This window comes from Lonchura striata, chromosome Z, assembly GCF_046129695.1.
Source record: "Lonchura striata isolate bLonStr1 chromosome Z, bLonStr1.mat, whole genome shotgun sequence".
Classification (NCBI taxonomy): Eukaryota; Metazoa; Chordata; class Aves; order Passeriformes; family Estrildidae; genus Lonchura; species Lonchura striata.
The window spans coordinates 25,504,956-25,649,134 of record NC_134642.1 but is presented as its reverse complement, the minus strand read 5'-3'; the positions used below and the strand labels follow the sequence as shown (position 1 = coordinate 25,649,134).

General features: G+C 37.9%; 1 protein-coding gene across 7 annotated transcripts; it reads left to right on the top strand.

Annotated features, from left to right (window-relative positions):
• Window positions 1-36,059: 36,059 nt before the first annotated feature.
• LOC110478036 (TLE family member 1, transcriptional corepressor) lies at window positions 36,060-115,121 on the top strand. Of its 7 annotated transcripts, none has more exons than XM_021544353.3 (20): window positions 36,060-36,416; window positions 36,988-37,088; window positions 38,617-38,680; window positions 38,775-38,819; window positions 57,108-57,170; window positions 58,059-58,133; window positions 75,268-75,469; window positions 76,210-76,226; window positions 84,042-84,158; window positions 87,198-87,251; window positions 88,854-89,006; window positions 89,840-89,984; window positions 90,680-90,870; window positions 92,182-92,258; window positions 99,337-99,586; window positions 101,272-101,519; window positions 103,231-103,378; window positions 103,764-103,914; window positions 104,335-104,411; window positions 104,586-115,121. In XM_021544353.3, exons 1-20 carry the CDS (start codon window positions 36,393-36,395, stop codon window positions 104,691-104,693), a joined length of 2,310 nt encoding a protein of 769 aa, XP_021400028.1. In that variant the 5' UTR covers window positions 36,060-36,392; the 3' UTR covers window positions 104,694-115,121. The 7 variants fall into 7 exon arrangements, with proteins under 7 accessions (XP_021400028.1, XP_021400026.1, XP_021400021.1 ...); XM_021544347.3 differs by having other exon boundaries at window positions 36,061-36,416; window positions 58,059-58,163; window positions 75,265-75,469; XM_021544352.3 differs by having other exon boundaries at window positions 36,063-36,416; window positions 75,265-75,469.
• Window positions 115,122-144,179: the final 29,058 nt, after the last annotated feature.

Genomic DNA, 144,179 nt, shown 5'->3' with positions numbered 1-144,179 from the left:
GTTTGTTTTGTACCCCCTCCCTCTGAGGCATTGGTTTAATCCCAGCTGTCAGTCCTCCCTCATACCCACCCCTTTTGCCAGACATTTTCCTGTCATTTGTGTATCCTTTGATGCTTCATTGGTTTAGTTATACTGTTCCCCTCCCCTGTAACTCCCTATTGGATTAAACATTGTAATCCTTGCCTTCTGTTCCTACCCAGTCCCTTTGTTATTAGTTTCCAACCCTAAACTCCACCCCCATCCTGTCCCTTAAACCCACTGCCCTGCCTTTGTTCATGGCCCTTGCCTCTGGTCTGTATTTGAGTTACGGACACTTCTATTTTCACCCTTATGGTTTAATAAACAATCCTTGGCTTTACAAGCAAGGTCCATCTTGCTTTTTCTACGTTGATCCACTCATGACGGCACAGGAGGTTCAGGGCCCCGGGGAGGTGTCACGCCCCTGTCAAGTTCACTGAGCACTCAAGATACTTCTTGAAAACTGGGACATTACCAGTGTAGCAGCCAGAGGCCCTGCAAGGCCACTCGCCTAAGATAAGAAATGCCAAGTCATAACGACTGGACCAAAGTAGCCCCTCTTCCGCCTTCGGACCCTCGTTCTCTCTCTGTAAGACCATAGGTCATATTCGCCTTGACCCTGGCTATTGGACAATTTCCAACACCCCTGTACCCTATATAAACCCCATCTCTGCCCAGTTCGGCAGTAGAGCTGTCACTGAGACCCTTCAGGAGCTGCCAATAAAGGCAGCGCTGTGGAACCACATACAGCCTTCTCCTCTCTCTCCCTACACATCTGCCTGTGGCACTTAACAAGCAGTGAACTGAAATCACTGGAGAGCTGAACTCACCAAAGAGCTGCTCTCACTTAAGAGCTGAGCTGCTTGCTAGGATTGCCCGCGGCTGGGAGCTGGCCTGAGGGACCTGGACAGGTTGTGCCCATCAGCCCAGTGTTATCCGGGACAGCAGAGGCAGCCAGCAGCCGGAGTTGGATGGACCCCAGGCCCCAGGCCAAAAGAACCCAGCTTCCAGTCAGCTGGGACCTCTTTAGATTCCCAGCACTGTTCAAAAGTTATTGAGAGGTTTTGTGATGACAGCAGGATGCTTGCACGAATTCCATCATATCCCACAGATGCGTAGGGATTCAGCTGAAGCAGTGAAAAAGCTCACTAGTCTGAGATCAGAACCAGGCCTTTTAGACCCATGAAGAAGGCCTTCAAAAATCTGTCAATTTTGCTGTACAGCCAACTCATGTGGCCACTGCATTTGGGATTCCATTGAGCAAGCTTAGCATTTATCCAGCATTTCAAAACTGAGTTCATTAAGTCCTTTTACACAGCTGTGAAGAGTCCTCCACAATAAATAAAAAGTATTAACAATGAAAACATACATAGCAAATTAGATTCACCTGAAACATATATAAACTGATTTCAAGAGTTTTATTAGAGCTATAAGGAGACACAGAAGGCATTTGATAATTGGTTTTTCTGCCGACATATTTATTGAATTCTATCAAAACCTGGCTGAGTAATACAGGTTCTAAATAGTACCAATTGTAAATGTAGCCATGAATTTCATGGTTTCTTTGGAAAGTAGTAATTTACTGTCAGAAAGTCCCTTGCTGGATTTCTTAAAGGTTCAGGTATGGCTATAAATGAGGTTGGATGTCTAACCAGGGTATCTCATATTGATCAGTTCTTACACCAATTAGAAATTCTAAAATTATTGAAGATGCAGTTAATTTTCAGCTAGCATGTTTGAAATTCAATTTTAAAATTCAAATAGAGTTATGATCTTAAAATATAATTCAATTATTCTCTTACTTGATAAAGTACCTTACTTATAAAGAACACTCAAAGAATCTCCATAAAGGATTTAAGGTCAATTGCAAATTTTTTTATCTATAGTTCAATCAAGAAGCATTAAGGAAGGCTTGAAGGCTATGCATGTCTAGCTGAATTCATCTGAATCTTTAAAATTATGGCAATAAATGGAAAAATCTTTGATAAATAGAATTTTCTTTGATACAGTTTTCTCTGATATAGTTTCTCTGATATACAGTATTCCCAGATACAGTTTTCTCAAGAGAAAACTCTTGATAGAGTTTTCTTTCCTCCTATGAAAAATGCTTCTTGTCTGGTTAATGCCATGGGACTACCATGTAAGGGGCCTTTAATTTCTCTTTCTTGCACAGTAGTAATCACCAGCCACCAGAGACTTCTTTTTACTCCATATTGACTCAGCTTTCATTTTAAGCTGTGATGATGGCCAAGTCATGGACAATTTTGGTGAGAGTTATTATGTGTTGATAATTTCAAAATCAACCACAGTTATTCAAACACATTGTGGACTATTTGTGGATGATTTCTGGAAACCAGCCCAAGGAAGAAACAAAACCCAGTGAACCTTCTTAAATTAATTTAGATAGAAATATTTTCCTGGCAATTAAGCAATATTTTTAGAATCTATATACGATGCAGGTGCTCCAATAGGGAGGCTAATTTTTTTGCTGTTGTGCTTGGAGTTCACTGGGATTTAATGTTGACTTATACCATTTATTCCTAAAAAATTTCCATAAATGTTATTTCATTTGATAACTGGATTTTTCAAAATTCAGCAATTAACAGGTCTCACTTGTGTACGTGACCAAATGAAAAACTCTTTTCACTGTCCCTCTTCATCCAAATAACCACAAAAAGACCACTTAACTTGGAAGATAATTCTGGAAAATATTGTTATATGACTGTCATATAACTGTCAAGTTTGAAGCTTTCATGACACTGGCTAAATATTTTCCAACAAAAGTTTTTTCAGAACACTTATTTGATTGAGGTATTATTGTGTCACGGGAAGCACAAAAGTTAATTTTAATGAACTTTTGATGTAATAGTCAGCATGCCTTTGCAGAGCTATTTCTTCACTTGCCATCACAGCTATTGTGGTTCTTTAAAGCCTAAAGCCCAACAAGATTGGGTAGCACACCTGTTGTACCATTTTCTCCTAAGGTGCTAGATTGTGGTTCTGTAGACAGCTTGGTTTGTGAACCTTGTAGTATTGTGAAACTGGAGCCTGGAAGCCTGAAAAAGGCCAGCATCTCAACAGAAATTGGACACCTCAAGAATGAAATCTTGAACTGTGGTTCACATGACTTCCATGCTTCTTTTATGAAATGAACCACAAACCTCTTCTGCATTCACATTTTCTACACAAAATATTTTGACTAAATCAGAAATAGCATAACTTTATTTTTCCAACATATTTTGGTTTCTGTTTTTTTGTTTTGTTTTGGTTTGTTTGTTTGTTTGTTTGTTTGTGTTTGTTTTTGTTTTTAATTAACCCATCTATTTTACATTCTAGAAATTGAACTCTGTGTAGTCACTTTGGGGATTAGCTTTTATTTTTCAGATATCCCAGGGAGATGGAAATGCTGATTTTCAACACTATGTAGCTGTTTGATGCAGTGTGACTCCATGGTTATGTCACTTTCGTGTCTTTCAGAATCATAGTAATCAGGTCTTTTTTGGTATTCCCATGAAGGACAGTAATGGGAATGAATGCTTGCCTGTAGCTGGTTTCCCTCTTGGCTTACTACAAATGAGATGAAGGAAGATCCAGAATTTTGCTTTAGTGTGAGAGCCAAATGTTAGTTGGAGCATTACACTCCAAAATTATACCAAGGTTAAAGACATCAGTCTATGGGTAAATCTGCATCTTTAATTGCACAGGCAGACAAAAAGATAAAAAACACACTCTACTCATAAAGCTGCTTTGTCAGAGAATGTGGAGAAAGGATAAATGTTTAGACCTTTATCATGTTCATTGCACAGTCTCTCTGTATTTAAGAGAAATATGCCAGGATAAAGACCATGACTGACAGCTAGTACTCTGAAACAAAGTAACTTTAAAGCCTGTAACGCATTATAGAAATCCTCTTTGTACAAAGTACAAAAAAAGAAAACTAAAGGTCTTCACAATTTTTACTGTTATTTATTCCTCCTTCCAAGACCAAGTGCTTTGATTGCACTAACAAAACAAATTTTATATGGATATATTAAAAAAAAAAACCAGAACCCTAACAAAACCAAAGACTATTTTTTTTATAAAAGATTAAGGCTGTGAGAAAACCACAGATAGCAGATATCAGTCATGGCCGTTTAATGATCATCTGAAGGCAATTAAGATATCTAAGGATGGAAAATGTAGCAGAAATAAGTTCAGAAGTGTTAGGTATTTATCCAGTAGTACTGACTTTATCCAGTAGACTTCTGACCTTCACCTATGGCTGCACACCAGTGTATTGGGATGGACAGGGCTAATCATGAACTGCAAAGTGCAAAGCAGTGACATACAGCGATACTATAGCTGGAACTGGATTGATACAGTGATGCCACTTCCTTGCAGCACAGCTTGCCAACAAGCAGGTTCTCTTGCAAACCACATTGTGTTGTGTTAGCACAATGCTCTTTGATGGCACATGTTCTCCTTGCATAGCTTACCATCTCTCCATATGAAAGTAATAGGAATATTTAATGTTCTGTATCAATAAAAAAAAATACATTTTTTATAATGTAAAGTATCATGAAATCAGACTTTTCTCAAAACAGAACACCAGGCTTCTTTGTCAATTTCTTTAGTTTTAAAAATACAGCACCAGCATTGAAAGATATTTCCTCTTTCCAAGGTCACCAAATAGGCACTTGCAAAGAGCAGACATTGTAATTATGCAATGAGTTCCTAAAACCTAAATTCAAAGAAGCAAGTCTGTTCATACCAGAAATGGTAGTGAACTTGGCTTAGGACTTAGCGCTGAGTATTTGAGAAAATGGTGAAGTGTGCCACTACTTTCAAATCTTTTTCTCTAGGCCAGGCTTGAACACCCAGAGTACTATATTACATTTGTTTATATTTTCATTTTTATTAACTTTATTCCACTGCTGACAGCAATGAGCTCCAATGTTATCAACTAAGGCATTTACCTGGTCAGTAAGTCCAAACTTCTTTAGTCTTTACAAGAACAGAAATCATGGTATTTGGTTGTTAGTCTAATGCCTGTTTAGTTATCTAAGCAAATTCTTTGGGAGTTGTAGTCCAGATGTTTTTAAAGGTGTCTAGATATCTTAAAATATGGTAGAAATAGCCATATTCTACAGGGATCTTTTAGTGATGGAATTACTCTGTCCAACATGTCTACAGATATGGTAGCTTCCTACGCTTTCCACGGAAACAGTACAGAAAGGCAATTCAAGGTTGTCATTCCCTTGACTATAAGGCTTTTTTTTTTTTTTTTTGTCAAAAATTTAGATTACTTATCTTCTAAAATTTCTACCTTCACTCCATTGTCCCTGGGAGGTTCCTATCTAAGACTACAACACTTGCACCAAAAGCCATCTAGGGTGAACTGTGTCTTGCTGTTATCACTTGCTTGCATGGCTTGATATAAAAGAAAATGTACAAATCACTGTTTATGTATCCCACTGTGATTACACACAGAAAGCACAAATTCTCAAATCTGAGTCTTCTCGCATCGGGTAAAATTTTGCTACTCTACAGTGTCCCAGGTTGAACTCTCAAAGTTCAAAAATTATTACAACACCATATAAACATATTCTTAACATCAAATACTGCAAAAAAAGCCTTCATTCCTAGCAGGCTGCTGCTATTCATATGTAAAAGGTCATACTGTGTTATTTAAAAAAATGCTTCCCAAATGAAAGCCACAAATTGGAAAAGAAGACTTTAAAATAAAAGTGGATACATTTTGTCTGTTTTTGAAATATCGCCAGACTAAATCATTAACTGCGGATCTGGTTGCACAAAGCCTGCAAAATTCAACCACAAAGCCACCACACCAAGGCTGTTGTGCCAAGCAAAACACAGCAAACTAGTTATGGGCAATAAAATCTCTAAACCAAATAAATGTTCTTCATGCTTAGAACACTTCCTCATGTCAGGGAAAACACATAAGAGTTTTCAGAGATATGGGGAGGTGTTGTGGTGTCAATTTATCAGTTAAAAAAAAAAAGTCAAAATTCAAGATCAAAACCAGAAGGGCCAGGTAATTCTTTATCCAGCTTTCTAGATTATAGTGGGTAAAAATCAAGGTATTTTGCAACAGTCTAGGTACGCACAGGATTAAGGGTTACTGTTGTAGGCCCAGAATTTCCTTCTTTTGTGATGAAACTTGGAGGCAGGGATATAGTAATTATAAGCTGCTTGACTAAATAGTTTGTTTGAAGAGACATACATATATTTGTGTGTGTGAGATTTAGGGAGAAGGCACACAGGCTCACACTTGAGAAAGGGAGCAGGTAATCTTCATGTGCCATGACTTATAACAGAAGTAGATTGCATGGTTTCAAAAGACAATAATTTGTTATTTCTCCAATAAAAATGCATGTCACTGAGAAAACTATTGTGCAGGTATAACTGTGTTGGGCTGGCCCTGGCAAGTAGCCAAACATTCACACTTGCTCATTGCTCCCTGTCCAGCAGGCCAAGGGAGGCAGCACAAAGACCAAAATCAAGAAAACTCATGGGCTGAGGAAAAAAACAGTTTAATAAATGAAAGAAAGACAAAAAACAAGTGATGCAAATGTAATCAATCACCACCTCCCCCAAGCAGACTGATGCACAGCCACTGTCTGAGTACCAAGTATTCCAGAAAACATAAGACCCCCGAACAACATTCCTGCTACAGCAGCTTTATTGCTGAGCATGACAATACATGGTATGGAATACCCCTTTGGCCAGTTTGGGTCAGCTGGTCTGACTGTGACTATTTTAATTTCTTGCTTGACCTCAGCCTTCTTCCTGTGGAGTTATAGAAAGAAAAAAAAAAAGAGAAAGCCTTTATATTGTGCAAGGACTACTTTGTAATAACCAGAAGAGTGTGTTCAATGGTGTTTTAATCCTAAATCCAAAATATAGCACCATAATGCTTGCCAGCACAATAGTTGACTCCATCCCAGCCAGATCCGTACAAATTGAAGCAGTTACATAGCATACTGTGCAATGCATTCCAATAATTTCTCTTTATAATCCAGTTGCATTACTTTTATCAGCAATTGTTACTATGTGTCATACAATATGTCATACTCAAAAGGACTCTGGTTTTCTTCTGTGCAGTGATACTAGAAAAAAACTTCTTTGAAATACAGCTTTGCAATAGATAAGTCTTTTAGCAGTTTGGTTCAAGAATTACTGCCAGTACCCAAACTGTAATGATTAAAGGAATGTATTACATTAAACACTGTATCTGTCTTTCCTTGGTCAGCTTCAGGAGCACAATCAGACAGTAACATATTCCTCATTTGGAAAGGAAACTGATCTCACTATTCACCTCCTTGTAAAATTCCAGTTCCTGGCAGCCAGAAGGTTGACCTTCCTTCCTAAGGAAGACTTTAAAATGGTTAACAGATCTGTTGAAAGTGACTGGTAACAGGAAGTCTACAATTAAGATGATCTTCTTCAGAAAGCTGTTTGCTATTCTAGCCTCAGTAATCAAGGTTGTCATGTCAAATCAAGCTCTTCATTATCCTTGTATAATTTTATGCATCATCACAGGTCCAAAAACAAACTGATGATAAAATGGCTTTGTTAAGCAAAATAAATTTTATTGGATAATTCATGCCTCTAGCCCCACCCTTCTCCACAACCCTAACACACAGAATCTGCCTTTTTCTATTAGAAAGCACAGACTTTGTGGGTAATTATATTTTCATCTTGGGAAAGAAATAATTAAAGACTGACTGTACTTTAAAAATTATTGTGCTTGCTTCTATAACCAGGCCTTTTAAATTTCTTCTCAAAGCAGAATTCTTACAGATCTAAATAAGCTCTCATAGGCAGGAATTTGGAGGACTGGGCTTTTCTCGGTGAATAGTTTTCACATGCACAGTAAAAAGATCTATTAGCATTTCTTAAAAATCTTCAAAGAGTCAGTGACCAAAACAGATTTTACAAGCTATCTATTAAATAAAGACTACTACTCTATTTTAAGGATGAAACTGCTGACAAGCAGGGAGATCAAGCTGTTTTACTCAAGCTACATTTAATCATAGAGCAGTGATCCTTTTACCATCTTCAGGTAGATTATGAAAAAGGCTGGTATAGCATTCTTGAGTATGAAAATCTGAAAATTTGTAATAGCCAATCTTAGACAATCTATGTTATTTTTCAAGAAAAGCGAAAATGCTTGTGAAGAATACTGTACTGGGAAGATAATTCCCACAAGAATTTTAAAGTTTTGAATTATTTTTGCCTTCATCTTGGAATAAAAACCAGAAATTATAAAAATATTTATGAACTGAAAATCTGAAGGAAAAAAAAATGAGGATCTGATCTGCCAAAATATTGAAATTGTGCTCTATTCCTCTGGTTATCCATCCATATTTTTTGTGAGTTGTCTTTACAATGGTTTCTATTGAATTGTCATTTTGACCTGAAACAAGGACATTTCTGATAAAATCTGTGGTCAAGTTTCTATGAAAAATCTTCAGATTGAAAATGAAAATGATGCAGTGAGGAGGAAGAAGCCTCTGTTTTAATGCCAATTCAATTTTATCCATCAGAGATTTGCAATAGACATTACATTAATGGCACAATAAAGGCCACTATATTTAACTTGCACCTGCTTGCAAGAAATTATTTTGAGTGCGCACATATTATTTAAATTGTTCAGAGGTTCATAAAATTCTTATAATTTTATGCATATCTTGTACCTGCAACCCCCAAAAACAAAACCTGTTCTTTTGCAAGCAGAGTTTCTATATTCATGAACTTAGTAATTTGCACAAGATACACCGAGCCTTTACACAAGGTAATTCAGTCTATTTTAAAAATAATTCTGAAAAAAGTTTGTTTTAAAATAGTTTATGTAAGCATATGATGTACAATTAAGTGATGAAGTAAATGAGAGAACCTTTCAAGGAAGATTCATTAGAAAAACTGAGGAGCACAACTTTCTTAAACACCCGGTTCCAAAACATTACAAACTATAATCTTCTGTAACTAGTTACTAATTCCATAAACAAGAGTCTATTTTAGATCATCCAAGTATGATGATTTACTATAATCTCCAGAACACAGAGCTAAGGATTATCTTGCAGTTACCATTTTGAGAAAAATAATCAGAAAATAATGAGTACTAATGTTTTTCCTATAAACCTAAAGACATATTCTGTCATCTTAAGCTTGTCCTTACATCTACTGAAGTTGCACTGGAGAAAATGTGTTTGGAAAAGTTATTTCATTTGCTGCTTTGAGAAAATCAGAAGAAGTAAATAAATATTAGTAATTAACTTTTTCTGCAGTATATTAATGTATTTAGTGTCTCATAAATTTCTAGAAAGGTGTAACTGCAGCAGAAACTCCTGGATCTGTTGTAATCTCCCTTTTGTATGTGGAGGGAAAATAATTCAAATTCTTTTCAGTAGAAGAATGGCTTGCACATTTTTCTACACACTTCCATCACTCTATATGAGATTGTATTGTGATCAAACTCATAATCTGGTTATAACTTCACCATCTCTTGGCGTGGTATTCTAAACTTTAAATGACTGCAATGTTTTTTTTTGATTCCTGAATAAACGGAATTGTGTAAATCACCCCTCTAAGGAATTCATAGCTCTTGCAGAAGTTCTTTTATCCCACTATTCCAGTCCAATAACTTCCCTGCTGTTACTTTAAACATTGTAAATTATTTTAGTTTTTTATAGTAATTGGAAACTTATGCAATTTTGTGGCTTAATACTGCATATGTAAATATAGGCTAATTGAAATTTCCAACTAATAAATATTCCCAGTATAATATTCATAAACCCAAGATATTTCATACAAATATTTGGCCGCATATGAGACATCTGAATTAAATTTTGCTTTGAATTAAAAAAAAAGCCTTAGTTTTATTGAATTAGGCTCAAAATGTCATATGTTGGAAAAGTATGACATTTTGTGAATTCATACAGAAAGATTAAGGCAACTATAAAATCAGAAGATGCATAATCATTTAGCTATTCTTCAGTCTTATTAACAATTTATACCAAAAAATTTGCCTCTGTATAAGAAACTGCAGTGATTGGTGGTGGCAAAGCAGAATCATGTTTTTCATGTCAATGTTTCTAATTTTTGTCTGTTTTATGGTTATCTCTTGCATTCAAAGTTATATTCTCAGTTTGGTTATGGTATATTGCTGCTCACAGCTTCTAAAAGGCAGCTGGCATGGCATAGGACCAGTAAATTCACTAGTCAAGAATAATTTAAAAATAGGAACATAACCTCATGAAACTGTTAGTCCACTGCACTCTTTTATATACTGTGTGCTTAGGAAGAAACATTGTTTTGTGGGAACCATCAGGCAGCTTTATCAATAAGCAGAAAAAGCCATTAACACTCTAAGCACAAACGTGTCCAGTCGCTTAAGAGAGCTTTTCCACCACTGTCCACAGGCAGTTTTAACTGCAGGTGTCTTCTCCACACTGACAGCCCCAGGTGACAGAGCTCAGCCAGAGTTTCTGCAAAAGTACTAGCTGAAATACCTGGGTGAATACGACATTAACCAGACAGCTGAAATGGTGAATGGGGTTGATGAACTAAAACGAGTAGAAAGTGGAGTCATATTTTTGTTAATAATGTTAATTCTAAAGCAAAATGACAACTGTAGCTTATGCATGTTTTCCTGTTGTTTCTCACGTCAAAGTAGCCTGCTAATGTGTTAACAGGTGATACAGATTCTACAGTATTTATGTAATTATGAAAACTATCTAAAGAGACCTGCTAGTAATTGTGAAAGCTTACCTGTGAACTAAGAGCATATGTTTTTATAAAAGCTCTTTGTCTCTCTGAATGCATTACAGTATTTGGTAAGTAGGTACTTTAGTGAACCAGCCTTTGATATCTCACGGGGAGGTGCAACATGGCTGGCTGTGAGTTTGTAATGGCAGAATACTTCTGTTAAGAGAAATTATTTCTCCTTTCTCTGAAACACTTTCTATGACTGAATTCTCTCAATTGGATCTGTTGCTGGCTCTCAGGCCACAGAAAAAATTAGATTTACATTTTTACAGACATAAGGGTTCTGTCTGTGTACACAAACCTTTTTCACATCCTTCTTCCCAAATAACCTGACTTTTTTTCTCCTTAATACACATGGCTTTGACATGCCAGCTATCTGCCAAATGCTGAAGACTTGCCCAGGCTGACTTTGGCTGGCAAATTAGTCAGCATGTGTTTCTACTATGTATGCTATTGGCTTAATTAGGTTTAATTAACAAGTGCTTATGTCGGTTGTAGGGGACAATGACTATCTAGTGAAGGCTTATTTATTGGCAACATATGGTATTTTGGTGTATGATTGCCAGAACTATAATGAAGCATTTGAAAGAACTTGTTCAGTTCAGACTTGGAGCACTAAAAGTGTTCTTCAGATGTCCACATCATTCTTATTTCTTTGAAAACGGGCCTGGTTCTTCTTTCAGTGTGTTGTGACCTAAAGACATGGGAGGTGGGATGAAACTGTCATAATATAAGATTATTTCAGCAAAATCTTGCATGCGAAACAATAGAGGTACCAAAAGCATAATAGAATTATTGAAAAATAACATCATTTAAAAAACTTATTAAAATTCCTTCTTTGTATCCTAGCAAAGTTATGTATGACCTAGACTTTACAGTTATAACCAAAGAAACAGGATCTCTGTTTCAAAAGACACAGAAATTTAGCATTAAATTTAAGTAACTTGTAAAGCAGGATCCAATTAGAAATGTATACTTATGGACTCTATACAAGCACAGACATTAACAATAGTTAAAAAGATTTGCCACAAAAATTTATCTAAGAGAAAAAAAGAGGCAAATCCCACATAATAAAAGATGCTGGTCTAAGCAAACATGGACTTTGTAATATAATGCTTTTTAACAGGATTGGCCAGTAAAAGCACAAATTCAGAACAATAGTTTGCCATTAAAGTTAATCTTCTGATCCAGGGTTGATGCTGACAGTATTTCTGTCCAGATTTTAGCTAGGAGCTCATTGGCAGTTTAACCGCCTCTGAATAAAACTCAGTATTCTTTAATGGAATTATCTTGAATTTTGCTGGAAACAAAGCTCTTTCCTTTTATTCTTGTTTTCAGGACTGCACTTGCAAAGCAACAATAGAAAAGAAAAGCCACACCAGTCTTGGCATAAAGCGGCAAACCGAATTTACAGGCTTCTGAGAGGTTGCCTTGCAAATAGAAATTTCCAGGAAAAAAATTTCATTCTGAATTAGTGTTCTCAGCATCAGTTTTATCTCTAATATTACTGCGGGGATTCTACACCATTCCCTTCCTCACCCCTCAGATAAACAATGATAGATCTCTTGCTGGTAGGCAGCTTTCATAGCTCCTTTTTCCTTGGAGGAGTCAGGACCTGAGGATACCACCTCATGTTATTGCCAAGGATGGGGATAAGGAAATCTCTTCCAGGGAGAAGGGTCCCTCTGCTTAAGTAAACATGGCAAAGGGAGCACAGGGGGACCCCATTTCCAAGCCTGTCTTGTAGATTTCATTATTGATTTTGTTGCTATTACTGCTCCCTTTCTTATCTCATTGCTGTTTCCAGTAAATTGGTCATATCTCAAGCCATGATCTTTACCTTTTGTGTCACCAGTTCTCCTCTTCGGCATGCCACAGGGAGAAGGGGAAAAGGGGAAAAGGAGAGGAGGAGAGAGTGAAGGGGAGAAAGATTATGGAGGAGAGAGATGTAAGAACAACATTCGTAAATCACTACATAGGCAAATAAGATGTATCAGTTGCATAGTTCAGGGCTGTTGTAATAGAACAAATACTTAGCCAATCTAAAGTTGAAGTGTGGAAAAAGACAGTGATGGGATCAGAAGTCCTGCATGATCACTTCTGTTGGAAGTATTTTATCAGTATATAATTTATAAAGAAATGTCACAAAATCTCTAAATCATTGATATTTAACCAAGACTGGCAGACTCAGATGGCATTTCAGCTTCTTGTTCTAAGAAAACATTATAAAATACTTAGAGTGGGTAAAAGCTCGCAAAATTAAGTTTTATAATGCTGGCAACATGCTTTCAAGGGGAAAAAGGAGGAACTATTTTTGACTGATTGAAAAGCTATTACTTAAATGCAGCTCACAAGACAAAGTTGATTTAAAACCATCCACAGTCCTTCAGTACCTGAATGATTTACATGAAGTTTGCATACTCAGGGCAAATGGAGCCCTAGTACAACCACATAGAAATTTGATTTCAAATTTGATTTCAGTATGTACTTCCTTGTTTTAACATCTGCTTGGTTCATACTGCAGTCATGAAAAATATAAACAAGCGCATTAAAAAACTGAACAATGGGTTTTTGGAGGAGACTGTTTCTATCATTACCTTTGTTATTGAGTCTCCACATTTACTGCTAGTGAAATCCTGGAAGATCTGACTCACTAGTTGCGACCCAGAAAATGTGGATAGACAGGATTCTCCATCAAAGTTTTATGAGCAGGCTTATAACAAAATGCATTCTCAAAATAAAAGTTTGCTAATAATATGGTAGACAGGAACAGCTCACCAGCTCTGATACAACAGTTCATTTGCTGGCCAGAGTCTATGTGAGTAAGAAAAGTCTTGTGAAATATATCCTTATTTGTGGAAGGGTAAAATGTATCTTCAGAGAAATGCTGTTGTGGTTATGAAATAGTATTTCATCAGAAGATGCAGAAATACTTACAGGACCTCTTTTAATCCACCCCAAGAATGGCAAGTTAGAATGAAATATGTTTAAGAATTATACTTGAAATCAACATTATGGCAACATTAGAGTGGAAATTCTGTTTTCCAAAAAAGTAAAGAAGCTCCAAGTCAAGATTCTCACTGAAAGCATGATGGTACCCCTCATTACTCCTGAAGTACATGACTGTTTTAATTTATAATTGCCTAATATACACACTAAATGAAGTCTCATAACTTAATGACTGACAAGGAAAAAAACATGTTCCTATCTGCCCTATAACCTGTGAATATTGTGTCATACAGACCTTTTGCATATGCTGAAGCGAAGCAGGAAAAAATAAAGTATCCTCACATGCTAATAGATTTGAAATTCTGATGACTGGCGCTCAACTGAAACAGTGCTATGCTGGAAAAACAGGGAATGAAATTCTACTCTTTCTCTCTCTCCTCTGCTCCTCTAATGCACTTAAGAGACTCTGGCTTTCCCAGCTGTCTAAGGAAAAAGCTAATGTCCTTAGCTGTGGATGTATGTGCAGAAATATAGCCTCTCAATCCAAAATCTAAGCAGTAGACTTAGACACAAATTAAGACAACATACTGTCCTGAAATTTCACTATATCCAGGCTCAGGCAGCTCTGTTTTCTCTCTAGGGCTGTCCATAGGTATCACCCTTCACTTGTGTTGTTGGAATGCATAACACAAAACTACATATTCACCAAGTTTATGGTATAAGCCCAAGGGTTGTCGAAAGTCCCAAATCCCCATATGAACTGTGGCCTCAGCTACAGTTAGGGATATGTGGCCATATCTCTAAACAATTCAACAAAGCATCACACTGCAGTATGAGTAAGGTTTCAATTTCACTTGAAATGGTGGAAAATGCAACTGAAAAATATTGGAACAATTTTTAAAGTCAGAAGGCCCTTTAAATCTTCCTCCTTCCTACATTCTTCAAAATCTCTGTAACTGGCCTTCATCTTAGCACCAAGTATTACATTGCACAGAGCCAAGATTAGCCTTGTCACAGTGAAAAATAACCATTTGGCAGTCCTGGTACAGTGTAATAGTGTGCTACTCAGAAAGGAAAGAGTATATTTTAACTATGGACAACTAGTGTCATATCTAATACTGTTACTGTGTTTAAAAGTAACTTTCATTGTTGTAATTTTCCCTAGGAGGATCAATGACATTTTTCCATGAGAAAGTGGGTGAGGACAAAATTGAAGGGGTGTGTGCAATGACATTTAAATTTTGTCCCTCTATTCAAAAGACTCCTTGCCTACATAAAATTATTTTTTAAACCTGTATTTTTTTCTAGTATCTGCTAGAAATTCATTCCCAGGTGTCAGATTTCTGATTCAGAGCAGTGTTTCCATTTGCCACTCCTCTTCTGACATGTCATACAGTAAGAAAAGCACTGTTGCTGACATGACCCTGATAGGCTGACATACAAATAGAAATGAAAATTATGATGTTCAGTCTCCCGCTCATTGCCAGAATGCCCTTATAATGACACTACTCAGACTGGATGTTTACTATAGGAAGGAAACAAAGAGGTTTGCTGTATATGTGAGAGTACCCTCATGTTTTCCCTAACATAAAGTGACTTTCAAAAGTTGTTTTAAACAGGACAAAAACTAGGAAACTTCTTCCCTTCTGTGCAGTGTGACAAATCAAAATTACACAAGAGGAAAATCTCCTTAACATTCCTAAACTAGTTCTTGTATGCCAAACAATGCAAAAGCATATGTGTGCAGATAAAAAGTAATTATAGAAAGATTAATTTATTAGATTTTTCATCAGATAGTATACAATTCATAAGATGTTGGACTGCATAGACCTTTAATTTCCAACACAGCATCTGCTTCAGTAAAAGTTGGTGTTAAAAGCAATGATCTTTAGATCAGCAGAGCTTTAGACTTCATGCAGTACACGACCAACTAATGTAAAACCATCTAAAGACAAAGTCAGAATAGACATACAACTAACTCAGAATTTCTTTTCCTTTCCTCCTTTTTTCCCATTTTATATTAATTGCACTCCTCCATAAAGTCTAATAAAGATGAAATTATAATTACATTATAACTACACAGTTTATGTTTTGCCACTGGATTTCACAATAATGGTTGATCTGGATGTCAAGGGTGTTGTCAATTCTAGTAGAGCTTACCCAGCATTTCTTCATTATGTGCATTGCTGAATTGTCTATGACAGCAGGATGTGGAATTTTGGCATGCATTTGGTTTGTGCAGTTCATGAAAAGGCATTAGGGTGAGACCATTGCTCCCTTTTCTTCCTCTACATTGCATATTTTACACTGAACAGATTTTATTAATTTGTTAAAAGAGAAAAAAATATTCCAGGAAGGATGAATGTAAAGTCTAATTTCAGACTGTGAACCTCTGTGAGCCTTGGGTTTTTTGGGGTGTTGTGTTTATCACAAAGGGATCACAAACCTCACCTCAGTTCAGTACAAAAAGGAGACATTAATGACTTTCTGAGAAAGGCACACAGAAGAACAATCATGTGAGCATAGATTTTGCAGTATGAAATGGCAATCATCCATGTAAGAATGTATTATTTTGACAGCATTAAACAATTTCTATTTTTAGAAAATAACAAGAGAAGCCATTGGTGAAGAATGTTGTAATGCCTGCAAAATTTTCACAACCTTATTAATTAAAATATGAAAATATAAATAAATATAGGCAATCTCAAACTCATGAAAAATGGGTTCCATGCTATTGAAATAGGCAATCAAGATGCTTTAGTAATTATTTCCAAATGGAATAAGAAACTGAGTTTTAATATTTAAAAGTATTTTTACAAATCTAATTAGGTAAATACATGGTTCATAAGGAAACTTCTATCCATTGAGTTGTTTATTACAAATCGAATGATCTCACAGTCTAAAAAGACTTTCTTTTTTTTAAGTAAATTGAACTTACTTTAAGTATCAATCAAAACTCTACTGTAATATAACATAATGAAGCCCCATGCTGTAAAAGTGATACTCAGAACTTAAAGTTGCACATGGGCAACTTTAACTATGGGCAAAGTTTAACATGGGCAACTTAAACTATTTAATGTTTAACTATTAAATACGTAATTCTCAAAACAGACTATTTAATCTTATTATTCATGTAATGTTTTTCACTGTGTGGCACAACTGGAAGCGGGAACTCTGTGATCCAGACAGTCCTTTTCTGCCATACTCACATGTAATCTTTTCTCATTTCCCTGAGCACTACCAAAGTATCTTATTCCTGCTCCTCCCCTCCTTTCCCCTCCCCTCCCTTCCCCTCCCCTCTCTTCCCCTCCCCTCCTGTACTCTCCTCTTGTCCTCTGGGATTGATTTTACAACAAATAGAAACAGAGAGATATTATTACTAATAAAAAGCTTTGAGCACTAAGGAAGTTAATTCTTTTTGTATGAAGGCAGAGTTTTTTAAAAACAGTGTTTACTTAGAGAAGCGGATTACTGGAAATGAGAGACAGGTAATTGTTTCTCTCAGTGGTAAACATGATTTACTATTTTGTTTCCAAAGGAGTTTCACACACCCTCTAAAATCTGAATGGCATGTAAGGTGAAATGCAAGATTGAAAAGATAGCAAAGCTCTTTGTTGATTTTAAGCTTAGTTGAGAAGACAAAAAGACAACAGGGCTGTGGGTTGACATCAGGTATGCATGATGCAGGAACATTAGTCATGTAAACAAGGCGACCTGAAAGGATTAATAAGATAAATTATACCTTAGTTATCACCATCTGAAAATCTGAAAGAAAATACTCTATTTAAACATCACACATTCCACAAACAAAGGATAAAAGTTGACAATCTAGATAATAAACCATATTCTTATCGGTATGCTACTGGTTAAAAAGGAATGCAGTTCATGCTTCAGGTTTTGTAGTAGCTTGTTTGCCTACTTGTGGACATTTCTCTTTTAATTGAGATATAATTATTTTCTTTGCACTAACAAACAGTTTGGACCAGAATTTTCAGATACATAACTTCCAAATAAGCAACTGTGCCTAGGCATAACACTTGTTCTCCAGACCCTTCACCAGCTCCATTGCTCTTTTGTCGCTATGCTTCATCTCCTCAATGTCTCTTGTCATGAGGGGCCCAGCACTAAGCACAGGATTCAAGGTGTGCCTCACCAGTGCCACATACAAGGAGATGAACCCTTACCTAGTCCTGATGGCCACACAATGCTGGATGCAAGCTAGGAACCTCATATCATTGACCTCAGCCCATCGAGCTATTCCAGCCTAGAGCTTTCCTTCCTCCAGCAGATCAACACTCCTGGCTGACTTGGAGTCATCTGCAAACTGAATGAGAGGCTGCTTCATCACCTTGGTCAATAGTTGCAATCTGACAGATCTAGCATGAGTAATCAAGACTGTTTTTCTGCCAGCTATGTGCCTGAGTTCATACTGGTCCTAAATATTCCCCAGCACTATGAGAAATGTATGCATTATTTTTTATTTAGATGATAGACCTGACATTTACCTATTATATTTCTACTTTTTGAGGCCTGTCTACATAGCCTCCAGTTTCTCTTACCTGCCCTCTCTGCATAAATCCTTCTACGTTTTCTTATTTCCACCTAACAGGCAAGGCCTACAGGCACGTGCCTCACCTTGCCTATTCAGCCACCAACTATCTGTGGATTTTGGGAATGGTTTTTATTTTTATAAGGCCATATATTTATGGCCTTCTTTCTTGACAGGTTCTTCTTTGAAATTTTCACAGAGATCCCTCCAGGGGACTGGGATCAGGAGGCATGCTTGTGATGAAAGTGAAGAACTGGACACTTTGCTTTATTGAATGGCATTGGCCCATTGATCCAGCCTGTGCAGATCCTCTGCAGAGCCTTCTGACCCTCTGGCAGATCAACACTCTCCTCCCATTTGGTGCCACCTGCAAACTGACTGAAGGTGCCCTTGATCCTCTTGTTCAGGTTATCAATAAAGATATTAAACAGAACTGGCTTCAACACTGAGCCCTGGTGAGCCCTACTAGAGACTGGCTGTCAGCTGGGTGTAAGTCCATTCACCAACATTCTGGGCCCAGAGTGTGCCATCCAGTCAATTTTTATACAGCAAAGAGTGCACTTATCCAAAATATGTGCTGTTCTCCAAGAGAATAGTGTGGGTCACAGAATCAAAGTTTTACTGAAGTCCAGGTAGACTACATGCACAGACTTTCCCTCATTTACTAGGGAGGAATATAGCACGCTAAAAAAGAAGCATGGTTGGTGTGCTTTCTCAGAAATACCTTTCTTTGCTCTTTTGTTGCTTTTAAATACTTCCTTCCTCTCTTAATAAGAAGAAAATAAAAAGAGAGAGATCTTTGTTTTTCAAGTTTACAGCAAGTGAATATTTTCAACTGGAAACCTTGAACTATAGTAAAAAAAAAACCTTAAAGAATCTATGGAAGACATAGAAGTTACTTGTGTTTCCAATCACAATATTTATTTCCAGAAGATTTAGCCCATGGAATGCTGTAGATCTTTCAAAAGTTAATGTCCTTCTTGGGCTATTGCATAGCAGACATTGCAACATTTCAGTGCTACTAAGTCATTCCCAGGTATTTCCTCACACCAGTGTGCATCAATGGTTCTCACATGCAATGATAACTCAACGGAATATAAAAATTTCAGAGAAGTTTACCAGACCATTTTAATATAAAAAACATTTCCTTTAAGAAAAGAGATGTTTTTTTAAAACAATTTTTCAATTGTAAGTGCTTTCAACTTCATAATGTGCATGTAGATATCATGTGGGCAGATTATAAAGAAGCAATGGCATTACAACGATGAAGAACTTCAATGTCTCTGCAATTTGGATGCACTTGCACTTCTTTAACAAGCCTCTGTGTTGGTTTTGGTGGGGTTTTATTGTTGTTTTTGGTTTGATTGGTTGGTTGGAGTTTTGTTTGGTTTTGTGTTTGTGTTTTGTAGCAGCCTGAACTGCTGCTATTAAAGTCCAGGGTAAAGAGGTAGAAAGGGCCTTTGCATAATATCCACAGATGTTTAATTCAGCTGCGCGATGAGATGTTCAGAGTTACCCCAGCACACACATGTCTCAGCTCTCCCTACCCCATCTGGAGGGGTTGAGGGTGGGGACCCTGGTCTCGGGGCAGTACAAAGATGAGAACCAATAAGGGAATAGGGAGGAAGTGGCTGAGGGATATAGGAACAGACACAGGAACAAGGAAAGGAGCAAATGTGGTCTAACAGCTTTTTGAGGGAAGCTTCTTGTGTCTCCCTAAAGCAGGGAAATAACCCCCAGTGTCTCCATAGTTGTTTTTTTCTCTTTTTTTTAATAAAGAGAGTGAAAGCAGTTGATTTCTGAAAGGCAATGAAGAAAATTTAAGGTAGCAGCAATAATACAGCAGGAAACACAGTCAAGACTGTTAATACTGAAAGCTGTGAGCATTTGTTGACCAACCTACTAATTCCAGTCAAGACTGCTATAAAAATTGTCAGTCCTAAGGAAATATCATATGTGATTGACAGAGGGGTTTTTTTTGCCCACCAAAAAGAATCAGACTTTTTTAGGAGCAAACTAGGTCTCTGATTTTCTTCAGTATACTACATTTCAGATGTCAGAAGCTAGATGAAGAAGGACACCTGGTAGAAGTTCAAGAGTGTCGTGGTAGAGTATTATCGAAGTGAAAGATAATTTAGTCTGACTTCTACCACATAATAACTGCTCACTGGGTTTTGTTCTTATTTAAGAAAGGCTTATTAATTCTCACTAAGATACATCACAGGTCTAAGAAAACTGAGTCAAGATTTATAAAATAGCTAATATGAAAAATCTTACAGAAGTTTCTTCTGTAAATAATTTAGGACCTGAACTACAGCATAAAGAAAAGCATATTAAGTGAGTTTTATTATTTCAAATATACACATAAACATGTAGAAATGCCTGACTTTTTGTTTATGAGAAAGCTCAACATACATTTGATTTAAAATGTAAGTTGATTGATTTTTTTCATACTTTCCATAGTTTTTATCACTTAAATATAGATAAAACAGAGCTTTTTAGTATTACCTAAGCCAAACCATGCACTCTGTACCGAAATGTCTGCTTATATTCCTCAAACTGCTCTGACTTCCAGCAAAATATTGTTTTAAAGTTGTTTTTGGCCAAAGGTTAGGAGAAACTCCACCAGAAGGAAGACATGGCTTATGACCACACATTATCATGTAGCATGTGATGGCTAGCATGCAATCCATTTGTTTGTGTGTGTGACTCCTTCCCTTTAGAGTTACTGCAGCTCTATTAGATCTAAATGAACACTAAGCTATGATTTAAGAACACTAAGCTGTGATTTATATTGCTTTCTTCTCATATTAGCTTATGTTGCTAAATCTTTGGGTACACCAGGTGACACTGACTGTGTTTTTTTTCAGTTGCACCTCTTTTCTGTCATGAATTTCTAGCTAAAATCTTAATATTTGACAAAAACAACCAAAAGGTATCTTTGTGGTTACATCTGACTACACATCTCAAATTTTTCATGAAGTAGATGAAATTGGGGCAGTACAGAGGAACCTGCACAGAACCGTTCCACATCAAAAGCACTGTTATCATTTAGCAGGTGAAAGTATCTGATAATACCATCCCCCTTGACACAAGGAGAAGGAAACCACTGGCAGTGGTCCTTTATGATGAATGTCAACACCACTCTCTTCTAAAAAAGCAAGCTTCTCCTCTTGGTGTACCTATTTGCTGTCCCTATATTTTGTGGAAAGCTAAGGCAGTGTACTCAATGGCTGGTGTTGGTTCTCTCTCATGTTGGCACTTTATCTCGTTGTGCTAGTGCCATTTCAGCAGCTTGCATTGATCAATAAAGTATGGTTGCTATTCCTGTATTTCAGCAGTTGTAAATGCCAAATGAAAAATTCAGCTACATGAAAAATTCAATGTTTTGACAGTTGCTTTTTTCCAGTGGAAGTCTGAGTGTGCTCTTTGAAAATTATATTAATATATAATTAGTACCCTCTTATATTTCTTCAGTTATTCAAGGCTGTTTTTGGTTGTTACAGCAAGTTCACCCTTACTCCAGAGGGAAGTCAGTGTACTGCAAAACTACAAGCAATCACAGAATATTTTTTCTTTGCAGAAGTGCTTTAAGGACCAGCTTCCACCAAAATACCCAGCACATGATTGATAACAAGTTCTAAATGACATAGCATAGACAATGGAAGTGACCTAGCTGTGACCCCTAATTGAAAGGTTTATGTATCTTTACTGTATTTTGGCATGCTTCCAGTTCCATCTTGAATCTTTTCCACAAACAATATGAGCATAGATCTGCATATTTTAAGAAGAATCTTAAATTGTGGAGAACAGTTTGGTCACATGAATCTTTGTTTCTGCCCCACAAAAACACAACTTTGGTGACATGAAAGAAAAATATAAATATGTTCCTACAAAGATCACACAACAATCAGATAATTGAAGCTAAAATCTAGGCACTTAGTAAAATACTCTAATGCAATTATTTAAAAAGTACTTTAAAAGAAGTATCCTGAGTTCTTAGCCAAAATTTTTATTTTATTCTATTTGAAAGATATATGGCCATAGAATAAAATTCTGTGAGGTTCCTTTTAGGGGAAAAAGAAAAAACAAAAGGAATAAATCCCAACCTTGTTATTGTGACTGCTTCCCTCTAATAACCTTCAACACCTATGTAAGCCTGAGAATTAATTTACAACTTACAGACTTATTTTTGAACTAAAAGGAGAGGTCTTTTAGCAGGAAGCTGTAGTTGGATATTTAAGTTCTCACTGAAATGGAAAGAATCACTAGACACATAACCAGCCCTATCCTCAGCGACCCTTCACCCCCCACCAATGTCTTTCAGATACCCATGGATAAAAGTTTGGGTTTACAAATAGCAGAGAAATGACTCAGCCCAACCTATTTGCAACAAAATAATTAACTCCACTTGACTAAACACTTTTTCTTGAAATACCTCTAACATATGAATATTCAGCAGATTAATGTAAAAGATTAGTTTTAAGTGGTAACAAAACAACAGACACTTTGATCTAGACTGACTAAAACAAGATTTTGAATTAGAATATTTTTAATATAACAAGAAATGTTATTTGACTAATTTATTCTTTGCTTTACAGAAACATTCTGAATTCCCTTTAAAGTAAATGGGATAGACATCAAGACAGATTTTTTTTCCAGTCTGGAATTACAAGACTGGATGAAACAGGGTTTCGTATGTTGTTTTTACCCTGAAACCTGAGAGTGTTACTTGGTACTTTAAAAAAAGAATCCAACCAGTGATTATTTTGTGGGACCAAACCAACACCACTATACACATGAAGTGGTATAGGAATATCTGAATTTATTGCCTCCAGTGTTCTTTCATAAAACCTGCATCACAGCAGATGTTTTTGGATTCTCCTAGTGAACCACTGACTCTTTAATTTTGCTGTAACTTCTGAGTATGTCCTGCCAGGATTTTCTGCATCCTTGAATGACACATGTTTTTCCCCCTCTCACCAGGAAGTAGGCAGCAGGGGTAATTCAAATGGGAAAAGAGAGAATGGTTTGTGGAAAAGAATATAATATATTCTAAAAACAGTGATGAAGAGCTTTAAATTAAAATAGAAAATAAAGACATACCACCATTTATATACGCTCCAACACTATACAAAATCTTAGTCTGGTATACACAAAATCTTCACTGTACAAAAATCTTAGTCTGGTACTGAGTACCGCTGTTTTCCTGGTGACCAGAACCAATCTGAATCACACATAAGATACATGGTCTCACAGTTCACCCTTTGTACCCAGACAAAGGTACAATCTATTCTCATGCTGTCCTTTAACCAGACTTCAGGATGAAGATAAGTTCACAGCTTGTTTGCTTCCTATCTATAAATATAAATCAGCCTCCCATCTAATAAGCTAAAGGACCAAGTATATATATAAACTAGAAAATCCTTTTCACCAAAACATAGCCAAAATATTTTTGTAATTTCTTCTATTCTGCATACATTTATTGCAAATCCCAGTGGCTTTGCATCTCCACACTCATTAAGCATCTTTTGATATGTGATATATGTGTTTGTGTGAATGCATGTGAGTGTGCAGACTTGTGTATACAGAGGGAGAGAAAAAGTGGAACAACAGAGTCTCATATTTAAAACATGGGTGTTATAACCCACCTGACTGAATCATATAGCCTCAGAAATGGACAGTGACTTGTAATAAAAAAACCCACAGAATGTCTAAAGCATTACTTTGAATCAGTTAATATGGTATCACTTTTACCACTGATTTTGAATTAAATAAAATCAATTTGTTTAATAAAATGAAGTAATATATGTTGCCTTATTTTTGTATAAAACTTTGGAAAAAAAATAAATAGGAACTCAATCTGCAAGAATATTCCACCATTTCCTTATCATATGATTAACAAGTTAAGGTTTTTTTGACTTCTAACTACAGAACTATATCCAGGAGCTTTTTTCGTCTCAAGATATCAACAGATATTTATTATTTAATTTAAATTCTTATCCATGCATTTATTTTGTGGTAAAAGATACATTAATATGTCTGTTTTCACAGATACACACATTTTCAAACAGATGATCTAAATGAAGATGATATGCCTTCCAGCAAGCTCTTTGCATTTATCAATGTCATGCCAATACTTTCAGTGCGTTTTAACACTATTTTTCAGGTGCCAGTTGCAGTTTGCCATTTATTCTAACGAACAGAAGATATAAAATGCTGAAACAGAAGACAGCAGCATTTCCTAGCATCTGATGCTCTTAAAAGGAATGTTTTTAACCAGACTGTTAACATGCATTTTGAATAATCATTTGGAATGGGAAAAGGAAGAAAAAAAAAAGAAAAGTGAGGTTACTTTGGTTTGACTTCAATGGATCATGGCATAAACTAAAAGTTTAACCCCTCTGGATAACATTCTCTTTCCAACCCCTCAGGTTCACTGAATACCCTGCCTGGGAATTAAACAGATCAGTATTTCTTATCTCATGTACATGTCTATGTTTACGTGGATGTAATTAAAAGTATATGCATAAACAGCATATTTACTGAAGAACAAGAAGTTGTTTTTTTCAAAACAATCAAGAAACAAAATTATACCCTGTATCATATAATATTTTATGTCTTAGCCATAATTTTGTATATACCACACTTAGTGCCCTAAACAGTACCTGTAAGTTGACCTTTTTGCTCAGCTAATGCAAGATAAAGCTGGAAACAGCATTTATACATTTTTCTATCATTCCATATGATAAGGATATTTATAAAATATACTTTTCCAGAAATTTAGGAAAGCATTAATATTCACTTTTTCATTCAAGTGATATATCTTATTCCCATGTGGGCAACTAATAGTCTATCATACTAGATAGAAGACAGAGTTCAATCAGCAGCTTAAGGCAGTACATTCTGCCTTCTATAGACAAAAATTCTCCCTAAATTGGGCCAGATCCTAGTAACCCAGTTTCCTGGAATAATCGCTCACTCAGTAAGAAAATATCTAACTAGGCCTAAGACATCATGAAACGGTCTCTCAAATGTTTCAATTGAAAAAAAAAAAATCCAACAAAGCAAATATCTAAAGCAGCAGTTAAATCAAATTATATTTTCCACTCTCTCATGCTTTTCAAATACTTACTATGCCAATAAATGTTTTCTTAATTTTTACTGGAGATTTACTGTAGATGTCTTGCAATGATATAAAAAAAGTTCAGGACACTAACAATATAATCAGCTGATTGATTTGAAGATTTCTATATTTAAAGTTCTATTACATTTCCATTAGAAAACTCTGTTAAATAAAATATCCAAACAAATGAATGAGAAACCAAACCAAACAAACCCAAACCTTCCCAAGAACAACCACCCAAAACCCAAAAAACCTCAAAAAACCCCCACCCAAACAAAAGCAAATGACAGTAGGATACCTTGAGAAATAATTGGTTTTTTTGTTAACTCAGCTGCTTATAAATATTTTTAGCACTGTATTCCAGATAAACCATATTCTAGTATTTCTTTGCACAAGTAAGTAAGTAAACCAGTCCCAGATGTTTTTCATAGGCAAAAGAAGAAGATATTAATGCAGAGCAGCAAAATTATGAAAGACCTTAAAATAAGAAAGAGTGGACAAAGATGAACAAACATTCCCTACAGTAAAATTCTACACTCAGCGATATTTCTGCAATTGCCCATGTTCCTTGAAAAGAAAGCATCAACATAGGTAATTCTGGACAGTTGCTTTTCTCTCTGAGAGAAAGGAGAATTGTCAGTATATCTTAGGGCATTCAGTGTATTTTACCAAACATGTCAGATACCTAGGATGAAATCCTACGTCCTCTGAAGTAAATGGGACCTGTTGAATGCATAGAGCCCTATACTTAGCCCTGTACCTCATTCATTGCAAATCTTCCATGTTTTATGACTCAGAGGATAGGGACACACATGAGCTTGACTTATGCTATTAAACAAGGTAGGATAATGTGTAAGGCAGAGGTTAGGTTTAAGGTAAGGATAAGGTTTATGGCCATGCTGCAGCTGGCAGCCCACACTGAAGGGAAACCATTAGAAGACAACCATCCCGGTGCAATACTCCATAAATGACCTGTTGCACTCCTAGGGCAGCACTTCTGTGAAGTGTCTGACACCTTGGGATAGAAGTAAATTGGGACAGAAGTAAACATGTTTCTCTCTCCTATTGTTTTCAAACTCAGGGGCAAAATACACCAGACTTTGTTGAGCAATTTGCTTGTGGGGAATTTCACTCAACTAAGAATCCAGAAGTTGTCTTGTGGTTTGGCTGGCTAGTTCAAAGAGAAAAAACCAATACTCAAAACTTATTTAAAGACATGTGGGACCTTGTCTGCAGCATCTGACCAGTTCAGCAGGAGCCCTATATGAGCCACTTAAAGAAAAATCCTTTAGAACATAGTGTCTTCATTTCCCATTATATTTCAGACTAAAACTGACCTAAAGTTCAGCAATCTGTGATTTTTTTTTTCTCCTTACATTTATTTGCTTTCTTTTTCCTCCCAGTGAAATTGATAGTTTAAGAAAAGAAAAAGAAACAAAAGGAGAGGAGGGGAAATTTCACTTGCAGATGTGAAAAGAATTGATAAAAGGTCTCCTGTATTGTCCCTCATTCAAAGGACTAATAATCTATCAAGTGAAACACTTTATTCAAAACCAAAATATGGGCAATATAAAAAGACTTACTTCAATGTATAATAATGCTAAATGCTGCACATGCAACTCTATTCCTGTATTCCTTGTGCTGCTTACTCTCGGCTTTTTGGGGTTTACATGGGTGAGATATGCAAACTACTTTATTGCAAAATTAATGAAGATATAATGGTTTCACTTATGAGATTCAGTCTGTTCCCAAGTACAATATACTGCCAGCTTTAGGGAATAGACATTCTTCTGAGTTCTGCTCTAGGGTCATGTTGCACTGAGATTTTCTTCTTCATGGATGCTACTTAACTTGGACAGCTGAGCACCTGAGCATGCATAAGCACATTAACTGACAGTAAAACTACAGCAGAAAATGTGAGAGGCTAGGTAGAAAATGTCTTACTACCAACTATTGAATTTATAATAGTAAATTATGAATATGTGCATACTTTTTATTGCTTTTGAACTCAGGCAGATAGATGGAAAATCCTTCTTTTTCAAAAGACACACAAAATAAACCAACAGAGACCCAAAACAATGAAACACAGCCTGTTCCTGCCCCCACCATTCCCTTCACACCCAAGCAATGTTCAATAGCTCGCCTATACTGTACTCATTAGCTCTCTTGTTTTCAAAAGGTATCCTTTCAGTGACTTTGGCTGCTCTTTCCTCAACAAAGACTATTAACTCTTCATCATGCTTTCTTACTGCTAAATATTCATATATTTGTACTGCTAACCATGATTATCTACTGTCTGTGTAATAATGATGTGGTTTTCTGCAACAGAAGGCATATCAGTATTTTAGAGGCAGCAATATGTAAGTGGAATTGAATGGATGGATCTATTTTTCCTTATTTTCATACCAACTTTTTATTGGGTGATGCCAATGATTATGAGCATACCAGTGTATCAGAAGAGATGGATAGTTGCAAGACATGCCTTTTTGATTGGATGCTTCATGTCGACATTCACTTGATGACTGAGTAGATGATACATATTAGTGACAATTCTGTGTGTATGTCACATGGTGGAATTTACTATTTTGCATGCTGGAAAATGGATATACTCTATTAATAATCATGTTTGTCATTACATTTTAGCCCCTCAGGATATAAACTGAGACTCCTGCATTGAATGTAGTGGAAGGGCAGTGTAAGTAGAATATCAGAGAGGTGGACAGTGCTGGATGACTCAGGCAATTAATTATTTCCTTATTATACTGTGAGCAACTGTTACTGTTTACAGTTTTGCCTGAATTTCCACATTTGTTAAGAACTCCATTACACTGATACTGGTATGTTCCCTCCTGATTTAATTCCTCTCCACAGTTCTCCTCCATATCAGTACCATCACAATCCTTGTGCAGCGACTTCTTTCACATAATGTCTCCACTTCTCATTGGGTCCTAAAAAATATTTTTGCTAATTCCATTCCCACAAGAATATGGGAGCCCAGAGCTTTTGGGGCATGGGGGAAGTTAGAAACAGACTTAGTGCCTTTATGCCACCAGTACTGGAAGAGCATCTCCACAGATGTTGCAGATGTAGCGTGCCAGCACATTACAGCATCTGCATTATGAAGAGGAAGCAGGACAGGACAATCTGCTTTCATCTAGACTCTACCAGACTGAAATCTGAGGTCTGGAGTAGAAGGTCGGTATAAGAGCAGCTCATACAGCATTTATAACCTCAGTAGGCAAGAACCTCTTCTCAAGGACTGAAAGGCAGAGGTATTACAGGAAACCAAATGTACTGCCAAACTCTAGCCAACTTTCAGCTGAATCTGCTTCCTTATTGGCTGACAGAGATCCATGGTTCCAGACAATATTTCTGTATCACATCTGTTCCTTAAAGATTCCTAAAGGCTGCTGCTTTCATACGTGGAGAACAGATACAAGGGTAGTATCTTCATGGACCTTAGTAGCAGCCAAGATAATTGCTGAAATGCCAGTGTACTTGGAGCCATCTCTCCCTCTCAGACAATCCCTTTCTTTGTACAATGAAACTTCCATCAGCCATTTCCACAAATGTTTTGAAAGCATAATTTCCACAAGACCATTTGCCTCAATGCTATTTCCCCTGTGGTTTTAAGTCTAAGAGTCTTTGGTGATCTGTAGACTCTTTCTAATGTTATTGACAGCTTAAGGAGAAAAACTTCCTATTAAACCTGTCAAAATACTATATATATGGAACCAAAACAGGATGGAAAAGTTCTAGTATTTTGCCAGGCAAGGAAAAATAGTATACCACAACTAGTCCACTGAAGTGCAATGATTAACTGTTCTTTTGTGGCAACCTTTCCTTTTAGCTCCTGAAAAGGCCGATAAAACTTCTAGACTTGCATGACGACATTGGTAAAAACACGTGTTTTGCATATGTATGTCACACACAACCTACTATTCTGTATGCATGGCCCTGATCTGGTGAAGTCTGACACAAAGACATCTTTTTTCAAGCAAGTATTGTCATGGACTTCAAAGGGACTACTTCCAGGAGTAAAACTTTGCCATGTGTGTGATGATAGGATCAGGGAGCTGGTATGATCGTACCATGATCATTTACTGTACAAAATAGACACAAACTGCTCCTTTAGTTGTCACCTCCTGCAATGGAGGCCTCATTCTGCACTGGCAAGTGGTCTTTATTAAAAAGGTCATTGACATTGTCAAGCAGCCTTTGAAAGGTGACTTTGCACCTAGAAGGTTATCAGGCCAGAGCCATGAAGTCTACAACAATTTCTCTGTCAATATTGTAAACAGGTAATACGTCTGACCTCTTTTCAGACTTAACAAAACACAGATGATTAAAGTTCTTCTGCTCCTCTTTCACTCTTCTGTCATCCATGTATACACTTTCCCTAAGCTTTGTCTGGAAGTACCCTGCAGAAGTAGTGAAGTTGAGAAAGAGCTACTTTAATTATAAGTACCACAGTAATGAATTCAAGTACACTCATTTATCATAAAGGGCTTCCCCATCTGTCTCTAAAGTATGCTCCAAAATGCTGTGTATTTGATAACATGAATGTTGAGAATTTAACACATTTCAGTTTTAAGCACTCCATTTTGGCTAGCTTTATGTAAGATTACACAACTGACTTTTGACTAAAGGAGCAGATTGGGGGAGGAGAGGGGAGTGTGTGTGGGGAGTGTGTGTGCGTGTGTGTGTGTGTGTGTGTGTGTGTGTGCATGTGTGTGCGCGCGTATGTGAATGTGTGTGGTCTCTTCCTAATTTATTTGCACTTCAACCCACTGGGATCAAGCTGCAATCCCTGTAGGCAAAAGAAGATTAGGGAAAGCGACTGACTGTTTTTTCCCAGACACAGAAGGGAAAATGACTTCTCAAGTACCGCAAGTTTTTCTGGCCACTGTACAAATTGTTCCTTAGTATGGAGAGTTTCCAAAAGACCTAATTAGCAACTCGCTACAAACATTTCTTTGCATTAGCTAATGATCCGGCTACACTTGTAAGCAAACAGTACCAACATATCTAATCAATGCAGAAAACCAACAGAATGCCTATTAAACATCTGGATGTAATTTTCTAGTTAGACTTAGAACAAAATGAAAACATATGCAGGTTTCTTTGATGTATGCCTCAACAAAGAAAGTATCGATAAAAAAAAACACACTGGCCAGTCAATGTGTCATTTTCATAAAGCCTGGTCATTTCTTTTCAGATGTTCCCAGTCTAATTTTTTTTTGTTTCCTGCAATCTCTAATTTTACCATACTGTGTGAAGCCAAAAGGGATTCTTTGGATCTGATTCTATTTGAGGTTTTACTGCTGCACGACCTGCTACTGACTTGTTTTTTTTTTTTAATTCAGCTCAGGGATTTTTTAAGGGTGAAGGAATGAGGGAAATGAATACAGTCATAATGGTAAAATGACCTAGTGCAACTTTTTGAACATTCTTGCCTACAAGGAAAGCTACTAATTAAAAAGAAATCAAATTACTAAGAGGGTATGGAATGGCTATTAGCCAAAAGACAGCAAATAATTAGAAATGTAATTGCTTTACCCTGCTCACATCATTTGCACTTCACAAATATATGAATATTTAAAAAGTGATATTGTTTTGCATGTCCTTATAATAATTACTATTCTTTCAACTGTATAGTCAGTCACTACTATACCACATGTATTGCATGATTCAGGGTTTTTTTTCTATTTTACCTACACCACATTGGCATTAAAACAAACAAACCAAATCCCAAAACAAACAAACCAAACCCTAAAACAAACAAACAAAACAGAATAACCCCCATGCCCCTTAACACATGCATATTTCTTTTTCAGTTGAAAATCCAGTGATCTATCTAAAACTTTGAAAGCATAAACTCTATTGAATTCTAGAACTGTCTCCTCTATTGACTTGCTCTTACTATATATAGAGTAGAAGAGTAGGACAAAACATACTATATTGTTTACTTCTCACCTGCAGCTAACACCTAGTGATTAACTTCATCAACATCTTTGTTTAATATGCCAGTTTGCACAAAGTTAAAAGAATATTGCTCATAAAAAGTACCATGAACAGTGAAGGAAAAGAATAAACAATGCAATAAACAGAACATCATAGTTTTGCTAAGGAATGGATGCTACATCTGAAACTCTTTCAGCGTATTTAACCTACATTTTGGACCCAAGCATGCTTTTTTTTCACTCAAAACTCCAACTGCTTCCAGTGTGAATTTTTGGTAGCCAGTTTAGGATTAGGCCTTTTGCTTTATGAGGTAGGAAGATGACACAAACATTTTTACAGTAAAAAACAATTTATTTCAAACAACAGAGTAAAACGGATGACTGGGCAGAACAGTTGGAAGGGTTAATACTGAAGGAAATATTTTTATTTTTGAAACCTGAGACAGAAATTTAAAAACAAGTATTTTTAATCCAGTTGGAGAATTGTGTAGAGTATATACAGCATTGTGGCAGAATGCTACCTACTTGAATACAACATGCTTAACCATATTTTGCTGCCTTTCTATGGAGTAAATAGTGAATATTGCCATGGAACGAGAATGTTCAGTTTCCTGGAATTAATCCAGATTTATACCCATCCAACAAAACGAATTTTTTTCATGCTTTAATGAGCCAGTGATGATGCATTATAAATTAGTTAAACATCAGATCATGTTGGTTATAATTCCTGCTATGTAATGTCAGTAGCTCTCATTAAAAACAAAACAAAACAAAAACAAAAACAAACAAAAAAAAAGAGCACATTTGATTCTACTTCTGCTTGTACAGCTCTTCTCTCTTAAATACAATGGATAAGATTCAAAATGCCCTTAAGTGTCTGATTCCAGAATCAAAGAAGGTTAAAAGCACTTGTTAATAAGAACCAGGAAAACAGAGCTTTTCTCCTTCTGTTAAAACATGCCTTGGATGTTTTAATGTTGACAAATATAGGTAACATGACATTTCAACTTTCATGTAGGTGAGCAATTAAGAAAAAAACCAAACCCCTTTTGTTTATGTTCCAAAACTTAGTGTTGTTTTAATGTCATATCTGTCAATGTCTCTTTAACAACTTGTGCCAGCAGGTTAAGCAAAGTACAACAAAACTTAGGTAATTGTTACATTATTATAGACTCCATAGCTACTAGATACACACACAAAGTATATAATCATAGTTTGCATTTTTATGGCACCTTTCATCTGAAGATCTAAGTACTTTAATAAGCATTAAGTAATTAAGCTTTCCATTGCCATGAACTGAGCAGTGAGCTGGCTTGTCCAACACAACAAGGGAAGAGCTGGGAACAGAATGCAAGACTTTAAGCTTTGCCTATGCAGGTGGAACACCAGACAAGTTTACACTCCCATCCTGGGAACCACAGTCTATCAAAGCTCACTATCAAGGATATTTTGTCACATCTCTTAGAAACCATTAAAAGTCCATGTTTATTTATGCATTCCCCAGGATGCATGCATATATGCATCATATGCATTAACAGAAACATACAAGCATATGTATAGGTACAGACCCCATTATATATAGACCCCATTATATATAGACCCTATTGTATACATATATACAGACATGCACGGAGACACAGATGTATCAGTGCTCATTGACAAAACTCTGCTGTCCTGGAACAAAGTCCAAACTTTTCACTGCAGAAGACTGAGACAATTTCACTCCCTTTTGTGTTGGATGTTTTTAAGTAAAACTGGGAATACAGAACATTTTGGGAATAATAATGGGAAATTATCACTCTGAAGGAGTAAAGCTTTACTTTGATATTGCAAAACATTAGATTTCCTATCAAATATTAAACACAGAATGCTCTTTCTTTAGGATACAAGATGAACCACAATGTAATTCTAAGGAAGCAATCTCTAAAGGCTAGTGGGGAATTATAAAAAATACCCTTACCATGTTTAAATGATGTGGTTCAACATTCTAAGACCTCTTTTTAGGCAGCACACAAGTATATACCAACAGCAAAAGTGTGTATTAAGGCAATGTCTTAAGTCCAGAGGTATTTCACACTTCATTGTGGAATTCTGCTATGAATAAGGTGCTTGCTAATAGAGGATATGTTTTGAAGTGTACTTCCCACTGCAAGCTATGTCACCATTTGTCATCTCCTCAGCAAGCACACAGAGCCTGTGGAATTTGTTTGACCCTCATCTATCTCAAGTGGGCCTATAAACCAAAGTTATTGACAGCTTTCCTCTATCAGACCCCTCTTAAAAAGAAGGCAGTTTTCCCCAAAGGACAGCTTCCGTGGGATCAGAGGGTCATTCCAACCAACACGGCAGTTGGCGTGCCCTGAGTCGCGCAAGCACGCGGGAGGGCTCATCCTTCCCTCGGCGTTTTCCACGGCGCGTTGTCAGCAGGTGCCGCGGCCCCGCCGCCGCCGTTTGGCGAACGAGGTGGGGCCGTGCGCCCGACCCACCCGCCGCACTGTCACGGGCGTCGCCGCCGCTCTGGGGCTGGGGCGCGGAGCGGGCAGTGCGGGCAGTGCGGTGCGGGCAGTGCGATGAGGGCAGTGCGATGAGGGCAGTACGATGCGGGCAGTGCGATGCGGGCAGTGCGATGAGGGCAGTGCGATGAGGGCAGTGTGATGAGGGCAGTGTGATGCGGGCAGTGCGATGCGGGCAGTGCGATGAGGGCAGTGTGATGCGGGCAGTGTGATGAGGGCAGTGCAGAGCGGGCAGTGCGGAGCGGGCAGTGCGATGCGGGCAGTGCGGAGCGGGCAGTGCGATGCGGGCAGTGCGATGAGGGCAGTGCGATGAGGGCAGTGTGATGAGGGCAGTGTGATGCGGGCAGTGCGATGCGGGCAGTGCGATGAGGGCAGTGTGATGCGGGCAGTGTGATGAGGGCAGTGTGATGAGGGCAGTGTGATGCGGGCAGTGCGGTGCGGGCAGTGTGATGCGGGCAGCGCAGGGGGAGCGGGCGGTGCGGAGCGGGCAGTGTGATGCGGGCAGTGTGATGAGGGCAGTGTGATGCGGGCAGTGTGATGCGGGCAGTGTGATGAGGGCAGTGCGGAGCGGGCAGTGCGATGAGGGCAGTGTGATGAGGGCAGTGTGATGAAGGCAGTGTGATGAGGGCAGTGTGATGCGGGCAGTGTGATGCGGGCAGTGTGATGAAGGCAGTGTGATGAGGGCAGTGTGATGCGGGCAGTGCGGAGCGGGCAGTGCGGTGCGGGCAGTGTGATGCGGGCAGTGCGGAGCGGGCAGTGTGATGCGGGCAGCGCAGGGGGAGCGGGCGGTGCGGAGCTGAGGCGCTGCCCGAGCCGGACGGAGCCGCCCCGCGGCTCCGGCGGAGCCGCCGCGCGCAGGCGCCGCGCGCCCGCTGCCGCAGCCCCGCCCGCGCGCGCGGGCCCCACGTTACTTTGACGGACAGCGCGGCCTCCCCGCTCTCCTTCCCGCCGACCTTCCCCGCCCCCCGCGGCGCCGCGCGCCCCGCGCCCTCCCATTGGCCGGCTCCGAGCGCGGCCGCCGCTCCGCCGCAGAGACGCGGCCCAGCGAGAGCCGGGAGGCGGCGCGACTCCGGCTCCTGCCATTGGGCCGCGGGGCCGCGCCGCGTCACGGGCCCACGTTGGCGGCGGGGCCGGCGATTGGCCGGCCGCCCCCCCGCGCGGCGGCGTGGGCGGGGCCGCGCGGCTGGTTAGCCGGCGGAGTGTGAAACCGCGTGCTAATGTAAGCGGCGCGGGCGAGCTCGGCGTGTCCAGCTCGGCCGCAGCCGCGCTCCGGTCCCGCCGAGCGCCGCCCGCCAGGCCGCCGCCTCGGCTTCTCCTTGCCCTTGGCCGGCGCGGAGGGGCCGGGGCAAAGGAAGCCGGTGGTGTTCCCGTTCGGATTTTTCAGCTGGGAGGAACTTTATCCCGGGCCACCGCGGAGGAGAGCGAGGATGAGGATGATGCTGCTGATGTTGCCGCGATGTATCGCGATAGGGGGGTTCTGGTGAGACGCGCAGCTCCCAGATACGCGCCCGCCAGTAAGAGGCTGTAGTGGTGGCTGTTGCACGAAGGAGCTTCCCGTCTGATTTGAACCTCAAACGAACGCTTTCATTTCTATTTTTTTTTTTCTTTTTTTTTTTTTTTTTAATCTTCCCCAACGGGGCTGGTTGCCTGGAGGCTAAAGCCAGCGAGCATCTTGAGGGGTTTGCTTTCCTTTTGTCCTGGGGACTTCTCTGCAACTAACGGCAGAGTCTGTGCTGCGTGTGTGGTACCCTTTCCTCTGCCCTCCAGCGTTTCGTGCATCTGCTATTGGAGCTGCTCCGATCCGCGACGTCTGTGCGAGAGCCCCCGCCCGCCTCCTTCCTCCTCCTCCTGCCTTCCTCCCTTGTTCATCGCCCTGTGTCTTGCGGGTGGTTTGGCCCCTGCGCCGACGCCTGGGAGCAACGCGTGCCTGCCTGGAGACTTTCTTCGCCCCCTCGGCTTGCGACGCTCCCGCCGCGGACACTGCGATCCCCTCCCTCCGGCTGGATTTTCCCCTTTTGACAAGGGGCAGAAGAGAAGAGTCGCCTCCGCCTGGGGTTTCCGGCCTTACAATCGCATCGACCACTGCGAGCCCGTGAAGGGGATTATTCGCTCCTGCCGAGGGGCGGCTGTTGCCTCCCCCCCGAGCCCCGTCGGGTCCCGTCCCGCCGCGCCCGGGCGTTGCGGGCGCCGCCCGCCGGTCGGAGCGCCGCCGAAAGAGCGCAGAGCGCTGGTGACCGTCCCAAGCGCGGCTCGTCCGCCTTTCCCGGCCATCTTCAGCCCTCCTTGGAACAACAGCAACAAAGGACGCCGCGGCTGGGGAATGTCCCCGCGGCGGGGGCACTGAGCCGCGCCTCGCCCCGCTGCTGCCCGCGGCGGCGGAGGGAAGGCCGTCGGCGGGTGTCGCCGCTCCGGTCCCCTTGGCGCACCGGGTGTGAAGCCGGGGCAGGGCAGGGCGTCTCGCCGCGAGAGCCGCGCTGCGAGGGAGACCCGCCGTGGCCGGAGCCATGTTCCCCCAGAGCCGGCACCCCGTAAGTATGGCTTGGGCCGCCGGTCCGGGGCGAGGGCCGGGCGGTCCGCAGCGCAGCTCCAGCTCGGTTGCTCGGCTGGAACTGGGGGGAGGGAGAGGAAGGTGCCCTCACAAGTTCATTCTCTCCGGGGTCGAGCGGCTAATCCTGCCTGCCGGAACGGCCCCCAGTATTTTTTGTTGCGTGGGCAACTTACTTGCCTTGGGAAGGACGGCGGGGGCTTGCCGCCGGGCCAGGCAGCATCCGCCAACACACAGCGCCCGGAACGGGGCTGGCTGTGCCTCTGCGGCGGGGGTCGGCGGGGAGGAGTCGGCACTTCCCGCTTTCGTGTAGACGGCGGCGGCAGGAGCGGGTGGGTCGGATCCGGAGGGCGGTTAACCTCGGTCCCACCGCAGATGAGGGACGGGAAGGTGGGTAACAAGTGCGCTGCGCCCCGGGGCGGAGGCGGACCGGGCCGGACGCTTTCTCTAGCCCTCCGCCTCGGCCGCGATGGACGGCGCCCCCTCCTCTTCCTCGCGGGGTGGCCGCGCAGTGTCTGAACGTGCATCTCTCTCCCGTGCCGCCACCGCGCCAGACCCCGCACCAGGCTGCGGGCCAGCCTTTTAAATTCACCATCCCGGAGTCGCTGGACCGCATCAAAGAAGAGTTCCAGTTCCTCCAGGCGCAGTACCACAGGTGAGCGGCGGCGGGCCGCCCCGGGACCAGGGACTACCGCGCGGTCCCCGCCGGCGCGGGGCTGCACCGAACGGGCGCGTCCAGGCGGTGGCGTGCGGCGTCGCGGCCGAGCCCCGCGGGGACCCCGCCGGGCCGGGAGGGGAGCGCGGGCGGCCCCGGCCCGGCGCGGGCTGCCGGGGGGACCGGGCGCGCACGGGGGACAGCCCTGCCCTGCGCGGGCCCGTGCTTGAACTGCCGAAACTGGAGCGTTCGGCAGCTCTGTGCGTTTGAAAAAACACGCTGTGTCTTGGGAACCCGTATGTGGAGGGGTCATTTCAGTGTATCACGGGAAGACCTGCGCCGGTTCTGTGGCACAGCGCGTTAAGGAGGCTACTTCTCCTGTTTGCTCATTTGTGTGTGGTGTTAATGCAAAAATTAATAAAATGCCAGCGTCCTGTGGTTGAGAGTCAGGAAGGACGGTTAAAACAAACAAGTACTCAGAGCAGTAACAAAGTTTACCAGAATCCTTGGAAGTTGCGGGATGCACGTCTCGTTGCTGCCCTTCTTTGTGGGTGTGTGCGTGCTGCTGAGGTCCTTCCAGAGATTTAGGGTACAGATTCTTTTTGACCCTGGACATGTGGTGTTAAGGAGCATTAATCTTCACTGATTTTGTACTTATGAGCACCTGGAATATTTGGACAGAAGTAAAAGCTTTACAGGTTTCCCAGTCAGAAATTGATTTGTTTTAGTTATGCTTCCTCTTCCTTTACCTATGATACTGTAGCGTTAACTTGCTTAAGCCATTCATTGCTTAGGAAATACAATTTAAACTCTAAACATCTGGCTTTGTAGCTGTGAGTGAAAAATACTGCTTGCACATGAACTGTTCAATAGGATGTTCACAAGTAACAGTTTTAAAAAAATCAGTTTGATAGAAAACAAAGGGAACATTGAGGCTCTCGGTGAAAGTAGTCAGAATTATATCATGGTTTGTGATGAGACATGTAAATGCAACTTACTTTTGTTTATGAAAACAAAAGTGGAAAAGAAACTTGCCAGTAAACGATACTCAGAATTACCAGTTTTCAAGCACTGGGCAAGGTAACATTTGCTAGAATGTATTTAAGGTAAGAATTATACTCGAGTTGTAATTGTAAATGTGAGTGGTGTTACTTGGCAGTCACTTACTAAATGCTGTGTAGAAAGAAATGCTTCTATTTTTATCTTTTTTACTCCTGAAAAGTACTTACAGTAAATTCAGATCCTATTCTAACTTGCAAGTTGCAGCACTTAATAGCAGCTCTTTGTCAAAATAGGAAGAGTGGATATGTTTAGTTTCTGTAGACAGTTCAGGCCTAATACAGCACTCAAGGCATGTTCTTTAAATTTCTTCTTTGGCCTTTTTATTTCAAGTATGATTAAGTCTTTCTATATTGCAAGTCAGTTTATTATTTTTTTTATTAATTAGCAGCTTATGTCAAAATACAAATAGGGAGGGTAGATGCCAAAAAAAATGACATGTTACATTAAAGCATGATCTATTTTGTAGCCTTAAATTGGAATGTGAGAAACTGGCAAGTGAAAAGACGGAAATGCAGAGGCATTATGTGATGGTAAGTATATTTGTTTTTATCTTTATTTCAATAAATATCTTTTAATATAATGTAAGTCAGCATAAGAAAATAACGTGTACTCATTTATTTGCAGTACTATGAAATGTCGTATGGATTAAACATTGAAATGCACAAACAGGTAAGACATTTTGTTTTCGAAGCCGCAAAATCTGCAGTCTGTCTGGTGCATTTAAATGTATCTGTGCTGTTTATGGTCAGATGACGGTATCGTGTCTGAATCAATAGCCTGATTTGTAGCCTGATTAGTAGTCTTTTGCCTACCTCCTGTCAGATAAGGTGTAGATTAGGTTAAGTGGCAGCACCTTTTTTGGTATTGGTTCTGAAAGACTTTGGCATAAATAGAAAAGATCTTGTAGCTGTGATTTTAAAAATGCAGTTCAGTTCTTTGCAAGTATGAGATATTTTGAGTTGGGTTTCTTTTTGTTTGTTTGTTTTGTTACTGGTATAGGCGCTGACATGTAGAACTGATCCTGTGTCTGTGTAACATATGTAGTCATAGTTACTCATATCCCAGCCTTATAGAGGTATGAACAGATTAGTGACTTGGAAAGATCTAGTTATGACTATGAGTTTGCAAGTTCCCATAAAATTCACACTTATGGCCACTATAATGGTGAATAAAAAGAGTATTGAACTGGAACAAGACACTAAGGACCTCATAAGAGAAGAAAAGCTAAATGATTGCACAGCCCAGAGGACCCTCAATTGAGTAGTCATTGTCTGCCAAATAAAGCATTAATGGCAGGGTGTAAGTATTCTGTAGATATGCTGACATTCACTTTTTCATCAAGATGCTAGTACAATAAGTCTTTCAGAAATCGATGGCCTCTTAAAAAAATTATCATTAGATGAAGTTGCGCAGTTGGACACATTTCAAAGTGCAACAATACAATTCTTTCTTGATGTGTATGTGCTATTTCATCTAAAACTCTTGTTTCATTAAATTAAAGAGCATGGCTGACCGGCTAGGGCACAGCGAAGAAATTGATTAGTTCAGGCTTCAGATCTTCAGTATATTCAAAGACATTCATTAAGCAAGTGAATTACGGAGTTGAATTTTGCTTTTGTAACTCTGAACTCTTTGAATTTTTTTTTTGTTTGTTTTGTTTTCCCCTAAAAATACCATATTTGGTAGGATGGCATTGTAATTCCATGATAGCTTTCTATCTGCAAATCTGGGTAGGTATTCTTTAAGGATTTAGAAGGTTTTTTGCTTGTTTCAATTCAAAACACCATTAAAAGAAGTAACACAGAGTTTACCAGACTCCATCAAACTTGTGTGATGCACTCCTTGTTGCTTCTCTGCCCTTCAGATTTATTTTTTTAAAATAATGCACCAAATAACCTGATGATACAGCAAGCTTAGTATTTGACTGGGTTCTGTACTGTAGCTTAACAAATGTTCTTGTGGCTTGTGTTTTAGAAGAATGTCAATTTTTCTGTGAGGTGATTTTTCTGATCTTTGTGCTTTCAAGATTTTTTTCTTGCATTTTTTTCTCTTCAACAACTTCTTGGCATAATGTAACCCCTGAAGACGCCAGTATCTGTATAGGAAGATCATTTGCTGCAGAATGGATGTTATTTTAAGGAGCTCTTTGAAGAGAATGTGTGATTTCAGTTAGTGTACTAGGAATTAACTTTAAGTAAAATCAATTAAACCTGCAGGATTAAAGTGGGTGAGAACTAAGGTTCCCACTTTGACCTTAACATATGTATAAAGGTTTAATGTTCTGTATGTATGGCAATTAGAATTATGTACCCAGTAGGCGGTGATACTTCGGAAGCTTTTAAGATTTATGACAGAGCATTATATCTGTGTTAGTTGTAGCTGGGGAGAATAGTGCACACTTGCTCTGTGCATGCTGTTAAGAAAATAATAGGCTTTTGAAGGTATAAATACATTTCTCTGGATGTGAGTGTCAGATACTATGCTTTTACATGTTAAGTAATTCTAATTTCTGCTTCATGCTAAAGGCTATTGATTTAGATGCCTCCAGTGAGGATGCCAAATGGTGTTGCAGTTTAGTATGTAGGTGGCCTTAGATTACAGGAAGAAAAAAAAAAAAAAAAAAAAAAGAAATCCTAACAATGACATTCTTCTGAATTTCCACTGCTAACGATAAGTTCTGAGGAGTCTTTTGACAGATAGTAATCATAATTCTTATTAACTGGTGACGTCTACCCCCAAGGGTGTAGCCAGGCTCAAATTGATGCTTTTTGCTGGCTGATCACCAGCATGGCCTAAGTGCTCATTATGTTGTAGAAAGGGCCTTTGGAGCTCTCATTACGTTTGACAGGAATTCTCTCTAGGGGGAAACTGGGCATTAGCTAGACTCCTGACAGGCTGAAATGATTCCTGCTTTATGGCTTATAACCAAATGCTAGCAAGGCATCATCAGGGGACAAGAAAAATTGTCATTTCTGACAACATCTTTGTTACTGGAAAATGCAGTGATGGGGATACTTTCCAGTGAACAAGCTTTAACATTTTTAAGGTCTCCCTCCTGTTTGGATTCTGTACTTGCTCTGTGTGAAGCTCTTCAGAGTGCTTGGGCTGGTGTTTGAAAAAAAATTACACTGCATCAGAGTTTATTTATGGAGTGTGGTGTGTACATCACTGTTAAGGCACAGTCACTTAGATAGAATTAAGTACTTGCAGTTAGCCTGCATGTAAATGAGTTTGAGTTCTTGCACCGATGGATTTGTGTCAGCACTTCTGTCTTTGTTTAATTTAGTAATCAGTTACAATTTAACTAAAATAAAGTTAGTCAAGACTTCAGTGTTGTTATAAACAGACTTAAGTGAGATGAACTTTGCATACACAAACAGCAGACCTTTTCACTTGAATATGTTGCATTTAAGTCCAGAAATGGCCACAGAAAGACTTCCCTCTCAAATTTAGCTTTGGCCCTTTGCAATGTTTAACTGAGTGATGTGTGCTTAAATCAACGTGCTGCTTTGTATCAACCTGCTGGCTGAATAGTGACCAGGAAATAATCTTTTTGACACATTTGTGTCTGGTTTAGACTTGTTTTTGTTTGTTTCCTTCTTTTTCTGCATCGGCTTTTAATTTAAGAATTCCAGAGTTTTTTTATTAAGAGCATGTTTTATGTAGACACACCATATTCGTAGAAATTATTGTAAGGTGAATAGTTAGTGACCAAGTTTTTCATCCCTAAAACAGAAGTAACCACCTGAGGATTGTTTAGATAGGATGTGTGTTGATTTAGATGTTGTTTTCATATGTGTCAAGAACATTTTGTGGTCTTCAATTTCTTTTCTGTGTTATACGGTCCAAGTGAGATTTTCCCCAGTGTGACATCTGTGGCTGGCAAAGCAGATGAATCAACTGCTAGTGCCAAGATGAAGAGTTGGTTGGGTATTAAAAATCCTGCTGTACTTAAGAGTTGCTGCCCTTGGCTCCTAGGGCGCTGCGTCTTTATTTTTGCCAGCTCTGCTTGTCATCTTCTGTCATAAGTCAGAAGATAAGGTTTCTTTCCTGTGCATTTAATGTCTGGATTGGTTAGGTGCAAGATTATCTTTTGTTCATTGGCAGGCAGCCACAGGAAAAAAAGTTCGGCAGTGCTAGACTTATAAACTACTGCAGCGTCTAGGTTTCTGCTATCCCAGCAGTTATAGCAAGGTTTCCTTCTCTTTGGGTGGGTCTTTTTGATCTCTGCGACCTGCCTGGAGGCAGACCTGTCATTCAGTAGCATACCTGTTGTAGAAAAGTATATAAACTCCAAAGCTGCATTGATTGTGTTAACCAGTTGTACAGGATTTACATGTCTGTTTTATCCTGGACTGTTCTGTGGAATAATTTCTAATGCTTCATGGCAAAGGACAAAGTCTTCTTATGATATCTCATTAGAACATCAGTCTTCAGGAGAGGGTTAAACAGGAGGGAATTAAGAAGCTTAGTTAGCTCTCTGCAGCTCTTGAGTAGGATGGCTTTGCTGTTGAAAGGGATTTGAAGATAAATTAATTTTCTTCTTTTTCTCTACATTTTAATTATTGGAATGAAAAACTCCTTAAGGTTTTGGTGGTGTGCAGTGAATGTTTCAAAAGCATTTTACAGTTGGCACAGCCACAAAAGACATGCAAAAACTGTTTTTATTTAAAAGAGAAAATGGTGGGATTGATTGTGACAGTATTTTCCTCTGAAAAAATTGTACTTATTCTACAAACATTTGGTTTCTAAATGAGTGCAGTTGTGTCAGCAGCCTAGCTATTTCAACCACAAATACAGTTGCCAGTTTTAAAGAGGAGAAAAGACTAGAGTAATTACCTCAGCTTTCGTGACTTTTGAACCATGTTTCAAGTTGAGGCCAACATTATTGTGAAGGAGTTATCTGACAGATTCAGGGCACTGTCAGATATAGAACTTAATTCAAAAGCGTGTCAGAGTGTAAACAGTGTACATATGTTAAATAGGGCCTGATCATCTCTTGTTTTAGACTTAAGTCTACCAGATTTCAGGTTCCTCACAGAGCCAGAGTGAGGAACACTGTTCCTACCAGCTACATTGTTATATTTCTGTGGCATTGCTGCAGCTTGCATTGCAACATCTGTTGATATACTTTTTGTATCTGTTCAGTTGGAGGGAATTTAAAACAGTCCTGGTAACTTTAGGAGTGGAGATGCTTTCTGAATGTGCAATATCCTTTTGTCACAACAGATTCTGTGGGGAAAGCTTATGGTTTTACTCCTTCTGCTGGTTGTTATACAAAATCAAGCTGAGCATCTGAATTGCCTTTTGTCCCTCTGTACTTAAGTGTTTGCAGCAAAGTGCTGAAATTGCAGTGTCTCCTATGCAAAATGGAAAATTAAGATCCTTTAGACTTGATAGATCACCACTGGCATACAGTAAAAGCCTTTAAAACCAATTTTGGATCAACTGGCACTTATCAGAAGACTGCACAGTATGTGCTTTAAAAATGATAACAGCTTTGAATGGAACCACTGAAATTACTTTTCAACTTGGGGTAAGGTTTAGGGACATCTAATGGCAATTCTGTCAAACACTACTATTGTCACTTTCTGCATTACACTTCTTAGTTGGATTCTTAAGTGTAGATATTTGAACAATAGTTGCGTACATAGTTCCTCTCACAAAGGGGAAAAACAAAGGCAGGGGAATTCATAGTTTTGTCCGCATTTAATTGGCAAAAAAGCTAGTTTAATGTATTAGTCCTTATGATTACTTGGAGGCCACAGCTTTTTAAAGTTCTTGCAAGTTGATCCCATAGTGAACCTGAATTTGCAACCTGTGTTCTTATAAGTAGCAAATTTCTACTTATAACAGTTTTCTGGAGGTAATATTGCGTGACATGTCAGGGCAACACTTTATAGTGTTTGACCTGCCCTTATTGTGAAGAATTTTATCCTTTACCAACTGGGAGTTTGCCTTTCTGCACTGGTAACCATTGTGTGACTTTTGTTCTTCTGTTGTGCACCTCTGAGAAGGAGCTGACATAGTCCTTTCCATAATCACTTATTTTTCAGCAATGACATCTTGTCTCCCCATTAATCCTCTTCTTGAAGCTGATATTATCTATTTTCTCCCTGGTATGATGTGTGCTCTGATTGCATGATCATCTTACTGGTGACACTTAGACCTGCTCCAGTTTAGCAGCATCTTTCTTCTTGCCAAACAAGGGGAACAGAAAGGGGAATTATTTTTATCAGCCAGTTAGTTACAGTCATTCTCCTCTGTCTTCAGGTGAGGTGTAGCCTTCATCAGCACGTGCTTGTGGGGCTGGTGCATATTCAACTTGGGCACCAGAGCCCTCCTCTGTAAAACTGCTTTCTAGTGTGTTTCCACCATTGCTGTGCTGTTATGAGGGGAAAGTTGGTCCTGATTTAGGATGACTCCCCACCTTTGTTTGCTTTGAACCTGGTTTCCATTGTCTTTATTAGATGGTCAATGCTTCTCAGGACAGAAGCTGTTGATGGCTAGCTGTGTTTTCAGTGGAGTCAAAATGTTAAACCTCTTTCAGCCCATCTGTGTTGACTCCTTTTCAGGTTGGGCAGTCCCAGGTTAAACAGTTGTGAAGCTTTCTTTGATCACTTTCTTTGCTTTTCATTCAACCTTTTTAAATTAGACTTTTAAAAGAGGGAACTAGAACTATATGCAGCTCTCAGGATGCTGGTGAATGAGAGATTTGTATTACCACCTTTTCCTGTTTTCTGGATGGTTTTTGTCTGGGTATTTTTTTTTTTAATTTTTATTTATTCTTCAGTAAAATTACCAAGTTTTTCCTTTTGACTGCCATGAAATACTGAACTGCTGGAGACTCCTTTCACATTTGAATTCTTGCTCATGAATGGTAATTGTAAGCTCAAGAGCCATCATTTTACATGGCTAGGGATGTCTACTCCTATTGTGTATAAATCTTGGTTATGTACAATTGTTTCATTGCCCATTTACTCTTGTAAGGTCTCTTTAGCCTTTGCTTTTATTTTCTTCTGGATAAAATAATGTATTTCCATTTCCTTGCAGCCTTAGTATTTACTTTTCTTTCTAACTCTTTTATAGAGCAAGTTTTCTTACTGCTTGATGTCTTTTTCGGGCTGTGTTGCTGATCATATTAGTAAAACAGATTGCAGGAAAGGCTCCTGTGAAACTCCACTGGTGAACTTTTTCTGGCATCGTGCTGGAGGTGATTGAAAAGTGGATTAGAGCTTGCTGAAATTGAGTTTAATCTTAACTGAACTCTAGTTAAATCTGGTTAGATTTAAAAATCAGTTATTTCCTGAGGTTGTTTCTTTTAAGAAAGAAGTCCTAGTGCTGCACAAACAAACAAAAACCTCCAGCAAAACAAACATTTAAAATATTTCAACCCTGTGAAATAATGCTGCAAGCCTTTTTTGGATTCTAATATCCCTTGGAAGTATTTTGATTATATTTTCAAGTTAACAGATTTTAATATTGTTTCCATAGGTTTATATGAATCTTGACAGCATCAAGGTGGGTGGGCTGTTTGGATTTCTTTTGTTTTGAGTGTTGAGTCTTATTTCAGTTTTTAGCAAGCCTACTTATAAAAAACACTTTCTAATATGGGGAAATCAGTTCAGGAAATCAATGTGTTTGGTGAGTGTCCCTGAACTTTTTTATAATTATAATAGTCTGTCTAATGAGAAATTGCAGTGTGTATTAGAATAGTCTAGTTACTAAGTGGGGATTGGCTAAGTTGCTCCCACCTTTTCTTTGTTTTTCAGAGCATTTGTTCTTTGTGAACAAATTAGCACTGATGATTAAATTACAGATTAAAGTTCTCTGAGGGGTGTTAGGTAAGCTTTGTGTCAGGGCTGCCTGTCTGAAATTATTTTGTACTTAATACATGATCTGAACAGCTAACTAGCCTTTTTGGCTATGGATAACAAAACAAGAAATCAGTGGTTAAATTGTGTTTTCATTTAAGACTTCTTAGTTTGTGTGGGTTTTTGAATTTTTGTCACCCTCCCTCAGCAACATCTATGTTCTCTTTTTTCTGTTTGGTCTTTTTTTTTTTTTTTTTCCTTTGTCTTTAAGCTTTTTGATGTTTAGACAGTTGCTCAAAGCAACTTACTTGTAAGGTGACCAGTCACTGTATTGACAAGAACAGACACAATAGAAAACTGCATTAGGAGGCAAGCCGTTGGGATTTGCAGTAAATATATTACAGAACACAAGTGCATTGCCAATACTGCTTGTTTAGCAGTTTGCAAGGGCAATGGTAGTATGGATTTTTGAATTAGAAGGGAAGGACTGATCTTTCTGTGTGCTGGAACATCTAGTTGATGGCTGAGGATAAAATTGATTTAGAGAACAAAATCCTGCCATCTCTATTTGTGCCATTTTAAAGGCTTCTATGGATTAGCAAGCAAAAACAAAAGATAACTTTCGTTTTGGAGAATGGGATCAAGAATGGGTACGCTTGCTGAGCTGCATCTTGATAAGACATTAAGTCTATGAGAACCTGCTTTTGTTAGCTTCAAGACATGATGTTCTCAACTTCAAGTATAGAAATTTGAATTAAACTGGGGAGAAGGGATGAAAACCCTACACTTTTTTGGGAAAAATGACTTACAGAAAGATTATTCTTTTGTACTTCTGCTTCAACAGTTCCTATTTACAACAGAGATTTTTGTTTCACTAAAAAAAAAGGTTAAACATTCATCTTTCTTAAAGGTTTAAGGGTGTAAGGTCATTCTGAATTTCTATTGGTGTAAAATATTATTGTAAAATTTCTATTGCTGTAAAAAGGCTGGTTATAAGATTTCCAGCCATTACTTTTCAGGCAGGAAACTAGGCTAGCTGTCTGTGGCCTCAAATGGTGATTATAAATTGTCAGTTAAACAAAGGCAAAATTTTCCACAAGACCTATAGAAAGCTTTTAGGTTGTTTATCCAAACTGAAACATAAACTTTGGAATCGCATCACTAGCGGAGACTTAGTGCCTCCCTTTGTCCTCCTAGCAGGATCAGCTATACCAGTGCCATTGCTGATAGGATGCTTGTTCTATCTGTTAGCAAAGACTTCAACAGTAGTGGCAACCCTCAAGCTCTTCAGGTAGCAGATTGCTTTTATGTCCTTGCTGTTGAAGTGCTTCTTCAGTTACAATTTCAGTCTTTTCTGTTGTAGCTTCAGCTCTTTAGTATGCATTTTCTTCACCCTGGATAAGGAGAGCAAATCATTCCCCTGCCTTCCAGAACCATGCTGCATACCTCTGAAGTTGAGTGTTCATTCTCTGAATGGTGTTGCCCAGCTGAAGTACAGTACTCCAGGGGAGGAAATGCCGTGCTGAGTAGCATAGAAGGTTTACTTACAATACGGCTTACTGCGGTGGCAGTCTTTTCTGCAACAGCCTGCTATTGACTTATGTTCAACTTCTGATCCTCTGTGACTGAGAGATTCATTCCGAAGGCCCATTATTTCCTTTTCTTTTATGTTCCTGTCTGGGCATGCTATGGGCCTTTATCCCTGTCCTTTTTACTTTTCAGTGCATTTTTCCATTCACTGTAAAGTGAGTTCTGAAGCTATTCTCTAGCATATTCTGTCTTTCTCAGCTTGAAACCCTTTGCAAATTGAGGATTAGGGTAAATGAAGAGATCTTTATGCTTGTTAGTGGGAAATACTAAAAAACACTGGACCTATCATGAATATAGAACTTCTTAGTTTCGGAAAAAAGCTCCAAATGATTTTATCTGTACATGGTTTAATAATCAAGCAGTTTTGTCCTTGTTCCCATGAAGTTTTCACTGTGCGACTACTGTTGTTTCTAATAATGTTATTTCTAATGACTGTCAGATTCTCAGCAAAGTTCTTAGTTAACAACATCTGTCTCTATCTCTCTTATCTGTAATTACTTTACCTTTTTGGACTTTGCATAATTCCGATGTTTTCTGCTGAAAAATGTTTCTGAGCTATGGTCTCTTTTATGGTACTCTTGTCTATTAGAATGCAATTTAGATTGTATTTTTACTATTATTTCTATTCAGTAAGCAAAAGAATATATATAAAAAAATAATAAAATGGGTAAGGAATTTACTGTCATGTTCCCAAAGTTTTGCTGAAAGATTTTTGAACCTTTTTCCCTACACAGTGAAAATACACATTATGTTCACCTTCCTTGCAAATCCTATGTGGTGGGTAGTTCCACTAGTTATTATCAAAGGAGTTGTCAATCCTCTTAACTTGTTATCCATTAGTGAGTCATCTGATGGCACCCTAAGTATTTATATGAATAAGTGTTTAAAATGCTTTTCTGACTTGATAGATTTTTTGAAACTGAACTGTGACTATACTAAGTATTTTAAAATTGTGAAAATACTTTTAGAGTAGTACATGTGACTTAGTTGGTATGCCTACTTTGGTAGTTACTTCTAAAGTCTGATTGTTGCATAATGACTCAATTTCCCCTCCCTACCTCCCCAAAATTCAGACCCTTGTCTTAATATTTCTCTTTTGTTGAATGGCATATTTATTGTTCTAGTAAATAAATTCTAGTCTTATTGCTGTTACAGTCTTACTTGAATGTTGATAAGGACAGAATCCTGACTAGGAGTTTTGTTATTAACTTGCATACTGTAAATGTATATGCTTGGTTTGAGGAACTTTATGCTCTGATTTTTTTAGAAACTTATTCCAGGTCCTTCTAAAGCTGTGTAAGAGCTTTGACTTTGTACTGCCATTCCATTCAAGTAGCTCAGTGTAACAAGGACTGAAAAGATATTTGCAGAAATTCCAATGTGGCTTATGGAAGTGAGAGCAAAATAGGAAACAGTGCTAAAATAACAAACTAAACGAAGAGTCACTGGTACTCATTCCTGGTAGGAGTGTAGCAGTTAGGGTTATACTTTTTATGCTTTTTTATCTTTCTGTGCTCTTTGTCTCCTCTGTGTTACTGTGTATGCAGGGTTGGTCAGTTGTCCAGAGTAAATCAAGTTCTTAGTGACCTTAAAGATATAACTGCAAAGTGTGCTGTATAATTTTGGAGACCATGCTGCTTTTAGAGCACTATAACAACTTCTTAGAGTGTAGTCAGATGAGAAGAGGTGAACTCAGTTGATAGCTTATGTTTCTCCTAAAAACCTCTTGGTTCTTCTGATATTTTGGGCTATTCTCCTACTGGATGGATGTCTGCTGTGAGTTTATTTAACTGCCTGATGTAGTGGTCTACCAAGCTGGTCCTTTCCCGGTTTGTATTATAGTAATGTTTTCTGCCTAATTAGTTGTTGAGATGTTTGGCAGGTCTCTAGATGTCTGCAATATGGTTCAAAGAAATTGTGTCCCTAGAGGCAAAGGTGGCAAAGACCTCTTCTGGATTGGAGTCAGCCTTTGATTCTCTCAGCATCTCTTGGAATATACATAAAAGTGGGAACTCTGTGTCCTGGAAAACAGCTTGAAAGTAAAACAAAGCTGTGTGCTCACTTAAGATATTTAAATACTTCTGTGTGTGTTTAAGGTTGGCTTAGGCTTGGAAACTAAACAATGGAACTAAAATTTAGATAAACACACCTTTTGTAGTTGTGAGTGCTTAAGCAAGATGGGCTGAAGTTAGATTAAAGGAGAAATGTAGTAACTGCCCTCTTTAGCCAAGTTTAAGAAGAGTCTTGACATAGTGAAGATATGTGAAAGGAGCACTTTGACATCCTGACAACAGATTCTTTGTTGCCAGTTGGCTTTGTTTCAGCAGGATTTACAGCTGTAAATGGGATGGGCAGTTGTGTACAGTGGTTCATTGAGAGTTACACACAGTCTCTCTCTATTTTTATAAAGCATTGAAATTAGACATCTGAAATATATTGAATGGGATCCAAATCTGTAGTAGATATTTGGCAAGTGTAGCTGTTGCCTTATGCATCATTATTATAAACTTAAGTTATTATATAACTTATGCTTAAATTAATGTGACCTTTCTGTAATTTAAATTAACATCTAAAGGGATTCAGATGAAAGTAGTTTAGGTACTGAATTAAAACTCTAATTTAGCTTTGGAAACTATGTGGCATTCTGTGGCTTTATAATTTTGAATTTTTATTCTGTTAATATTTCTGCTACTTCTTCCTTTCCCTACTCCCACTTGCAGTACAGTGGTCTTTTGGTTTTTGCATTGCTAAAGATTTTTCATCTCAGTCTTGTGAGATTTTAATATCATTTTGTGGGTGACTGATTTCACAATTAAAATGAGTAATACAAATGTGGGACAGAAGGAAAACTGCATTTATTAATTACATGTCATGCTAAACTGAAGTTTATGCCCAAAATACAGAGATTATTTCTGTTGCTGAAATGAATGCTACCCATTGCTCCTTGTCAGATTGAATATCAAGTATCTTTTGAGGATAAACCATCTCATTCCTTCCTGTTGGTGAGAGTATTAGTGATGACAGTGTTTATAATTTAAAATACAGTTGGAAGGCCAACTTCCGCAGTTTGTCACAGGTTGGTTAATACGGCAGTAAAAGGGGAGATGGATGTGGCTACTTGTGCAAGTCTATTACTCAGGAGGCCTGTAAATTTGATTGGCTGCTGCAGTTCTTCCAGAATCATTGGATTTGAGAGCAATAGAAAGATAAGATATCCAATTACCCAAATGATTTGCAGGGTTAGCCAACGTTGTCATGGAAACCCAAGTTGGAACAAATTAAATTTTAAGCAATAAAATAATCTTAAAGCACGTCTGGGAACAAGAAAATTTGGCAGTAGCACTTACCTGAATTGAATCTTAGCTTGACATGCTGTTGTTTGACATTGATATACTATGGGGGCCTAAACTTTTAAATGACATGTTGCCTTTATTTTTATTTTTTTTTCTTTTGCAGCCATTGCCAAAATGGAATGTAGTGTATTAATTTTAAATAAAAGGGCATTCATAATATATGCATATCTCTGTGCTCAACCTGGATTCAATAACTCACGAATAGCAAAGTTCACAGAATGCTGGCATTAATCATTTGAAGCTTTTGAGTGTTTAGGTTTTGAGATTTAATTATAATTCCAACATCCCCTCATCCCCTGAATTCTTGGCAACTAATTTTTGGAGGTGTTAGAGTCTTGTTATAGTAAGTACTAATAAAGCATGCAGAACTAAGTGCAGTGAAATACAGAAAGCTAAGCACAACAAGATACAGTTGTTTTTTGTTTTTTTTTCTGTAATTGCTCTGTGAATGTGTGTGCTTTCTCTTGTTTTTGAAGATGTTGATCACAAAAAGAATAAAGGCTTTGTCATTTAAGTGGGCTGCTTGTTTCAATGGTTCTGTTGGAAAAATTAAAACACTAAATGATATTGAACTTTAGCGCAAGACTAAAATATACAGTTTCTTACTGTATTTTACAAGTCTTTGGGTATTTGAATAAGTTCTGGCTTGCAACAGGGATTAAAAAAAATGGTTAAGCATGTCCCATAAAGAGGGCTTTTATTCACATGCCGTATAGACAGATGGAGATGAAAACTGGGCTAAGGTCAAGCCATTTGCAGCGTTCTCATAGGCTTCGATTTTCTTCTCATCCCCACCACAGATAATCTCAAATGATTCAGTAATGACCAAAAGTGCAACGTTGACCTTTCCTCCCCTGTGGATTACTATGTTACATGCTGTAAATGGCAGGAAGTCCATTTTGTCCTTCCAGGAGGAGTTCAGTATTGTACTTTGCTTTCTAAGTCTTGAAAGTGTAAGCAGAGGCAGAGTGCTTAAGAATTACCTTCTAAAGCTTTTGTGAGTGTGTTTTAACAGTATATTCCTTTCCATGCGTTAAAGACTGATTCTCTGATTATTTGGCTTGAAGGCAATTAATTAGGGCATGCTTCTTTGGTATTATCAGAACATTGGTGGTTTTTGCTTTACTTTTAATCATGTTGTGCCTAAGCTGTATTTTTCTGAATTTATTAGAAATTTGATTTTCAAAATTGGATCAAAATAATAGCATAAATAAAAATGTAATAAATAAGAATACATAAATCCATGCTTCAGAACTGGTGATAGAACAGTGCTTTAGATCTGATCTAACTTTGTGATACTGGAAGTTCAGTGTAAGAAAGAATAATAAGCTTCTTAATTTCTTAACATAAAATGAACATTTTTAGCTAAGCGTTGCTTTGTAAAATAGAATCTGGACAGCTTTGATGAGTCTTAGCAATAATAATGGTGCAGATATTGCAGCACAATGATTGCTAAAACTAATGTGTTGTAAGATTAAATTTTTGTCTTAAAGCTGAAGTTAGTACTGGGATATGTATTGGTAAACAGTGGTTGGAGCAAACCCAAAATTACTCCCGTTGAAACCTCTGAAGCTGAAAGGGGATTAACTAATTCTCATCAGAGAAAGTCTGTGTTCTTCACTCAGAAGTTAAACTGCTGGTTCCCATAAACTAGGGCTTCTTACATTAGAGCTAAAATACACATGGGTGTTCGTTATACTGTGAAATAGAACTTGAATACTTTTATTATGCTTCCTTTTCATTTCATTGCAAAAATCTGTCCTTTTCAAGGAATTTAGGTGTGATACTTTACGTGGCACTTTGGAAAGTACAGGCTATCAAAATGTAAAATTACCTGGAACAGACCCCGTAAAGGAAAACAGGTCAATATTTTTTCTAACAATGCAGAAGGAAAACAGAATTCAATTCTACAAACAAGCTTAAGACCATAATAAAAAGCCTTATTTAAATGAGTGTTATATTTAGTAACTAGTCTGGCTGCTTTGTTCTTTGTCATTATGTTAAGAATTCACTTTAACAAGTGTGCAAGACAAACTTAAGTACAAACACTTGAGTTTGGCAATGGTTAGGTCAAAACATTTAAGTCCTTAACTAAATGGAACAGAGGCAAAGAAAAATTAAACAAGTGAAGACAAAAAAATCTATCAGCTCAACTTAATTTTACAAAATGTAGCTGAATTCCTTCATGTTAATTTTTAATGATACTTCAGAAAGGAGGGTAGCACTTCAGTCAGGGGTCTGATAGCTAGTCATTTGCAAATAAATCAAAAGACAATCATTACAGCAGCAAGAACCAGTGAATGATGTAGTTTTGTTATTCTTTGATGGGCCTCACACTCAAGTTCTCTATTAAAAATGAATGTATTCAAGAGGCTCTGCATTAAGAACACAAACAATTAAGGGCACTTCAGATGCTTTGCTAAGAGCTGCCGTAGAGCTCAGAGGACTTTTTCATAAGAGATGCAGGCTTCTGTAGCCTGCTTTACCAAGGAGCCACAGAACATGAGCAATTAGTCATATTTGTCTATGTTTGAGCAGCTTTCTGCTGAGTTTCCTTTGTTTATTCATCCTTAGAACCTCCTTAAATGTCTGAAGATTAGCAGTTAGGTAATAGTTATGTTATGTTTGAAGGCCTCTAGAAACAAGAGATGAGTACCTGTATTTTAAGACTTTTAAATTTGTGAGCCCCAGGTCTGGGGGCTTACTTTAATGACACCAGTTACTGATGTCTAGTCTTGATTAGCAAAACTGTCCTTGACTCTTTTAGAAAGGGGTTTTGCTTTCCAGATTGAATGTGTACACACTCACAGGCACGCGCACATGCATACTCAAGGGTATTTCACCTTAAAAAGCAAACGTGCATTGTCCATTGAACTGTTGCATTTACATTTAAAGTAACAAATGTCCCTTTTTTCTCAGTTCTGAAAACAACCTCTTGCAACTCTTGATAAATAAAATTACACAAATTGTGTATTAAAACTAAACTTTGACAAATTGCTGGACAACAAAAATATTTTTTAACATGTTTGTGCATGAATGTTTTTTACTTAATATTAGAGGGCAGCAAACAGGAGGTACATGAAATTGCATAGTAGATAAATAATTTTAAGTCTTAAAATGTGTGTGTGAAAACTCTTTTAGACAAACTGCCTTCTAAATGGAAGCAGACCTTTTTATGATTAATGGAATAGTAATTTCAGTTTTCAGTGTAGATGTCTCTTAACTGGCACTTGTAACAATAGCAAGAAATCTCAAGATAAACTTATGATATGTATGTTTAAGTTTATCTAGCATTGCTGTTGAATTAAGGTTGCTGTTCATATGTGGTCATCGATGATACCCAGCTTTATTAAAGATAAACTAATACTAAGAAGAATGCACTTTTTTTTTCTGTTCTGATATAAAGCATTTATGATAATACTGAGACAGTAACAGAAGATTGATGTGGAAAGGGGGAAGTTGATTATATACTCATTTTTAGAAAATAAATTAATTATTTAACTGACCTTCATTGGAAGGCAATTATAACCTGATGCACATAATACTGTATTTTTATCATACTGTTTGATGGCATGTATGATATGTTATACAGTGTACCTCAAATATTTGAATTTGGGGCAGAAAAATCTAATAATACAACTTGCATGTTTTACAGGCTCTGCTAAAAACAGGATTGCATTTTGTTTCCTTGTAGCAACAATAAGGATATTAACTCAGAATAGGGAGACTTTTGTGTAGCCCATACATGCCAAAGAACTTTGCAGTAGACACTGAGTGAGTTTATTTTATTCTTTCTCTGTCCCCTCTTGTCACCTGCTATGGTTCATATTTATTCCTGCCTGAAAAACAAAGTTAATCCCATTGGTCTAGGGCAATTAAGTCATTGGATCCTAAACATCTTAGCTAAACAAACAGATTGCTATGCAACAGACTACCTTTCCACAGCTGATGTACCCTGCTTTCTGGGGAGATATACTAGGCATGTGGAAAAATGCCCATTAGTACGTATGTTTGGGGTTTTTTCCCTTTAACAGAAAAATACCAACAGATTTGGTAATAGTTAAGTCTAACTAGTAATAGTTAAGCTGGTAACTTCAAAGTATTGACTTTGCTATTATGTATGTAGTACAAGTACTAAAAGCTAAACATGGAATTATAGATGTTTTATGGTTGTGGCCCAGACAGAATGGAAAAGACCACTGTGGTACTCTGTGAAATAATAGATGTTTCAGTTGAGAATAGAGGTATATTCACCTTGTTGCAAGGGGCAAAGATTTCCTGTAAAGCAACTGTCACTTCATTGCCATTTTAATCCTAGGAAGAAATGATCCCATAACTTCTTTGGAAGCTTCTGCAAAACTATAGTTTTGGGTGTGTCAAATACCAGGCTTTGGTCAGGTGGAGCGCTTCATGTCAAGAGAGATGAGGTGTTTTACAGGTCTAGATGCCATCATATATTTTCCCGTGTCTGTCATACATTTGGAAGGAGGTGTTAAAGCTTGTTAATTATGCTTAGATCCCAAATCACCTGTCTCCTGAGACATAAAACTAGAGGGTTGATATTTGTATCCCAATTATTATGTAACTGATGTATAAAGATCAGTGACGTTCCCCCCTTCACAGCCTCCTGAATATCAGGCTAGCCCAGAGGTCTGAGGCTGTGAGGGGAGGAATATCAGGAGATGGCAAAGACTTCTAAAAGAGGCTCTTACCCCAAAATATGTTGGTTCTGCTCTCTTTATTCTGTGATGTCCATGTGGAGAGCGGGGCAAAAGAGGACGAACAGGAGATGTCAGGGGTCTATATAGACTTTGGACAGGGAGGGCTTCCCTGGCTCTCCACCAACCCCATTGGGGCAGGAAAGAGGGGTCCAGGGTTATCTGATCAGAGTCACAGGGTCCTGGGGAAGGGGGCACAGCATGCCCATGAGCTCACTGTAACAAATCAACATACCACAATGTCTTCTTAAAAAATTCAGAATTGTAGGAAGGTTCAGGAAAAGGCCTGGCAGAGAGTTAACAGTTTTAGTCTGACTTAAGTGAGTTTATCTTTGCTCAGACTTAATATGTGTAATTTCATAGAGGGCCTAATGATTTACAGTATCGACTGCTTGTTTCTTCTGTCTTGAAACATTAAAAAAATCCCAACTAACCAAGAAATATCTTTATGGGTTGATTGTATGACAGAAATGGATAGGAGCTGTTCAGTGTCTTTTACATAAGCTATGTTCTTGTCTAGGTGCTGATTCTGGTTATGTGCAAGTGTGCTCAGCGACTGAAATTGCTGTTTTTAAGGAAGACTGAGGAGATTGTATAGTTGGCTTGAGGGTTAATTATAATAGTGGTTCTGAATTATGGGCAGATGTATGGATCTGAAAGGCTGTAAACACGGATAACACTGAGTAATGAGAGAAAAAGATCCCTTTACTCCACCAGGAATCCAGGTCTGATGTGACAAAATTGGAGATACAGAAGTACAAGATATATAAAGCTGTTGTAAAGTGGGACTCAAACCCTTTGTCCTGCTGTAATCTCTGTTGATTTCCCTGAAGGATTGTTCTGTTCTTTACTGGTTCCTAACTTTATTCTCCTGCTGTTCATGGTTTCACAAATTTGCTGTTATAGACTATCACATTTTCTGATCTTTTTTTTTTCTTGTTTGCATTATTTTAATTCTCTTTCAATAGGGATTTTAGAAGTCTGTACTTTTTATCTCCATTCTTCATCACTTCTGTTTTAGTGTTTCTTTTGTATTCCCAATGGTACATTTCCGTCGTTTTACCTTCTAACAGGCAGATAAAATTGATCATGAAAGACGCATTTTTCTTCTACTCCTGCCACCTTCATGTTACACTGCTTGATAATTTAATAATAAATCTACCTTTTAAAAGGCTTTATCTTGGAGTTAATGGATTTAAAAAATGCTCTGCTTATTAATGAACTATATACAAGGACCAGATTTGTGCCTAAATGTGTGTACAGATTAGGTGCTTTAGACATGGCAGATGTCCTAGAGTAGCTAACAAAATCTCTTTCCATTTCTGGGCTTGTATATTAAGTATTTATATTTGCAGTAGTATGAAAAATGGGTAATATTTTGTTACTTTCTTCACTATCTGAAGTTAATATAATCCTGTATACTAGTTAATATGTCAAACTCCCTAAAATTCAGTTTTTAATCAAAATACTTTTACTCTGTAGACAGAAATCGCGAAGAGATTGAATACAATTTGTGCACAAGTCATCCCATTTTTGTCTCAGGAAGTAAGTAAAACTGTTCAGCTGTTAAATTGTGATTATGTTGTTTTTCTGTTTGCAAATTAGCTAGTTTTAAGATGTTAATTTTATCACAATACACAAGTGTAAGGAACATCTGTTATAGCTGAAGTGTGCAAACCCCCTGCTAATTTGATCTTACAAATCTGAGTTCAAACTAGTGACAATGGCTCAGCCTCATTCATTGCCTGAGAAGAGTGGGAGTCTGTAAAATTAGTAGCAATAAAAAAAATACGTTTGTTTCTAATAATGGTGATTGTTTATTAGATATTCAGTTGTCAAGTGTAGATCTAGTGAAATAAGCATGCTTATATTCTCTACATAATTTATATCAAAAGTGAGTGTTTGGCTCATATGCGAAACACTATTAAAGTCTGTAGACCTACATAGTCTAAATGACTGATTTTTAACATGTTGTGGGCAGCTGCTTTTACATTTTGAAGCTTGTTGTTTTCAAACTCTACATTTGTACAAAGAGTATTTAAAATTCTTGGTTTCAGTGGTCAGTTTTCCTTATTTGAAATTTCAGTTGGTTTTGCTATGGGGGCACAGAGTCTAAAAATGTTAGAATTGAAACTAATGTAAAGTGGACGTTGTCCTGTCGGTTCAATTAAAAATGATTATTCATTTGCCGCACAACTAATAATGAAGGAACCTAGGGGAAGAGATAAGCTGGCTGCCTTCAGGTCTCTTCTTTCCTTTTGAACAGGTGAAAACAAGGGCATTGTTACCTTTTACCTGCATGAGATGTCTTGCAATGGGTAGTGTGGGCTTCTGCAGACAAACTGGTTATTCAAGTATTTGTGATCCTGATTTGATATGGTGTGGTAATACCTTAACACAAATTCCTCCTTATACCCTTTCTTCTTTCAACAGCATCAGCAACAAGTGGCCCAAGCTGTAGAACGTGCCAAACAAGTGACCATGGCTGAATTGAATGCCATCATCGGGGTACGTGGCCTTCCAGGTCTACCTCCTACAGTGTGTATAACTTGCTTTCATATCTTACTGCTTTGCTAGTTTTAAAATAAACTTAATGTTTTGATATCTAGCACTGTTTTGATGCCCAGTGTTGCTGAAGTGTTTTTACTTCACACAGATTTTAGCAGAGATAAAGGTAGTAGTTTACTTTGTCAGAATATAATTTTGGCCGGTGGTGCTGCATGTAATTAAACTTTTCCTGCAAGAAATATAGTTTTAGGAGAGTTGCTTGTTTATTTATGGGTATTTTATGTCAGTTGAGCTAGATACTTTTACCTCATGCTTTTTGTGACACTTGAGTTCTTGGAGCTTATACAACTATTCATTCTTCTTTCTTTTCCTTTCTTGTGAATCTTTCATGAATTTTAAATTAGCAAGCTACTGAATAGAAACTTCACTTGCTTTTGAAGTAGTATTAATTGTCTGACACAGTGTTCTAATAGCCTTTCACCAAGAATGTGCTTTTAAATATGCTAAAAAAGTTAATACCACTTGCTTGTGACTGGTTGTCAATCACAAGTCATTTGCTTTGTATTAATGAACTTTTTGAACCATACATTCCTTCCACTGTATGAGTTCATTTCCCCTGCCACTAAGTCTGGAATATTTCTCATGTTTTCTGCCCTTCTGACTAAGTGAAAGAAGTAGCCGAAACAAGAACCTGTCCTTTCTGATTTTATTCTTATGTGAGCGCCTTGAGTGGATTCAAATTACTCATTTATCAATTTATGTTAATTGCTTGTGAGAAGATGCCCTGCTGGTCTTTATAGTTCCCTCAGACACTTTGTAATGATAATTAGACATGCTGCTGTACGGATTAACAGTGCCATAGTCCAATGACGTCTACAGACAATGGAACCAGTTAATCCATCTGTGCTTAAAATTACATCCCAACTGGAGATGGAAAAAAAAAATAGGAGAGAGGGAGGATTAAAAGAATGAGCCTCAGCTTGAAAATGCTCCTTTCATCAGTTTCTCAATTGCAGATCTGCAGTCGGTTTGCCTGTGGTAAGCTATTGGCAGTCAATTAGGTGAAATAAACTGGGAGGGTGACCTTCATTTCCTTTTAATAGCTTTTCCTCCCTGAAATGGGGAGCTTCAGTGGATTTTCAGCTTAAATTTTATTCAAGCTGCTTTATTACACTTGACAGATTAGCTTTGCATAAACATACCCCCCCTTCAAATCTGTGCTGTTTTTCCTTCGTATCAAATTTTGACTGTTACTTAGTTGATTTGCTAATCACATCTTAGAAACCCACACAATTACATCTGTATTTGTCAGAATCTCCTCTTTGCTTTACTTGTGTAATGAATTAGTTTATGAATACCTGATTTGATCTTTGAAATACCACATGTACATTTGTGGTATTTGATTAGCAAAGATTAGAGAGCCATACTTTCTTACATTTTTTAAAACAAATTGCTTCTTAAGGATGAAAATGGAATGGAAAACCCTTTTTTTCTGAACTGGTTTTAAAGAAGAGTTTATGCAGTAAAAGGAAACGTTAAAACATTTTAAAGCTTCTTTCTTGCCTTAAAATAGTGCTACTTAGACAAACTAAATTTTGCTATCTCAAGCATGTAATGTACTTGTTTTTAATGTCTACACAATACAGCTTAAAAGCCATAGGATCTACAAGTAGCATATGCAATTAAGAACTTCAGGGTTTTTGGGGGAGCAGGGAGGGAAGCTCTTTGGAAGCATGAATAGTAGGCTCTAACATTTTTGTTTTATAATCATCTAAGATTTACCTGAAGAAGTACTTTCCTGTGTCTTATGAAAGACTCCTGAATGATGTTATACCAATCCAAAACTGTGAGTGAGGAAATTAACATGTTGGGCACAAAATTTGTTTGAGAATGTAGATGCATGCATTTACATAGTGTCAAAATTAGATGTATATCCCACTGATCTTTTACAGTCTTATTAATCAGTAGTTACCTTGTGCCGCACAGTAAGTTTCATGCTCTGACATATGCTTGGTTTTGTTTGAAAGGGACGGTGTATGTCCTGGAAAATCTGAATAGCATAAAATCAGGCTGACAATTCAGTGTACCTTTGCTCCCCCTCGCTGAGCACTCAGGGTGTCAAGCCCTTTCCCCAGAGGGGAGGACACGTCAGATGCCTGTCTGTTCCTACAAGCGGCAGCTGCACGGAGGGTGAGCACGGCACAGTTTGATAGCAGCTGTCAGTATTGTTCAGGGGCCCAACTTAGTGTAAAGAACAATGGAAGGGCCATGCTGCTAAAGTGCAGTGGCTTTCAAGATAAGAAAAGATAATAGTAATTTAACGGTTTAGACACCTATTATGGGCATGAAAGATCATCAAACTTCTTTTCAGGATTCAAATAGGCTAGACCAATCTGTAACAGTAGAAGATGCAATCGAGGGGCTTCTGGTGTCACACTACCTAAAATGCATGCGTATGATAATTCTTGAGGGTAGGAGGGAAGTTTAATTTTGCTAGCTGGTACTAACTTGCCTGGTTTCTCTTGAGAAAATATGGTATTTTTGCCAGGATTTGTCTTTTTCCCGCCTCTTCCTTTCTGTCCTTAAAGGCCATTGTTTCCTGAAACGAGATGATTCAAGAGTTTTCCAATTGGCTTCCTTTAGTTAGAGATATTCATGTTATTCCTGTGCAATGTGTGAATTCTGGAAGAGAAGAAAGGCTTTTAAATTACTGGGAAAAATGTTTTGAAATACAAAATTATTTTGAACTATATTTTATACTTTTTATTTCCAGTTGAAAACAGGGAAGCCTATTAAAGGACAGACTATGAGGATGGGGATTTATAGTCTCACAGGACCAGGATTTTTCAGAGAATTTGACTACAAAATCAAAAGCCAGGCTTTGGAATAGGTGTATATTAAACATGTTCAAAACAGAATGAATAAATTGACACTTTTAAAAAAGAAAATAATATAGTTGGACTCAGTGAGCTTGCAAGCAATGCTAATCCTCTCTGTTGATTAAAAATCCTTACTTCGGGAAAAAACCCTGGATGATATTTGATTATTAAGTCATACTCCTGGCCTTAGATTCATCCTACGTGTTCTTGAAGCCTTTTACTATCAGCCATGGGTTAGCAGTGTGGCTAAACAATCTCTTTTCAATTTTTTTGTTTTTTTAATAGCACCATTTAATATTTATTATAATAGGCTAGGATGAAGTAGCAGTTTTGGTAGATAAATAATGAACAAAGCAGAAACCCTAACTAAAAGGTTAAGTGCCCTTATTTCCTTGGCCTTGATGGAGCTTAACTTGTTCAGTTAAGGAGGAATCTAGATCATGGTATGAAAGAATTAGGTAGACTATTTTGGTGTAACTTGAAGACTTGTTTTGGCTTTTTTGTGGGTGGTTTGGGTTTTTTTGTGTTTTGTTTTATTCTTTGCTGTTTTTTTTGTGGGGTTGTTTCCTTGAGATATGTCTAGAAAAGAATAGGTTTATGTTAGGTAGTATAAGTAACAGTTAAATTGGTATGTCTGGGTTTGAACAGTGGAAGATTAGATTTACTTTCCAATCAATAAATTAGTTTTATATGCAAATATCTGAATGAGAAATACAAACAGCAAGCAGGCAACTTTCTCTAGCACTGTATTTTTGATGCATGATTTCAGCATACCATTGAGAAGCCAGGTATGGCTTATTTTTTCTGTTGAGGTGGGTTGCTAATGATTTAGTGAAATATGTATCTTTTTGACTGACAGTTCTCCTGAGACAGATTGAGTTGTTGGCCTCCAAGAGGCCTCTCCACTGTTGCATGAGATGATTGGCTAAGGGATTAGCAAGATTTGGGATTATTTTTTCTCTCTTGGCTGTGGTTGCCAGCTATCTCTGGGATTGTAGTGTGTGAAGCTTAAGAGGATGAGGTTAACCTCTTGAGGGTTTATTCTTATGAGTGTGTAGTTAATCCTTAGAAAACCTATAAATAACTAGGCTGTATGTTTCATTATAAAATAGAAATACAGACTAGAGCAGAAGTGAATGCAGAATTTAGTACAAGGGAAGAGCTAAGCAGCTGTAGCATTACTTGAGATCCTTCTCAGGCATGATCTGCATTATGTGCTGAGGGAGGGGAAATTGCCTAGTTCTTTTAAATTAAATAATATGAGATCTAGTGAGCACAAGACACTCTCCTCACTTTTGACATAAACTCCATAACTGCAAGTCTAAATTACTGAACTCTGGCAATAGGAGCTCTATTGTGTAACAACATCCTGGGTTATTCTTCATATTCTAGAACACATAGAAACATTAGTTTTATCCTAGGATTCATGGTAGTCACTTTTAGAATGCAAAGGCTCCCAACTTAGTTTACCAGTTTAAAGTAGATAGCAAGGGAGGAAGGTACTTGTCAGCATGATAGTGAGTGTTTTCAAAATACCAGTCCCCAAACAATGGTCAGATTTTTGCTGTTAGTGCCACTGAGTTTGGAGAAAAATATGGAAGTGGTATTGATATGTATTGGTAGCTTGACCTACTCAAAAGAGAAAATCTGGGAGAAGATGTGTAAAATATGAAAGAGCGGTGTTAAACTTGGTTTCCTCTTGACACCCCACCCCCACACACCCAGTCTCTGTGGACTGATGGGAAATGACAAATCTTGAAATAGCAATATAGAGGAAGGTAGTATCTAAATAAGGAAGGTAGTGTCTTAATGAGAAAATTTTCTGCAGAAGAAGGTATTCTCAGTCATTATGGAGAGGGCAAAATTGCATCCAAAAGTTAAATGCAATTGAGGTGCAGGCCAGACCTCCCTTGTCTTGCAAAACTTCATGTGGGATGGATGGAAAAAGCTTCACCTTGGATCTTGCCCAAAAAGAAAAACAAAATAACTTCAGGTGGCTCTCATCAATTATCTAGTATCTAAACTACAAGTCAAAGGTAAGACTGAGCGTGCAGTTGCAAATTTGTGAAGCCTAAGAGCTTTCAGGAAAGGAGTGAAAATATGACAGTTGAACAAAAATATTGTTAACTAGTGCTAAAACCTGAAGATAGGCAGATGCAAATGTGAGTGCAGAGAGAAGGCAGATTCTTATGAGTTAACATCTGAGGTACCAAATGTGAGTTGATGCCTCTTGCAAGATTCCTTTTTACTGAGTTGGTGTTGGGGATATAGTGTGTACATTTTGAATGCTGTAGATCTCAAAACTGGTCTGCTTTTCAGCAGAGGTGAAATAAGTTTAGTGGCAAAATGTGTGTGTGACAATATTAAAAAAAAAAAAGTCTCATTGGAACGTGGTTTCAGGGAGGGTTAGATAGAAGGATTTGATATTGAAGAATTGATTCATTTTGTGTACTTGGATCCAAATGATTCTGTTTAGACTGGTTTAGAAAAAGTGGTTTTGGTGAAATACAAGTGGCTGAAGTTGGATACAAATGCTGAAATAGTGAAGGTGAAAGCAAGAATTTGAGGAATGTAGTTGGAGCAGTACACATATGTATTCATATATGTAATTGCCACAGAGGGTAAGTTATTTAATCCTAGAGGAAAGTATTACTTCCTCTAGAAAGTGATTCGACTCACCTCTTGATTCAAGTGTATAAGCAGAATAGCTTACCTACTTTGAAGATAGTGTTAAAGTGGATAATAGTCATAAAAATGAAGTTATTAAGTAAAATAAGACAAAATTAAGAGATGTACATAATATTTCTCTTTTACAAATGTCTGCTTTGCTTTCATACTTAGTGAGATATATTGGGGAATTGGAGTAGACGAAGAGTCAGTAGGGTGAGATGTGATGTAACCTTAAGTACTTGTCTGGAAAGTAGTTGGAAATATGATATGTTGGGAGAAGGAAGGAGTTCGGTGGGAGAGCTGTATTGGTTGGCGTAGACAAACGAAAAATTCAGCTTGGACTGCGTGTGAGGAGAAAAGAAATGTAAAGAATTTAGGTGAGTAAGGATGGTGGATGGTTATGTTCATGGAGCTGTCCCATCCCAGCATGAGTAGGAGTAGAGGAAGTTGTTGGGAGTTAGTATGTTGAACAATGTAGAGCAGCAGGTTGGACTGCTTTGCAGTAAAAGTGGTGCAAAGAATGAACCATACAGATTTTGAGAACACAAACTGAGGTGAATTAATCATCACTGCATGGATGGGAGTGATGTGGACTGCACAGGCAAAATATACCTCTAACTAGGTGCCATTGTCAATAATGGGGTCTCTTGAGTGTAGGAGGGTGCAGAGGAATATGCAGGTAGAGGAAGAATAGGGGACACAATGTTTAATATTTGCAAGTATGAAAATATTAAACATTGGAATTCTACAACAAAACAGCAGCCTGCTTGCTGTGTTTTTCATGAAAGAAGAGCAGGACAGAGATAGGGACTGTGGGAGGACTAGACAAGAAGCTTGCTTGCCTTACTCTTGCATAGAGAGAGGCTAGCATAGGCAGTTAGGATAACTTTAGGAAATAGTAAAGGCAGAACAAAGATGTGGTTTTTCCACAGTTTTCTGCAGTATTTTTCCACAGTAACTCTTCAATATGCATGAGAGTTTGTTTCAATTGCAGAATTTCTGCTAGCTAGTAACTGCATTCTTTTTAAGTGTTTTAAAGTACTTGCTGAACTACCAAGGTCGCTATCTTGTATAGCATTTAATTGCCTGAAAATAATACTCAACTACCTGAAACAGTATCTCATGCTATTTATAAAGGCGTTGGCTAGCTGGCTCTTCAGATTGAGTACTTATAAGCAGCAGTAGTGAGAAAGTAAAAGCAAGAATTGGCAAAAGTGTTTAAGGGCATGTTCAGAAGTAATTGTTGTTTGTTGTGTTGAAGTTATGTTATGTAGAAAAAGCATACAAGCTTCTGGTCTTGGCTTGGAACACTAAATAAAGATTGGTGCACTGCTTTTCTTATGACTGTCATATATTTAATTTATTGGTGTCTCTGAAATGTTTTTGTAGTTAGTGGTAGCTGAGATAGTGAGTATAATTTCAAATCCTCTATTTAACTTCTGGATTTTAATTTACAGAAAGCCTTGCTACTTAATTGCTGTCATGTTCAGCAAGAGTTAAATTTCTGGAGACTAAAAGAGCCTGGAAGGAAAATAAATACTCTTTAAGATAATCATGTGTCAGTAATAAAACTCTCTAGAGTAATATCTGTAAGTCATTTCCAAATTGGTGCATGCTTGAACTAGTTGTTTTTGGCAACTGTGCAGTAGGAGCATGCTTTTGAAATGTTGTTGGATGGTGGTGGTATGCTAACAGTAGCTAAAAAGTCAAATACTAGATTTAAGGTTAGAAGGTGAGTAATAGCAGGAATTTATGATTGCCGCAGAAATGAAATGTGCTGGCAGTTTCTGCAGTGCAGAAGCCGTGTGTGCTGACAGCTTCATTCCAGAGACTTCAGGCTCACATCTGAGCCTTCAGAGGAGGCAATATGTACTTGTCTAAAATTAAAGAAAAGCTTTGCTCTTGAACTGACTTACAGTGGCAGTGATGGAGGAACATGAATGGTTTCAGAAAACGTTTGTCTTTCTGGACCAAGAGATTTTAAGGTAATTTTCTGCCACTTTTAGACTGTGGTTCTGAATTCGTTACTTCCTTTTAGAGTCTGGGAAGTCCTTTGGTGGAGACATGTTTTCCCAAGTAAGGATAATTTTTTCTGTGGTGACTCTGACTATACCCTTCATGTCCTGTGGCATCTGTTTTTTTACAAAGGCTTGTCTGGCTCTTCCATTGTGGCAGTCCTTTTCTCCTGGTTCCTTTCAGCTTTGCTGTTTATCCCTTATTTCTTCAGAATTTAGCCTAAGAAATGAAAAAAAAGCCAAAAAGTCTTTATCTAAGTTAAAAACAAGGTAAATAACATAATTAATACAAAGACCCTTAAAAACATGGTCATCTGATTCAGTTCTATTTGGTATTTTTTTTGCTATGCAGTGTTTGAGACATAAATTGTTCTTAAATGAGCCCTGGAATACACATTCTTTATACATATAAATGCCCTGAAGATCCGTATTTTTACATAGAAGTATAAACACTAAATATATATGTAACATACACAGAACAGTACATGTAATATATAGTAAAAGTTGTACGTAATGATATATTACTGATATATTAAGATGTAAAATATTGTGTATATGTTATATAAAATACGGTTTGCTTGTACATACATAAAAGTTAGACAAGCAAAAGGGCTTCTTTAGTTTGTGGACTGCTTGTGTTACTCTACTCATACTTCAGTGGGTCTGCATGTGGTACAACCTACAGAGTTTTAGGTTGACTTGCATTGCCTTAAGCACAGGGGAAGGAAGAAAACCCTTTTCTATCAGCAAAAGCTTTTGTATGGGTGCAGCTATGGTAGGAGAGTGTTAATGCACCTTGGGGAGATGTTAGTGAACTGGAAGAATTCCATCTGCTGGTGATGCCCTGCATCCTCGCTGCAGGGCTCTGCCTGTGTACAGTGGGATGATCCACAGAGGCTCCACAGCCTAGAGAGGCTTCTCTGATGAAAATGCCAGTCCTGCTGGCAGTGCTATATGATTATTCTCTCTATGATGGAAAAAAAGTACTGTGTATGTACTGGTACTGGCCATGTAATTAAAAGCAACCCAAGCCTTTCTGGTGTTGGGAGAATTTTTTTTCTCTTTGTGTTGAAAAAAATAAAAATTTTTCATAAAAGTAGAAAATGAATGCAAGCCAAGGAATACATATGTATAGAATCAGAATCAAAGAATGGGTAAGGTTGGAAGTAACCACAGGGGGACATCTGGTCCAGCCTCCCTACTCAAGCCAGGTCATCCCAGAGCACATGGCACAGTACTGTGTCCAGATGGTTCTTGAATATCTCCCTTGAGGGAGACTCCAAAACCTTTCTTGGCAACCTGTGTGCCAGTGCTTGGTCACCTGCACAGTAAAGAAGTTCTTTGTGTTCAAGTGGAGCTTCATGTGCATCAGTTTGTGCCCATTGCCTTTTGTCCTGTTGCTCAGCCCCCCTGAGCAGAGCCTGGATCCATCCACTGACAGCATCCTATCAGATACTGACAGAGACTGATGAGTACCCATCGTCTCTTCTTGAGGCCAAAGAGGCCCAGCTCTCTCAGCCTTTCCTCTTATGAGAGGTGTTCCATTTCCCTAATCATCTTGATAACTTCACCAGGTGAAGGCTTCACTAGGGCTGAGTGGAGGGGCCAGATCACTTCCCTTGCTGCTGGCACCTCTCTTCCTAACACATCCCAGGGCACCATTCTTGGTCACCAGGACACGCTGCTGGCTCATGGACAGCTTGTTGTCCATCAGGACCCCCAAGTTCTTCTCCACAGACCTGCTTTCTGATCTGCTCCACAGATCAGTCTCAGGTGCTTGGGGTGATTCCTTCCCAGGGCAGAGCCCTTGTTGAATTTCAGAAGGTTCCTCTCTGCCCATCTCTCCACCTTTTTGAGGCCCTTCTTAAGGGCTGCACTCTGGGGTATGGCCACTGCTCCAGCTCTATGTCGTTAGTGACCTGCTGAGGAGGCATCTGTCGCTTTGTCAGAGTCACTGATAAGCAAATTAAACAATAGTGGAGTCATTTTGGACCTTGGGGTACAGGCTTCCAGTTAGGCTTCATTTTGTTTTGAAGTAGTTCATGGATTACTTCGAGCATGTTGCTGGACCTTCTGTATCTTATTTCTTTATTTTAATAGTTAAAGTGACAAAAGAGCTTATTTTACTTACAGTGGAGCACTGAATTACAGCTTTTCTATCTTATTTCAGTTACCTTAGAGTGGAAATTAATTTGTAAAAAAAAGGAATGTTTGGGGAATGTGTGTGGCAAGATGCCTTTATGCCAGTATAGTATCAGTTTTCTGTTTTATGAGAGGCAATTTATGCAACCCTTTACTGCTTAAAAATGTTGTTGTGCAATTTATACTTATTAGTGTGGTTTGTGTTGTCTGAAAAAGCGAAAACAGGAAATGGGAAAAAGTTTGAAGAGCTTTCTGTTCAGAAATTTAACAGACTTGAGTTAACTTACATCTTCTCTCTGACTTGGATATTTGCTTTCTGACATAAATTTTCTTCCCAGTAAAGTTGTGGGGTTTCCTTTGCTTTTTTTTGTGGGATTTGAAAATCAGTGTGAAGACCCCAAGACACTAACCTATATATCTCCTTTAATAAAGCATGATAAAGGAACAGGATTTTACCCATGAGACAGTTGGGCCGTTAAATAATCATGCCACTGCCACACAAATTCTGCATGTGTGAAATATACGGCTTTGAATAGCTTTTGTCAATGTTGTCCTTTTAGGGACTTAAACTTCTGTAGTACAATGACATTTCATGTGGTTTATAGATGGAAGAGACTTGCTGAAGACACTATTCTTTATTTCTGAAGGGACATTCTCTTCCCACATTAGGCACTATGGCTTGTTCACATAAGGATCATTTTCAAACAGCTTCTACAAACCCACATCCTTGGCTCATTAGCTAGACATGCTTGGTGGGCACTTTAGAGTTTGTTTACTGCCGTAGAGTGTGGCTTTCTTCCTGTCAGAATAGAGGATTTAAAAGATAAGGAAGCAAGGAAACCAAATTGACCAAAACAAAGAAATATTTCAAAAGAAGTAGTTAGAAAATTAAGAAATTATAGTGGTACCTGACTCAATTTTCTAAAACTTGTTTAAACAGTGAGAATTGGCATACGGTTTAGTGGCAGGCCTGTCACTAGCAGCGGGGCTACAAAGATGATTAAGGAACTGGAGCATCTCACTTATGAAGAAAGGCTTACAGACCTGGGCCTGTTCAGCCTCAAACAGAGATGATTGAGGTGATGATGAAGTCCTCATCATTGGCTATCAATATCTGAAGAGAGGATATCAGAGGATGGATCCAGGCTCTGCTTGGTGGTGCCGAGCAATAGGGCAAGAGGCCACTGTCACAGACTAATGAACAGGAAGTTACATTTGAATATGAGGAAGGACTTCTTTACTTTGTGGGTGATCTAGTGCTGGAATTGCTTGTTCAGACAGGTTTTGCAATCTCCCTCATTGGAGATAATCAAGAACTACATGGACACAGTCCTGTGCCATGTGCTCTAGGATGACCTGGGTTAAGCAGAGAGGTTGCACCAGATGTTCCCCTGTGGTCCCTTGAAACCTCAGGCATTCTGTGATTCTGCAGTCAGCAAATCATAAAATTGTTAAGGTTGGAAGAGACCACTGAAGGCCATCTGATCTACTTGCTCCTGCTGAAACAGGACCACCTAGGGCCTGTTATGCAGGACCATGTTCATACATCTTTTGAGTATGTTCAAAGATGGAAACTTCAAAGCTCCCTGGGTAGCTTGTGCCAGAGCTTGGTCAAAAATGAGTGATAGATTATAAAGGTAGGGGACTGGGGTATGTCTTATGAAGAGGGACTGAGAGACCTGGGACTATTTAGACATCTCTAGACATATTGTTTGATGCTCTCTGTTTTGGTCATGTCTCTTGTAAGGAGAAACTCAGAACAGGGTATAGTAATCCAGCTGTAGTTCCCACAGTGATAAGTAGAGAAGAAGGATTCCCTCCGTAGACCTGCTAGCAATATGTTGTCTAATGCAGCCCAAGATGCCATTCGTCTGCTTTTCCACAAGGGAACATTGCTGCTGGCGCATGCACAGTGTGGTATGGAAGGATCTTTTCTGCAAAACTGCTTTCTAGCTGTGTGGATCCCAATATATATGAGTTTATGGTATTGTTCCTCCTGGTGTAGGATAGTGCACTTGCCCTTGTTGAATGTCATGAGATTCCCTAGAGTCCATTTTTTCAGGTGGTTGAGTTGTCTATGAATGTTATCTCAGCTGACAGGTGTATCACCCATTCTTCACAGTTGTGTACAGTCAGAAAAAGAAAGCAAACTCAGACCTTAGTTTTGTAAATTGCTGTAGTGGTACTGAAGATGACGGTTGAAATAGGTCACAAGGAAGTGTCTTGTGGGGACTATTAACACACTTTGTGTGGTGATATTATCAAGGAAAAAGAACCATGTAGAAGCATTAAGAAAGAAATATGACAGCTGCTGCCAAAGCACAATTGGGGAATGGAGCCGTAAGCAGCACACATTTGATATTTCATAAATAAATCTATTTACCTATGATAGAAAGGTTTGGATTGGAAGAAATGTTCAAAGATCAAACTAAAACCCTCTGCCATGGGGACAGAAACACCTTCCACAAGACAGGTTGCCCAAAATCCCATCCAACCTTGACTTTGAACACTTCCAGGGTTGGGGCATCCAGTGTCTCACCACCCACAACATAAAAGTTTTGTCATTGCGTCCAGTGTAAACTTACCACCTTTCAGTGTAAAGCTACAGCCTTGTTCTGTAGGTACAGGTCCTGGTAAAAATTTTCTTACAGACCCACTTTGTATATAAATATCCAGGTAAGGTCTTCTTGGAGCCTTCAGACTAAACAAACCCAACTTTGTCTTTTTTTATTAGGAAATTTGTTCCAGCCCTCTTGGATAATTTTTGTGGGCCTCCTTTGAACCTGCTGTAGCAGGTTAATGTCTTTCTTGCACTGTAGACCCCAGAGCAGGGCATGGTATTCCAGTAAGCATCTCATGATGTAGAGGGAAGTAAAGGAACAACTATTCCTTCAACCTGCTGGCCAAATTCTTTTGATGCAGCCCAGCATACAATTGGCTTTCTGGGCTGCAGATGTAGTAATCCAGTGTTCTAGCACCTGCCAGTCCTTTCCAGCAGGGCCATTCCCAAGCTCTTCATCCCCCAGCCTAGGAATTGTCACAGCTCTAGTGCCAGACATTGCATTTGGCCTTGTGGAGCATCTTGAGAACCTCATGAGATGGTCCCACTTCTCAGGCCTGTCAAGGTCCATCTCGATGTCACCCCTTTCCTTAAGTGAACTTTCCTTAAGTGAACACCAAGCGCTGCACGGCTTGGTGTCATCTGCAAACTTGCAGAAGGCACAGTCAGTCCTATTTCCTGTTATTGATGAAGGTCTTGAGTAATGTTGGTCACATTTTACGCTCCTGAGGGATGCTGCTTATTACTGTTTTCCACAGAGGTGTGAAGCCATTGACTCTGGTTTTAGTTTCATTGACTCTTCAGATGTAGTCATCCTTCCAGTTTCTCATACATGTAATAACTCATCCTTCAATGAACTATTTCTTTGAGTGGCAAGAATTTTGTGAGGGGCCATATTGAAGACATGCCTCAAAGAATCTTTAAGTAGATGGTATCTTTTCCTCTTCCCATGTCCATGGATGTAGTCACTTTTGTAGAATAATGTGAATATGTTCTTCCAAGTGATTGTTGTCCTGAAATATGTTCTACCCTATAGCTGAAATGCTCTTTGGAAAGTACTTACAGAAATCTAAATGTAAGTATTAATTAACAGCTTAGAGGATCTGTTGAGTTTCCTCCTGCCAAATTTGAATTGCTGGTACTGTGGGTTGTACATACAGGGCTTTTAGTTTTTTTAGGATAAGGGAAAAAATGTGATGTGACAGGAGCATAGGCTTGAGTTACTTCCTTTTTTGCAAGGTTATATTTGCAATACTGGTTTTAAGAATACCTTTAAAATTGTTAGGAGGTGCTTGCTCAGAGATGATAATGCTGTTTTTTGTATGCTGAGTTTTGGGTCTTTATGGTTTAGTTATGGAGACACTGGGAAATAAAAACCTGAGGCAATAAAACCAACATCTAAGGAGTACAGTAATATCAGTTTGTAATTCCTTTTCCCTCTTTGCAAATATTAAGAACTTCTGGAAATGGTGGATGAACTACAGATATTTTAAAAATCACTGCTGTGGCTAATTATCTTAAGTGCAGTCACTTAAGTATGCATCATTGCGCTTTTCTCTACCTTCCCGCTTTCCTCTGAAAGTGGACACAGCCTTTGCTCTGCAAGTAATGATAATAATTGGTACTAAGACAGACCTGTTACTCATCCGTTTTTGAGCACATTTCTTATGGCAGATGTCTAGTTTTTAATTAACTGCTAATGAACATGCCTAGTAGACCATGATACTGCTGCCAGCCTACTCCATTTTATATCTCACTGCTGCTAAGCTCTTAAAAGGTTACAGAGCAGGCATTAGTGTCTTTGAAGTGATGGGAAAGTGATTATATGCATAATATAATTGTTTGTAGGATCTACTATGGCAAATGTTGAGTTACTAAATGCATCTGGTGAACATTGCTGTTATCCCTCCCCCTGGTCTTTATTTTCTTCCTTTATGTGCAGCACATATTCCTTTTATCCCTTCTACAAAGATAATACAATAAGCTTTTAAAAATTAAAGTTTTTTAAATAAAACGAATATGAAGTTCTGGAAAGGATCATCTTTATGGGTGATCCCTTGTCTCTTAGGGAGAACTTCAAACCTGTTATGAATAAGTAACACAAGCAATAAATCAATATATTAAAGACCTGGACAACAATGAACATCAGATAATAAACATGAAATCATGAGGTAACTTTGACTTAAAAGACCATGATCAGGATTTCAGTTTTAAGTCAGTTTCATGTAATGCCATATTTATGGATCTTTGTGTACCATGCCTGTAAGTAACCATCTGCAAAGCTACAAAAATGTGCAGAGCAGCTTTGCAATGCACTTGCAGCTCTCACACCACACCTTGCCCATTGTGCCCCACTATTTGTGTGCAGTACCACCAGTGAGCACAGGACACATCCCTTACACTCTCAGCTTCAGAACCTTTCACAGAGTATTAATCTTTTCCACATTTCTCAGACTTTCATAATGTGTGGTATGTAGCTACAAACCAGAGCCAGGGAAATGGTAACATGCCCCTAACATTCCTTAAAATGTTAACTTGTGCTTCCTGAAATCAAGTGGGTTAACTTGTTTGCTAATTAAACCAAGCAGGAGAAAGATGAATAAGGGTTATCTTTGTACACTTCCCAAATGGTGGGGCCAAGAATGGAAACAATTTAACTCATGTTCCCTGTTTCAAACTTCCGGTGGTCACTGCAAAAGAAGCTAGTTTGAGCTTATTGTTGGAGAAGGGAGGAGGCTTTTCTCCATGAAACCAGTTTGGAAGGAATAAATCACTTTCTAATCTTAGGCAGTTGCACACAAAACTAAGTAATGTGGGGTGATAGTACAGCTGGGGACAAGTAAGACTGATGCCAGCAATGCTGCACAGTACTGCTGATGGAAGTTGCCTCAGAGCTAGAGTGAAGATGACTGACCTGGCTGCAGTGGTCAGTGAGGAAGGAGGTGAAGAAATCACCATCTCTGAGAGAGGCTGCCAAAATATCAGGTTATCACCTGTTTTGAGAAAATGTGCTGGAAACTACTGAAGTCTTGATTGTGTGGAGAGGGATGTCATATTGCTCTTTAGAGGCTGGATTCAAAAAACAAACAAAACCCCCAAACTGTGGTCCTATCAGACCTTAAGTAAAGCTTCACTAGCAAAAACTGATTGATACTGTAGAAAATGGTCTACTGTGTTAACTACTTCAAAATCAAAATTATTCCTAATGCTTCCTTCAAAATGTTGCCTTCTGTAAACACATTAAATTAGAAGAATAAGTTATCTTTTACCTTGTTTTCTAAACATTTTGAAAAGGATGATGATCAGATGTATGTTTTGACACATGGCTTCTTATGCAGCATTCAAAAATAAATTCCTGATATGTGGTGTGAGAAAGATTTGGCAAATGCGTGGCTTTGTAGAAGTGACTAAATGGATTGTGGTAAATTTAAAGATTGTATTGTAATTCAAAATAAGTAAATGATTACTGCATGACAGTTGGGACAGCAGAAAAGTGAAAAATTAGCAAGTTCAGTGCAGAGTTCTTGAATGTCAACCCCTGTGTCTACATAATTTTATAAACATTTTTTTGAGTTGAGTTTTTTTGGTACGATGTGTGAAATATTGTAAGCTGCAGTCCAGAAATGATTTCAGTAGCTGCCAGTAGTAAAAAAAAAAAAGCTGTAAAAATTTTATATACTGTTACAGGACCACTAGCATTCACCTGGTCAAACTTGAGTTCATTCTGTTCAGACATATGTTAATTTGTCTCCTTTTCGATCCAATGAATTGGATGGCACTCTAGCTTTTTCCTGGTATCTGCCTTGAACAGAGGGATAGTGGAGAGTGGCCAAGGTGGAGAGAATTGTTCTATCTTCTATTCATATGCTCAGACAGAAGGAAGCAGGAGAGAAAGGCAGAATACCTGTTAACCTGGGTGCTATGACTAAATTAAAGGTGCTTTTGAAGATTCATTTTCTAAAAAAACACTGTGCTAAGCATTTTAGGCAAATTAAATGGATAGCTGAACTTGGTAAACATTAATAAAACCATGGCAACTTTAACTAGAAAATATCCTAATATTTAAACTGTGGAGAAGACATTCTAATATAAAAACTGTTTCTACATTTACATACAGATTATTTTAGCAGATTGGTTACCGGGTTGTATGTATATTCATTTTAAGATTTTGATCTTGCAAGCTCCTTTTGAAACAGGTATTCATTAATATCATGTTTCTTTTTGAGAATTCCATGCTATCTAAAATACCTGGATTTTCAGCTCAAAGCTGGGTCCTAAACAGAGTGTTAAATCATGAATAATTTCCCCCCTTTCCCTTAAAAACCTTGGCTAGAATAAAATGCAAATTAAGCTTTACTAATTATGAAATTCATCATACCTTTTACATTCTTGAATATTCAGGATAGAATGGTACTTGCTGCTTCCAAACTGAAGGAAGAGAGGAATGTGAGTTTAAATTATTCTTGCCCCTGGAACTTTTGTTTTTTTTGTGCCAGAGCAGTGATACAGCTTTCTCTAGAAAGGGAAGAGTGTTTGATTGTTCTGCTGCTGTTCTTTGTTGCCAGAGATGCTGTGGCAGGCAGTAGCTGCCCAATATAACCTATAGTTTCTGAACTTATGAATCAGGCTGCAAAACAAGTATCCATCTAGCTTTTCTGGGACATGAGCAGAGTTATCCTCAGACAGCATGATAAAATGCAGTGTATGTAGTGTGGTAAGTTAAAGGTGGGGCTAGATTAAGAGGAAACAAATAAATGTCAAAATCCACTATAGATTCTCAATAATTAACCAGACTTCTGCCTTATCCTTCCCAAACTATGTGCTGTACGTTGTTCTTCTGGGGATGATGATACCACTGGGAACAGCAGCAGCAGTTGCAGGCTCAGCATCTCTCCCATGGCCATGGACCTCCAGTGCCTCTAACACCGCATCCTTCAGGACTTCAGCCTCCAGGAATCCCTCCACTTGGAAGCAGTGCTGGCCTTCTTGCCCTCTCCAGTGCTTTGGGTGGGCAGTCTCATTTGGCAATAAAAGATGACAAGAAGCATCACGATGCAGACCACCACAGAGGTGAGAGGCATGGCAGGCCTGATTAGGACGTTGTCATATTTGCACATTGCTGCAAATTATGTGCATCTCTAAAGAATTCAAGTTATATAGTATGAAAAAAAAAACCTGTTGGCAAACTTTAAAATGTCTGCATATAAACACTGAAGCAAAATTCAGCTTGGAATTTTTCAATATTTTAAAGGGGATCACTAGGTGTCACCTGCTCTGTACTTTGCAGGGCCTTTTGACATCCTGGTAAATGCTTAGTTGTAATAGCAGTGGCCTGCACCATATTGTGGAAAATTGTTAAACAGCATAATGGTGATTTTTTTCAAAGAAAGTAATGTTGTTAAATGGGTGGGTGGGAAGGTAGGGGAAAAAAGAATTTAAATTTTGAAGTGAATGTGTTCAAACAAAAGATTTAGATAATTGCATATGTTACTTAAGTTTCATAAGCTTAAATTCTACTACTCATATTGGGCAAAAATTGCACTTGACTAATTTTTGAAAAGAAAATAATTTATTCTGTCATGAAATAAAACTAGGCTTTGTGTATGGTTAAACTGTAAATCATGTTTACAAAATACTGTAATTTTCAGGAAATCACTGTATTAGGAATGTGCAATGACTTATATAAATAAAAGCCATTTTAAAACTGTTTGTGGCTTGTGTTCTAATTTTTTCCCCCCTTTTTTATTTCTGTTCTTGCCTCTGTGTCTGAACGGGCATGTCTGTCCATTTCTTGGTTACTGCGGGAGCAGACAGAGAGCCAGGCACAGTAAGTACCAACATTCCTGCTAATGTTTCCATTTCCAATAATGTAATAATCAGATGATGTGCTGTTTGTCTGTTCTGTCTTCCTTTTAGTTATTTTCATGATGCAAGGCGTATGTGTTTTCTGTTAAGATATGTCTTGGTTTATGCAGAACACCAGATCATTTGTTTGGTGAACTGTATGGAGGAGTCTTGTTTCTGAGCAGAATGCTTTTAGGTAAACTTGAACTTTAGCTTGCTTGTTGAAGGCAGAAAGGGGACATGAAGCTGCAAATCAAAAAGGATGTTGCAAATACAGCGTTTTAGTCCAGAGTTGAGATTTCTAGTCTGTAGGATTTTCAGGTACCAGAGTTGGAGAACAGGTGAGAAATTCAAATGTGAGAATTTTAAATGATGGTGTTTGGCCCTAGGAGGTTTTTTTTAACTGCATCTGTTTAAGCCATACTAATGATATTACTGCTTAATTTGTGTTTCAGGTATAACTCCTACAGTGATACTTTTTTCCTTGTAGACATAAGCTGTAATAGAATTGGCCTTGTCTGAAAAACCCTCTGAGGAACTACTCGCTGCTTTTCATGCTTTATTTTTCATGTTTTATTTTGAGTGATATTGCTGTATTAATCCGTTAGAGATGGTCATGTGCAACTTAATTCAAGTAACAAAACTCATTCTGTTTGTTTATGTCTGAGGTGAATTTGGGCTGTATTTTGTTCCTTTTCTCAATTACAAAAGACAAGAACTAGGAGAAGTTATTTGGGAGATAGCTGTAGGAGGCTTGCTTGACAGTTATTTACTGGAAACTATCTGCATATTTTTTGCAGCAGTCTTTTAGATTACTAAGCAAGAAGCATTCATTTCAGCTCGCTTAATGTTATTAATAACAGTGTATCTGCATAAATAATTTTAAGATGGGTTTTTATGAAGTCTCTGACATATTAAGGGCTTTTTGCTCTGTGTGGGACATACTTTAAGTGCTGTTAGTTGCCTGCAGGAATCCCTAGCTAGTGATGGCTCTGTGTTTTGATTTGATTGTTACAGTTTCCTGTCCTTGCCCTGGTCCCAGCCTCCCCTGCCCTGTCTGTCCTGTAATTTGGTTTAATTACTTTTAAGTAATTTTGGCTAAGGTTTGAATTTAAGACCAGGCGCTCAGTATTGTGAAATTTGGACTCTGAATTAATCTTGTAGCTGAGAATAGTTCTTGCCTGTGGAAGGAAAACTATCAGAAATTAAACCCCACTTTTGGGTTGTGGGAGAGTTGCAGGATCACTTGCTTAGCTCACTATAGATATAAATTTTACTTAAACTGTGTAGCATTGTTGCTGAAGTTGTTTCTGTATCCATATGTCTAACTGATGTTTGCTTGCTTATTGCTTGAAGCAGACTGTTTTTATGCTGGTTTTATCAGTAATTAACTTTTAAATAATCTGAGGCTTTATATCATAAAGTAATTTTGCCATGTAGGTATTTTGCATTTTGGATACTACACTATGGTCATTCCAGTTTGTTTTTGGTTTTTTGGGGTGGTTTTTTTTGGTTTGTTTTTTTTTTTTTTTTTTTTTTTTGTTTGTTTGTTTTTTTTTTGTCTCAGTGCAGGCTAATACTTCATAGCTAACTTAAAATTTTAATAGCTGAATACAGGTGAACTTGAACTTAAAATTGCTTAAATACATTGTTACATCAAAATCTTGACTTAACAGTAAAGGACACATTCAATGAAAAAATAATTCAAGAGATAGTTCAGTTCAACTCTGTGGCTAAATTGATCATCTGAGAATTATGGGCTCTTCAAACTCCTCTAGTTCCCTTGTATTTTTAATGGAATTTTCTTTTAATGTAAAATGCATTTTTAAGGATAATAGGAAATGGGTCCCAAGTACACAAGGGATAGCAGCAGGTCACTTTCGTTATTATGGGTGATTGAAATCACTTTATAACGTCTGGATCATCAAGATAAAATCAATTTGATTTTCAGAATAACGTTTTAAAAGTAATGGTGCTAAAAATTCTGACAGGCATGCTTTCATCATTCAAGACACCAAACCCCAGGCTGTTTGTAAGTTACCTAAATTTGCCATCATGTTTTGTGTTACTGTGCAGTTCTACAGTATGATTTCTATCAAATATGTCTGCCATGACCTCCAAGCACTGTCAGTTGAAGCTAAGAGTTCAAAATGTCAGTTTGAAAAGTTAAAATTTAATGCTTGTCTATGGGGTTTTAAATTGAGTTTTTGTGACATAACTTCGGGTTAAAGTGTACTGTGACAGTTGGAGTATATTAATTTTTTTTAAAGTCTCCTTAGATAAGCAATAATGAGCTTTTATGTATTGTATGTGTAGAAATACACCAAAATTAGTGAAATCATTGTATTTATAAATTAATATACAGACATGGTTTAATTGTTTTTAATTTTAACCAGTTTAGGTACTTTTGTTATATCTAAATAGCAAGGGCTACATTTTTCATTTGTATATTAGCTCAAGTTCCAGAAAGTAAAATGAAGAAAAGGTTTTTTTTAGATGTATGTTTGTGTAATGAGTAACATGTAAGTTAGTAATAATAGTATACTTTCTACGTGAATCCTAAAACTATGTTGTCAGATTTAAATTGTGTGCCTACTGGGTAAGAGCTGGTGGGTTTTGGCTGACTAATCTCTTAACCATACCAAACTGGGTCATGTTACCATGCAAATGCAGACATCCTTTCTAAAGTGGCAAATTCTGGCTGCAGGTAATGAAGCCAGGCAAAGAATGCAAGCTTTGCAACTGAAACTGAAAGCTTTGAGAGATATCAATGTAAAAGAACTTCGTCTTCATTTGTTTCTTTAGGAAACATGCTTGAAGCAGTTTTCAAACTCGTAGATGTTAATTTATCACTTGTTTTCCCACTATTCTAGTATCCTGTTTGAACAGGACAGAAATGCAAATGTTTTGATACACTCTGTTTTAGCAGTAGTAATTTTTGGCCAGTGTAATCTTATTTCATTTTATACTTAGCAATTTACATTAGTTGGTATTTATCTTTTGTCCTCATAAAAAATATTGAGCTTCCTAGGTCCTAAGACCTAGGAAGTATTCATAAATTTTCCCAGACATTTTTTTGCCTTCATTGTTGTGTAAATATTGCTATTTGTTTGTACAGCAAGTACTCTTTTCCTACAGAAGGAAAATATTCTATGCCCTGAGCTCTCTCAGAGAAGGTGGACAGGAACAACTGAGTACTACTTTTTGGAAGCTATTACATGCAAGCTGTTTTTGTTTTGTGTTTTAATTCTTTTAATGGGAGAAGAAATTCATAGAAATTGTTATATGGGAGTTTAGAGTACTGATCAGCATACCACAAGTTTCTTGGACTTTTTGAAGAAAGAATGTCTCCAGACATTGCTCATGTGTAGAACTCTGGGTTGCTATGGTTGCAGTTTAGTTTGTAGCTGATAGAAGGCAGCATAAGTTTGATGACAAAGGACAATGGGGTTGAGGTGGTATGGTAAAAATTTTTATGGATATCTTGATTTTGACAAACAGTAACTCAAAAATACTGAAATCAACTTATGCCTTGTTAATGTCTTCTGATTGTAAAACCAATATAAATTAAAATGGTGCCTGAAAAAAAGATGAAGTCAAGTAGCTTTCCTTCAGGAGTAATTTGACACAAAACGTACTGACTTCATAAATCAGCTTTTGGGTTTTTGACATGCTTGTTTGCAATAAGCATATTGAACAAACTGAAGTTAATGATTTGGAGTTGAATAGCTTTCAGTGCAATCTTCTTTTGCCTGTCTGGGGGATATTAAAGTCCATCTTCCAGCATCTACTCCATTCCTGTCAGTCCTAGCAAAGAGCAACTGATGTTTTGGGTGTAGTTGTTAGACTTGATCCTATTTTGCCTGCTCAGCAAGGAATTGCACCTGTTCCTGTCTATTTGTGCATATCTGTAGATAGCACTCATGTGTGGTGCAGTGGCAGGGCAGAGGTCCAGTGCATGGTTAAATAAAGTAAACTGAGCACAGCAGGCAAGCCCAAGTTGTTAGCTGTGGTGAGTGGCTGTGATGGCTGGTGGCTGTCGGCTGTCCTTGGTACGGATGTACAGACAGTCAGGGAATGACCAAGCACAGAGCAAGTCTACATGTGTGCACGTCTTTGGGGAAAAGGGGAGCAAGAGGACTAAGGAGCCCAGCACTAGAAAGCATCTTAATTGGGACCAGGTGCAGTTGAACCGTGTGCATAGATATAATGTAAGTACTGTTATTTAATTGATGTAATGATCAGCATAAAGTCACTTGTCAGTTCTCTGTGTACTATTCTGTATGAATTGTCTGAGCTGTATTGTAAGTGGGATAATGGGATAAATGAGATGCCCTCAGCCTGCACCTCTGGCAAACATAGTTGAGGTTTGGAAGTGGTTCCTGTGGGGAGCAGTAGGGAACCTACCTTCTTTCTGTGCATCAGGACTAGGTTTTTGTTTCACATTTGCCTTCTGGTGGTTTCACTATTTAACTTTTTCTGGCAGCAGATTTACTTTAGGGTCACAAATTGCTTGTTGTACAGCATTTATGTGGTCTGGTAATTGTGACAGGAAAACACATGAAACTTGCTCTGATCTGAGCTTCATGATTCGTAAATGTTGCATTGGTAATCCTTAATAAACTGGACTCTTAAGTATGAAAGGAGTATCCTCAGTCACGTATCTAATCTGTTGAAATTAAGACAAAATAAAAATTGGTGCTGTGCAGTTTCTCTTTAGGATATAAACTCTGCCTGTATTTTTTTTGCCCTTTTTGTGTAAGCTTACCCATTATTGAAGATCTATCCCAGCTGAAATTTTCTATAGAGTTATTTAAAAAACTGTAGCCAAATTAAAAATTCTTGTCCCACTTTTCAAAATAAGTCATTTGTGAGTAGACCTAGTTAGGCGAACTAAACAGATTACTCTTCTAAATAGAAGATAAAATTCTGATGCTGAAGCTTTTGCTGCTGTCTTCTGGCTGGCCTTGTTTGATAGTGGACATACAGCAAGTATAAACTCTGACAGAGGTAAAATGAGGAAAGGTGGTTTTTCTTACGCTGTTCTCACTGTTCTCTGAACTTTAACATTACAAGGGTGAGAGATATTAATAGCCCAAGGCTTATATGATCATTTCTTTACCAGTTCTTGTTTGTATTTTCATTTATTTAATTGTTCTTCAGTGTTCTCGAATTACTATTTGCACTATTTCAAAATATTAATTTTTTCACATTTGTTGAATGAAATCTTACATATTTGGTAGTTTGAATTATGTAGTAGTTTACAATAGCAAACTATTTTTCCTTTACCTGATTTTAGTCACAGTTGTTAGAACTTCCTTGAACGTCTATGGGAAACAAAGCAGGAACTTCTTAATTTTTGAGTTTACTCATAGATTTTGCCATTAAAAAAGCACAATCTTATCTGTAATTTCTGATGTAGCTGTTGGGAAATGAGCTGCTCTACAACAGCTTCCTAGCATGGATGCTCTGATGACAGGGAACAGTGGTTTAAATTAATGTAGTAAGTCATAGAAAGGTTGTGTAAATATGACATATGGGGATATGTTTTGCAGAATAAGCTTGTGATATAATTACATGTTTGCGTGAGAAACCATCAGTCTTTTGGAGAAAAAATAAATCTTATAATCTTTGTTTGGTGTTTAGGACAGAGTGGGAGTTGAGATTTCATACGTTACAATTCACAGTTTTGAAATTCTCCAAGACAAACAGTACAAAATATTGTCAACATTGTCTAGGTAGACTAAATTAAAAAAGAAAAAAAAGTCAGCTATTGTAGTTATTACTGTAGGTTGTCTAATTTTAAAGGCTGTAACTCCAAATAGCAGGTTTGCTAAATTTTTTCCAGATGTTGCCTCTTTGCCACCTTTCTGCTATTCACACATTTTTTTTTAATTAAAGTGAGGAACTGACTTTTTTCTCTTTACTGCATTTGCTTTAATTATTTTAATCTCAATTCTTCAGTAGAAAAATAGATATTTTTAGTTATTTTTATTAAGGAAATTATCTCTTAACCAAAATACTTTCTTCCTTAAGAGGAAAACGCCTCTAGTTAAGTTTCAGTTGACATCTTGCTTCTTAAGGTGTTTCTACTGCTTCTTAAGATGTTTCTACTGCTAATGCTGTTTCTAAGCATGATGGATTTAACATTAAAATATTGAAAATCAGTTTTAATGGTTTTCAGACTAGTGAATGAATCCTTGAATTTGTGTTTGTCTGGGAGGAGATAAGGGGTTAAATTCCAAATGTATTTGTCAAGGCAATTAGTTCAATGATCCAACAAGCCCACCTTTTAGCCACAAAACATTTTGGTAAAGACATTATTTTGAGCTTCTTTATACTGAATTTCAATAGACCCTCCTATATGCTTTATGTAAGCCCTTTGGCATTTGTTTAGCTTGAATAGTCATGAATAAAAGAGCTTAGAGTTGGCTTTAAAGTGCGGCTTCTGAATTACTAAAAGGATTCAGATTGCCTTATGTACCCTGTTTCCTTGTTCTTCTCCTTGGGGCTAAACATTTGTGTCTGAGCAAAACTATCTTGATGTCTTCAGGTTTTAAAGAAGAAGCTATTCAGTGCACAGTTCACTGGCTATTTGTATGAGTTTATGATATATTACAAGTAAATATCTCTGTCTCTTGGGTAGACCTAAATATGTGCTTTGAGGGCTTACACTGAAGTTCATGTTGGTATTAGACTTCTCTCTTGAGAGAGATACATGTATGGATGTAAATACGTGTTTACTTGTATATTTATGTGAGCCTATATTTATTTATCTAAGCATGTACTTGGCTTTTAGGATCTAGGCTTACCAGTTCTTTGTGAAAGGAGATTTTTTTCTCAACCCATTCAGTATTGTTCACAGCATTAACACATCAGTGAACAAATTGCCCTCTTGCATATGCTAATCCTGCACTTAAAAGAACTCATTGTAACACATTTTAATGCTTTAGCTGGAACTGAGATGGAGATGGGAATCGGGAATCACAGGCATATCAAATTGTCATGTGACTGAAAAATGTCTAAAATGCTCTTTGGGTCAACAGTTTGTTCTTAGCATAACTTAGCATCAATGAAAGCAGTCCATGTAGTTTGAGGAAAAGATTAGTCTTTGCTTTTGTCTTTTGTGTGCCTGTGTTGGCCTCAGTTTTTCAGATCACGTCTGATTAAGCAACACTTTAGCCTTAATTTCACACTAGTAGTGAAAGTAAAAATATTTGATCTTTGTTTGCAATACATTTGTTGAAGGAATCCAATTGGAGTTTACTCCAGCTAACAATTGATTACTGCATAACCGTATTCAGCATATACTTGTTATTTTAGGCATTAAAGGCAAGCTGCTGTTTATCTGTCCATACCTCCAGGTGTACATACCAAAGCCTCATCTATTTATGATGTTCTAAAAGTGACTGATCAATCAGATTGTGTAGTAAATATTTTTATTATATGTAATCTGAGCATTAAAAAAAAATAAAATCGTTTTTACTTGCTCATGAATAAACTGAAAGCCTGCTTCTTCTCCTAAACAATAAATTCAGTTGAATTAATTAGTTAAATAGACGGTGACTGACAAGTGAACTAAACTTTTGATAAGTTGGACAATGAAAAGCCAAGCTTCTTAGAACTCGTGAAGCTGTACATGTTTGCCTGGAGGACTTTGTTTTGAATTAAAATGAATTAAAAGACTTAAGTACGTATAATTTTTCTAAAACATCTATCACACCAGTTTGAATTTTTAGGAATATATGGAGGAATCCTAAAAAGAATTTTTGATTGACCTTGTGTTTTGTCTTTACAGAGTAATTCTCTGTTGGTCCCTGACAGTCTACGAAGCACAGATAAACGCAGGAATGGCCCTGACTATGCCAATGACATCAAAAAGAGAAAGGTCGATGATAAGGATTCCAGCCACTATGTAAGCAAATCTGTGTCAAGGAAATGATTAATTTATTTGCACATACTGTGCTTGTATGAGGGTTAAAAGAGTTGTGAAGAACAAGGCAACTTTTGTATGGCTGAAATAGTACATGAATATATGTGCTAGAGAGGCACAAGATTCAAATTTTGGGAAGAGTAGTAGTGACTCAGTAGTTTGGGATATTGTGAAGTAATAGTCCTCAGTAGGAGTAGCTGTTTGGGATTCACATTTGCTCTGGGGCATTTTTCAGAGTTTTAGTGACATTCTTGCTGGACACCTCAAGAAACTGCAGGTTTGTTTGAAATGGAGGATTTTGTTACTGAGAGGAGTTTGGTAAATTTTAATGATAAGTAGTTATTACCATGCTGAGTTATAATTACCATTACAAATTGCATATGCTGTCAAGCTATATCAACTTACTGAATTTTACTTCTGGTTGATAAGGCAATTTCAGCAGAAAGCAAATTGAAATATTGGAAGTTCAGAGTTTTGTGTTCTGCATTTTTAACTAGCTTGCTTGTTGCTTGGCTTTAAAGAGACACTTCAGTGCAACAATGTGTGTGAACATCAGAAGGTTCACACAGGCTTTTGACTTCAAGTATAAATTCTCAGCCAAAACACAGGATAGTACTTAAACAGGCCCAAGAGACTGGGATTGGTGTGAGAGAGTACTGAAAAGCAAAATTCAAATCTATTAGAACATACTGTACTTTGATGTAACAATAATGTGGCAAATTGTCTGGTTTATGTGATTCAGATCACTAATTAGGTCTTGGTTACTGAAACCTAAGAGAAAATTAGGTGTCATTTTATGTTCTCAGTATTTGGTAGGGTAATTTTAATTTCTCTCCACTTGGATAATATCTTTGAGCAGCTATTAGATATTTTAGTGCTGTTAATGGTTTTACAAGCTGTATTTCCACCACTTTCTAATAATAATGTTTTAATTTACAGAAGGGTTTGGCAAACTTCCCCATGTTCCTCCCTCAACTTTAAGAATTTGATACTTTATTGGCATTTTTTATTTTAAATATTTGGAGATTAAGCATTCTTAAACTATGCTTGATATAAAAAGGAATAAAAAGTTTAACTTGTATTTCTACCATAAAGAAATGTAAAGGATGCTATTGCACAGTGGAAGCAGTCTTTAATCCACATTTTAAGTATGTTTCTGCCCTCTGTTTGGAATGGATTTTATAGCTAAAGGTAGCATCAAGTTAAAAAATGGAACAAAGTAAGGATATTTGAAAGTTCCAGATTTATTCTAATATTGAAGATGATTTTTTTGAAGGTCCACCAATTAAGCAAATACAGATCTGCTGATGTTGAGCTTATTTTAGAGGAATCCCTTCCTTGTAACGACAAGGAAATACTTCTTGTGTCAAAAAAGACATAAATGGGTTGTAGGACCTGTAGCTTTTGGAATAAGAATAAAAAGTGAATTTTTTCCCCCTTTTTAACTTTTGAGTAATTTTCATATTAGTACCTATATAGTTTCACTTCATGAATTTATTAGTGAGGTGACTCTTTGATATTAGAAGTTACTGGAGATGCCTCTGATAGTCCCAGGAAGTTTTTTTTTATTAAGATGACAAAGTTGCTAGGGTTCACTTAAACATTGCATTGCAACTAATTTTGTCCTCCTTCAGAGGGGCATTTCTGGCAAACGTGTCCCTTCTCCCATAGTATCCCACATTTTCCCACCTGTTCTAGCACTCTGGGTTCTTCATACTTTTTCAGAGGTGGCAGAAAAATGGAGCTAAGCTGTCCCTGTCCTTTGTTTTGACCTTTTGATAGCTTTCGATAGCAAATAGAGTGACCATTCTGTCTCCAGTGGCGCTCTTGGATCCCTAATATATTTGTGTTATTTCTTGAAGCAAAATTCAGCTGTTAACAGAAGGGAAAGGTTGAAACTACCTGTTGGTTAGGGAGTATTTTTCAATTGGATTTTTTTTTTTTGGTTGGTTTTGGGTTTTTTGTTTGGTTGGTTTTGGGTGGCTTGGTTTTGGTTTTTTTTTTTTTTTTTTTTTTAAGCATTGTGGCCTGAAGTGAGAGAAGGTATTTAGTGTTATGTGTGAAAGCTCAGACACTTTGAAAGCAAGAGATGGAGGACAGTTGGGCAATCTTGTATGTCTGGTTTGTTTGCATAGGAGCTTTTTAACTAAAAAGTACTTTTACTGGAAATACCAAACTTGCTGCTACAAACATTTAAAGTTTTGACATTCACTTCATTTCTTTGTTTGATTTTGAGTCAAGACTTGCCTTCTCATTGATACACTCGGGGGTGCTGTGGAAATCACTAGACCTCTGCGAGTGTGTCTACTGGGGCATCCTGGCCTCTGTTGGAAAGAGGGACCAGGAGGCACTACAGTAACAGCAATTATTTGTAGACCAGCTCAGGTGAACATCAATCTAAATAAATGTCAAAATGCAGTTTGACAAGCTGAAGTAGAACATTTCTGTTTAGAAACATCCAAGTATTTTGCTTTTCTTGAGCAGAAATGTTGAAATTCCTTGGCATTTCTGAAGCATTTTCTTCCCATAACTTTTGATTTCAAAACTTGCCTTTCTGAAGAAAGGGGGAAAATGGTACTATCATATTAAGGAAGATGATTCATCAAACATGCCAAAAAACTCAATTTTCCTGAGATCTGTGTTTTTGGTGTTTTTCCAGGCATACACAAACAGTATTTCCTCTAAATTAAGATTAGTGTATGAACAGAGTATGAACTACTTTTAGGAGTAGTGATAACACTGTTTATGATGGTAATAAAGGAGGGGTTTGGACCATCGTGCACTGGCGGCAAGATGCCCATTTTTCAACTAGTTCTACCTTACTTGGGTTTTACTATTACAACAGAAATAAGGTGTTGTGTTTCTGTTTTAATTATTCTCCCTACTGCTAATAACTTAATGAAAGGCTGTTTGTTTTTTGTTTAGGAAAAACAAAAAATGTCTGAGTAGATGCATAGTCTTTCTGTCTGGGCTCTTATTGTACTAATTGAAATGAACACTATATTTATTTATTTTTAATAGGACAGTGATGGGGACAAGAGTGACGATAACTTGGTTGTAGATGTATCCAATGAGGTAACTTTTTTCATTTTTGTAGTCTTGACATTTGCCCAAAGGTGAAAGGAAAAGTACATTTAGTTGTTAGAAGAAAAACAATCCTTTGTGGATATGTTAAAATATTCACAACTTCTCCTTTTTATTAGTACTATGTCTTCCTCTGAGCTTTATCTGGTTGCCATCTCAGTTTTTCCTTCTGCTGCTTTGCCCCAGGTCTGTTCTCTCTGCAGCTAACATTCTGACACTTCCCAGCTGCTCTGTTGTGTAGAGGGTTGTGGTGAACTGCATGTGGACAGCTGAGGTTTTCAAATTCTTGTCTTCGAATGAAAAAGGAAGACATTATCTAAAGTTGTATTTCATAGTAGGATTGTTATTTTTAAAATTACCTTAAAAATTGCTTGTATTTAAATCTCCTACATTAAAGACATTTTCTAGAAATGATGGGTTTTTTTAGAATGAAGTTAGTTTACAAGATATTCCAGATATTATAGACAATGTTTTTCTCTAGGGCTGAGATTTGGTAATGGCATCAAGGTAATGGGATGAGTGCTCCCTTTTCTTCATCTTTTATTTTATATAACAGATAGATTTAGGAAGCCTGAATATGGTAGTGAAGTTCTGCAGATCTATGAAAAGCACACAAAGAGAAGCTGGTAGAGAGAGAAGTGCCCTCAGTAGCCTGAGGTGCCCAAACAATGTCAACCAAGTAGAAAAATGGGTGTCCAACTAGTGATTTTAGTAATCCTTTCAGAAGGTCAGCGTACAATGAACTACTTAATAATCAGCCAGTAGACTTACTGCCCTTTTTTGAGGTGTGACTTCTCCTTGGTGCTATTCTTATGAGCCAGAGGAGCGTGGAGAACCTGCAGAGCTCTGATAGCATTGTAACTCATGGGGCTGGCTATTTCAAGTTAAAGTAAATGCTGAGAGTGCCTTTGGAACAGAAAAAAATAATCACCTGAGGGGTGATTTCAGTTTTCCTTTAGATGTAAGTGGGAATGCAATTACAGATGGTGTTTAGAAAAAATGTGACAGCTATTATGGCATAGAAAGATCCCTGTACGGGCCATTCAACTTAAGAGTTGGACTCGATGATCCTTGTGAGTCTCTTCCAACTCAGAATACTCTGTGAAATCTATGAAGGCATGAGTCTGCCTCTTCTTCTGAAGGTAGAGATAAGCAAGGTCTTTATCATCTATAAGAGGTTATGAAATGTTTATTGCAACCAGCAGAGCATGGAGAACGTACATGATAAAAACTGTGTCAGGTTACTGCAGTTTCTCTTGGTCTTCCTTGCTTTTACCATGTTTTCCGCACTTGCTTTAGTTTGTACTCAGGAATCCTTGGAAGCTCTGTGTTTGAGAACAAATTATTATTACAGTATAAAATAAAAACAGATTGCTTATTATGTGACTTTATGTACTTCTCTAGGCTGATGAAGGGGATTTCAGCCTTTTTTCTACAAAGATAACAAAAAGTCTTGTCATTTGCTCTTACTGTTTAAATTCTTTTAGTTTGGTGAGGGTTTTTTGGTTTTTTTCTTCCATGGACTCCTTAGTGGTGTTTGCATACCGGTTTATGACACAGTTCTACGCTGTTCTTCCCTTCCCATTGTCTTAGGATCCTTCTTCCCCAAGGGCAAGTCCCACTCACTCACCACGTGAGAACGGTATCGATAAAGCTCGCCTACTGAAGAAGGATGCCTCCAGTAGTCCAGCATCTACAGCCTCTTCAGGAAGTTCCACTTCCCTCAAATCAAAGGAAATGGGTCTGGTAGGTAGCAGTCAGTAGTCCAGTTAGTCTTCTTTTGTGCAAAATCTGACTCTCCCTCTTCTGCATCTACTTGGCACAAATTACCTCTCATTAAACATTTGAGACTGAAATTGCCTACTGTTTTTCCAAATCTTCGAAGTATTATTGACCTTTCTTCCTCAGCAGTATTTTCTGCCTTGTTTTGATTTCTTGTATTTCCTACATTTCTGTCAAATGAGTTGCAAATCTATTACAAGGAACAAGTGTGACTTAAGCATTCGTGTGGTGGTTTTCTTGGAAGTAATAATTTATGGTTTAACGTTGCCTGTGAATAGTCACTAAGAAATTCTTCAGATTTTTTGTTAAACTCTTCTAAATAGGCTGTTATTCCTTGGAGGCTTTTTCTTGTAGTGTCACTAATAATTTGTTCTGATTCTCTATGTCATGTTTTTGGTTTTTTTTTTTTTTTATATTATCCACTATGGTGGTATTTTGGTTTTGCAGTTAGATTTTCTGTGTCAAATAATAATTGAGATATTAATGATTTCAAACTAAAGTGGTTTGGTAATGCATGTTGTATTTTCCTGAAGAAAAAATTAGCTCAGGCATTCCTTTTTATATGTCAGTAGAAGAGGGAAAATAACTTTATATGTTTCTTATTTTAATTTTGGCAGCAATCAAAAAGGTCAACATTTCTCTCTCACGAGTTAATGTTGTCAGCATTGTGTGGATTTATGAAAATTGGCTAAGGGACTAGGTAGTAGGTGCCCAGCATCCCAGCTGCTGTTGTGATAAATTGTATAATATGGCCTGGATTAAAAATAATACTCATTTAATTTGTTTAATGATACCAGCATGAAAAAGCCAGCACGCCTGTTCTGAAATCCAGCACACCAACTCCTCGAGGTGATGTGCCAACCCCAGGCACTAGTGCAACTCCAGGACTCCGTCCAGGCCTTGGCAAACCTCCAACAATGGACCCTCTGGTTAACCAAGCTGGTAAATGCATTACCTCATGGTTTTTTATGGTTCCAAAATTAATCTATTTTTTACACATGTGACTGTTAACTAAATATATTGCTTTGTTCATGATATCAAGAGAGGGCTTGATGAGAAGCAGATGTTTGGATTATCTGGAGTTTGAATATCTTTCTGTCTCTTAGTATTCTTTGTTTACTTTTGTATTTATCTTTTTTTGCAAATAATCCAGAGACCGAATGTAATATAAAAAGACTTCTCAGAAGTTTCTGGTACTCATTCTGCATGCAATCTCTTCTACAGTCTTTGTCTGAGTCTACTAATATTTGCTGCAGTGCACAGCTTGACAAATGCTGGGGGAAGTTTACTTTTGCTATTCAGGCTGGTGCACACAGTTGCTTCAGACATGAGCTGTGTAAACCATGTCTGTCAGCTTTACTGCTTAATTTGGCAAAGAAGATATTAATGTAAACAGGGGAATATTACAGAAATGGAAATAGGTAATGCTAGAAGAGATTGCTAGAAGTAATCAGCAAGTTCAGACTTCAGTAGATGTTTTTTACCCTGAAAAGAGCTGGTGGTACTGACAGATTATGGCAGTGTTTCTTGACAGCATGTGAGAGGGGAAGGTAAGGTCTTTTAGGGGAGGAAAAAAGGGCTTCTTTCCTGTATGCAGGAATACATAAGTAAACCCACTTAATTTTGTTATTCTGTAGCTGCAGGTTTGCGGACACCGTTGGCAGTACCAGGACCATACCCTGCTCCATTTGGAATGGTACCTCATGCTGGCATGAATGGAGAGTTAACCAGTCCAGGGGCAGCCTATGCCAGTCTGCACAATATGTCACCCCAGATGAGTGCTGCTGCTGCTGCAGCTGCCGTGGTTGCCTATGGACGATCTCCTATGGTAGGCCATACGTTGCATGCAGTCTCAGTCCTGTGAGTTGTGGTTCACTGAGAAAAGCTGCATGCTTCATTTAGCACTGCAGAATTCCCCACTCATAACAGTGCCAGAGGCTTGACAGCTTCACTGCATGCTTCACTTTGCTGTGTGGCTGAAGAAACAAATTTGCACCTTCAAAACAAAGAATTTCACTGTATTAATGTATGTTTTCTTTGTCCTTCACCTTTATCATGGCTTTAACTGATGAATAAATGCCAAAAACTTACTTTGTGCTGCTGTAAATGAAAAAGTAGCTTTGGTACACGTAAAGTATTTCACTGTAGCTGTGGACATCTGCTTTTTTGTTGCTGAGCCACATTTGTATTTCATATAGACATAACAAATTAATCTCGAAGCATGTATCTGGGTCTTTGTCCCTGTAATTTGTTGGGTTTTTTTGTGGAAATCAACTTGAGAAGTTGATCAGTACCTGTTCTGGAGCTCTGAGATCAGGTGTGTTAAGAATACTTGCTGTTGTGGGTGTAGTAAGTAAATGGAACCTGGTAGTTACAGCGGCTGTCACACAGAATAACCTAGGAGCCTGGTTCTGTAAACATGAGCTTGATGGCAGCTTTCTGCATAGACAAACGTACCTACTTGTAAATTTGCAAAGTTGGATTTATGCTTGTCAACTTCTCATTATTGTTTCTATAACCACTTTTTTCAAACTGTGCAAATTTTAAATAACCTATACCCTCCTTTTAAAGCAATACCAATGTTTATTCTAGTATAATGTTCAGAAGAAAAATAGTCTTTTTGTCCAGAATTTCTACTTGGATTATTTGATAAACATACTCAAGATATAAAAATTAGTAGAATTGCAATATGTAAGGAGAATGTTGTTTTTTTAAGCTCTGGATGAGCTTGTTTGCACCTTACAGTGTGTCTGAGAAATCTTTCAGCTGCTGTGCCCACACAGAAAGCTGTGGAGGGAGGCAGTGAGATCCTAGGTGGGCCCCAGAGCTACTTTCCAGCACCACACTGTGCCAGCCTAAGCAATGCTAGCTCTCTCACGAGTGAAAAGCACTGGCATAGCTTGCTGTTGATACGGACTCTGATTCCAGGGCTAACACAGGACTCTCCCTGCTAACTAGGACTGCTAGGTAATGCTCAGTGTGTGAATCCATGATAAATTATTTTCTGCTTTTGTGTGAGTGCTTCTATCAGAGGAACCTTTTGATTAAATGCGTAGTATCTTGGGAGTGGAGAAAAGAGACTTGCTGAGAAATGGATAAGAAGTTCCAAGTGTGAGATTAATTCACTTTTTCTTGTCAGGTTGGGTTTGATCCTCCTCCTCACATGAGAGTACCTGGAATTCCTCCAAATCTAGCAGGGATTCCTGGGGGAAAACCGTAAGTAACTTTTAACATTTTGGTAACATCTGCAGTATTTAAAGGGAATTAGGTTATATTTGTCAGTGAAGAGGGATTTCAAAGGGGACAGTGTGTGGTTGTTTCTAAGAGGGTGTTTTAGACCTCTCTGGGTAAAACCTGCAGCACAAAAGTTCTCAAATGGTAGTTGTCATATTCCAAAAGAGGTGTGTATATACCTATTTCCAAGTAGTTGAAGGTATACTTTAAGGTTTTTTTAATTTCATTCTTTCTGGTGGGAGATTAAGGGGACAACAAACTAAACAGTAAATAGTGGTAAAATGTGCCAGATAAAAATATGTTGAAACAAAAATTTGCACTATACCAGGATAAATGTGTATTGCAAACTTGCAGACTCCTTGTCTGGCACTTGTTTTATCAGGCATGAGAGTCTGCAACTGATGACAGTAGGTATCTGGAGCAGTTACTTTAGCAACAGATTACACACACTTTGCATAATGGAGCAAGCTGTTTAGAACTTTTGTGTGAGTGCAGCTGGAGACCAAAAGGATGGTGAAGCAGTTGTAGAGCAGGTGGTGCATAGATGTAGAAGAGTTTCCACAGTAAGTTATTTTTATTTAAAAGTTTTGATCATTGGTAAAGCAATTATTTAATAAAATGGTTGTGTGATGCTGTGACTTATTGATATTTCAATTAAATAAGTTCAGCAGCATACACAAAATGTTTGAGTAATTTGGCTTTGGTAGACCATTGACTCTGAACTTAACCAGTGCAGTAGACTCATAAGCATGTATGACCTCTGAAAATACGCAATTAATACGTTTAGTTATTTCTGGACAACTAGTCTATGCAGGTACTAACAGAGGACATTTAACTCAGCTGTTTTTCTGGAGAGAATGAAGTAGAGAGAACTCCTAACAGTTTTTTCAACACTCTGTTAGAACTTGTTCTTTGTTCACACTTGGCAGTCAGTCCTGATTTCTCTTTTAACAGGAACTTGCAATTAGAGTAGTTTTTCTCTACCTGGGTACTTACAAAATTTTGAAATTTATTCAACACATTGGACTTTCTGTGCAGGATGTTCATATTACATAATGGCTATTTACCAATCTAATTTTCCTTTTACAGTTTGAAGAAACATTCAGAAACTATTACTTTTAGGATGCTGTGGTGAAAGTTATATCCTCACACGTTTCTGTTTGCTTTGACTTTGGACTAGTGATGCCTTGTAATGTCTTGTAAACATTCTTGAAAGGACAGATTACAGGCAAAAAAAAAAGTATATTTTCTTCTGATCTTTTCCTATAACAATAGGAAAAAAGCAGACTTAGTTTGGAAAGCCATCCTGAATGTGTTTTTGTGTGCTTCTGGGAACAGGCTTAGCTATCTGTTGACGGTGTGAGAAACCTGTTAAATCTTGGTTGTACTTAAAGTTGGTGGTGTGTTGACAAGATTAGTGAAGTGCAGGCTCAATGAGTTGGTGTTGCGTATCAAATCTGGTGTATTTAAATTTAGTGAAGTAAGGATCAGGCTTTGTACTTAAAACTCAGACACAGTCTTGCTGACCTTCATGGAATTCGGCATACTTAAATAAAAAGTATACTTTTGAAAATTGCATAATTGAATGGCTCTAAGTTTTTACTTCTAAACAAGTGTATTCATAAGCTTTCAATACCATATTTCATTGCTTTGCAAGATTTTATACTGTAATCTAGCAAAACCTATTTATGTTGATAAATTTTGTTCACAAATTTTCTGTGGCTGGCTTCTAGTTGTTACACTGTTCAAGGACAGCATATGTGTACTGCTCTACTTTGTATCCTGGTAATTTAGTTAACTTACTGGTGGGGGGGAACTGTGTGGGACTTGCAAATATCTCACTTACTTCAGGTTTTTTTCTCCTGTAGTTTCTCTAGGGAGCAGATATAGTTGTGCAAACTGGTGGTGCATGCCTTGTTCATTTTCAAAGTCAGCCTTTTTCCTGACTGCTAATACAGTGACACATTGAATTTGTTTTATTAGATGTGAAGTTTTAGTACAAGTGGTACAGAGAATTTTCGAATTGAACTATTGAATCTCCACTCATATGTATATGCTTCATGCTGCACATTTTTTGTCTGCAGTTATGGTTAAACTGTGTTTTCACCCAACAGAAAATTATGTTCCCTTCTTTCTAAAGGATGGATACTTCTGATAGCACTCAGGTTTTTTTAAGCCTTGTATGTTCTGACATCTCTTAATGACCTACTTGTTTGAAAAATGTGTATCTTGTTAAAAATCCACTTGGACATGAACATGTGGTGTCTGAGTCATGAACACTTTTGTTCTGATGCATTTTAATATGTCCTGGATTGTTGAGGTTTGGTGTGTTCCTCTAATTGTTTTTTTTTCTTTGCATAGTCTTTTTAACAAGTACTTAGCTTTTAGTATTCTAGCTGCTGAAATAACATTCTTATGGATTTATGGTTTATGTGAACCATGTCTTTTAAGAGCTGGATTTTGGATTAAATACAGAGTTTCAAGATGAGTGGTAAGGTTTATGTCCACAGTACTGCTTCCCTGGTGTCTAAAATTCTGAATTAATGGTAGTATTGAGGACAAATATATTTCTCAGCATGTTTTCCTGGACAGTAAAAAGAGCTGAAAATATATGTTTCTTATTTTAATAGGAAAGGGAAACTTTACGTGGTAAATGTTAAATCTTCTTCCTTCTACTTATAAGCTGCCTTTTCACTGTGTTTGTGGAGCAATTTTTTGGAATTGCTTAATTTCAGTACTATTCTGTTCTACAGGTCTTCATACTTTTGCAGTGAATGTAGAATGAGAAATTCTATAAAGGAAGGTTAATTTTACTGTGTTATAAAAGATTAAAGGCTGTGTGCATCCCTGCCATTTATATCTAAATAGAATCATTTGGTGACATGTACGAAGATGAAAATTTAGTGATGCCTGTACAAATATGTCTATCCTTATTTTTTGGCATTTTGTTCTATATGATGAAACAACACACTCAGATATGCATTGTTTCTTGTGATAAGTACAATTAAAAATGAGCTAGAGTGTTGAGAAAAGCTGAAAGCAAAATGCACTTGTGAATGGAAGGAACTTTTTGCTTTCGTGTTTTACTGTCAGGGGTATTGTTCTGCTGGTTAAAAGAAGTCTGCTTGAATTGAAGGGATGAAGTGGAAATTTTTGAGGGATATTTTTTAAGATGTTTTTTAGTAGGCAGGAATTGTGTGCTTTTGTACATCAATCTGAATACTTAAGAGTAGCTGGCAGGTAGTTTAGTTAATTTGTTATATTCTTGGGTAGTGAATTAATTATTCTGAAGTCTCCTCAGCATATCAGATGATACTTACTTGCTGTATGCTTATTTGGAAATTGGAGAGTTAAGCTGAGAAATTGGTTTGTGTTAGTATCACTTAACTATGTTGCTGTGCATAGGAACTCTGCAGGTTCTCAGTGCTGCTTTGACACTCGTGAGAGAAGTCTCTGGATTTAGTAATTCAGAAGACTATTTCCATTATTCATAAATAATATAAGTATACTCTTTCTCAGAACTCTTCTAAGCAAAAAGCACAGGATTTTGTCTTGTAATTGTTCTTGTCATAATATTCTGTTAATATGTATTACTTGATATGTACTTAGTGTAGTTTATATTAAATTTTAATTGCATTTTTATAAGATAATTTTCTTTGTTTCTTGTTAGCCCAACACAAGAAAGGACTCTTTTGACCAAAGAGGGCTAATCATGGAATCCATGATAGGATAGCCATCTTTCACACAAATAGAATGCTCTGAGTGAGATAGAAAACTGTGCTAGGCATGAGACTAAACAGCAGTTTCTGGCATACATAGTCAGTTCTAAAAGAAAAACGGGTGGTCAAGTGATACCTGTTAAGAAATTCTGAGCTTTAGGAAACTCAAGAATTTGCCAGATTTTGCTAGTTGTTGACTCCTTTGAGGTTAAATAATGAAAATTCTTGTCATTTTTAAAACTTGAGGCCTGTAAATATGTCTTGTGCACTAAAAATTAAATCTTCTAGAGGTGTGAGCTGTATAGTCATTCCCAGAAGCAGCAGGATCTCTCTCATGATGAAGAGGAAGCCAAGGGCTGCAGTGTTTGAGCTGCAAATAGTAATTTACGCTGCTGCTGTCTCCTGCATTCTTCTGGAGACAGACACTTCTTGTCCAGGGAGTGTCTGGAGTGTCAGTCTGGCAAACCATGCATGCCTTTTCAAGGTTAAAAGGTATTGTGTAACAAAAAACTCGTCTCTAGCAGAGAGGAGTCACTAGACTACCATAGTGTAAGTATGCTGGCAGTGGTGATGTTAGCATTGCATGTGACATATCTTCAAGCAAACAGGAACATTTACTGTTTTGTGTGCTTGTCTTGGCAGAGGGATTTGGCAAAGTGTAGCCATTTCTTTCTACAGTGGATTGCAGATAAGTTGCACTGTAGAAAAAGCTGTCATGGCTTGTAAGAAGCTATTGCTGGTCTGTTTGTTAGCCCAATAAACTCAGTCTTCCTGTATCCTGATCAACCAGTCTTAGAAGCAAAGGTTAAAAAAGAGGTGCTGCTTCTATGATTAGAATAGCCCCACTGTGAACACAGACATAGTAGTAAAATTCTACATGATTAAAAAATAAACTGGGTAGGCTTCTGGTGTTTTAAAGCTAAGAGTTACTACAGTTCTACAGTAAATAGGAAGTACTTGAAAAATGTTTCTATTATCTTCCTCACACCTTATCTCAGCAAGAACTGAGAAGCTTTGTGTATGCACCTAAGCTTTTCAAAACACTAATTATTTAGGTATTTTGAATCGAACAGAACATTTAAATTGTAACCTTCAACTTAAAAAAAAGCAATGGTCAAGTAAATTATTAATCTTGGACATGCTGAAAAAAATGGTCTAATACATGCTTAATTGTTTTGCTTCAGTCCATGATAAAAGCAAGGGTGGGCTGAAACTTCAAAATTGTACAGTTCTGTTTACTCTTATTGCTAACAAATGCTCTACAACTGATTTTGATCTGGAGCCCAGGATGGGGCAAAACTTTTCAGTGTCTTAATGCTATACCTCTTTTGTTGGATTCTGTCAATGAACCTGAGCAGTTCAGCCTCCAGCAACCTTGTTGCCACTCCTGTTCTGCTCCCTCTCCTGTCCTGTGTCTGATCTGTTTAGTGAATACCTACTTTGGGACAGTCTTGTCTCTTTTCTTCACAGAAAGGAATGGGTTTCTAGTTAAGCCTTTATCATTACTATAATTCTTCATACAGAAAGCCAGAAAGGGTCACATGGGACAAAATACACTTGATATACTGAGTGCCTTGTGTACGTGTAAGGGAGTGAACGTAGCACTTCCTTTCTTACCTTACATTTCCTATTCCTGATATTTCTGTGCTGAAAAAGATGTCATCTTTTGCACTTGCTCCTTCTCTATTTCTGTGTACTGTCTGAATAAGCTTTCTGCTTATACAACCAACCATGAAACATGAATGAGTACAGGAATTACATACATATGCACTATATTTCCTTGGTTTAAGAGCAGTTATGGTTAACCAGTTTTTATCCTTCATTTAAGAAAAAAACATATTCATGAATTGACTGTTTCCAGTCTTAGTTTCTGTATGAAAGAGCTGTGGAGTTCTTTCATCTGTCCTCATGTTTTTTCAAAGGAATGTCTTATGCCCAGGAGCAGAGCAGATTCAGTTGCTTTGTGATGTCTGTTCCAGAACCTGGCATCTTCCTTGTTCCTTTGTTTCAAACTGTGTGATATTTAGGAACATGTAATAAAATACCTTGAAAATACTGGCTTATTATTCAGGACAGAAGATTTAATAGAAATACCTATTGTTGGATTCTTGGAAGATGGATGGGATACTAATAGTTGAACTATAGTGATTGAAGAGTTCTGAGAAAGAAAGTAGATTTGGAAAAGAAAGGGAGGTTCTGAACAAAAGAATATATTAGAAAAATAAATGTTCCAGTAGGGAGGAGATGGCATCTTATTAGTGAAAGAAAAAAAAAAAAAAGAATACTCATCTCTCACCATTTTTTATCCACTTTAGCCTCCTGAAGGATGCTGTTGATGTAGCAACAGCATCAAAAGCATGATCTGTAGATGCACTTAAATCAGAAGTAACAGAAAAGGAGTTCACTAGTATAGCAAAACCCAGCCTTTTATGGTAGTATTTTCATTAGTAGTTAAAATAAGCAAAGAAAGAACTCCCCTGCACCTGAAATTTTTATTAGTTGGTATTTGTGCCCTTGTCCTTGAGCAGAGCTGACTTTTCAGTGACCATGAAAAGATAATTTCATGTACTTTCCCTGAGTGGTGTTTTTATTCAGTGCTAGAATGTCACTTCCTCAATCCTCTGTTTCCACAAACTGGAAATAATGCAATGAATACAAATAGAAGGTATTTCTGAAGTGCCAGAAGTACCTGAAAAACTGAACCTTTCTGGTATTTCAATGTACATATTCAAGAAAACATAATTATGAGAAGGTGATATCAGCTTTCTGATGAAATCTGTGTGCAATCACTCTGTGTTTCTATTTTCTGTTTAAAGAACTACTTACCTGCTGGAAAGAGAGGTATATGAGCACAACCAGTGGTGATGTTACAGATGAGGTGCAGGAATCAACCAAAACTTTGGCTTGTGGTACTGCAAGGCAACAGGTGCAAGTCTCATGGGAGGATGAGAGTAGTGCCTGGTAGGGGACTGCTGCTGTGAGACTTGTGGTGGTGAGACTTTCAACTGCTAGCTAGAAACCAGGGGCTGAAAGGTCTTTTGATTATCTAAGTGACTAAGGGATAGCAGCCATGACCTTGGTCTGTAGAGTTAAGGGTGGAATTTAGCCTGCTTCCCCATTACACAAATACTTCGGCTGAGTCAAGCTGAAAATTTCTATTGTGAATCTTTGTCTCCATCTGAGATTTCATCTGCCTGTATTACTTGGCACAGTAGCTCTGATTTTTGTGTGATGATTGGTAAAGCACTAAAATTAAAAATACTCTGTTTTTCTTGCATTGTAGTTCTGTAATGGATGATTTTTAACATTGTTTTGTCTTCTCTCTTTCCCTTCCCCAAAAGAGCCTACTCCTTTCATGTTACTGCAGATGGTCAGATGCAGCCAGTTCCTTTCCCTCCTGATGCCCTCATCGGTCCAGGAATCCCTCGCCATGCCCGTCAGATCAACACCCTGAACCACGGGGAAGTTGTGTGTGCAGTTACCATCAGCAACCCCACGAGACACGTGTACACGGGTGGGAAGGGCTGTGTCAAAGTTTGGGACATCAGCCAGCCCGGTAACAAGAGCCCTGTCTCCCAGCTGGACTGCCTGGTAGGTCAACAGGAATTTATGCACAAGGGTAGCTTCTCCTTAGAATTTTTTTGAGTGCGTAGAGACTCAAAAAAAAAAAATCCTTGTTTGGATTTTATCCATATTAGAAGGAAATAGCAGGCAGATCTGTTTCCAGATGTTGTTTTGCTTTTTTTTTTTTTCAATACATAACTGTGTTAGAGAGAATAGTGCTGGTTTGTTTAGTGATAATTATCACTAAAGCTCAAATAACAGATTTGATCAGATTTCTGAATAGAACGTGTATGTTATATTTTGAATAAAACATATTTTTTCCCCTTCTCCTTTTCTACTTATACTGATGATTTTTATGCATGAGTTTAAAAAGAATGTAGCTTGTCTTATGCAGGACTGCAGAGAACCTTTCTAGGACTTTCACTCACATGAGGAGCAAAAACCTTATTTCTGTAAGATGATAGCAGCCACATGACACATCAACCAACAAAGGTCACTTAAAGTTTCGCTATGAATTTTGTTCATGATCCGCTAGTTATACATATAGGCCAGTTATTTTCACATGTGCAGGGTACAGAAGGACTGGGTGCAATAGTAGAGGTAGCTGAAAAGTTAACTCCAAAAACATAATGGCTCAGTAAGAGATGTTTCTCACTAGAAGCAGCATTGTTCAGTGTTAACTGAGAAGACTTAATGTTGTCAAGTACAGCAATAGGTATTGTAAATGAAAATTCTAGCTTCAGTGCAGATCCAATTAAATGTGGTTTTTACTCTTCATCATTTTTTTACTGCTACCATTTTGTAATAGATGAGTAGTAATACTGAAGTTGAATAGGTATTCTGTTCTGTGGCAGGTATATCTGTCTGGATGTACAGCCTTCATGTTAGTTAGGGAGCAGTAATGACTGATTAAGTAAACATTTTCACTGCCCTACTTACTGCTTCTTTCTTGCAAATTAAAAAAAAAATATACCCATATACCATATAGAAATGCTGTTAGCTAATTCTTTCAATGTTTTCTGTCTTGAGTTACAGATCTTAATAATCAATTTTGTAAAAAAACTGTTGCCAGTCAAGCAAGGCTGTAATAAGGAAAGGTGGAAATGTCTTCTGTCACTAACTCCCCCACAGTACCTCCAAATCAACAATAATACCACAAATGAAAGATCAATAGGTACAAAAATAATCATGCTGAACACAAAGAACCAACATAAATACAGGACCAATACAGGAATCCTTAATCTTTCAATTTTAATACTGTGAATGCAAAATAGTATTTGAAAGAAAAGTTCTAAAATCTGAAGTACATGAAACTGGAACGACATTTTCATATAGGGCTGTTAAATGCCAAATGAAAGGTCATTTGCTTTAATATTTCTATTGTTGGTGACCTTCACTGATGGAGTACATTTGCAGAAAAGCAAGCTTACTTTGGCTCTGTTTTTTGTGTAATGAGATAGAAAACTTGCCATTTGTCACGTTTGAAACAGAGTAGACTGTGGCTACAGGAGTCTGCAGTTTTAATTTCTGCAGCTGCAGTTTGTAATTAGTGATGAGAAGTAGGTGTTTCCAACCTTTTAGGATCTGCTGGCACCTCTTCAGTACTTTGGTAATGGAAAAAGTACCAAACTGCTTGAAACTTCGATGCAGTCAGAATTACATTAGTGGTCATTACTGGCAGGCATATAACTGAGGTGATTTGTGTTGTACAGAACAGAGATAACTACATCCGGTCCTGTAAATTGCTGCCTGATGGATGCACCCTCATAGTTGGCGGGGAAGCCAGCACATTATCCATATGGGACCTGGCAGCTCCAACTCCTCGTATAAAAGCAGAGCTGACATCCTCAGCACCTGCCTGCTATGCTCTGGCTATCAGCCCTGACTCCAAGGTGTGCTTTTCCTGCTGCAGTGATGGGAACATTGCAGTGTGGGATCTGCACAATCAGACACTGGTCAGGTAAGTTGTTGTTTACAAAAAAATTTTAATAGAAGTTACTCTTTGGACAGCTACATTAATATTTCTCTCCCTGAATAGGGTTTATAACAGCAAAGTAAATGGTGTCTCTTATTCAGAGGAAAGGTTTACACCCAAGTCAGGCAGAAACTAGTTTTAGTAGCTTCAGCCTAGTCTTGGAATATGCGCTTTCAGGGCTTGTCCATAACCTGCTGTAATCAATGTAAAAGCTCCTGCAGGTCTCTGTTATTGGGAATTGGTCTGCAGCTTTCTACAAGTGATGTTCTTGCTGGTCTGGTTTGTTACTGGTATGGACTAAACATGCCTTTTAGGGAATGCTTTGAGGTTTGTTCTTTTCTTTTGTCTTAAGTCTTGTTAAGTAAAAAAGTATTTTCAATTCTTATTCAGCGATGGGAAGTAGTAAAATTAATCTTACAGAAGTTGTTGAAAGGGTGGATCCCCTCAGTTCTTCAGGAAAGCAGAGGTGCTAACTATAAGATAAATTTAGTTTAGGCTTACCAATGCAGTGATGGCTTAAAATATTTTGAGAAGAGTGATTTTGGAAAGGCCAAAACACAAAAACTAAAGAATATGCTTAGTCTGCTGTGTTTCAGTTAAACTTCCTGTATACACATAATTAGCTGAAAATTACATGGAGAGAGTCATGTTAATGTGCATGCAAATTTTACTTTCTGTTGAACTTTAGGTCAGTAAATACAATTTTAGTTAGATAGTTTAGTTAGTTTTCACTTTGTCATGTGCATGCTTAGTCCCTTTAAAGGCACACTCTGCAACATCTATACACATCTGTGAATGTCCTGCTTTTTAAATGTTTGTGGTATGTGTTCCCACCACTTGTGCACTGATCTTGCTCATTGATAGTACATGGAATTTTGTGACCAGAGTTACTAAACAAAACATGCCGTGTGACCTTTCTGTGGCAGCTCTTGGTGATTCATACCCTTCCTTCCCAAGCTAGTTGTCTTTTCCCCACCCACCCTCCACCTTTTACACGGAGGCATAGGACTTTGCTAAAGCTAATTGCTGATGAAAAATGCAGGAGCTTCAGAATGCTTTTGCCAAAGGATTACGAAAAAACTTGAGATGACCTTCTGGTTGCTGAAAGTTGAGAGTTGCTAATGAGAAGGTTATAAAACAAACTGCTCCATTTAGATTTTCCTAATCTCCTGCCACAGAGAATGCAACTTAGTTAAACACAAGCATTGCTGAGTCACAATGTGGATCTCTATCTGGATCCCTTTCTATTAGTATATCTCCTTGTTATTTATCTTCTTGACTTGCAGCCAAAGAAAAATACAGAAGCTGCTTTCTGAAATTGGAGGTTTTATTCTCTGACTGCTTCGATTTTATCTGAGTTATCCTTAGTGGTTTTAACTGTTTTTACTGCGCTTTAATATTCTCACAAGTGGGCTTGAGTTTTTGGGGGTTTTGTTGTTTTGTTTTCTTTTTTCAAAACCTGATAGGAAATATTTGACTTTATACAGCTAGCCATGGTGCAGATCATTTCTCCAGCACCTGGAAAATGTTTTTTTAATACTGGTATTTAATGCTCAGTGAGAGGGAGGGGCTGATTCTTGCTCATCATCAGACACAGAACAGATGACACATGTACAGAGTCCAAAACTAACACCACAACAGTGTTTACCTTGAGCTCTGGCAGGAAATCATTATTCAATCTGGTTTGTTTTATCAGGCAATTCCAGGGCCACACAGATGGAGCCAGCTGTATTGACATTTCTAATGATGGTACCAAGCTCTGGACAGGAGGTTTGGATAACACTGTCAGATCCTGGGACTTGAGGGAAGGGAGACAGCTACAACAGCATGACTTCACATCACAGGTAACTGGATTTTCCTACAGCTTGTGGCAATATGTGGGGTGGGAAGGAAACCCTTAGGATCAAAGGTAAGACTGAGCCCAGTAGAACTGGCAGACTGTTCCCTCTGTTTCTTTTTGGCTGCTCCCAACACAATATTTTGAAGCTTTTTTTTTCTTCTTTTACAGAAGAAAATTATAGCCTAACACCACTTTCCTATTTGTCTAATTTAATATGCAAAAACAGGGGTTATTGAGTTACTCAGATTTTGAACTGCAGTTTTGCTATTGAACTGTGTGAATTTGCCCTTATCTCTTTTGCTCTCTCCCCCTTTCCCAAACAATTTTAACTGCAGAAAAAATATATATAGGAAAAAAATTAAAAGGTGTAAATATGGTATAATTTGCAGATATTTTCCCTTGGTTATTGTCCTACTGGTGAATGGCTAGCTGTGGGAATGGAGAGCAGCAATGTCGAAGTATTACATGTAAATAAGCCAGACAAGTATCAACTGCACCTTCATGAGAGCTGTGTACTGTCACTCAAGTTTGCTTACTGTGGTAAGTTGCCCTGAACGTAGACCTGGAGGTCAGGGCTCTTAATTCATGTTTTACTGATTAGTTATTTCATAGTCATTAGTTATTACATCTCAGTTTCTTAAGTAATGCATAAATATCTCTGCTTTACGAATTCAAATGCACGTATCTACAAACAGCCTTCTGTTTGTCTAGAGGCTGCTGTGAGTATTGATTCATGTGTAAAAAGCTATTTCTGTTTGAAGTTTAGGTATTTCATAGTATGTAACACCTTGCAAATGTGCTGAGCATCCACATTGATTGTAAGCAAAAGTACTGTGTTGATTTGTAGTAAGAGCTTTTGTAAGGATAATTAGGTAAAAATTTCCTTGATGTGAATTGAAAACCCAAAATTTGTCAGATGTTTCTTTCATGTTTCTGTAATCTTTCTGATTTATATTCTAGGTAAATGGTTTGTGAGTACTGGGAAAGATAACCTTCTTAATGCATGGAGAACTCCTTATGGAGCCAGTATCTTCCAGGTGAGGATGATGTTGCTTTTAATGAAAAAAAACAAAAACAACCAAAAAACCATGCAGAGTTCCAGGAGTGGATTCAGATATCTTCACATATCTCATCTACCTAAAATGAGATGATGAAATGAGGGTAAAAAGACTTCTTTTTAATGTTGTAATATATTTCTATTTTTCTTCTAGTCCAAAGAATCTTCATCAGTGCTTAGCTGTGACATCTCTGTGGATGATAAGTACATAGTCACTGGCTCTGGAGACAAAAAAGCTACAGTCTATGAAGTTATCTACTGAAAAATATGATGGGGATATTCTTTTAGCGGTTGAACTGGGCCAAAATTGTTTGTAGAAGTAGAAAGGTTTTGAATTTTTGAAAGGAACAAAAGTATTGAGGTTCCAGACATTGCCATGAAACTACTCCAATTTTTCAAAATAGAAGGCAACATCCACCAACTAAGAGTTGGCTACGTGGACCAGACGGAACACAGATGCAAGATGGACAAATGTAGCCTAGGTTTTTGACATAATTTTTAAAAGCCAAGTCTACTGAAGAATGTTGGAGCCTTTTATTTTTTTCTTTTTGTGACCTCATGCAAATTTTTCTCATTGCCTGAATATGGGGGATAAATACCTTTCTGTTCTTGCAGTTCAAGTTGCATTCTGTCCTGGGTAGAGCAGCAGTGTCTCAGATGAACTTGTTTCCTGGTTTTGCATCTTGTGATATGTTTTTGTATTTTTGTTGAAGGTCAAACATTTGTATAAATTGTAAATATATTTAGTTTACTACAGTAAAGGCTTTAGTACCAACAACCAGTCTTCCCCCTTGCCCCCTCCCTGTTTGCCCTGCTTATTTAAAATTAAAAACCTTTTGGGGATATAAGTACCTTTTTAGAAGCAAAAGCAAACACTATGTATAGTTTGAAAATGGTGTCTTATTCTTTATAACTATTCTTAGATTCCTTTATCATACTTCAGAGTAGCTGATTTGACATACTAGGGTATCAAGTCCAGTAGATATTGTCTTGTTCTACGGAAAACTTAAAGGCAGTTTTGTACTAATTATAGTGTAAATATAAAAATTGAACATTTCATGAAGCTGTGCAGTTTAAGTTTATTCTGATGTCCCATGTATATGTTCTTTGGCAGATACAGTAATATGTGCCTCATCATAACTCATTTGGTCATTTCTCTAGAAGAGGAGGTGACTTCCCTGTCCTTTTTTTCCCCCAGCTGAACAGAATTCATGTGAGACTACATTTCAACCAAGTACATCAGAGCCTTTATTTGTTATATGAGGATGTCTGTGATTAGATAAGTTTCATCCTTCATGTTTTGCAGAGAAGTGGTAGTTAATGACCATTTCCTTTTTAAAGTCTTGTCTATACTTAGATACTCAGGTAAATTTAACTAAATTACCAAAAGTGTGAGTTTACAGGGGATTGCTTAAAGATGTTAAATGACTTGCAGGGTTGCAAGTTAAGTGAATTAACCTAAACTAAGTTAAACTTGCTTCTTAATTTCTTGTGAGAATATTGACAAAGGAATATTTTGATTTTTAACTAATCCACTCTGCAAATTAATAAGAATTAATTTTCCTGAGTGTCCCATGTTATGCAGGCCTGTAGACTGTATTCATGCTGAGCAATGTTTGAGTCCTTTCCATTGTTGCATCACTGTGTGACATCTGTGAAGAGCCATGATAAGCAGCCAGTTACCAAAGCTATGCATCTTCAAGTTTTCTTGGTGTACTCAAGAACAATGGATGAGGAGAGAATGTGTTCACTTTATTTATTTTTTCAGTCTAATGTGTTCTACCATTGTGTGCTAGACAACAAACTTTGCTGTTGCACTGGTGAGAGCCATACATTTCCTACATTCTGTAATTTGGTTATAATTTCTGTTGCTAATGGGGAGTACAGATGAACAGAAAGATATATCTGAACAATTAATTTAGATTACACAAACTGACAGAAGAAGAGCTGCTTTCTAATTTTGCTAGCATTTGATGATGGCCTATGTCCCTGCTCATTCAAAGACATGTAACTAGGAAGAAACAAGCTTGACTGGCAGATGCATTGATTGGAATTTTTCATCTGGGGGCAAATTTTACCTAAGTTTCTAGTCTGAAGAGACACATGCTTTCTTTTCAATTTACATGACCATTCTACTGAAGTCAAATTATATCATCTAGAACTGTAATAGCCTTAATATATTAACATTCCATTCAGAATACTACCCATTCAGGATAATATGGTCTCCTAGACATTTAAAATTAACATTATATCCATACATCTCTTTGTTGATTGCTTAGTTGTTAATTTGTAACTATGAAAATGACAGTCTAGTTTAGATGCTGGTCATGTTGCTTTAAGACATAATGGGGCAAAAAGCAGAATCATCAGGCTTTCCAAAGAATTAACTATATTTGCTACCCTGAAATACTGGGAAGTGCTATGCCGTTTTTAAAAGGGAAAGTTTTAAAACAAGAGTACTAACAAGATTACTTGATTTTTACACTTTTCATATTGAAATTTCTCTGAACTTCTGGCTCTGGCAGTGATCATTGGCTTTAGCAGCACTGACAAATCTGCTTTAGGACCTTTTGGATTTTTGCCAAACTACTGTCACCTTGGCTTTTACGTTATAGGTATCCTTTTGCTGTTCTCTGAAGTCCATATCAGAGGAACCAAGATTGCAAGTAATCTTACACATCTACATCAATTTAAAAAAAACCCCACCAGTGTAATTGGTATGCTATATGTTGTGACATAGGGCTTGCTAGTAAGATCACACTTGTCAATCAGGAGGTTCAAAATCATAGTTTCAGGAAAATCATAAAATACCATGCTTTCTTGGCATCTAGAATGTACAGTATGTCAGAGCAGTTATGGAATCAGAAATTTATGTGAATGAATTTAATTATAATTGTACCATATATTTCTTGATTGTAATTATGAAGTTAATTCCTTTTTTTCCCCCATCATATTTTTAAGCCTTGCTTCAGAAAATTAGTGGATACATCTGAAAGCTTCTGGATGCATCATTCATACTTGTGGATGAGTAATTCTCTCCATTTGTTGTTTTAGATTTCACTTAATGTTTATAAAATTGTGAGTCTTTTCATTTGTCAGACAGTAAACTATGATGTATTTTTAAGTGAAAAGATAGATTTGCTGAACTCCTAGCATATCTGTCTACACAATTACCTAAAAGATGTAAAACTGATGAAGCTTAAAACTTCTGTGAGTTCTTGTAGCCCTGTGTAAAATAGTGGGTGGAAATAATTGCTTATTGAATGAAGAAACAGACTAACCAAGATCATCAGTAACAGAAAAGGCACTGGGAAAAACTGTATGGGAAAGAGAGGTGCACCAGTAACTATTGTATAGATAATTTTTTTTTTTTTTTTGTGGGGGATCAACTTAAATACAATCTTAAAAGACTCCTGAGATTAGCCTGTTTTTGGAATAGTCTTTGTGTGCTGGGTGGCCTTCAGGATTCAGAGATGTCTGAATGCCACTCTGGTAAATGCTAGTTCTGGATAGAAGCAGGGAGTCCTTACAAAAGACATTTGGATGTCAGTGCAAAAAATAAGTGTTGAAGAGGGGATTTGTGTTAATACCAATTCAACTGAACAAAATCCTTTGTCAGCTTTAATATGTATATTTTGTATATGTGCACTTGTTATAACCCTTCATAAATCGATTGTGCAGAAAGTCATGATATCATTCCACACAATGTATTTGTCAGTGTGTCAGACTTTCTTTTTAATTATAATTCCAAGCAATGATAATTCCCCATGTTAGCCCACAAGCCACTGGTATCTGAACGACAATTTTCATCTACATTAGTTCTTTATAACTCTTTTGCCATTTCAAAGGCTTTTGTTCCTTTAAAGGGAGGAGAGAGCACTAAATGAACAGCATTTTCACAGACTGTTATAACAAGTGTTATTTTTTAATATAAACATCAATGTAGCATCTGTCATCTAGTCTTATACATACTTCTATGTATGAATGATTGACCATAATTTTTGCGTCATATTTTTGCATTGGTGATACAAGTAGAATTTCAGAAGCTTCTAAATTACTCAAGTAGCATTAACTCAGATTGACAAACTGATTTTTTGATTTGATGTTTAATTCCTGATAGGGTTTTTTGTTTGTTTGTAGTTTTGTGGAATGACTGGCCCACTTAGGAGCCCATGGGATTATGTAGTCTAGTTAGAATAGTCTTTCATATTTTTTATTATATTGGTGCAATTTTGAGTTGATGGGGAAATTCCACCATTCTGTTAATTAAGAAAGGTGGATTTTGAAGTTTTTGGGCTACGGAGGAGTACAGACTTGCAATTTCACACTACTGATAAAGTGTTTACCCCTTAAATCACTTTACTGGATAATCTGGACTGACTCCAACTCTGCTGTCTCTTTGAAGAGGCAGCAGAGTTTGGCTTTTTCCTGTACCACAAGTACACAGAAAGAATCTGAGAATGTAGGTCTATGTAAGACTTCAGCCAATTCATTCTGTCCTGCCAGACAGACATGCTTCATTACATAATGGGGTGGGGAAGGTGAAGGAACTGAGAGTTGAACTTGACAAACACCAGAATGCAGGAGAGTTCATGGCAGGAAATTCATGGACAGAATCACTTCAGTTAGAAAAGCTCTCCAAGATCATCTAGTCCAACCTTTGACTGAACATTACATGTAAACTAAACCAGAGCATTATGTGCTGCTTCCAGTAATTTCTTGAACACCTGTGGGATGGGTGACTACCACCTCCCTGGGCAGCCTGCTGCAATGCTTGACAACTTTATCCATGTGAAAATTCTTCCTGAGGTCCAGCCTGAACCTCCTGTGGCTCAGCTTGAAGCTGTGTCCAATTTTCCTGTGGCTGAGAGGAGGGGCCAAGTGACACCCAATTTGCTACAATCTCATTTCAGGGAGTTGTAGAGTGATGAAGTCTCCCCTGAGCCTTTTCTCCTGTCTAAACAATCCGAGCTCCCTCACTCCTTAAAAGACTTGTGTTCCAGACTCCTCACCACCTTGTTTGCCCTTCTCTGAACACCTCAATGTCCTTGTCGTGAGTGGCCTAAAGCAGAACACAGGATTTGAAGTGCAGCCTTTCCAGTGAAAGGGACAGGGAAAATCCTGGCCCTAGTCCTGCCACGCTATTGCTGACACAAACCAGGACACCATTAGCCACCTTGGACACCTAGTCACATGGCAGGACAGGGGAAAATGAAAACATAGAAGCACATACATTTTAGGTGTAATCTAATATGCACTTGCACAATTCACCTAGAATGATATTTCAGTCAGTTCACTGACTTCTTTTCTCTATAAAGTTGTTAAAGTATTTCTGCATATTTCTTCAAGGACATTTGAGTTGTGTGTTTGAACTGGAAGTGGACATTTTTTTGATATCCATGAACATCTAGTCATCTCATCCTAAGAGGAAAGAGACTTAACTCACAGCCAGTTCTCAACATTTACCATTACCTTTTATTTCTGTAGCTCAAGATCTGCTTCCAAGCATTTGATAATCCCATTTTCAGCAACATGCTTCCAAATGTCCCACTGCAGCTTAAGTGCTTAGTGCCGTGTGGTAGATTTTGCTAGGAAAACCAGATATGTAACAACTGGGTGTGTAAAAAATCTGCCCTATGGGTCTATCTTACTGACATTTTTGAGAAATTTACCCAGCATTTCTGCTCAGCTATATTGGAGAGCTCAAACATTCACTGAAACATTTTCTAAAATAGCAAAAAGTGTGTTTTGAACATATTTTGAGCACATGGGGTAGGCTTGAGGGTTTTTTTTGTTTGGTTGGTGGTTTTTCACAATTTTCTGTTGATTTATTTCTTTTTTATTCTGACATTACTTTAAAAAGTATGAGTTGAATACAACAAGAAAAATGAAGGAAAATCAGAAGAATGAATAATAGTCTTCAAAGGGCAGAATGTTGTTGAAGATGCAAAGAACCTACTGCTTCTATGATACATTAATGCTTCAGAGAGCTGGATTTCTATTTCCTTGAGGCTAAAAATGCGGCTCAGAAAACTGAATACCACAATATGTCTGTTGTGGGGACAAAATGTTAGTTATCATTTTCAAACCTGAGCAGGGTTTTTTGTGGGGTTTGGGTTGTTTGGGGTTTTTCCTCCCATATCTCTTCAGTCTGGGTCTCACAGTTCACTCTGAGAAGCTGAACAGCAGTCCATGTTCTTTCTGGCTCTATGCTCCACTATGCATTAGTAAGAATTTAGTTGCCTGTTAATTATACATGAAAATCTGATTGAATATTTTAGTGGATAGCTGCATAATGATATTGGGCAGTGTCCACTGTAATGATTTCCATTACTAAAGCAAGCACTGAGATACAAGATAGCTGCATTTTTCTATGCTCATACTTCTACTGTTTATGGAATTCCCTGTTTGGCTTAGTTGACTCTTCCTGGAAAAAATTCTGTTGTGGCTTCTGAGGTAAAACATAAAATTATGAGATTTTTTCCTGTCCTATAATTTCACATGTGATTTTGCCCATATTTTGTAAGGTTATGTTGATTCATAGAAGAGATGCTGCAAGGAACTCAACAATTCTATTGTGTACACCTTGGCAAGGATTGTCTTTGCTATGTTCACAGCACAAAGGTATCTCTCAAACCCTGTTTCCAAACCCTGTTTTCTGCCAGGTATGAGTTTGAGGTGAAGATAACATAGTCTGGAGACTAAGCAATCAAACATACTGTTATCATTATCCCTTTTGTATACTCTGTCATTAACATAGAAAATGGAGATGATAGCCTGTAACTGCAAACAATAAATGCTGTTTTTCCTTTGAGCACTGATTTTAATGGCAATTTAAAGAAGTTAACAAGCAGAATGAAGGGGTCATAAATGAAAGTTAACCCACAGCAGCTGGAAACTGAGAAATTCCTTGTTACTTTCCTGGTAGTGAGCCTAATTTGTTTAAAATAAAATCCATCTGCTCATTTCACAGTCTTTGTCACACTTCCTTCAGTGATCCACAGTGGATTACCCCCTTACTTTAAAACCTGTCAGCAATTATGATAAGTTAATAACTCTTATTTTGTGGTTTGCTGTAGCATAAAGTTTTGCAGACCAATGAAGATGCCCTTTATTCTTAAAGAATAGTCAGCTATTGGAGTTTTTTTGCAGTTGGACAAGATTTTTTAAAAATAGAATTCAAATAAATATACAGTCTGATGGCTTTACAAATTCAAAGTGTTTTCTAATTGTTGATGAATCAGCCAAACACTGCTGTTAAGTATGTAAATGTTCTTAATGTCAGTCTGGTTTTTGCTTAGCATGCCATGCATGCAACAAAACTCTGGAGTGATTCAGCTTTTGTGGCCACATTAAATTTACTTACTGGAATAAGTTTCCTTTTTCATACAGAAATCAGTTTACTACCGTGCTCCTTTGTGTTTCCTCCTGGACATACAGTAGCTCTCTAGAGATATTTTAATAAGTTATATATGCATAATGCTTCTAATTTTTCTGTCTTTCTGATTGCTAATTATGTGAGATATGTATTTCTGACAGCAGTTGAGTGAATATTCACAAATATATTATATAATTGAATTTTTGAATGTGTAATTCAAGAAGTTTATAGACTTGTATAGCTAAATCACTGACTTTCATTTGTCAAATTCAAGATTTTCAAGTCCTGATACTCTTGTATTTTTACCAGTGAATATGTTAAAAGAAATACTTCTGGATTTTGAATGGTTCTCGTAGCTTTTTTTATTTGTAGATACTAGATATTATGTAGATACTCTTCTTTGTTGAGTACAAGTTATTGGCTTGGTATTCTATTTATAATTCTTCCTGGTTCTTCACTATTTTATCTAGCTGTAACTTATTAAAAACCACAAGTATGAAATGGGGATATTAATGAGAAGTGGTTTAAATGTGAGCGTTTCAAAATGCATGTTAGAATATTTCAACACTTTGTTCAATGTAATTTTACATTTTTTTCATTACTTAAGTAATTAAAAAAATCCTTAGGGTTGAATTATAGTAAAATTTTATACATCTCAGTACTAATTTTGTCTCCCAGTGGACAGCAATAATTTAGATGGGATTGTTTTTGACTCAACCTAATTTATTCTTGGGCATGTGGGAAGGGAAAAAATATTAACCTTGGAAATTTTGCTAATTACAGTAATTTCATTACTATTGTTAATTGTTTTTGATAACCTCCATGCCTTCAGAAATTTGTTCTTCTATATTTTGAAGTAAACATACAGATATACAGGGTTCTGGAATAGAATGTGTTTACAGTATTTATCCCCTGGGTTAGCTATAACAGAAAGGGGAAGTGACAGATACCACTTGCAATAGTTGCTAGTGCAATGTGCCTTTGAACCATTTGCTTTAGTTATTAAATTTTTTTGTAATCTTAGGTGAGGTAAGCAGCTTTAAATCAGTTTCATTTCTATCAAAGTGGATATGATAATAATACTTTCTTAGAGCTTTACTAGTCTTACTAATTTTAAATCTGAAAGGTAAATGGTTGCATGGATGATTTTTAACTGATTTGACCATTCAGTTTAACTTTTTAGGTTTCAAAACCTGCTAGAGTAGAGGGAGAAATTACCAGTTATATTTGGAGTTTCTTTATTGATTTCATTTTGTACTATATATCAATGTGACTTTCTTACCACAGTGTGTTCAGTTTTAATGTTCCCATAGTTTGTTCCATCTGTTTCATTTGAATTTAGCTTTAAAATTAATCCCTTTCCATAGGTGTCTGCTTTGAACCTTAGCAAGTATGAAAATAATCAAAATATTGCTGTTTGATAGAGACACTGTATATTTCTGTTTCTGATGTGGATATCATTTAGCAGGGCTTGTCTAGTTAAAAGGCATTTAAAATAGAAATCACACATGATCTATGTCTAACTGTCATTTGTAGAAAATGTGCAACAAAGTGATATGTGGTGGTAACAATTCAGAAGGAAAAGAATATGAAATTCAGATAGCAGCTTGAACGATTTACTGTTAGCATGGGGCCCAATAACACTACAAAGCTATAAACTCTGTCTTTCTAGATTGCCCAGTTAGGTGGCAGAGATGCAATTTGTCTTTTCTGAAGCCTCCTGCTGCTAGCTAGCTCCATCTCCTGTCACAGCCTATTAGCTCCCCAAGAAAATTGGTGGGAAATTGCCTGCAGATTGTAGGAAATTGCATCTCCAGACCCGGGAAAAAATGTAGGATAGCACAACACTGATCCTCCCAGAGCAGCTATTAATACAGCAAAAGCTGACCTTTGGCATGGCGTGAAACGACTTTGCTGAATAAAGACTGTATTATGTGTGGTTGAAGGAGGGAAGGAATTATTATCCTAGCTATGCTTGTAGTCAGCCTGTTCCAGGAAGCTTAAGCATGAGCAGCAGGTTTTGCCCCCAAGCTCATTCTCATTGGGAGATGGGAGAGGACATTTTGGAATGCTATACAAAAGTTTCATTGTACAGATGGGCAAAAAATCCATTATGTATTTAAATTATGTTAGTATATATGAACTTCAAAGGTTGAGTGACAAAGCTGAAAGGTAATTTATGGAGCTAATTGCAAAAAAAATATTAGGTACCTCTGCTCAGTCAAGTCTTGATCAGACTAGGAACAACTTTTTGGCTATTTAATTGTATTTGTATATATGTATTATGCATTTGATTTTGGAGCAGTTACAATGAAAAGGAACTGAGTTGTTCTTTAACTGTGAACTGTAAAACGTCAGGAGATACACACTACATATCACAGATTTTAGCATTAAACTCCTTGCTGCTAGGAAGCTCACTTCTGCCATGTTTAAACCGATTCCCATGTGTTCTTTGTGTGATATACAATGAGTTTCATCCTCTGTCATTTCTACTACAGCTACCTTTCTAATTTTGTACTTGACCTCAGTTTTCTAGGGCCTTTCAATAAAAGACTTAACTTTTCTGCGAATTCTGAGAGAGGGGGTATATAGAGTTAGGTTTTTTTAAAACATAAAAATAAATGTCAGTATTTTCTTTGAGCCTGCGATTGTACTTAGTTGATTCAAAGCCTCCTGAGAAAGATGTGGTTGTGAATCAGAATGGTTTATTGATCAGAAGTGAATATGAGGAGGGCAGCAGCAGCAGGGAAAACTAATTTTGCAATCCAAGAGCATTGCTGTTTTCAAACTCGGACGAGATCCCTTAGTAACTGGCAGCTGCCCAGGGATCTTAGTGAAACCAATAGGTTCATTTCCTGTTGTATTAGTGTCCACTGTTGTAAATGAGCTAGCAGGGCTTATGAACACTCACACTCCTGATTAGAGAAAATTAGTGGCCTGCCTTATGGAGCTGGGGCAGAGGCAGTAGGGCAAAAAAGGTATTGCACATAGTTCAAAGCATGACTAAAGGGGATCAGGAGAACTTCATATTGTGGGGCTCTCTGGACTGCTGTTTTGAATTCTTATGATCATGAATGCACACATATCAGTCTGAAATGCTAATTCGTTGAGGTGTTAATTTTCTAAATTAGTTATAGCACCTTTTATGGAAGTTATGCAGTTTAGTGCTGTGTGTCTTTTCGTGTAAAACACAAATACAGGAACAGAAGAGCTGTGGTGCTTGAGCCTTTATTCTGTACAATAGCGGTTCATTTTCCAAGGTATTACATATTAATTGCATTCTCAAAATAAACCTTGCCATTCAGTAACAAACCGAGTTTTTTGTACAGTTCAATACATATATTGAATGGACATTTAGAGGACACAGGAAATCTTCCCTGTCTAATCACTGAATTTGCCTTCTCTTGTAACAACAGACAAACTAAATTGAGTGATACAGTATTCAGAATTTCATTTCTTCTGGCTGATGGCACTATGTGCACTGTACCTGCATGCGTACTCTGAGGCCAAGCCTGTTATTCTACACAGAGCAAGGAGGTAACTAATCATTTTGTATGAAAGGCAGAAGCCTTCTTTCCATAATTCAAAGCTGCAAGCTCTTGCTTTCCCATGGAAAGAACCAAAATTCAGACTGTGCTGTGAGGATTTTGGAGTACACAAAAAGCTGCTCTGGATAGTTGGTTAGTTTAAAAGAGGACTGGCAGGGGGAAAGAAACAGCTCCTGACAAATCAGTTCTTGGCCAACATTTAATGACTGGAAAAGATATGCAATAAATAGCACCCTTTATCCTGTAAGAGCTGATGAGCTCCAGCAAAAGACAGCACACTAAACTGTGCTTGCTTTCTTTTCCTGTAGTTAGTTCAAAGACAGTTTGTTGTCAGTCTAAGTTCTGGTCAGTCTTACTTTGGTCAGAGCATGTTTTTCATAATGCATTATTACAGCCAAGAGCACATCAGAAAAACAAAATATGAGTTCTTTAATCAGTCTGATTTTATTTTTTAATTGCACCTTTCTGGGTAATGCCTCTCACTTGCCAGACTAGGAAAATGTAGTTTTTTCTTAACCATTTCTGTTCAAATTTCCAATATTCCAGGTGCAGAACCATGAAATTGTCCTGATTTACTGCAGCTGGTGAACATTTATTTTTTTGCTAGTGTCATTTTTTCTAGCCCCAGGAAAAAATTTTTACCTATTTTTTTTTTCAACAATTCATTGTACCTGGCATCATATTGATGGTTATTGAAACAATTCACAGCTTTTTTCAAGTTCTTCAATGGCATTTACTGGGTGTTTAATTTTTATAAAAGATTGTATCTGAGTATTCCTGAATTCTGATAATATCCTTTCTCCTGCACCATATCTTTCTGATACTCTAGCTGAGAGTAAACCAAAGAAGAATTTTCTCTGAAGAAATAATTTTCTCTGAAGAAATAATTTTCTCTGAAGAATCTGACTGTGAAAAAAACCCCAAAGTTGCTTGGTCTGTTTAGCAAAAAAGCTTTTATTTCTATGAACTCTCCCAACATTTTTGTTTTATATTCTATCAAAGATTCAATTTTCTGCTGTAAAAAGGCACTAAGAAAGCATATTGCATAACTACAGCCCTTCCAAAGGCTTTTCATGCGGGGATGGTGTTGGGGTAGGTTGAAATATGGTGGAGGGAATGAAGAGCAAAGCCTCCCTTTTGAACCAACTGGACCATTAGCTGGGAGAGACCAGCGGCCTCCAAGACAGGGCTAGGAGAGGTTTGGAGGAGCAGAGGTGCCACATTCTGGTGGACCCCTCGTAAAGCTGGGCATGGAGAAATGTAAGCAACAGCATGCACACAGGGTGGTAGCTGTAGTTTGGGCTCCATTTTGCTGCTAGAGATAGGACTGGGGCTGGAATGCTGGGCAAGAAGCTGAGGGATAGGGAGGGGCAGGAAAGGGACTAATGTTTGAGGACTGCTAGAAGGATTGCTGGGAGAAATTGAAATGAGGAGAGTGTCAGCAATGGGGAAATTGGGATCAAAAGACTGTGCATAAATCTCATGTCGATGAGGATAGGCCCCAAAATTTCTAAATAAATAATTTACAACCTCATCATCAAGTATTTTTGGGGGTCTGAGCTTGTCCAAGACAATCCAGGAACAAGTGAAGAAAAAAACCAGGAGTGAAGGGGTTTGTGGGGTGACACAAGTCTTCAGCTGGTCATGGCCACTTCCTCTTAGGGGGTGTCCACTAATTTAATAGTGAACTTCTCATCTCCCTCACCTCTGTGCAGCAAACTGCTGTGCAGTTGATTTGAAGCACCTGAGGGGAAGGAATTGCATACTCTGGCTCTGCTGCCTTTTTTCAGCCAGGGCAAAGGATTATATCTGGGGCTTGTGTATTGGAAAAGAAGGTAACTGTGGATTGGATTGGATTGGAAAAGAACATTGTTTTTCTGCCAGCAGGGAAGACTTCCATTTACAGAAGAAGTGGAGATACATTAGAAATAGCACACTTGAGCAGCATTGAAGATGCAGCATCAAAAAGGTAAGCCAAGACGTTACTTGATTGAAGATATTTGGGTGGAATATTACAGTTGTGTTGAACAAAATACAGCAAAGCTGGAACACACTATTGGTTGTTCTGAGTTTTTATTAATACCCTCAGTAAAGAAGGCAGTGGAAGAGTAAATAACCAAGCAAATGTTTATCTGTGTGTTTGATATGTTCCTGAGAAATGGTCTTATCCAACCAGGGAATGGCTACCAATGGGTTAAAGTATAATGTGCTTTTGGCAGAGATTTCAGTATTCTTGTTTGAGACAGCTTAGTTGCAATTGTTCTAATGAAAACAAGCTTTATGTAAGTACCATCAGGGGTCTTCTCTGTTCCCAGGAAAGCACCTTACTTGTAAGGAATTTCACCTTCTTGTTCAGGAGCACAGTATCCAGAAAAGACTGAAAACACAAGTGTGTTGATTATAAACTCTTGATCAGTCAAGCTGGAGACTTTGAAACCTGAATATATGCAGCAAGAAACAGATCAGGTATTTTTCTAGATGAAGGCTCTGCCTTTTTAAGCATGACATAACTGTAGTATGACATTACAATCTCCTGTTTTGATGTAATACAGGCCCATGTCACTAACTGCTGAACATTGTATGGCATTTACCTCCAAGAATTAAAAAAAATTATCTGTTCATAATATTAGTGAAAATTCTTTGCTCTTTAATTTTTTGAAATCTGATGAATAATACAGAAAACCACAGGTATGGTTCAAAATCATTGTAGCATTGCTAGGTCTGGTACCTTAGAAATCCATGGAAGTGGGTTTTATATTTATATGACTTGTTATGCTCATGTATAGTGACAGAATAGTGTTCTGCCACGTTGCTTTGAAATGTTTCACAATATGTACTATAACAGTGTCTTCCCCACTACATTGCTTTTAAAAGTCAAAGACTTATAATAGCAATTTCCCATGCTTTCATCCAAAGCCTGAAAATGTGCCTCGAGCAAGACGTTCAATCAAAAGGAAAACATTGCTAGCTATTTGACTGTCTGTCCAGCTCCTTGGGAGGTAGTTTGCTGCTATGCCAATGTGAAGAAATTCATATTACAAAAGCAAAATGAAAGAAAACAGAAATTAAACAATAAGAGCAACTTCAGCTCTGAGCAATTGTGTGAGTATTCCACAGCAATCAACTTTTCCCTTCTAGAAGAACAGCTTTAATTTGATCTTACTTTCACTGATTTATTTTCTGCTTCAGTTTTGAGCTTTTAAAAGGAAGCATTTCCTTTTTCCAGTGTCTCTAATGGAGATTTGAAGGACCTCTCTAACATCTGTAACTTTTTTTTTATCCTTGATGTTTGTTTGTCTTGGGGCTGCACATAAGGAAAATATCCAGTCCTGAGGAATCTGTGTGGTGAGTGTGTTGGGTTGGGTTGCTGGACTATTCTGTATGAATGGGTAAATTAGGACTAACCTCTTTACATGAAACTAGTTAAAAAAGGTTTTAAATCTCAATCTGCTGGATGTTGGCATCTTAGGAGGCCACAGTGGGTAGTATCTGCTTGTACTGGCAGACAGAGCTTTTTTGTCATTTCTGCTAGCTTTGCAATGAATGTCATTTTGTGCAATCAATATGTGCTTGATTTCCTGCTGTGGGTGGAGGGAGGTCATCTCATAACTACCAATTCAAGCATCCAGTGGTAAATCTGTTGGGAAAAACCACAACAAAACCACCAAAACCAAACAACTGACTGGAAAAAAGCCTTTCTCTGTAGACCTACTTGCTCCACCAAGGGGAGGATGACACATTTCACAGCCACTGTAGGTCTCCTCTATTATACATCTATGCCAGTCTTTGCTAAAATCTAGTTAATTTTCAGCCAATTCTCTTGTATTTGTCCCATGAAACTACCTAATTTATTTAGTGTAGGCCCCTATCTCCATATATTGTTCTTGCTCCCTAGTGTCTATTCATTACTTCAATAAAACCAAGGAGGAAACATAATCCCTATACTGATGTTTATCTTAAAGGCTTCTCACCTCCTGCCAACTCCTTTTGAAAGCTGATTTGCTTAAGACTTGAAAGTCTTAAGCATGAGTATATTTTGCTGAGTATATGTTATGACTTCATGAAAAGAAAGAGCAATAATAGTGGCTGTCTGAAGTCCAGTTGGATTTTGTTTAACTCTGAGAATAGAGATAACAAATGTTTTCTGGACAACATGTTTCAGTGCCTAGATATTCATATTATGGCTTCTCTGCTTTTTGGGGAGGATTTTTTGCTTGGATTTTTTCAAAATGCTTTTGGAACAATAACTGCTGCCTCTTTTCCATTTGCTGTGCAGACCAGAGATGTGCCTTTTCCTGTCCAGCAGAAATAGCTTGATGGGAAGAATGATTTGTGGACCATTCTTTCTCTTAAGTAGCAGGGAAAATGGTAATTTTAACTGCTGCATGGTTATGACACAGTCTTGAGTGGGCTGTAAAATCATGTTGTGTTTTTTTCCCCTTTCATTATATGAAGAAGGAATTTTTATCTTAAAAATGCCATTGTGGTTTCCATCCTTGAGAAATATTAAAACACTTCTGTTTATAAATCACTCTTTCCCATGCGGCAGCTGAGATGAATCTACCTTAACTTCAAACACCGGACTTGCACACAGCATTGACTTTATGAAGACAGACTTTTTTGCAGGTGAACTGCAAAAGCACTAGAAAGCTCTTATTGTGCTCAAGTTGTCCTAAAAGGTCTTTGTATAATTTCAGCAATTACAGGAACATTGACGTTAACTTGGAACACTGGAATGAGCTTGGCTAGTGATAATAATGGAAAGTGTAGATTCAAAAGGATAGCAGTCTTTTCATGGGCATACTTAATGGAGAAGAGCTAGAAGAGTACTCAGCACTCCTGTCGGTGCTGTCAGATATGCACATGTGTCCAAGACACAATATGATGGACCAGAGGAGATCTTAAGAGACCTTCTTTTCTTCTCCTTATTCAGCTTTTTGTAACTTCAGCTTTTATAAAATCCATTGTGTTTTTGGCTGGTTAGATACCATGTACTCTACAATGGCATTGAGATGTACAGATTATGTTTGCTAGTTGTCAAATGTATGTTCAAGTTCCTGTGATGCAGAAACACTTTTCCCAGTGTAATAAGTATAGAACAAAAAATATGTGAGGATAATGGTGCTAATGTAAAATTTGCTCTATCAGACAAAACATAATGAATAATGTGGCTTGCACATGAAAGTGAACAAATTGCTCCAGGAGATTCAAGGTTCACTGCATTAAAAACAGAAATCAGGGGCAACATGTTCTATGTTCTCAAGACATAGTAAATACATTCTTCTTGCTACTGCCTACCTTTTGGAGGGTCAGGTATTTTAATACACTCTGGGATTCCCTCTTTGAGAAAAACTCCAAGTCTCAATGTCCTGTCTTTCAAACAGGATTTATTTTTGTTATCCTTGCAAATTTTAATTTAAGTGTGTTTGAAACATCAATCTTTGTTTAAGAAAATGGTTGTGAACTTCTTAGGTTTAGCAGCTGGAAAATTCATCTCCAAGTTCCAGGACAGAAAGTTTAAAAGTTTTAGAGATGAGCCTGACCTGGGTATCAGTTGTATAAAATTTTGTTGTGCTTTGTGAAGAGCAAGTACATTGTGCTGAATGGAGAACTGGGCTACTTCAGTAGAACTGGGCTACTTCAGTAGCTGTTGAACACTTTCTCCTAGTTCAGAATTTCTTATGTGCTGTCTGTGTACTTTTATTTGTTGATTTTTGCATTGTTGTTTGCTGACCCTGTTATAACAAGTATAGCTTGTCTGTTCTTCCTTTCAGGTGATCAGGGAGAAAAAGTGCAACATCCATCTATCTTGGGAATGGAGAAAAAGTGATAAATTAAAAGTTATTCTGAACTTGGCATATTTTGCTCTCCTAGGAGCTCATGAATAACATATCTTATGAGCAGGTGCTAATTTTGTGTGTATTGGTTCACATGTGTGCAAAACACTAATTTTAGACACGAATGGCCTCATAAACTGACCTAGGTGTCTGTAGATGGTACTTGTTGAGTATATGTTATGACATCATGAAAAGAAAGAGCAATAATACTGGCTGTCTGAAGGAAAGGAAACTACTGAAAGAGGTTTTCCTTGTTTGTCATTTGTCATGATGATTGCCATTCAATTAAAAAATTTTGAAGCAGGTACCAGCAGGTTTTCAAAAGAGCCATGGAGCCTGTCACAGGTTACTGCTGTGCCAAATATGATGTTGCTAGTCATATACATGGGACTGGAGGAAGAAAAATACTCAACAATCTGCCATAACTTAATCCAGATGGTAAAGTTTATGTTTTCTTTAAAATGCAAACTGTCTCCAGTGAATTCATTAGAACCATATTGTAGTTTTCTAGCATAATTTTAGCAGCTAGGTTAAAAAGCTGGGTCTGCCAAACTAATCTCAAGTGTCTAATTATTTTATTTTTGAAGGATTTAAACTATTCAGCTTTTCTTTTTCTTCCCCCTCCTCTTTTCTTGTCTAGTTTTTCTTTCCCTTTTCTATTTTGTTTAAGAACACCAGTGTGCAACACTGAATTATTGGCTTAGGGTATCCAGAGATAGCTAATACATTGTGTTTTGTCTGGGATTAATCTAGATATGTGAATACTATGGAGTTGTGATTGTCATGTATTCAGCCAATGTTGCTGCCTTGTTCCTACCTATGGCTGGATGAGTTTATTGAATAAGAGTCATTGGTCCTAAATAAGATAGAAATCTTTACCCATGCTTCCAGACTCTTTCTTCCTGTACCTTTCTGTTGTTTTGGATTTCCTTCTTATTTCAAAGATTTGCCAAAGGAACCCAAAATTTGGGACAGAGGTTCTTTTTTAATAATTTGATTTAAATTTAATCTTGTTTAAACAAAGTTGGCTAAAGCTGAAGTAATTCTGAGAAACTAAATAAAATGTTATTATGTGAATTGATTCTGGTAGTATTAAATCTTTAAAGGTATTCTAATAGCTACTACCAGTGGAGGAAAAAAATTCCATCTGCATAAAAGACCCCAAGAAAATACCAAACTACTAGCACCGATTAATAAGTATGCCTGGGTTTTTTATCTTGTATATTAGGCAATTATTAAGCAAAGCCTTTCCTGTTTTCTAAGATGCTTCCATCCCTGCAATGAACTTGAACCTTATTATTCAGAGTCTAGTGTTTGCACATGAGTCATGAGATGCAATCATCCATAGTAATGTTTGGACAGTGCTTGCTGCACCTGGAACAATGGGCTTGCTTATTCTGCTGCTTTCAGTATTGAAGTGGTGTCCAGTAGGAATCAGCATTTCATTAGTCTCCATTCGATGAAACAAGCAAACCAAAAAGGCATCTTGTGCTATAAGGCTATAGGATCTGCATAAATCTCAGTAAATTAAGCAAACTGGCAGAAAGGTGGAGTGGTAGACCAGGTTTTGGGTTTTTTACAAAAGAACAAAAGAAATAAATGGAAGGGGTAGCTTTTTTGTAACACAAGAGAAACAAGCACTGATGCTTGCAAGGTGTTTTTATTTGTGAAGTAGCAAAACATTCAAGGGAACATGCCAGTGTTGGTCCAAGAAAGTGTTGCACGACAAGGGGTTGTGTAATGATATTCATATCCAGCCTGTCAAATTTTGTCTTGTGCGAAAATGCAGAAAGAGATAGAGATTGGAATCAAGATGCTTAGAAAATTGTCACCTGTTCCAAAATCTTTACAAATGGATTTCAGGTATCAGGAATAGAAGGCTCTGAGGTGCTGCCAGGAGAGCTAGGACCACAAGACAGACACCTGGTATAAGTTGCTGGAATCATTACAGTAAGATATATTCCCGGAAGCATGTGGGATTCAAACTTCAGGCTCACAGTGGAAAGATGGAGGGATTTTTGGTTAAGCTTTTGACAGCATACAGACATTCAAATCTGTAGAAATGCTGTCATTGACTGCAGTGAATTTAGAATTTTATCACATTTTTCTGTGCCATATTTCTAAAAGCTGGGTCTGCCTGAAAAAACAGCTGTATATATTTTATTTTCAATATTTCTTCAGGGGTCTGTTGAAGACCTAGTGGAAATATTCATGAATGCATTTCAGAATTGCATAAAATCACATGAGAAACTTTCTTCTTTTGTTGGATTTCTTTTTGTTTGTTTGTCAGAAAAGGTAATGCTTCATCATGATGAATTACCTGAGGTGGTTTAAGCCTGTTGGAGCTCTTGTCATCTCACCCACCTAAACTTTCAGTAGCCCATTTTGCTGGGATGCCAGAATTTCCCAAGTCTCTTGGGAAACCTGAATCATAAAACAAGCTTGTTTCCCTCTAGGCACTACTTTTAATCTCAATAAATGATGTTTTAAATCGGACAGAACTTCCAAAAACCAGTATATCTTTTGGTGAAAGATATTTCTGACAAAACCCAACGAGTCTTCCTCTAGGAAAGCTGCTGCTTTTAGAGGGACTGTCACCAAAAAGAAGCTGAGTAAATACTAGGTTTAGTGCATGCCAGGGGATGGCCCTAGGCAGCATGAGTGCTTTTTTGCTGTTCATGATCTTCAGTTTTCTGCAATTCTGTTGTGAAACAGCAGTATAACAAAGACCATGACAGCACAGCTAGTGCTTTTAACTTACAACTGTACACCATACAACTTCATCCTTCTGCTTTTTTTCTCTTCTGCCAAGAAAAAAAAGCTTGAATAGCCAGAATTAGTGCTCCTTTAGTACCAGTTCATTGATTGCCTAGCAAATTTATTCAAAAAACAGACAATTCAGTATGTGAAAGAGGGCTGGTAGGGACCTCTGTGTGAGGTTCTTGGGAGCGTAATCTCATTCCAAAAATCTAGGTGGCTGGAATTTCCTCCCCCTCCACTTTAATACAAATCCTTAAGTGTCAAGTCAGGCAGAAAATGAGTCTAGTCCACATTTATTTTACTGAATGGCAGTCAACTCCTGCCTAATCTTTCAACACATATTTGTTCAATGGATCAACAGATTGTGTAAGCAGCATGACGGATGGGTTTAGAAATGTGTCTGCTTATGTTTGATTTGTACTGAACCACTGACTATTTTGTGTGTGAATTCATCACAAACTACATCTCCAGGTTACTCAGTATGAGTGAGGAGGGGAAATCCTTGTTCTCAGTGCTGAAAGGCATCTTACACAGCTGTCAGCTTCCAGAATGGAAGCTGAATCACATCAGTACAACTTTAGCTCTGTTTTGCCAAAGCTGAATGGGTATGGCTCTGCTTTCACAAGATTTTACTGATTGCAACTCTACTGCTATTTGAAGATAATATAAGGCAAAAGGCAAGATCTTTTATTGTGAATTAAAAGTGTGATAATTGGGGAATAAGGATGTGATAGGCAATGTGTATCTTAGGTGCATTTGACAAAACCAAGGCTAAGCAACACCAGAAATACATAAGCTTTTTGAATAATGAAAATACATATTAAAATTTTATTGGTACAACAAAAGCAGAAATGACCTGCTGAGTTGTATTTTGTAATATGTGAAAGCCAGCTAGGAGGGTTCCACATCAACAGGAATGTGGATTGTGTAAATACTTTAATTAACTCTTCCTAATATGAAAATTGTTTTTAATATACTTGTTATGTGGCTACTGCTACAGTGGGAGATAAAGGAACAGGAGGAAGTTCCCAGATCTAGAAACTGCTCTTCTGCAAACAGGAAGAGCTTGCCTGAAAATGGCCAAGGAGTCGGGCACATGGAGATTACCATAGCCCCTTCCCAGAGGCCAGACAGCCAAAATACAGTATCTTCCACTTCTGGTTATTGTGTTGGTTTTGAGCTACTGCCTACCCTGAGAGCATAGGCATGTGGCACAAAGCCTCCTTACCCATATATATCCCTTCCCAAGGCTGGGTAAGGGCTTAAAAAGGAAGAAAATATGAATAAAGGGTCAGCCCTATTGTTGCCACCCATCTTCACTTCCACCTAAAAGTTATGGTTTTGAAAATAATTTTGAACATGAAAGAGGCTTGCCTTATCCTATGTATATTTCTGGAGGCAGTGAGCCCCAGATGTGACTCCCTGCAGTTTGCCTCAAGTTTTGGTTAAACAGATTTGAACTAGAACTGAATGGCTTTGGAAAAGAAAGGCTGTGGGAAGAGAGCCAGAGAAGAAGAAAGACTAGGCAGAGGACTAAGTTTCTTTATACAGGCAATGGGGAGAAACTGTAGGGGAGTGATTTTGGCCATTTTGCTTTTTTAGATGGTTATGTTCTCATGAAGGCAAGTTTTTGATTCACGTGGGGTTTTTGTGGGATTTGTTATCCTCTTTTTTTAGTCTTTTGTTCATTGAAACTTTTTAGTCTCTTGTACATTGAGAATTTTTAGGATTAGTAGAAAATTATTTAATTTTTTGGAAGGCTAGACTTCAATGGAAAGCATGCACTGAATTATTTTTTAAAGAGAGCACAGGAAAAAAGCTATTTTTGACAAGCAAAGTGCACATAATTATGTTATAATTTTTTTCTGTGTTGAAGAGTAAATTCGTCATTTCTCTATGGAATAATGTTTCCAACTTTCAGTTCAGCAGAAAAATAATTTCTTTCTGATGATCTTTAAAGAGATCTGAACAACCTGATAAGTAAAAAAATTGAGAAGGAGGAAAGTGGCCTTGGCACTACAAAGAAGAAACTAGGAGTGAACAGAACAAGAAACAAAAATTAACCTTGTAACTGAGAGAGTATCAAGAATGCTACCCTGTGAGCTTGAAAATTCTTTTTCTTAACCATCATCCTCTAAGACAAAAAATCTGACATCTCTTCAGTATAGTAACCCCTGGGGTATCATTTTAGTAATTTTACTTACTCTATTTCTTTTATATAGGTCATAATACTGACGGAAATTTCCTTACCCTCTTCTGTCTTGCTAAAATATAGGGGGCTTTAGAAACTGCTTCTAGAATACAGTGTTTTCCAAATATTGGCTCAGGGAATAAGATGGCTGTGAATGCCCATGTTTGCTGAAATAAATAATCCTGCACTGTCCTTGTGAATACTTTTGTTGTTTTTTCTATTCCCTTTAAAAAAAAAATAAAGTTGAGTTGGATGGTTTGAGTATCCTCTTATGTGCCATTAAAGGTTTCAAATATCACATTCTTGCTTTTATCTTTTGCTTATTTCATCTCTTCCTCCAAACAATACAGAATTCCTTTCTTAACCAAAAACTATGGTATTATTGTCAGTCTCTTCTCTTTGAAAAAAATAAATTATGTTATTAAATCAAAACTAGAAGTCCTTCATCCAGGAACTAATGTATAAACCAACCAATGCATAGATAGAAATATTAATAGGTTTCTTTACTATTTCTACAGCTACTGCTTTATACAACACACTGAATATCCTGTCTACAAATATAAGTGTGATTTAGTGAATGATCCCATTTCATCCATGCCCTTGTGTGTATATACACTAAATATCAAGGTTGTTACAGAATTGCTTGGATGTTAAAATTCATCATTTTCCCTCAGTGTACATTATTTGTGAGGCTAACAAATTGAAAATTGTAGTATAAGAAAAATATTAATCGCCACATTTGAAAAGTAATTCCTTTAGGAGTGTGTATTATTTCTATATCACTATCTAACTAGATAATTTGTTATTTGTTGTTGTAATGATTAATTACAACAATTAGAATATCTGCTGCCCCTCTACCAAAAAAAGTGGCTGCTATTTGTAACTAAGGCTAACTGAAAATCTTATTTCTTTTCAAGAATCATGTTATCTTTTCCATATAAAATTTATTTCTGTTGTTGAAAATGTAGTTCCTTCTGTTGTCAGATGCTTCAGTTTTCTGTGTTCTCAGGTTCCCCTTTCTCCTAGTGCTCAAAATTCCTGAATAGGTTTCATTGCAAGGATTCTGGACGAAATACAACCACTCTGAATACAAGTAATGCATCACAAGAGAACATGGGTTAAATGAGCAGATTTATCTACAAGAGGAATATGGACATGAAATCTTCAAATTAGAAGCCCCATGTAATATGATTATGAAACATATTTTTAAAACTTTGGTTTTGTCCCTTGAAAGTTTATCTCCATCTTGCCCCTTTCTTCATAATACTTTGTATAATTTTAAATGGGAAACATAAGTCCTCTTTTGAAGCTTGAAGTTGCCATGCAAGTCCTACAACTCAAAAGTAGGTCTCAAAATACTTTCCATTCTGAGTGCTGCACTCAAGGTATACAAATTACAATTTATTCTCATTCCAAAATGTTAAACCATATCATATAGCTAAAGTAGCATTAATCCACTCTTCAAAGTGTTGAAAAAGATTTAGAGAGGATAAACAGCAGAAAACTTATGATGTGTCACACCATTCCCTTTGGTAGCATTGTCAAATGTTGAGTTGTCGCTGAGACAGAAGTTGTAGTGGTGAGGCACACACAGGTGTAAACAGTGTTAGTGCTGCAGTCCTGAGATATCTTTTGAGTAGTCTTAAAAGATGTCAGACATAAAAAGAATCAGAGATGTTTAAGCATGGTCCTCTATGCATGTTATGCATCTGCTTCTTTCTGCAAGTAACCAAGGAATTCAGGTTTGGATATCTAGCTCTGCACAGATTTCTCTTTCTTGAATGATGTAGTTGGAATTTTGTTTATTCACGACAAAGACTTCTCCCATGGATGTTTTAAAAGAAATACTTTTAAAAACTTTTGGCTTTTAAAAACTAGGAGTTTTCTATTTTTGCCACCTGTTTTCTAAGCTGGCATAAACTACCTTTGTTTTATTCTATCAAAATGGTAGTCGAATGTGTTTTTTTCCTTTTTTCTGTGTGCTGCTTAACTTGTTTATCAGTGTTAGAGATTAGTAAAAAAACTTCAGTGTTCTTTAGCGAAGGAAGATAAGAGTACAGCACAGCAGAGTAGAGTGGCTGGCTAAGAGCCAGCTTGTTTTTAATCATCTGCTAAAGAAATACATTGCAGTTTTAGATGGTTACTGACATTTTCATATGGAAGCATGTTTTGATTAATGTCTTTCTTTGCTTTTCAAGTATAAATTGGGAAGGTTTCAAGTGGTTTCAGCAGTGGGATCGGGTTTGAATAGAGTCTGAAAATATGCCACTGGAGCGTGCTAGAGCAGAAAAAGCACTCCTAGTGAAAAAACAACAGAGAGCACATTTTAGGAGAAGGCCAGCCTGTGGTAATGGAGTCTTGCAAGATGCCTTGTGCCTTGCCTTTACTCTTTTGTGGTATCAAGGGTTCAAGATCCATAGCATGGCATGGAAACCCTACTCTTTGGACCCATATCTCCAAGTTGTTTCTGAAGTTTTGCTGGCAGGCAGGGAGAGACCATTCTGGCTCAGGATGTTACTGACCCCTTTGTAAGTTGTCAGGAGCAGCCTCTTGCAGGCTTTTTAACCACACTGTCTCTCACACTTATTTGTCTGCTTAATGACATATTGCTTACTATCTTCTGTATTATGCTTCAGATTCACATCTAAAATGCCATGTAAAAGCTAGGTAGTGCTAATCTATAGTGGCAGCTTGTTAAAATGCCATGGTGATGCATTTGTAACAACTCTAACATAAGATAAATGTGACAAGTGCTAATTCCAAACACCCACAATCCTGAAACTGAGAACAGCTTAGCTAAAGCACTTTGAATTTCCTAAGGACATCTGAGGTCTGTAGTTACAACATCTCAGCTTGCTTTTACCTGAGCACCTCAGGCTGCTTTTACCTGAAAAATTCAAATGTTACATTAATGATTCAAGATTAAATGATGAATGCTTGTTTTAAAATAGGTTAGGGCAGAAATGCTACATATATATTTGAAATCTGCTTACATTTCTTATTCTACAGACAAGGTGAAGGAAACTGTAGAGTAAGAATAAGTGTCTCTCCCCATGGGAAAAGAAATAAGCTAATACCCAAGCACCAGGACCTATGCATTAGCACAACTTCATTTGTGAGCATCCCTCTTAATAAGATTTTCCTGATGAGTCTGTGTCATGGACACAAAAGATCCTAATGTGAAGAAGAAGCCAGTCTGAGGGAGGAAGAGATAACTGTTCTTCAGATGACATGTTATTAAAATTATGTTCTTTTTTGGTTTGAATGGGAAGTCCTGTACACAATAGTGCTAAAAGGTGGCCCCATCAGTGCCCAGTGAAAGAAATTACAATTGCAGGGATTTGAAAATCTTCATTTAAACAAGAAAGACAGAAAAAGCAAACCTGCATTATCTTCAAATTACTTTTATCTATGGGATTTCCATGTGGAGTATGTTAAAATAATGAAAAGCCTGATCTCAAATTAGAAGAAAGTGCAAGATGTCAACCATGTCCTGAGGAATAACTGAACAAACAAGTACCTTGCTAGTACTATGAACTCCAAGAAGGTGAAAAGCCCTTGTATGATAGGCAGTAAAAGATGCTTGGGGTGGTGGTAATTTGCAGCTGCAGAACAAGTATGGGACGGTGGGAAAAAGAGAAAGACAAGAGGTGTGTGAGCAGTCTGCAAACCACGGGGCAGGGTCTCAGCTATACTATGTTGGGTTTGAAGGTTAAAACATGGTTTGTGCATAACTGCTGGAAAAGAGTACAGAGAAAGATCTTTCACACAGCAAAAGAAGGAAGGTTATAATGGGGATGTGTTATACCATGTGGAGCTCATTTGGAATGGTGGAACTGTGCAGAAAGAGGGATTTCTTTCCCATCATAAATCTCATACACTGATATTTTTCATCTCCCAGCAAAAACATTATAAGAAGCTTCACTAAAAGGACAGTGATATGGTATCTTTTCCATTGTTCTACCTGGGTTATTCTGTTGTGAAGTATTTTTCCAGAAACTGCTGTTCTCTGTTGATATTTAGATGCAGAAAAAGGTTTCTGGGTTCCAGATCACAAACAATTAAAACTTGTCTACATAGAGAATAACTACAAAGAAGCAGGGAGAGAGATAATTAATCTTTATCCTATTTGCCAACGTTTCACTTAGCCTTGAAATAGATGATTTATCTCTTTTCATTCTATCTTTTTCTATTTTTTTTTTCTCTAGCTCTTAACCCCTAAAAATATCCTAAAAATTGTGGGGTTTTTTAATTGAGAAAAGTATTTTTTCTTTGCTGTTTTTTTTTGTTCCTCTGAAGCATGGGATGTAGTTATTTTGCATATTTAAAATAAATTTCCCTGACACTCCAGCTACATCTTCCTTTGGTTGTTGTTCCTTTGTGTGAGATAGGGTTTCCTTATTGAAGTTATAATGAGCTTATCTTCATGAATCACTAAACATCAGACAGGCTAAACTCCCTGAATTAAACTTCACCCAACACTATTCACTGTAACCCAATGTTTAAATGAAATAGCTCCTTATTATACAAACTAAGTGCAATAGTCAGTATATAAAAGTGACAGATCTACCAGCATAATTTACTTATTTTTATCATAGAATATCTTGGGTTGGAAGAGACCTTAAAGATCATGTAGTTCCAACCACCCTGTCAGGGGTACAGACATCTTCTGCCAGACCAGTTTGTTCAAAGTTCCATCCAGCCTAGTCTCAAATATTTCCAGGGCTTAGACATCCACAACTTCTTTGGGCAACCTGTTCCAATGCCTCACCACCCTTACAGTAAAGAATTTTTTCCTAATATAAACGGAAACTTCCCAATATAAACGGTTCCACTTTTAGTGTGGAGCCGTTCCTCCTTATCCTATTCACTATATGCTCTTTCAAAAATACCCTGTCCAGCTTCCTTGGCACTAGAAAGCCACAATTAAGTCATGCTAAAATCTTCTTTTCTCCAGGGAAAAGTCTCAGCCTATAGATCTGTGTCATTCCTTTGCTAGGGATTCCTGGGCTGGATGCAGGACTTCAGGTGGGATCTGACCAGAGCAGAGTAGAAGGGCAGGAAGAATTTATAAAATATAAAAAGACTATTTTTCTATCATGTAGCTATGCAACAATTAAAAATGGTGCAAACTTTTAATAATATTCCAAAGCACTTGTTACATTGAAACAAAGCAGAAGTTTAGCCCCTTAAAAATTTTCATGACTTTGGCTGTGGAATCTGCTGCTGACTGTGAGAAAACAGCTTAATCACTCTTTATCTATAAAATGGTTATAATAATTCCTTGTTACATCAATGTTATGATGAAAAAGAAGCAATGTTCCTAAGTGGAAGGTAGTGTGGCTGTAAGGTCAGGCAGTGAAAGCCGACCCGATTGCATCCCTATTTGCTGACAAAAAGTTATTTAACAATAGTCCTTGAACTTCTGTGCAGAATATGCTTATATGTGTGCAGGGAAAGTGATATAGCTGTAAATCCATAGCCAACATGGTTTGTAAGTGAGGGAGAGGGAAGAAAGATCTGGGGTAGCTCCTCAGGCTGCATAGAGTGAGGAGTGCTGATGAGTCATGTCTAGGAAAGGATGAAATGTGTGCATCTCCCTCCTCAAACATGGATTTATTTTTATTGTTTGGGGCTTTGCAATAATCTTGATCTCTCTCCTTTTGGCACAGCTTGTATCTCTGAGTAATGCTCATCACAGATATATGATCATAAACACCAAAATTATCTTATGACTGAACCTAGTTGGCCATGAATCTTCTCATCTTTTCATTCATATCCACCACTGGATATAAATCAGCTTAGTGCCAGTTTGCAGCTCTCTTGTCCCCTCTTGGATGCACAATGGTCAAGAAGCAGTGGAGCAGTATAATCAGCATAATGCTTTTCTTTTGTAGAAAATAAACTGGGATCAGAGTATATAACTGGGTGTCTCTGCCTCACAGCAAAGTGACCCATGCATGAGGTGATGTCTGCCAAAAACACCCCTTCTCAAGGTTAGTGTACTGATTGCATCAGATTGTTGTGAGGAGTTGTGAAAAGCCATGAGGAAGGGTGTTCTCTTTTTGCCAAGGGGGGATCAGTAGTACAGCCAGATGAACTAGGTATTTTCTTTTTTGAGAGCTGAGCCGTGCAAATCCTCTACAGGTTCCCCCCAGTCATGATGGTGCTGCCGGCAGACTCAGTGCTGGCTGCCTGAGCTGCAACTGGTGCTGCTGCTGGCCTTGCTTGAGCCAACTTGCCTGGTCAAAACCTGCATTTGCACTCAGGGTAACAGGCATTCTGGTTTGAAAGCAAAACTAGTGAGAGACTCCAAGACAGAAATACAATTTATTAGGAAAAGGGGAAAAAACTAAAAATACATGCAATACTACAGAAGAAAAAACACTGACAGAGTCAGAATACAACCTGACACCCTTTTGGTCAGGGTGTTGGTAGCAGTCCAAATTGGAGTGGCTGCAGTCCTCCTGGAGTGGCAGATGTGGTTCTATTGGAACAATGATCCTGTAGAAGGGTGTAGTCTTCCTCTGTAGGTGCAGCGGAAAAACCCACCTGTTCTGGGAATCCAGTGGAAAAAATGCTCTGCTGTCCCAAAATCTCAGATTATATCCAGGTAAAAATGCTTGGCTCCTCCCTCCGGGTGGAGCAGCTCACAATGGGATGCTGTAACTTTTATTGGTCATGCAGTGACATTCGATGGCCATTAACAGCAAATGTCTCCCCAGGGGAAGGATTGGTTTGTGGAAGAGATAAAGAAAACTGCCCAATTAACAGAAGATAACTGCCACACCTCAAACAGATGGCAAGCTAGGACAACAGGTCAACAGATCCCAGTTCCCCTTTGCATCAGGTGCCTACTCAGATCTTAGCTGCCTTCACCATTCAGACACCCTTTAGAAGGAAGTAAAGTATCTGGCAAGGATGTGGTCTGACCACTATGTTAAAATTCTAATTTTAAAAGCACCAAATGGACCCATGGGAGAATTCAGGAAGGTGAATTGCAGAGAAAATACTCTTCTGTGGTGTTCCTGTTCTTATGATAATGATTTGTCTACTTCGGATATAAGAAGTCCTAAAGTCAAAATTCTAGTTCTCTGAAGGAAGAAATAGAAATTCCAAACTTTCCTACAGAAAGGAAAAGTAAATATCTTCCTGTTGGGTGTTGGGCTTTTTTTTTTTTTTTTTTTCTCTCAGGGAATTTTTCTTCCCATTTGTTGTCCTCGAGATGATGAATGGACAGTATTAAGAGACATAAACATGACTTGGCATCTCCAAATTCCACTGAGGTGGTCCTGGGGGAGGAGAGGGGAAGGGATGTGGTTGCAGAAGTCTCTTAGCTGGGGAGTGAGCTCTCTGGCTGAGGGGTTTCTCTTGGGAAGTGCAGTGATGTCATGAGATATGAAGTCTAACCGAGACTTGGCTGAGGGTCAGGGGCTGGGCTCAGCCCTTTTTCCTCTCTGCAATCAGAGGGGAGAGCAGCCATGTGTGGTGTTGGGAGCAGGTGCCTCTCCTTTTCCTGCCTGGGGCTGAGCTGTGGTTTGCTCCTGGGTTCTGTCTTTTTCTTTTTTCTGATCTACTGGCTACCAACATCAACCGCTGCTCGATTGGACCTGCCCACCTTCAGCATTGCTGCCAGCTGCCAGTGAGTGACGCCAAGGTCCATTACTGCCCAACTGGATCTGCTTGCCCCTGTTGTTTCCTGCCACAGCTCTGGGGTCTTTTGCTACACTTAGGTCGGCTTCCACCGTTTCCCGCTGCTGCACCGAGATTTTTGCTACACTTTAGTCCCATCCCCGCCCCTGGGGTCTGCCCAGCCGCTGTTCCTGCTGATGTGCCGACATCACTGCTACACTTTGATTTGCTGCCCTTGGATCTGTCCGCCTCTGCTGCTCCAGCCCATTGCTCCAAGGTCCCTGCTGCAGTGCAGGGCGTGGCCTGGAGTGGTGTTGAGACTGGCTGCTCCCCCTGAGGCTCACACGGGAACCGTCCCCGCTCGCCTGAGCCGCCCTTGCGGGAGGGAGCCGGGCCGGCCGCGCCGCAGCGCCCCCTGCAGGCGCGGGGGAGCCCCGCACAGCCCGGCCCGCCCGGGGCCAGCAGCGCCCCCTGCCGGCGGCAGCCGGAACCGCCCCAGGAGTGCCGAGGGAGCGGGAAGAGGCTCGGCCGGGATTTCGGCTCCCGGCTGCTGCGCCAGCACTGCCGCTGGTTGCCTGCCTCTTACACAGACACACACCTGCAAATAACTGCTATTCCTTGTCCCGTGTCTTTGCCTGAAAGCCCCTTAATTTCAAAGTTTTAAAAATTCAGAAGGAAGAGGGTCATATTTTTCCATTCCAGGAAGGAAGGTTTAAAGTGAGTACATTCCGTGAGAATTCAAGGGGGTCTTAAGGCTGGGAGCTCCATTCTCTAGTTCTTTGGGTGGATATTGAGAAGCATTCAGAAATGGCCATCAGTTTTAATAAGTGGCAAGAAAACTTTTAGATCTTTTGGTGGTTTGTGGAGCAGAAAATTTACCAGGAAATTTCTGAACTAGACCTACCATAGAGTTTTCATTCAGAAATGATCCCAAACAGTGCAGATACTCCTGAAAAATAATATACATGAATGTGATGAATACTAGACATAAAAATATATAGCATGTTATATTTTTTTTAGAGAAGATTTAGGCCTGTCCCTAATATGCAAATACTGAGGAGGATTAGAATTAGAATTAATTACACCTGTAATAAGTGCATCATTGGGGGCAGTAATGTCAGAGAATTAAACCTCTCTTCTTATCTATGAGCTACTTCTCATTTACTTAGCTACCTTCTTATCTACTGAGCTTTGCTTGCTATCCTTATTTATGCTTCTTCACTTCAATTGAAGTACAAGAAAATAACTCATGTGGTGAGGTATAGCCTTTGTGTTTGGTTGTAGCACAGGGTGATCAGCTTTTACAGGATGCCATGTAGGAAGACCATTCCAATACCATGTCAGCAATAAAAGATGGAAAAAAGGCTAAGACTTGTAATGCTTTCTTTGCCTAGTTAGGGTACCCAGCCCCCAGGCTGGAAGACAGGGATAGGGAGTAAAATGAAGGCCCCATAGTCCAGGAGGAAATGGTCAGCAACCTTCTTGCCCACATACACTCTCAAATCTATGGGGGCAGAATAGATCCACCTGAGGCTACCAAGGAAGCTGGAGAAAACACTCGCTGAGCCACGTTCATGTGGATCTGTCTACATGGACTTCAGTAAAGTCATCAATACAGTTTTCCACAGCATTGTCCTGGAGAAACTGGCTGCTTATGGCTTAGACCAGTGCACTCTTAACTGAGTTAAAAACCCCCTGGCCCAGAGAGTGCTGGTGCATGGTGCTGCATCCTGTTGGTGGCCAGTCACCAGTGGGGTTTCTGAGAGCTCAGTGTTGGGGCCAGTTGTGTTTAATATCTTTATCAACTACCTGGGTGAGTGCCCCTTCAATCAGCTTGCAGATGACATTAAGTTGGGTGGGAGTGTTGACCTCCTATTCTGTAGGAAGGCCCTGCAGAGGGATATGGACTGAAACTGAGAACAACACTATGAGGTTCAAGAAGGCAAGTGTGGGGTCTGCACTTGAGTCACAACAGAGCCAGGCAGCCCTACAGATTTCAGGCAGAGTAGCTGAAAAACTGCCTAGGACATGGGGGTGCTTGTTGACAGAGTTGAACATGATCCAGTGTATGCCCAGATGGCCAAAAAGGTCATCAGCATCCTGGTTTGTATTAAAAATTATGTGGCTAGCAGGACTAGGGAAGGGATTGTCACTCTGTACCCAGCACTGGTGAGGTCACACCTTGAATCCAGTTTACAGCTTCTCATGACAAGGGAGATATTGAGGTGGTGAAGTGTGTTCAGAGCAGAACAACTGAGCTGGTGAAGGGTCTGGAGCACAAGTCCTGTGAGGAGTGGCTGAGGGAGCTGGGATTGTTGAGTCTAGAGAAAAGGAGACAAACGTGAGATTGTGTCACTCTCTAAAACTACTTGAAAGGAGGGTGTAGTGAGTGAAGTCTCTACTCTCGAGTAGGAAGCAACTAGATGAGAGATAATGTACCCAAGTTGCCACAGGGAAGTTTTAAATTGGATATCAGGAAAAATTCCTTCTCAGAAGGGGTTGTCAAGCAATGGAACAGGCTTCCCAGGTAGGTGTCTGAGTCACCATCCCTGGAGGTATTTAAAAGACATGGTGATTAGGAACATGTTTAATGGTGAACTTGGTAGTGCTGGCATAATAGCTGAACATAACAATCCTGAAGGTTTTTCTAACCTGAATAATTCTGTGTTGTATGTATGTATTGGTGGATATTTCTGAGCAACACAAGAAGGGTCGGGGCTTAGAGTACTGCTGAATCATCTGATGCACCAAGAATGAATTGTAACATTTAAATTGTATTTACATGTTGCTGAAGGCATTCTGAGAAAAGACAATATTTATAAATAGTTGATTATACAACCATGAAATCTAGAGACAGAAAAAGTAATAAGAATATACATAGTCCACATTCCTACTACTATAGAATTTTCTTTTTCCTTTGGCAGATATGGCTGACTAGCACCTCTTTTCCCAAAACCTAATAAGCATTGCATTCAGCTAGCATTTGAGGACTAAACCCAGTAATAAAAACATACATTTGAGATGAGTTTTTAGAATTAAATTAAGTGTCCCTATCTTACCCACTATACACAAGTACACTTACAACTTATATTGTTTTGCATTGTCTCTGAATTACATGAATTCTGTAGTTCTGTGTTATAGTGATTTTTATTGTAAATGGTTATTGAATTTATTATCCAGTGGATTCTAAGGCAATGGGCTATAGGTGTCTGAGATTACAGCTTTCTTTAGTTAGGGCTGCTAGGACCTGTTGTTTTATTGAGTTTCATACCAGTTTAATCAGGAGAATGAAGTAGGCAGAGGTACAATATTAATTATGGATTAAAAAACCCACACAAAGCCAAAAGTGAGTCGGAGTGATGCTGATATCATTATTTTACTGGATGGAAAAGAAGCCTTAAGAATGATGAAGACAAAAAGAACAGTCAGACATCTAATGCATTCATATACATTTGCTGATATTTGTTGTTAAATCCTATAAAGGACATCAGGTGTCATTGTGCTGGAGGCACTAGACCTGCCTGAGCATATTTAAGTTCTGACAGATTTTAGATTTTTTTCAGTGACCTAAAATGTACATGATTTTGTATCTGAAGTTATAAGTTTTAATGAATAGGAGGAACAGGAATTTTGTACGTGTTGCTGATGTTGCAAGAATAGTAATTTTTAAAAATTCACAAGTCTATATATCTTCTGTTTACACACACAATTATTTAATCTGCCAAAAAATAGTACATACTCATTGTGAGTAGAAGTACATCCTGAATACAAGTACATTGTGATATAGGAAAAGAAGCAAAATAGTAACCTTTTACAATAGTAATCCTCCTACAAAAAATGAAACTGTAATAGCCATTGTGAGTAGATGTTTAATACTGCAGATATTTCTGCCCTGGCAGATGTTTTTGAGTGCTCACCTTTCTAGTCACCAGCACTGAACTAACATCATGGATTGCCAGAAGATCAAAGATCTCTCACGAAAGGTTAACACCTGAAATCCAGTTTTGACAAGGCATTGTAATGCCTCATTCTGTCTGATTCCTCTTTCTCATCTCTCATCCCAGGAGACCTCTCAGCAAGCCATTGTAGTGTACTGGAGCCAAAGAAATTCCTGCAGGTTAAAATAGATTATCTGTTAGTCCTGTCTTGTGCTATTCTGTCTTGCATTCCTTCAGTTTTTTGTGCCCTAGGAGGTCTATTAGTATTTCTATTTGCATTCAGGTGAGAAGAACTTTTGGTCTGCTTTTTGCAGTTTAACTTTCAGTAATGGAGTACACATGCCTGAGAACTTAGATCCTATTTAAATTGTAGTGAAAGAAAAAGAATATTATGTATGAATTAAATCTTTAAAAATTTGTATTACTAGTTTTCTCTTTTCTTGAGGATGAGCAGAAATGGTCCTTTGTGTAGGGCAAAAGCAAATTTAATTTTGTAAGTGGAGCCTTAGAATTTTTTTGAAATAACAGTGTTCTTGTACTTATCTTCCTGCTGAAGTTCATTATCTTTCCTGCAAAAGACTGGAAGAAAGCCATTCACATTAGATAAGAAGGCATGATAACTTAAGCCAAAAACCTTTTTGCACTGAGAACTATGAATAATGTGGCAGCATTATCTACAGGTCATTCTGTAATTTCTTATAATCTTCTCCTTCCCGCTAACAGCTATAGGAACCAATGCTGGTTTTAGTGCCTTCTGAATCTCAATTTGACTTCTGATACGTGATATGAGAGCTTAGAGGTGGGAAAAAGTCCTTGCTTTGGTATTTGATGACTAGTGGACCTAGGAAAACAAGAGTATCTGCTAGAGCAGATTCTCAAATCCTTTAGCAGAGAGCTTTTAACAGTCCTTTACTGCTCATTCAGCATTGAATAATCTTGTTTTTCCACACACTTGGATCTTTATCACTCCATGTAGCAGTAGATTTTGGAGAAACATTATATGTACTGGACAATGCCTTGTGATACCACAGTAGCTGTAGAGAAGGAGAAAATGAGGTCTTTAAACTTGAAGTTGAGATATTGCATGCTTTCTCTCTTCACTATAAACTTGGCTATTTAACAGGTGCATGGCCTGTATCTAGCAAATATGAATCAGACATACTTGGCCTGAGGAATGGTGAAGATGGTCCCAAAAAAAAATGTGCTTGTATCTATGTATCTCATTCTTTGCAGAGGACTTTCTTATGCATAAGAAAGCATCAAACCTTGAGAATGTTGTCCAACTGAGCAGTGAACTGATTGTGGGAACATGCTTAGTAGCCCTGTGATTTAAGGCAGATGGAAGACTCACCACTTTAGCATTTTTCAGGATGGCTTGTAAATTTCCTCTGGCAATCACTCAAGTGGATGTGTCTGAAAAAATGGGCATTTATGTCACTTAAGAGATTTTAAGGAAGTTACCAACATGGTGATAATAAACAGAAGCATGCTAGTTAGGGTACCCAGATCATTCAGACTGGGGCCATGCAAACTGCCTTCCCCATGAAAAGTCTGTTCTAAAGAGGCACATTAGAAACTTGTTGATAAAAAGAGCACTGAAATTTCTTATGGTACAAATGGTTGATGGTTATTTAATCTCAGTAATACTGTGCCAGATCAACTAGGAGTGAATTTGGAGTGAGACAAATACTGTGTTTTATGCAAGGGGACTTTTTGGTATGACACATTGCAGGAGTTGCTCTAGAAGGATGAAGAGGACTCTTTCTCACTTTCACTGTGATGAACATCCTACATTTTGTAGAACCAGATTTGCATAGTACAGAGGTGAAATATGTTATCACACTTTTTTTGGCTTATTGTTGCCATAAAGTGGGATGCCTCACAAACTGAAACTATTTTTTGCTAGAAGAGTCAGCTGAATATGTGAAGATGCTTTTTCTAATCCCTTGTCAGAAATTTGATAGATGGACAGTAATGCACTGGCAGGAATCCTTGGTAATTCATATAAAGGACTAAAACCCTCTAGTATTTCGGTAATGTTAGGACTTGCAATGTTTCATAATAATGCTTTACAATATTTAGAATGGCTGCCTACACACAGTATGTACTGTACAAGTTATTTCCAATATCAAAACTAGAATTCTTGGCAAAATCTAAAATGTAAAATTCATATATTTTTAAAGCAAGAAGGAACTGTTAGAGCATTTATTTTAATAGGCACCAAATGGGACACTGGTGTTCTCAACTTTTTTTTGTAGAGTTTATTTTGTACTTAAATAGTCTAGAAGTTTAGAAGGGCAAGAAGATAAATGATCATGAGTTGATGTTTTTCATAAAGCAGTACAGCAATATTTTGCTTGAAGGGATACTGCTAACATTTAAGCCTGTCTGTAGCTGTGAATGGATGTGAATTTATGTTGACTGTAAATAAATGTTAGCAGAATAATGACCTCCTGAGACAGCTTTACATTATACAGTAAATTATTGTACATGTAAGTTGTCTGATGAAGCAGCTAAAACAGGTGCAACAACAAACCACATCCTTAAGAAAACTCGAAATATATTAATATTTAAAATACTAAAATCTACTGTTATTTTTATTGCTTTTCTATGGGAACATATTTATGTTGGTTATACTTGTCTAATTGTCATGCAAATTTAGGAAGATAAGTTTCAAATGGAGGCATGTGGCAGAATAGATGTTAGATATAAGGCACAACAGTGTACAGAGATGACAGTGGAAATTTTTGCTTCTCTATAAAAACCACATTATCTATCCCATGTGATATGATGATGCGTGCTGCAGAAAGTATCTTATCTGCTGCAAAAACTAATAAAAAATTCTGTTTTCCCTAACTTAAAATTAATCTAGTTTCAGTGTCATTATTATGTGCTAAGTTATGAGTTAATACCAGCTCTCAATCCCCTACACTCCTTCCTGTTTTAAAATCAAAGCTACTGAAGTGAGATCAGACTGTGCTTTCTGCAAACATATGTTGCTTTTGTTGGTCCTGCTATATTTAGTAGAAAACTAAAACCCTCACTTTAATTCTGGCAGTTGGTTGATCCTGATCTTACATTACAGTGTCTGATAATTTCACTAGTGTTAGCATGCTTACCATGTAGTGGGTGGATGAGAATCTATCCATATCTGTTATTTTACTCCTGAGAAGATGAGGTGCCTAATAAATGCCTGCAACAAACCTTCATTCTCAGAAGTGTTATACTGCTCAAAATGGACAACCTATGCAATTCAGGGTATGCGCTGGAATTTATGAACAGCAATGTAAGTTAGGATATAAGAGACTCTGGTCTTTTTCCAGCTACGTTGATGGTTATGTAAAATATAGATCTTTTTCCTCCACACCATAAACTGCAAACACAGCTGTATAATATACACAGTCAAATGCCAAGGACCTAATAAGATTTTGCTTTCCAGAAATATAAATAATTTAATCAGATTAATGACATTGTTCTACCTGAGGGATTCTATAATTAGTAGATTATTGAAGCAGCACACAAGTTATCTACTATTAGCACCTGGAGGAATTCCTGTTGTCTTAAAAAGTGGAATCAAATTATATGAATATTCCTGTCATGCAATCTGTAAAGATAATAAGCCTCTGGCATTTTGTAAGCTATATAAATCCATGGATTTCACATTAAATATTTAAAGCACAGGAGGTGTTATTTGTTAGAATACTGATAAAAATAGTTCAGCCATTACAGCTGCCTTTTCCATTTGGTAAATCCCTCTTTGTTTGATTTGCTTTGAAGCCTTTTTAATTTGTTAGGTTTTTTTGGTTGTTTAGGCTTTTCAGTTTTGTTTGTTTGGTGGTTTTGTGTTGTTGTTGTTGGTTTTTTTCTTTTTTCTTTTTTTTTTTGTTTCCCATTTTTGGGTTTTACTGTTTACTGGTTGGTGGTTGTTGTTGTTTGATTTTTTTTTTTATTGTTACATTTTTCCAGTTCCTCTGGAGGTGTGTTTTGGACTTCGTATGATAAACACTCAAAATATTTTTACAGACATTTTCCCCTTTTGATACAGAGAGCATATTCAAAGCAGGGGTATAAAGAGATATGAAGCAGGAAGATCTTTTTTGAACACCAAAGAAATGTTGCTTGAAATACATTAAAAAGGCTGCCTTTCTTCTGAATATATTTACAAAGCAGGAGCTTATTCTTTGATGTGTGCTCCATTCTAAGAGTTTGTTTGGGATAATACTGAGGATGGAACTCATCAAGGTCAAATATACATTTACATATCATAATGAGGGTGTTGAATAATTCTTGAATAATAGAGGCCATGGGGAAGATGGCTAGTATCTTAATAGACTGTAGAATTTAAGAGAGGATTTTAAAGATAATAAAAATATGATGACTATTTGAAAGTGACCTCTTAACAATTTCAGTCATCTGACAATTTAAAAAAACTTTGTTGGTAAAAGTCTCTGTTTTTAATGGATTGCCATGTCAGTCTGGAGCTGCAGTCAGGATAACTGATGACCTTTGAAGTCCTTAGACTAAATTATGATTTGTGTGCAAGAGATGATAATACAGTTAAAAAGATTTATGTAATAGTTCTTCAAAGAGCTCAAGGAATTAACACAGGGTCATAAATTAGTAGGATTTACAAGTAAGAAATTGCTTTACTGGGAGAGCCTTTTTCATCCCATATGGTTTTGCCTCCAGGCACTTGCTGATGTTTAAATGAAGAGATACCTGATGAACCCTCCAGGCAGCTGTGAAATTACAGGGGCACCTGTGTTGTTAACAATCTATCCGGCTTTAATAACAGCCAGGTACTTCCCCTGTAAAGAAGTGAGCTTCTGCTTGTAGGACATGTGTCATAACCTTGTCATGAAGTATTTTTAGACCTCAGGCTAAATGACAAGATAAAAACTACTTTTACCCTTCTTCGCTTTATGGGTAACCTAAGTAAATCCTTTCTAGCTGTTCTAAAGTGTATTAGCACTCCACGGGAATCATCCCTAGATATTTCTTCAGTCTGCAAAAACAGTTTTAACAGTGCTGTTTAGGAGATGCTTGACACCTTTGCAACAAATGCTTGATCATTTTTGGTATTGCCACTACTGATAGTAGATTTTTTCAGTATTTAACTAGCAAGATATAGACCTGCAAGGACAGGAAAGAAAGGGACTTCAGCCATGGTATCAGAGCAGTATTGCTTATTTGGTGAGAGAATTACAACCATCTCCTCAGCACAGTCTCACAAAAAAAGAAAAAAAAATAAAGAAGGGATGTGTCTTTCCCTTCTGCCCCTCACACACAAAATTTTAGCTGGAAACCTCTCTGCAATCATTTCACAGCTTCTTTTATGGAGGAAACTTGTCTTAGAGTATGCACTGATTTTCTAGTGAGCCACATGAAAACCTAAAGCTTTCTGAAGTCTGAGAAGTATGTTTTAGGGTCTTTTAGCAAACAAGAGAAATAACCATTATTTGATTTATATTTATTTTATTTTCTAACATAGTTCAAAACCTGAATATATCTAGGGTTTTCTTTCCCTTATCCAACTTACTTAAGAACATTTTGCACAACCCTATCTCTTGCTCTCCTGCCTAAGGAGCTACAATAGAAACTACTATAATCTCTAAAACAAACTTATTTCACCTTTTCATGCATTAAAAATTATTTGTAAGGAAAATGAAGTGAAAAACATCAACTTTTGCTTTCATAAGCAGTCATTTATCTCACCTGGGTCATCAGGATGTTTAATGCAAACATGGAAGAGTGTGGAGACCATGACTCCTGATGATTTTGGATGCTGAAAAGATACAATTTGTTTCTTGCTACAAAGCCTGAAATTTTGCATCTAGAAAAACAAAAACTGAAGGCTGATTTAAAGGAATATATGTATCTCATTAAAACTTATTTCAAACCTGATACAGAGAGGATGAAGTCTGGGAAAATGTCAGATATTTAATCAGGGCAAATTAGACAACACTATTTATCAATGCTTTTCATTGTAATTGAATAAGCTTTGGAGGCATCAGTGCAATGGGCTCTGATTATATGTCTTGGTTCATTCCTCTACCATTAGGGTCCATTTTCTGACTGGTTAGATAAGCCACTCTTTTTCCATCTACAGCTTGCAGGCAACTACTGATTTTATTTTCCTCCAGTTATCCAAAGATTGTGATAAGGTAGGTCATGCTGTTCTCCTACTTTGATTTCTAAAATTTCTAATTTTCATTTAAGACTTTTCAGACTTTATAGGAGAAAGTGAATTAATTATGATGCTGAGGCTCTTTGTCTGTGTCTGCACACAAGGTTATATTTACACATTGTCTTTTTTCCCTAAATTTTGTCTGAGCAAGTATGACAGTCTGATTATTGAAAAAGGCACCAGATTGCCATCTGGCATTATGGGACTATCTGTTTTTATAGCAACAAGTCTTTTGATAAAACTACCCTCAAAAGTAATTGTGTACCTGTAACTTTTC

Excerpts from the sequence above, each read along its gene's own strand:
- LOC110478036 (XM_021544346.3), top strand. The coding sequence starts at position 36,393 with ATGTTCCCCCAGAGCCGGCACCCC. Across the intron at positions 87,252-88,853 it reads TTGTAGATGTATCCAATGAG|GATCCTTCTTCCCCAAGGGC; the intron begins GTAACTTTTTTC and ends CCATTGTCTTAG. Across the intron at positions 101,520-103,230 it reads CACAATCAGACACTGGTCAG|GCAATTCCAGGGCCACACAG; the intron begins GTAAGTTGTTGT and ends TTGTTTTATCAG.